The sequence below is a fragment of the Melozone crissalis genome, unplaced genomic scaffold (assembly GCF_028551555.1).
Source record: "Melozone crissalis strain CALT ecotype California unplaced genomic scaffold, PUWL_Pcris_2 ptg000033l_1, whole genome shotgun sequence".
Classification (NCBI taxonomy): Eukaryota; Metazoa; Chordata; class Aves; order Passeriformes; family Passerellidae; genus Melozone; species Melozone crissalis.
Genome location: NW_026535811.1, coordinates 15,207,693 through 15,350,768, shown reverse-complemented (window position 1 = coordinate 15,350,768; position 143,076 = coordinate 15,207,693). Strand labels below are relative to the sequence as shown.

Genomic DNA, 143,076 nt, shown 5'->3' with positions numbered 1-143,076 from the left:
GCATAAAAAAAATCAGTTTTAGTCTCAGTCTGAGCTCTTTTGGTAGCCAGTGAAGAGAGAGGGGTTTCTGGAAGATGATTCATCCTACCCAAAAATAGGTGCCTAGGGCTGACTGGAATGATTTTCCCAGTGGAGTTATCATTCTCCATGCAGCCAGGGGAAATCTGTATGACCAGCTTGGATGGGATATCTGCCTTTCAGCTGGTTACATATTTGTGAGAAAGGTGTACTGAAAGGTATTTGGTTACAGTCCTTTGGGGCTTCTCTATTTCTGTGGAGGCTTTGAACCCATCTGGGTTCAAAGGTGGGTAAGGTCACAACAAAGGGAACAGAAGTCAACAGTAAAGATAATTTCATTCCCAAGGTAAAAAAACAGTCCATGAAAGACCTGGTCTTGCACTGAGTGATGTGTGTGTGGATGAAAGGGAGCAGGAGGGCCCTAATGCAGACACAAATCCCCCTCTCCTCTTGAGTTGCTGAATGTTTTGTGGGAGCTGGGCTATCACACAGCAAGACTCTGGATCTTGTGGGAGCCTCTGAGATGACAAATTATAACTGTAAATTGTTATCTTCCACATCCAATTTATTAGACTGACTTGTTGACATCTGGAGGTTCATTAAAATATCCTAATTTCTCCCTTTTTATCAGTAATAAAAACTCAAGTGGAACAAGCCGCCTTCTAAATGTGCTGCTGAGTAATTACCCCTGTAGGAATCCCTTTGCTGTCATTAGCAGAGGGATGGGCCTTTGCTGGGCCTGCAGAGTGATGAAGCTGATCCATCTATTAGGCTGATGTTTACATCTTTCCAATCCATCCCTGTTCCTGCCCTTTTAAGGTGGCCATAAACCAGGACCACATGGCCCTTTCCCTTGGGTGACCACCCAACCCCTCTGCTGTCACCAGGAGCAAGAATGGGGCAAATGACAGAGAAACTGATGATGGGGAAATCAGTCATGCCCGTGGGAACCCCTCCGAAATGAAGCACTGGCATCCTTCTAGATGAGGGATCTTTTCTGACTTGGTGGAGTTTCACTGCAGCTCTGGGAGCTGCCTGCCTGGGGACACTCAGCTGCTGCAGGGACTCACTAGGGACACTAGTGCTGCAGATATTCCCAGAGTCTCATGGGATCCACTGCCTCTGCTGCATTTGCCAGAGGAGGGGAAGCATCTGTACATTTTTCATTTTAATCATAAGCACATCAGCCTTCCTCCCCCTCAGAATCACAATTCCAGCAGGGTGGTGATTTTACCCCAGGCTAATCACTGCACCTTTAGAGATGCCCTCGTTATTCCAGAGCCAAAGCAGCAGCACAGAGGGTTGTTCTGGGCAGTGTCCCATGCAGGACTGCTCTGTGTCACATGTGGCTGCCCTGGTCACAGACAACCCGAGCAGAAACCAGCCTGGATGAACATCAGGTGTCCTTTTGCTGCCCTCTTTCTTCTGCTTGCAAACTTCTCTCCTGCGTGTGTTAGTTTGGTCACTTCCACTTTCACCTAAGGGACTCAGCACTTAATGAATTGATTTGCTTAAAATCAGATTATTTCAGAAAGATTCACTGTAGTCAAAGCCTCTTGAATTTACAGCCCTACTAAACACCAGAGAACAGCAGTTTGGGGTTTGGGGCTTTTTTTGCAGACAGCTTTGGAAGGTGGTTTCATGAATGTACAGAAATGATCTGTTTGAAATATCAGTCCCAGCAGATTTATTCCTAGAATAGATCTCCTGCTTTAACAGGTAAAATAATTGTGTTTTCCCTCATTGTACACAATGGAATTTATTTTCCATCAAAATCCAGTTATTCTTCCCAGGTACATCCTTAAGATTGCTATTCTAATAAAGAAAAAATAACTGAACAGTTTGGATGGGCACATTGTGCTGAAATACAGAGATCAGAAATATCAGCAGGCTGTCTTTATGTTCCAAAATATTGTCATTTTAAGGTCTAATGCAATTTGGCATTAGGAACATAAGGAGAATAGACAATATTAACATAAGATGAGAATCATCAGAGACAACTTTTCATGCAGCACTCCTTATTCAAAGCACTTTTTATTTAATCTCACTGCACCAATATCTGTGACTTATTTATCAGGTTCCTTGTAAGCACCTTAAGCAGAAGTCAAATTACTCCTCAGTCTTAGAATTAGATAAGACAGAGAAAATAATGTGTGAGAAAATTAGACATTTTCACTTTGGCAAAAGATTAGAAGCAGGTGTCTTAATGATGCACATTGTCAGATGTATTCCTTGCTGCTTTTATGAATGGTCTGGAAAACTGAGTGAGCAGCAAAGTCAGAACTTTTGGAGATTACACAAAGTTGTTGAAGGTCTCTGAGGACTAGGGATGGTTGTCAAAACTTTTAGAAGGCTCTAGGAAAGCAAGATTAGATAGAAACATAAGAGCAAGCAGAATCTTCTGTTTGGAATAAACACAAAATAATCAGAGTTTAGCGGGGATAAAAAAGAAGCAACACTGAAAGTCAGCTATTCATAAAAGCTGAAAATCAGTCAGGAAAAAGAAAAAAGAGTGGGCTATCATTGGTGGCAGTGAAAATCCTTCTTTAAAATGCAGAGACATCTAAGAACCAATTTCTGTGAGTACTGCACAGCCCAGACTGCAAAACAGGCTCTGCAAATACAACACTCCTTGTAAACCAAGCTTATTGGGATATCTGAAATACTGTATTAATTCTTGATTATCTTTTTAATTGAAAGCATTTGGCAGAAATAGAAAAGGTCTAGAAATGGGAGGTTGAAATTGCCAGATAAAAGTGTTCATGGGGAAGCAAAGCTCTGAAGATTGGAGCTGTCATTTCATGATGAATACAAGGAAAAGCACTGGAGAGAAGGTAACTCTTTTAGTTAAGCTTATTCTTGCTTCTCAAGAAGAATAAAAGGAATTTAATTAAACTGAGCATTTAGAACAGATCAAAGAAGCCTCTCCTCCACAGTGTACAGTTAATGATGAGATTTTCTCACTACAAGGTACAATTTTGGCCAGGAGTTACCCTGTGGCTGCTCCATCCACTCCCACTTCTGCCCCTGTTTCCTCTTCTCCAGGAGCTTTTGGTGCTGTCCACTCTCCATGGCTGGCAACTTGCACAGCTCGGCTCCTAAATTCCACAGCAGCTCCCCATGCCACAGCCTGGGAAATCTCTGAATTATCCTGTGGGTTCATTTACAGCCAAAAATATCTGCACCCAGCAGGGAACTGTCACAGGCCAGCTGCAGGGCACCTGCCAACATGTCCTTCTTAAATCACTCTGTCTATCTGATCCTGAACATAATCAGCTAGAGGGCCCAAATTATTGACATAATACTGATTTTCACCTCCCTTGTCTGGATTTGAAACTTCAAGGCTGTGATTAATTAGGCCTCTCTACTACCCCTGTGTCCAAGGTATTATTGGCCTGATGCCTTGTGTAATCTTTTGAAGGTGACAGTGCAAAGAGCTGCCAGGGATAAACCTCTGAGTCTCTCTTGAAAACCACACTGCTCCTTTAGCCCATATCCTTCCACAGCAAAGGTTCTTCCTTAGACTTCCATGATTTCCCAGGTAGGGCACTGCACTTGCTGCAAGCATAAAAAAAACCACCAAACTTCTTGTAATCTCACGTCATTTTTGGCATTCCAGTGATTCTTGGCCAAGACATTTTGACAAATTTGTCAACCCAGCTGTGTCTTACACTTTTTCTTCTGACTAAATGGACAATTCCAGCTGGGTTGAATGAAGTTTTGGAGGGACACCTGGGATCAGAGTGATTTAACATTGTTTTCAACCTTACAAGGCCTTATGGAAGCTGAATTAGAAGGAGAACACAGCATTTTCCTTTTTAAGCAGGAGCATTGCTAAGGTGCAAAAGCCCACAGGAAGCAGTGAAAAGTTGTGTTGGCCTTGACCACTCCAAAGTCTGGATCTTCCCTTTTGAGTGCTTTAGCAGTAATTGCATCACTGAATTGTCTCCTCAGTGGTTCAGGAATTACATTTTTTGCTTCCTTGGTGCTTCTTCATGCAGCCATCTAAAATTCCTGTTATAGAATTACAAAATGGCCTGGGCTGGAGGGGACTTTAAACATCACCTCGTTTCCATCCCCTGCCATGAGCCGGGACCCCTTCCACTATCCCAGGTTGCTCAGAGCTCCATCCAGCCTGGCCTTGGGCACTGCCAGGGATGGGGCAGCCACAGCTGCTCTGGGCAACCTGTGCCAGGGCCTCAGCACCCTCACAATGAAGACTTTTTCTAATATCTCCTGGTTTCAGCCTTTTACGCACTACCAGAAACACAGCTAAAGACTGCAAGGTAATGAAAATATCCATTTGTTGGCACACCTTCTTGGGTACAGTGGCTAAATTTGGGACACACTTTATTTCTTTATTCCCACTGCAGAGAGGAAAATGTAAAGTCTTGAACTTCAGAATGTTACCTGAATGCCATTTTTAACAGTTTAGGTCCTTTCTGTGTAGAAAGAGACCAGTGATGTACAATGCCTTGGTATTCTGCCCAGAGCAGCTGTGGCTGCCCCATCCCTGGCAGTGTCCAAGGCCAGGCTGGATGGGGCTTTGAGCAACCTGGGATAGTGGAAGGTGTCCCTGCCCATGGAAGAGGATTGGACCTGGGTGAACTTTAAGGTCCCTTCCAACCCAAACCATTTTATGATTTAGGTGATCACCTTGAGTAACCATTGATTTTACTAAAAGTGGATGAATGTTTGTCCTCAGTGAAAACCAGGCCCCATTTTGCAGTAATACCATCTTCATTCTCCAAGGTCAGCAACCACATTTGGAAAATCTCAATTTCTCTTTTTGCTCCTTATCTTTTGCTCTGATGAAATTCCAGAAAAGAAGGCAGGGACAATATGGGTCATAGAACAGGAAAAGACTGATGTTTATGTTACCAAGGTCCTAACTTGACTGTTTTTTCCAATAGAATTTATTGGTAATGATAAATTTACAGCTTGAAGAGTTTTAAATACAAAATCCTGTGCAGTCCAGTGCCCAGTAAATGAATGCAAATAGAAATAACACCGTGATCTTCTCTGATACCAGTTAGCCTCCCATAGAAGTCTGAGGACAAGGACCCAGACACAGAGGGGACATCTGCTGGACCCTTGGTGCCAGGGTCAAGGCAACAGGAGTGGCACAAGGGATATTTCTGTTGTTGCTAGACCTGCCAAATACTGAACAAACAATCAGAGGCATTGGTGAGCAGTTAGATTACTAAGAGGAAAAGAAAAGCTAAACTAAATCAGCAGGGATCAAGAAAAAAATTATTGATTCTGTGCACTGCCAGTACTTACAAGAGATCTTGGGGTTTTTTTTCTTCCAGTGTAGTTTTGGTAATTTTTGTAGGGTCTCACCCCATTTGTCACTGCTCTACTGTGTCACTCCATCTTACATCTCCATGTTGCAAATCCTCACTTGTTCTAGCTTCCAGAACCACTTTCCTGAACAGGAAGAGATTATCTGGGCTTGGGGTTTTGACTTTTTTTTTTTCCTTTGCAAAACAATAATTTCTTCAAGAAAGGAAGAAATTTGGCTCTGTTTCAGCACCAAGGCTGTCAAACTTATCAGCACAGACTGTTAAGTGTATTTTAATCATAAAGTTTATTTTAATTGTTCTCATCACTAGCATTGCTCAGTAATTCCACATTTGAATTGATGCAAACTGAGGTGTGTTTAATTTATAACTTTTCTATGCACATATGCCTGTATGCAATGTTTAAAAGAAAAGAAACCATTGCTACGTAGGTCAGTGATTTTCCCTTGAGAGTTCTTCAGAAGCAACATCCATTTTGCATGAGGAAGGAAGGGATATTGAAAAGATTTTGCAGGGTGCTTTCCCTCTCTCAATTTGCTTTCTTCTTTGGTTTTATAAGCCCCTGGCAAGTTACCTGCTGGAGTGGGAGCTGCTGGGATATTCCAAGGGGTCAGCAGAGCTGGTCAGATAGGGTGACCTCGAGGCCAGCAGGAGGTAATGATCAGATTAGCTGAGTCAGAAAGGCCAACCATAGCTCTATTTATACCATGGCTCCCCTTCAAAGGAGCTCACCTAATCAGATCTGTCCTCAGGAATATGTTTATCCTGTCTAGAGCCTGGCTTTCAAAGCAATTTTTTTTAGATCCCAGCTCCCTGTAAACCCAGGAGTGCTGAGATCCCAAAGGCCCTTTTGATTTTCCTCATTATGAGAGTGTTATGAAATTTAAATCTAGACTCTAAATGCCTAGTTTTAATCCAGGTATGGAAAGCTGTGCTTCTGCCTCAACCCTGCTGTCAGCAAGAAAACCTTGCTCCAGTTCTTTCTGCAGAAACTGTTTTTTTCCACAGACTTTAGCAAATTAGTCCCTCAGCTTTGAGCATCTTCCCTGGATGGAGGATTGCTGCCCTGCAGGAGGGCAGGGAGGTGTGTGATTTCTGCCACCAGGGGAGATGCCTGTGCTTCCCCTCAGTGCTGAAGGATGCAGGCAGAATTCCTGCCCTTTCCCAGAGGTGTGGTGTTGACACCTCTGATTTTTGCATTCTACTGAACCACCCAGATGGCAGCAACAAAGCCCAAGCAGCTCAAAGCTTTCAATGACCCAAAAATCTGAGGAGAAAATCCACTGAAGTCACGTATGAAGAGACAAAACAGTTCCCATCTCCTGCCTCTGAGGTGCAGCTTTCTCCCAGGCTGATTACATTTGAATCTTTCCCCACAATTAACCTGTTCTGGTGACCTGATTTGATGCTGTAAGGCATTATGTGCAGAAATATTAATGGATAGGTGTTTCTGGAGCTGTTCCTCCAAAATCTGTGTTTGTGGGTCATACCAGCACATCAGGTGAGTTCTCTCCTCCTTCCCTGCCCATCCCAGTTCTGCAGGTGATGCTTTTTACAGGGAAAATCACAGTGCAGCAGTGTCAGGCTAATGACTTAACTTCTCTTTGCTGTGTCTTTGCCAAAAACAAAGTCAACATTTTTGTTTGCATTTTGAGCAGCGCCTTTAAATCCTGGGTCTATCACATAAGGAAGCCAAAAGACCTGGGAAAGGTGAGGTATTACCCCAAAACTTCTGGAGATATTCAAAGCACAGCTTTGGAAACAACTTTAATTGATAAGCCAAAAATCTGTGCTGCACTTCAGCAGCACAGAGGGAGCTGCACAGTTGCTATAAAGCAGTAAGGAAAAGTGCATCTCTCATCAGTAAAGCTGTTGGCTGTGCTTTGCTTTGCACTGCATTTGTATCCCTGCATTTGTCAGCTTTTCTTGCCTTTTGTTTTGCCAGGCTGTTACTGCGGCAGAGAAGTCAATAAACACAAGTTTCAAGTACTTTTCAGATTGTGGTTATGATATAATACTGCCATTAAATCCTTTTTTTCCCATATGCTGCCTCATCCAGAGGAATCTTTTAGCTTCTGTTACGCTCAATTTTTACAGTGAGCCACTAAAAAGAGCAAGGACCAAGAAGCCCAGTTCCCAGAGGTGGTGATGGTACCTGAAGGGAATGGACAGCAGGTGGAAGATGGTTAAATCCTTGAGACAGCCCTGATGTCATTTTGTCTTCATTCTTTGTCCAAAAGATGATGGGTAAGTAGTAATCTGTGGCTCCAACTCTGGCTGGAAATTATTGTGCAGGCTGGACTGAAAACATGTTTCTGTGTTATCCCTGTGTCAGTCACCCCCTCCTTTTCTGATATGCACAGTATCAACACAAGGAGGGGGAAAGGAATTGTTTAGGGTGGGACGAGGTGTAACCAGGGGCAATGGGAGGAAACAGAGCAAAGCAATGTCTAGGCTGGCTATCAAGAAAAACATCCCAACACTGAAGCCTGAAAGGGCTGCTAAATATCTCCCAAAGGAAGCAGTGGGAACCTTTATCAATGAGTCATTTCAAATTTGAAGGACAAAGCCCAAGTGTGGGGAATGGTTCTGTGCTGGCAGGGCATGAAGGGTCTTTCCCTTTCCCTTTCCCCCTCGCTGACTCCCTGCCCTTGCCCTTCTGAGAGAAACAGAGCCTGAAAACACAGCCAGACTGGTGGTTTCCTAACACAGGCACACAGAGAGAAAAACAACATCCTTTGAGATTGGGAGCCTGGGAAGTGTTTTTTAAATTAGCTTCAATAACATGACAGATGATAACAAGTTTTTGAGTAATTTTCTTTCTTCTTTTTTTTTTCTGCCACGTGTGTCTGGCCTGGCAGGAGCTTTCTTGTGAATTAATGAAACATCAAGGCTGCACTGCCAGCCAGATTGGAGTGGTGTGTTTCCAGGAGAGAGCCTGAGCTGGCAGACCCTCAGCTGCTACAAATCAATTAAGTCCCTCTGATTCCAGCAGAGAGGGCCACTGACTACAGCTGCAGGATCTGGCCCATTCCGTGCTGGAACAGAAAGACTGCATTCATTTTGCCGAGAGCTGGACTAGTTAAAATTTAAATGCTGTTAAATTTTAAAATCCCAATTTAATTTAAAATTCCCTTTGCAGTTTCTTTTAGTGACAGCATTCTTCATTTCTGCTGAGAAGCTGAGACCTAACCTTTGGCTGAGACTGCCACATCAGGGTTTCACTGTCCTGTGGCCAGCAGGTGTGATGTGTCTTGCCCTCAAATTTTTTTATGAGCCCAGTTTCTTGCTTCTCTTGGTCAAATAACTGTAATAAGAATAATCATGGAATCACAGAATCATGGAATCAAAAATGGGTTGGGTTGGAGGCACCTTAAAGATTCTCCAGTTCCAACCCCGTGCTACAGGCAGGGACAGCTTCCCCTAGACCAGGCTGCTCACAGCTCCATCCAGCCTGGCCTAAATAGCATCAAAGATCAGCCAGAACTCCCCAAATTGCCTGAATCCCTGGAAAGCAGCAGCATGCCTTGGTGCTGGCAGGAGAGGAAGCACAATGGAGAAGGAGCCCCTTGTCTATGGCACAGCCCTGGTCCCCAGGCAGGCTGCAAAGACACCAAGTGCTTTGAACATTCATGGCCCAGCCCTACATACACTGTGTGTGCACTGAAGGCTTCAGTTTTGGGAACAGAGGATTCTTCCAGCTCCCTGGACAGACTTTTGGACATGTTGCAGGGCTGTTGCAATGCTTGCATTTGTGGGGAGTGAGTTTGACTGCAGTGTGAAGAGAAGCCCAATGTCTGAGTGTGCAGAACTGGCCATGTTTCCTTATGTCTCAGATTGACAGGTGAGTGTTTTGCCTTATTAAAAGTTATCTTGTAGCATCTGGTCCCCAGTGAGGAAGAAAATCCTCTTTTCCCTCAGCTCACGGCTGTGAGGGAAGGGACTGTCCTGGAGAGCTGCAGAAAAAAGCAATAGAGAAGAGTTGGGAGTAGGGAAGGAAGCCAGGAGTTAAAGCAAGAGGAACATTAAAGGGAGTTTGGAGGGGCTGAGGAGATATTGTTAGACCTGGGAGAGCTGTGCCTGTGCCCACAGGCAGAGCTGCACCCTGGAAGGCAGCACCACATCCCAGGCTGGGAGACAACTCTTCAGTTCACCCCTTGCTTTCTGTAAAGACGTGAGATTTTGAGCTTCCAATCAGCAACTGGGTTTGTAATTTGGCAAAGAAACTTGATAAAAACCAGGCCAACAACCCAAAGCATGTCATCACAAAGTGTTACAGCCCATGCATTTAGCACCTCGCTGCAAAGGCCAGCTGAGAGCCAACTTTCCAGTGTAATTTTCCTGCACATCTGCCAAGCAGTGTGTGGAAAGAGCCATCTGTGTGTCCTACCAGGGCATTTCCCAGTCACAGCTTCTAAAGGGTAACTAAAAAACTGCCTGCTGTACATGCCATTGCTCAGAAGGGCTAGAGTTTTCACAAAAATATGAGTTACAGCTGAGGGAACAACTGATGACTCCTGCTGTTTAATCTGCTCTGTCTGGATGTGGAGCTAATCAGACCACTCAGCAAAATTACCATCTCCTAAGTACTTCATAATCCAATTTATATTTTAAAAATTTTGCTTTAAAGAAATAATAGCAGAAAGAAAGAAAGAAATAACAGTCTATCAGGCACTGTTCATTAAACATTTTTGGATCAGGTGATGTCTTGGGTGACCAAGATCCTGTTGATGCTTACACTGAAATCTCCAAATGAGTGATTGCCCACAGGAACAAGTGATTATGGGAAATGGTGTATTGCCCATCCCTGGGAACTCTGGTCCATCCTGAGCTTCTTTTTAGGATGCAGGCTTTTGCCAGACACATCTTGTGCAGCTCAGAAGAATGTCTGGAGGAAAGTCCATCTGCAAGAGGCCAGACTACATGATCTAATGGTCCCTTTGGCCTCAGAGGCTTGAATCACTGAATTGGAATCTGTGAAAAAAGTGTCCCCAGCTGTGGGAATGAACTGGCTCAATTGCAAATAGGTCAATTAAACTCAAACCAGCAACCCTCTGGGGTCATCATAAAATCCACAAATTGGACTGAAAGGCATGTAAGTATAATTAAACTTCTGTAGTTTCAAGCTAATGCAAAATTTCTCACTTCCTGTCCAGCACTCCTGTGTGATGTTCCTGTGCTTGCCTAAAAATCTGATGCATTATTATCATGTCTCTCCACAAAGGTCTGTATTGGGATGCAGTGTGAGTGAGGCTGGAGCTGGACTGGCCAAGTGGAAGGTCCATCCTGCTCTGGGCAGTCACAGATGTCCCCTCCAGGTGTTAAGCCAGGTAATTCTCATGGTGAGCAAAGGAGGAACCCTGTCACCTTCCTTCCTCCCTTTGCTTTCCTCTCCTCTCCCACTCCTGACACAAATCTAGCCCCTGTTCTCTCACCTGCTCCTTCTCACAGCTTCTCATCCCCTCTCCCCCTCATCCCTCTCCTGTTTCTCCCTGTCTCCTAATTCACTTTAAAACACAAAGCTTCTCCAAAACCTTAGGAATTGGATTTTAGAGGAATCAAACACTGCCTGAGCCAAGTCAGCTCTGATTTACTCTTTTTCTGGGACAAAGACAATCAGCTATGGAGAATGCTGTAAAAAGCTGGGTGCCACAGCAGGGTGGGCTGTGAGCTCAGCCCGCTGGAGCTGAGCAGGGCCAGACCCAGGCAGGAGCAGAGACTGGCTGCAATGTTCACAGTGCCATCTTTTGGATAAGGTGGAAAACTGTCCCAAGTTCTCAGAGCCATCCAAAAACTCTCCAGACAACCCTCCCAGAGAAAAAGATGCTTTTTATTCTGTCTGTTGCCAAAATTGCTGCCTTGATTCCCCTTGGAGTTTTTATTGGGAGGAGTTATTCTTCCCTTCAAATTTAGAGCTGCTCTGTGGTGTGTCTGCACTGCATCCAGCTCTCTCCAGTCAGCTGCATTTCAGCAGTGCAGCACAGGGAAAACCACTTTGGAAAGGATTTCTCTGCAGGAACTTGTGTGTCTGATGGAAGCCTCTGCAGCTCCTGATGCTGGAAAGCCTGACCACAGGCAGGAGCAGCATGGATGCAGAGGGGGCAGCGCTTCCAGGATTTGCCTGGGCTGGTTCAGCTTTAGGGCTGAAATAAGGAAAAAACTCTAAAACCCCAGTATACCCTGGATGTAATATTAAACCTCCCCATGCAACACCCCAGTGATGCTGTGGTGGAATGAACACCGCACCTCCACTGGGCTTTTGAAATTCCATGAAAAAACCCAATTCCTGAAGGGGCCTTAACTGAGAATACACTCATCCTCAGTAGTCATGCTAATGCTAACAGTGTCTGAGCCAAGATTCTGTAAATCCAAGTCAGCTCTGTCTCTTGTGCCTAATAATATGAAGCAAGAAATAGCCTAGCCTTAGAAAAGCTGTGGGGTTTGGCCTCAGCCCATATCGATTATCTAGCTCAGAAATGGAGCCCAAACTTCTGGTTCTTGCCCAAACAGCAATCATTTTGGAACTTCCTGCCTACAAATCAGACTGGCAGATACTGGGTGTGCTGAGTTTGTTCAGACTCACATCTTCCAGTTTTAGCTGAGCTCCCTTTTGTTTACAGATACTTTTCTTGAGCAAAGTCTTTTTCTGGTTGCATGCTCTTCATGGAATCAAAATACTCAAAGACTTGTAGAGATTTTCTTTGGTCCAATCCTATAGCCATGAAATTAATGGCAAGATGCTGCTGATTTTATTGTAATCAACATTTCCCCACTGGGAAACTCTCATCCTTGCAGTAGCTGCTAGAAAGCAGTGCTGTATGACACCAGGACTAACAATGTGATGAAGCAGAGGGTGTTCAGCCAAACCATCCCATGAATGGGAGCTTAGCAGAGACATCTGAGCTACTTCTATCAGCTCAGTGAGGAGAAATTGTAACCCTCCGGTCACCCCTGTGTGCCAGACTCTCATCGACCTGCAGCATCTATTGCTCCAGGCCCTGACTGTTCCCATCAAAATCAGGATAGATAAAGCTGGCAGAACACAGCCTGGAGTGCTGTCACCCTGAGCAGAAGGTTAGGACATCTTCCCCATGTTTGTATTGCTGAAAATTACCATCACGAAATTGCCATCACCAATTTTAATGGATTGGGGTGTTCGTCACATCTTTGGCATTCCATACTGTCCCACAAGTCAAGTGATTGTTGAGAGAACACATCACACTCTGAAATCCACCCAGCTGAGTTTCCCTCTCCTATTTGGCATCTGCTGTCATTTGCTGAATGTTAATGAGAGGATTTTGGCCACACAGGTGTGTGAAATCTGCCAAGACAAGCTGTGGCTGCCCCATCCTGGATGTGTCCAAGGAGCTGGATGGAACTGTGAGCAATCCGGGATGTGGGTGTCCCTGCCTATGGCAGGGGGTGGAACTGGATGATCTTTAAGGTCCCTTCCAACCCAGACTGCTCTGTGGCACTATGATGCTGTGACAGCAGGGCCTCTGTCAGCCCCCCTGTGCCAGCAGAACAACCCTGTCTGGAGGGCTGCTTCACCCTCTCATCCCTATTTCCCTGCCACATTGAAATGGAGATGGGGGCTAGAGGGTGGAAACACCTTCATTTGACATGGTGGCATGGAATGGAAAGCTCTTGAACACAGCTGCTTTCCATGCAGATGGAAAGCCCTTGGATTTGGAGAAGGCTGCTACCCAGGCTGGATTAGTTTTCTCAGGACTGAATGCCAGGGAAAGGACAAAGTGTTCTTCACCCAGTGAGGAATCAGTCAGTGGAGGGTAGAGGGGCCTTTGGGAAAAAATTAGGTTTCTACTGCAGGCCAAGCTTGGCCAGCTGGGCATGGACTTGTCCCAGGGCACTGAGAACTTTTGCTCTATCTGGGCAACTGAGTCCCCAAAATATCCTTGTGAGGAAAGGAGTACACTGAGCTCTTTAGTGGGCTTTGAGGGAAGCCCTCAGACAGGTGGGGACACGCCTGTGCTGTTCTGTGTGCGCAGGAACCCTCTCTCAGCTGTTTCCCTGGTGTGCTGGCTGAAGTGCTCTCTGCTGCCTTGGGAAAATGTGTGCATCTCTCCAGCTTCACAGAGCCCTGCAGATGTGGGTTGGACACTGGGACACCAGAGATGATGTTCTGAAGGCATGTCACATGAGCAGGTGAGAGAAAAAACCCTCCTCAAGGGTTTCTCAAGGATGATTTTGTTGGGAAACATCAGGTCCTGAGTATGGATGCTGTTTGTGTACAGCAAATGTGGCCAGGAAAAGCAACCCTAGAGACCTGCTCAGATGAAGGGAAGCCTTAGAGAAAACCAGTCCAGCAAAAGGAGTTTTATTAGGTCTCTGTGGCAGATGGATTGAATTATTGGAGCTTAAGCTAAAACAAACTTTCCATGTCAGACACTCCGAGTTTCACTTCATGAGGACTGAAGAGTTTTGGGCAGTGTCTCTTTAACGTGCTGCTGAAGTTTGCACATGCAGATACACGTATTTGGGGCTGCTAAAATAATCCTGTGTGTGAGGGAAACTGTGAGCAACTGAGGGAGAAAATGACACTTTTGAAAGCTAAAATATGCTTCCAAATCTGATGCATGCTTTGAAAAACAAAAATGTTTTATCACTGAAGATTCCTGGCTTTTGACCAGGTGCCAATCTGAATCCAGTTTTGCAATTTTCACCCTGCCATCTCAACTCTTGCTCTCAGAGGGATTTTTGCCTGAGTGGGAGCAGGAGAGTTGGGCCCTTGGACAGCAGAGCTGTTCCTCCCCCAGGGACAGCCTGAAGGGCAGGGTACAGCAGTGATTTCTCCTGCGAATGTAACAGTACAAACATCCACATCCATGTAGGAAATCAGCTCACCCTGGCAAAGCACCCCATGCATTTTTGGCCCTGTCTCTTCAACAGTCCTGCTTAACTTTACTCTTACTCCTTGAAACAAATCTTTGCACATGCTTGTGTAGTTTGCAGGACAAGGGGCATCACTTTTTATCACCCAGAACACAAATAACAACGTTTTGCTCTGTAAGTCTCTGTGCTCTTGAGCTAAATGCTATCAATTCAGCTGATGGAGTTAACAGCAAAAATGTAGAAGGAAACAGAGCTGGCGAAATAGCTTGTGATTATTATCTGAGGGCTGGGTGGAGTAGCTATTGGAGAGGCAGCAGCTGGGAGCTGGCTCTCCAGAATAGAGAAGCTGACATTACAGAACTTCTTTCCTTCTTAAATGCTTTGGTTTTCTCTGAACTTTCCAACTTCCCGGGAGGGGTGGCAGCTATGTGACCTGCAAACCCTGGGGAGACTGATCCCAGCTTTTAGATCAAGGAACTCAAAGTGACAGTGGGAACAGAGAGGAAAAACAAATGCTTCTTTTAAGGAATGCTCTTTGAATTATTTATCTGCGTGTTACTGAAGTCTGTTTTATTCCTCACTGTACTAGCTATGAGGCAGTCTAATTACAAGTACTTAAGACACAAATAAATTACCTTGCCAGCCATGATAAATGCTGCTTGTAAAGCCCAGAAGAACTGTTTCTGCAACTGCAGCCAAGAAACCTTAATAGACCACCTGTTAGGTGAGATGTAAAATTATCACTAGCATGTTATGAATAATCTGAATTCCAAGGAAAATAGGTGGTGCTGTTTTAGTGTCCTGGAAGCTTGTAGCCATCCTTATCTGTTTGCTGCATACCTAGTGCCAGCTCCTGAGGGATGCAGCAGGGCTCATCTTTAACTGGATGCTTTGAGAACCAGCAAGGTACCATGAGGACAATCTGGCTTTGGCTGGGTGTCCAAAGCTTTCCTGCTCAAATGTCATGAAAGCTTTGTGCTTGTTTTTTCCTGATCCCCAACCCTTCATTCTTTCTTTCCAGCCTTCAGAAGGCATTTTGTGACATCCCCACTGATACACAGTGGTTGTGCTGGGGAAAAATGGCAATGTAGAACATAAGCACTGACACAAAGCAACTCCACGGGTAGAGGTGATGTTGATAGAGGCAGACTTCTGAAAATACCTGACAGACTTCAAACGTCAGGTTGCTTTTTGAGCCCTAAGTAAACCTGCTTAGACTGCTGCTTTTGTTTTTTCATAGCTGCAGATTTAACTCCTTGCAAAGGTATTCTGTGATCTTTCAGCTCAAAGCTGTGTTTGCATTTTAGACACAGGCTGTCTTCCAAAAGCATCAAAATGGCCTGGAGCAAAGGTCTGTGGTGGCTGAGGAAAAAGCACAGTCACAATGGGATGCCAAAAAATATCTCCCTGAGGATGCAATTGGATGCAGAGCCATCAGCCCAGGCTGCAGCCAGGAGCTCTCTGGCCGTGAGCAGCTGGGAGGAAACACCACTCTGATGCAGCCAGAGCCACAGGTCTTACATCTAAAATTGCCTCTCTCTGGGAGGAGAAACATTTTCAGCCTACACAGACTCCTGCCTGGTCATACATAGCAATGCTCTTGGCTTCAAACTAGGCTTACACAGGACAAGAATGGGGCCTAGACTTGGTGTGAGGTATAGGAAAGGACTGGACCTGTGTAGGGTGCCAAGGGATGGCCACCTGCTCCCTGGAGTGATACCTCAATCCCCTGAGACACAGCCTCGAGCACGGGCTGAAGGAGGGGCCCAGGCCAGCACGGGGTGTGTTAATCATCCTCTGTTTGCGCTGGGACCTCAGGGACGTGGGTTAGGCTGTCCCTCCATCATCCATGAGCAGGAATTTGCACTGTAAAGCATTAAGCTGAACTTTCACAGAAGTTTCTGAGGACTTTTTTCTGGGGCACACTGTGCTGCCTCAGCAGTTTTGGGAGAGATGCCGGTGAGCTGACAGTGCTGAGCAGCCGCAGGCCCTACCTCCAAGCTCTGCTCTGCATTAGCGCTTCATGGGGAGAGGCTGCAGGAGAGGATTACCTGCTGCAGCTCCCTGGGCCCAGCACCAGCTCCATCTCTCTCATCTGCCTGTCTGCAGCTCCATACCTTGCCTTCAGAAGCCACTTCACACACCAGCACAACGAGGGCTTTCTGAGGATGCAGTGATGTCCTGTGGAAGCATCTGTGTAGAGCATTTGCCAAAGCAGAGGTCAGGGGTGTTCTGTTTCCTGCAGAAAACCTGCAAATTGAGTGGCAGCCCCTGAGATCAGCTCAGCACTCAAAAGGATGGCATCTGACTGTTAACTCTTGTGGCACGCGGCACCACTGCTCTGGTTTCCTGAGCAAATAGTCAATTCATGTTGGCAGTATCTGCAGCAGTGAGCAATTGGCCAGGGCCTCTTCTCTGCCCTGACGTCAGGCAAGCATGCCCAGAGCCCAGCTCACGTCCTCAGGGCTGACCTCATTTTCTCCCCAGCACAGGGTGAGCTCACCCATTCTGCGGTCAGGACCAGCCCCAGGGCTGCCAGCTGGGACATCCCAGGGCACCGTGGGCCAAAACGGTGGCAGGGAATGTGTAACACTTAAAAACCACATAGGGCTCTGTGTTGCTGCTGGAGGCCGTGCCTGGACTCTGGTGCAGATATCATCACTGGAAATAAGAGGAGAGATTGAAGTGATGCTCTACTCAGTTATAAATGAGGTAAAAGCCTAAATTATTGTCACTTTCCCCAGGAAATTACACAGGCTGCCCAGGGAGAGCCTTCTGTGCTACAGGGATGGGTGGTCTCTCCTCCCTGCTTGATCACAAATTGATGGGAAATGTGGCAGGGGCATGGGGCATGGCAAGACTCATCTCTCCAAGCCCAGAAAAGATGGCAAATTCACAGTTGTGCCCTGTTCCCAGAGGAGCTGGAGCTGGCAGTGGAGCTGTGTGGTGTGGCTGAAGGCAGCCCCTCCAGTGAGCTGTCTCTCCATAATCCTGGGCAGGCAGAGGTCAGAGCCTGGCAGAGCTGCTTCCCTGGGATGACAGCAGCGTGACTCAGGGACAGCTCGGTGTAACCTACTTATTTATAAACTCTGTGTACAAAGATGATTTTTTTCCCCTCCTTGGCTGCTGCAGACGCTTGCAGCAGGGAGAAGCCTCTTTGCTCTGAGCTCACAAGTTCCCCAGCACTGATGAGGCCTCACTTCTCTTTCCCTTTGCAGGATCCCCTCGGACATTTGCAGCCCTGGCAGTGAGGCACACACCCCCAGCCATGGGCAGGACCCTGTTCCAGGCGGGTGTCACCTCAGGCATCACCTAGAGGGAACCAAAACCCTCAAGCCCCAAGCTGTGACCCCTCCCAAAGGCCACACCCTTCCAGTTTCCACCCAACTCGTCATTCCTTCCCCACCTTGGTTTTTTCTGAGCACTGCACCAGTGTGATCTGTGTAGCCCAGGAGGCCAAGTCTCCCCTGCCTTGCGTCAGGTACCGGAGTGACAGCACAGGGCAGGGTTTCAGACGTGCCAAGGCAACGTTCATTTGCCTACATGGAGTCATGCAGTGCTATTTTAAGCAGGTTTGTTTACCCTGCCCAGCCTCTGACTGGCTGGTTTGTGCATCCCACAGTGCCCCACACACCTGTATGGGCCTGGCATGTCTGACACACAGTCCCTGAGAGTCCCATGCCCTTCTGGACTGGCAGGGAAGGGCTGGGCATGACACACACACATGACTAAAGTAGCACAAGACACCTCTGCTTCAAGCAGCTAAATCCTTGCCACCACCATCTTCAGTGTTTCCCTGGCTGGCCTGCACAGTCCCATTGGCCCTGCTGCTGAAGTCTTGCTATCAGGGGCTAATTTTCCACATCAGTGCAATTTTAATTTTCCAGAGTTGTGCCTAGTTAGGACTGGTTATTTATTGTTCCAGCAAGAGAAGGACTTGATGAAATGTTCAAATTCATTTATAATAAAGTTCAGGATAACCTGGCACTCACAAGAGCATTGAACAGAAGTGCCAAAAGCAATATAGGATTTGATAGGACTTGGCTGGCTACATGGTGTGAATACTTATAGATCACAGATCTGAGTCTTTATGGCACTGCCTCTTGTGTGGTCATTTATTATGCCTTAAAATGGGTGAGCAGTCAGCCTTTGAAGTACTTCATAGCAACTTTGCACTGGAATGGGTGACTGTAAAATGTGTTATCATTTTGTACTTTAAATCTCTTAATGCAACAAGACCTTCCTACCCTAATGCTTGCATTTTCTCATGACCGGGTTCTGGTTCTATTTGCCTTTTGGAGGAAAACTGACATCTCTGGAAGTGCATGAAGGCACAGGCAAAGTGATAAGCCTGCCTTGCTGTGGCACCACGTAAGTAGGTTTTGATTACAACACAAGAAGTGTTTCATTACACAAACCAATTGCTGTTGTGGTAGCAAGAGCAAACAGAGCTGTGGTCTGGGTAGGTTTCAGCTGGTGAGGCAGTGCATCTCCACGGGTACCATGGTGGTGCTGCTCCAAAAGGCTTCAACTTCTGGAGCTCTTTGACATCAGCAGGAAGCAAAGCAGGGACAGGGCAGCTATACAAGAGTAGCTCCCCATTCTCAACCTGCCCTGCTCAGACAGATTGGCTTTTACTGCTGGGGTGGAGGGTCAGTGCTCAAGATGCAAAAATGCGCCTCCTTGTTACACCCAGGGAGCACTGGGACACAGGATTCCAATCCAGCCACAGCACCACCACCCTCAGTCATGTGGGACATCTCTGAGGTCAAGGAGACTCGAGGGTCGGTGCAAGCAGCCAGCTGGCCCGTGGCAGTGAGACTTTGTGGGGCAGCAGGGTGGGAAGGTCCCTGTGCTGGAGCAGATCCCCCCCTCCCTCAGAGCTGTGCCTGTTGGGAACTACCCAATCTTTGGCATAAGGAGCAAAGTTTGGTGGTTTGGAAGCAGAGGTAGAGGGGCAGTGGGGGTGAGTCTGACACAGGTTATGGCACATTGCCAGAGCAGGGGAAGGTCTGGTCTGCAGCCCTTTACCAAGTCTGGTCTGCAGAGGTGTCTGTCTGAGTGCCTTACGAATCGATGTCATTTCATGAGGATGGAGATCAGAAATGGCTCATTCTTGCAAGGAAAAAAAAATAAATTGAAAACCTGGACTCTTTGCCAGCTGAAATGGGAAAATCAGGAGAGAGGGAGAAACACAAACTGCCCATTTTAACTGTTATTTACACAGAACCCAGCTACACAATGGGCTGTGAATGTATTCCCTGCTTTTCTCTGGCACACAAATGCAACAAAGCCATGAAACATGAGTTAACATGACAGCTGAGACCTGCAGCCTATGGGTCTCAGCATTTTCACTCTGTTTTCCCTTCCCTTGCCCTAGCACACAAGCCCTGTGAGAGCCCACCAGGCTCAGACAAGTCCCTGGGGCTGCAGCAGGAGCAGAACCCCCAGGCTCCACCAGCAGCATCAGCAGCTGCCATTCACTCTCATTTATGGCCCAGCTCTTCTTGTGAATGGCAGAGTCTTCACACTGAAGGCCAAATACCAAGGGAGCTCTGGATGTGTTTAAACAAAGCTAAGCTTAATTAGAGCTGCTCAGAAATTAAATGCAGGAGCAGAGTGTATTCATGTTTGCACTCAGGAATATGTAAGGCTCTCGGGCAGATCTAGGTCACCTCAGCTCAAGCAGAATTACTGAGGAGCTCAGCATGTGGGCAAACATTGTTCTGCCTGTTCAGTGGGAAAGGGGTAACTCCTACAGGAGCTGCAATTCCCCCACTCACAGCTCTGGCCTTCGGAGCTGGATGAGGCACAGCCAATGCCAAGAACTCAGGAACCTCGAGCTATTGTTCATATAACAGATTCTGGCTCCTTTTGCCTTTTGGCTTGTCTTCTCTCTCTCTCTCTCTCTCTCTCTCTCTCCTTATGTGTGTCTCCTTTACAGCTACCACAACGCATCTTTCTGCACAGTCATGAGATGCAGAAACTCTTTCTTTTCTCTCATTAAAGCTGGGAGTCTGTTACAATCATATGACTCACAGTGCCATAGGTCTAAGAAAAACACCCCTCACAGGAGCCTTGAAATCAATCCTCATGTATTCCCACCTCCAAGTTGTGCTGCTGAGCTGTTACCAAACAAAAAGGGTATTTTATATCTGAAGGAATACTCAGGCTTTTGATTTTGTCTGCTGCCTTTCAAGCAGCAGTCTGCAGGTCTGGGCTCTGCTGCTTGCCCCTGAGTCACTGTTTGTGTGGATCCCCTTGTTTAGGTGAGCCTGGGATATGCTGTGGTGGAGTCTGGAGGCACAGCAGCAATCTCAAGGCCCCTCAGATCAAAGGTTTGGGAAAGGTCAAGTATTTAGTGTGGATGGGCTTTGGGGTCAGCTGGGCTTGAGGTAAGGCCCTGTGACTGCTGCAGGGCATGGGAAATCTCTGTCCTGTTTGCCCAAGAGATTCCTCCTCCTGCAGGCAAAGCAGAGAAGGTCTGTGTCTTGCTGAAGAATCAGGGCAACTCTGTAAATTCCAGGAGCTGTCAAAATTCTGGATTTTCATGCCAAGAAATATGAACATTTTCTAATATTATTTCAGGGTGAGTCAGCAAAAACTCAACAGCAGTCCTCATTCTTAATTTGGCCTCATTTGGAATAAGATATTCAGCTTGCAGCAATGATAACAGACCTAAAGGAGGTCTCTGAACAGCCCCTTGGGATATAAGAAAGCAAAATCTTGCTCCCACAAAGAATCTTACTTTTTTTTCTTTTACTTGGGAGCTCTTTTTCAAAGGGGAGCTATATGCTCAGAAATTTTTGGGCAATTCCAGTGAGTACAAAACACTCTATTCTAGAAAGTGCAGCTCTGCAAGAAGTAGGCGCTCGGGGCATCCTGCTTTCCCATTTTTTTATATCACAGACTGGTTTTGGCTGGAAGGGACCATAAAGATCATCTCATTCCAACCCCTGCTATGGGCAGGGACACCTCCCACTATCCCAGGTTGTCATAGCCCCATCCAGCCTGGCCTGGCTCTGTGTGCTCCAGTGCCTTGTGCCCAGCTGGGGTTTGCATGGTCATCGCTGACTGTGGTGTGACACACCCTTGACACCCCCAGTTCCAAGGGTCTTATTTGTCCTTCCCACCCCTCCTAATTCCAGAAACACATCACCAGGACGTGCTGCTTGTGGGCCAAATCTGAATCCTCTCCAAGGCAGGGGACAGCACCGTGCTGAGCATCAGAATCAGAGTGGGGAGGTAAGATCTTAGAATTTATCCTCCCTTTTGGTCTGGACACACAAAGATTTTGTCTCCTTTCTCACATCTTTTTTTCAGCACATAAAACCAGGGTCCATTTCCATGACACTCTTTTATGACCTGCAACTGAAATGGAGAACACATTTTCTAGCCAGCAGGGGCTAGAAAGAGGCTTTGCTTGTCAAAAGTAGCAACTCCAATTCCCGTGCTGAGGCTCACATTTTTACAGTAAACCCTTCATACCCTTTTTTATACCCTTAATACCCTTTTTTATACCCTTCATACCCTTTTTCTCCTTGCTAAATGGTACAGTGCGTTAATTATGATTATCATCCAATATATGGAATGTATTTCAACAGCACTTTGGGGTGAAGAAGCAAAACACAATATACCAATTACAATGAGTAATTTTCACACAATTTGCATGGACCTAGATCCTGTGAGGTGGGGGCACGGCTTGAACTTTAGAGCCTTCTCATTCAGTTTTCACTAATAACTTTTCTGAGGCACTGAGGGTGGCCTCGGGAACAAGGGGTGGAGAGCAGTGCAAGGCACAGCAGTATAAGGCACGGCCAGGCCAGGGCTGGTCTGGGATGGGGGGACCGGGGGGTCGCGTGATAGGGAGATAAGGGGATCAAGGGATGGAGGGATCGAGGGATCAAGGGATAGGGGTATAGGGGGATCAAGTGATGGGGGATTGGGGATGAAAGGATGGGGGATGAAGGGATGGGGGGATAGAGGGATGAAGGGATGGGGATAGGGGGATGAAGGGATGGGGAATCAAGGGATGGGGGGATAGGGGGATGAAGGGGTGGGGGATCGGGGGATCAAAGGATGGGGGATCGGGGGACCGGGGATCGCGGTGCGCTCCCCCTCTGACCGCTAGGGGGCGCTGCGGCCCTGCCGGGCAAACCACGCCGCTCGCCCCGCCCCGCGCCCCCAGGCCACGCCCACTTATGCAAATCTGGAGAGAGGCTCAGCCAATGGGAGCGCGCCACCGGCGTTGTATTTATAGCCGCTATTTAAGGAGCCGTGTGAGCCGCTCCCGGCGGGAGCCGCGTCCCGGCCCCGATCCTCATTCCCGGCCCCGATCCCCGGCGCTGGGACCGCTCCGGCCTCCCGGTGCCGGCCTCCAGTTGAGAGAGCGCTGGTGAAGCCTCCCCCAGCCGCTCTGAGGGCGCCGCGGGTTTCGCTTTCACCCCGTTTCACGGCCATTCCCTCCGGAGCGCAGCTCAGCGCTGTGCCGAGGCTTTTTGCCCGCCCCGCCTGATAAAGGTTCAGCAGTGAGGTTGGGAGGGAGACTCGGTGATGCCCCAGGGCTGGCGGAGGTGTCCCGACGTCTGAAGCTGTGTCAGATGGCAGAATCCCGGCGCTGCCAGGGCAGCAGGATTTTGTAGCTCTGGTGATCAAAGCCCGACTCGCCAGCTCACTCTCAGCCCTCCACAGAGCAGGCACGCAGGGGTTTTCTGTCAGGAACAGCCGCTTTGTGTCTCCATAAGCTACATTTGTCATTTGTCATACAGCTTGCAGTGCTACTGAAATCAGCAGCGTTCCCCTTCATTTGGAAACCCAGCCTGCTGTTTCTAGGTGTATTGTGTGTTTTCACACACAGCCTTTCATCTGGTTGGTACCTGTGCTTGTCTCTCCTTCCCACAGCACAGCTGAGTGCTGATTCTGTGAATAAGAGTTGAAATGTCTTTACTCTTGTTTTAAAGAAAGACATCACAGAATGTGCAGAGCTGTAAGGGACACACAGGGATCATCCAGTCCGACCCCTGGCCCTGCTCAGGACACCCCACAAATCTCTCCCTGTGAGTGTTGTCCAAACGCTCCTGGAGCTCTGGCAGCCTTGGGGCCGTGACCATTCCCTGGGGAGCCTGTTCAGTGCCCCAGCACCCTCCAGGGGAAGAACCTTTTCCTTATAACCAACCTAAACCTCCCTAAGCTGTTGGCAAGGCAGCCTGGATACTTTGCAAAGGTATCACAGAATACCTGGGTTGGAAGGGACTTTAAAGGCCGTCTCTTTCCAACCCCACAGTCTGGATTGATCCCGGGAGCTGTCCTGACACAGGTGCAGCACCAGCCAGTTCTGTTAAACCCTGTGAGATTCCATGGCCCAGAGCTCAACCTTGCCTGGGTCTCTCTGGATGCACTCCCATCCTTCAGGTGTGACAGCCCACCACACTGCACATAATTAGGAGAAGGATGTGGATGTGGATGGAGACAGGCACTGCTCCAACTCTTACTGCTTGGTGCAGCAGAGGCTGACTGACAAGTTTTCCCCCGGCTTTCACTAAGATTTCCTTCAAACCAAGAAAAGAAGAAAACTCCACAGCAACCCCAAAGCCTGTGTGTTGAGAGCTGGCTGCCAGCAGGGCTTTGGGTAGCCTCATGTCCCTGCTGCCACTTTCTTGCCAGCACTCTGTCTTGATGGTGCTGCAAGGGCACAGATTGACTTGACCCCTGCTCTATTAGAGCAGGACAGTGGTTTCCAGGATAAAACTATAGTGGATCTGGGAAAGGGTGAGATCTTGGGAGTAAATCATTAAAAAAGGCAACAAATGACTCATTCTTGTTGAGCATTTAAAATTACAACCAATGCCCATTCAATCAATGCAGACTTATTAGAAGAGTAATTTAAAGATCATGTGGGTCAGGCCCTTGAAGGAACTGTGTGCTAAAGTATTGTGATGGGTAAGTGCATTTTACAAGGGCTTTCTGGAATTCTTAAGCTGCCACAGTGGGAGAGAGGGAGAAATGTATTTCATAGCTGGAATGTGCTTCAAGTGACCTGGTTTTGTTTAGTTGGGGTTTTTCTCTGTTTTTCTAACTGTGCTTTTGTAGACATCTGCTTGAGAATTGACTGCAATGTTCACGTGCAATTTTAAAGCTGGAGGTCTTGCTACCTTTAACCTGTGGTTAAATCAACAGAGAATCCCTGAATATAGGCAAGTTTACATAGCAGTGTGTGACCAGTGCATGGAATAGATGCCAGTAATTCTGTACTTTTTTCATGGCAAACACCATCTGCATGCTCACATTGGTCAGGAATATAAAGGATTCCCAAATCCCTGCCCCTCTACTCAGTGTGTACAAAGAAGGGGACTGCTTTCAAATTGAAAAGGAGCAGATATCAGCAGGGAGCAAAGCAAGGCAGGAGGCTCATGCCCATCCCAGCCACAATGGGATGGAGCTGGGCAGCAGGGCGTGCACAGCTGTCCCCCGGCTGCTGAGCAGGAGGCTTTTGTTCTGCAGGGCAGGATCAGGTGGAGAGGCAGAGCCCGGGCTGGCACAGAGAAATCGAGCTCCATCTGTGGCCGAGCAGCCTGTGAGGGTGACTGCCTCTCTGCAAGGCTTGCGCTGAAATTCAGCAGCCCCGGGTGTGTCCTGCAGGGACTCGTGCTTGATGGTGAGCTGCCTGAATCCAGCAGTGATGCTGAGGCCCCCCTGTCCCTCTCCCAGGCACTCACCTGCCTGTTGTCCTACTAAAGTCTCATTCTAGTTATAACCTCTGATACACTTGTGGTTTGTTTGTTTGTTTGTTTTTAATCACTACTCCAATGAAAATTGAATAGCTTAGAGAATGCCTCAGGCTGCTGATAGCTTTGGGAGCAGCACAACCTTGCTTCCCATAATTGTGTCCACACCAGGACTTGTGCCAATAAAGATCTTTTACTAAAGATATTGACTAGTAATCAATGTAGTTATATCAGTATAGAGGTGTATATACAGAGAGGTATGTGTGTAAATAGACATATATAAAGGGAATAATCCTTTGGGTTTTGCTTCTTTAAACACGTTCCACAAAGGTTGGAATTTGGGGCTGTCTGAAGGCAGCAGAAGTTGTCTGGTTTGAGCAGTGTTGGTAGGATTAAGCGCTCTGGGGCTGTGGCAGGGATACTGTTACATTGATGTTTCCAATTAATGTCGATTCCCTTGGATCACAACAAAGTAAATGCAGTTCTCTGGAGTTTGTAACTATCTGCTGGGGACTGTGCAGGTCCGAGGGCTTGCTGGCAGCAGAAGGGAGGTGATCTGCTCCCAGTCATCCATCCCCATAAGGGCTCCAGGATGGGTGCTACCAGTGTGTCCCACACAGTCACTGTCCCTGTTGGCTGCCAGTCCACAGGTAGAGCTGGCTGAAGTCACTCACACAGCACAAGACTTCAAATGCTGAGGCAAATCACTGAAAAAGTCACTCCTTCTGTGCTTGGTTAATGAGCTGCATTAATTCCCACATGGTTTTGGTGAGCAATAAAGGCAGTGCAGGACCATACAGGGCACCCCGGGGAGGGAAAAGGGGACACACTGCCTGGTTTGGGGGATGCAGGCATCTGGCTAAGGTGCAGAATCACAGAATCACAGAATGGCCTGCATTGGAAGGGATCTTAAAGACTATTTAATTCCACACCCAGCCATGGGCACAGACACCTTCCACTATCCCAGGTTGTTCAAAGCCCCATCCAACCTGTCCTTGGACATTTCCAGGGATGGGGAAGAGTCTGGGCAGCACAAGTAAGACATTGCCAGAATTTGGCCCAGAATTGCCACATTTGCTTTCCCAGACTGGTTATTTCAACAAGGCTGTAGGAAGATGTCACTTTTCACATGCAGCTTTCTGGCTGTCTGTAATTGTCTCCTGGCTGAAAGCTGCCACTCCCAGCAAGCTGCCGGTCTGTGGGAGCACATCCTAATTCTTTTCAGGCAAAAATCAGGCAGGCTGGTTTGAATAGCTGCAATAGTCAGTCTGAGCTCATCTGAAGGGAAAGGAGGAGTGCTCACTGGAACTGCTCCACAGGCAGTTGGAAGAGGCCAACATCCAGCAGAGGGGCTTGGGGTGGTAACAGATTTTACCAGCAGAGCCAGATTCAGAAGATTACATAAGCTCACAGCCAAAAGAAAAAAAAAATCACCTCTAGATCCAAAATGCCTCATACCCTTACAAAAAGCAGTATTCAATCCTTTTTTGTTTTTTGAGGTTTTTTTTGGAGTAGCACTCAGGCTACTTTATGTACACTTTGCTGAATTTTTTCCTCCTGTAAATTGCACTAATCTTTGGATCCTTCCAGCAGCTAGAGTTCCTGCATATCAGTACAAGAATATTAAAGCCTGTGAGCCGGAGTCAGAGTACAAAACCTGGACTTTGTGTGTTGGAGTTTGGCTTGCCATCTGCCTGACAGTGCCAAGGAAGCACAGCAGTGAGGCCATGGTGAGTAGGATCCCAGAGGAAACACAAACCTTGGGGAGTTGCTGAGGAAGGTGGTTGCCTTTTTCACATAGGCTAGGAACCCAAACAGGGAGGTGTCACACTCAATGGACAGTTCTCCACAGCAACATTGTGAGAGTGGCTTTGGGCCTCATCTGGAGATGTGGCTCTCAATGAGTTCTTTTTTTTTCATGTCCTTCTGTCTGTCTTGTTAATTATTAATTCAGTGTGTTGAGAGCCACATTCTTCCGAGCGGCTCCTCCCATATTTCCAACCTGGGCAACTTGTCTTGCCTTATTAGTCTGTGGACTAAAATTGCTCCTTCATAAAGGTCTGTACTCTGGAAAGGAACCCAGGTGTCAGAGTGTACAGAAGGTGTGTCATCCCAGCCCTGTGGTGTGTTATGAGAGCCGCCTGCCTTGGCCACTCTGCAGCTTTTTTACATGACCTCAGCAGCGTTCGGGAAAGCGGCCTCAGGTTGTCGGGGGCTCTGCGGTCTTCTCAGCACATGCAATTAATCAAGAGGGGAAAATAAATCTAGCATCAGAATGAGCATTTTACTGGAACAGAGTTGCAATTTCTGTGCATAATTTAACACTTTGGGGAGGGAGCGTTCTCCGCTCGCCTGAAATAATTTAGAGGCGGTTTTGAAATAGAACACGTTTGTGTAAATATGTCTTGGGATTAAAGAGCTCACATTTAGTTCCTGCAGCATTACATCTCTGGCTATAGAATATGCCATACAGTAATCTCTAAACCCTGTTCTGCAAACTGTTTCTTGTATGAAGAGACTCAAAATAGTTCTTCTGGCATAGCTTCATTTTTCCCCTCCTAAATACGGGTCTGTAGCGTAAAACCCAGCGCAAGGTAACTGCAACTCTGTGCCTGTTTTATACATGGGAAAACTGAGGGGAGGGTTGGCTGAAAGTGGCCTCAAGCTAGTGGTTCATATTTTTCAGTACTTACCAAGGAAAGGAGCTGTTTTGACATGTGGGTTTCCCCAAATTGCAGCCCTCAGAGTTACAGCTTGCTTTTTAAAGCTGTCCCAAAGTTACCTGATTAATCTGCTTTAGACCCCAGTGTATAGTTCAGAGGCCACATCTGTAGTTCATCCTGTGCCCTGTATTAGTAACACAGCCCAATTTATGGACTCTTAGCAAGAAATCCCACAGTGGGTAATACTTTTTTTACCAAAAAGTGGATAATACTTTTTTGTATGGAATTTGGAAATATGTTGAGGCCCACCGACATGTCCTATTTACAAACACCTTTGCACCGCCCTTCTTTCTCATTTCCTCTGAGACAGGGGAGCTTGTTTGGGATCAGATGGTGTTGGCCTTACTCTTTGAAAGCTCACCAATTGTGTGTTCAAGGCCTAAAGGATCTCTGGGCATGTGCCAGCACAGCAGGACCAGAGTCTCAGGCATCAGGCCTTAGTGATGGCTTTTAGAGATGCTTTTTGCTGTGACAATGCTGTGACGTTTGCTCAGCTAAGAATAGGCACTTGTAATAAGTTTCCCATATGGTGCTTTCAATACCAGTAAACAAAAACTCTCTCAAGTAGGTGAGGAGCAGTGTTTTGGGTTAAAGCGTTTTTAAAGCCAGGGCTCATTTATTTTACAATTAACCAAAACCTGTTGGGTAGGTTGGGGTGTAGGTTGCCACACTTCAGACTCCAGTCATTTGCACTCCTTAGCCAGTGGCCTCAGCCTTTTACCTTCATGCATGTTATCTGTAGGAGGGCAGAAGATTTGAGTTTCTCCAGGATGAGGAACCTCCCTGCTTAGTACAAAAATGCATTTTCAGATATCTGGGTCAGGTCCTCCTGCAGGGGACTTGTGTTGGGAACTTGGAGCAATGCAAAGGGCAGAAAGGAAGAGCCAGGGAGTGCATTCTCCTGGTGAGACTGAGGGTTCCAGATGGTTTAAGGGCCACAACATCATTTAAGTGAAACTGAAGGGTCACCTAAAAGTCCTTTGCTCAGCTGTCACTGAACTCCAGAGTTGTCCATGCTCATGTCACCCTGTCCTGTTCTGTGCCTCTTCTGGAGTTTCATTTTCTATGAGTTCCATTTCTTTTCGCTCCAAGTTTCCTAATGTTCCTCTTGCAGACAGGTAATCAGCCCAGCTGTTGGGCTTGGCATTCCTAATCCCATTTCAGGAACAAGCCCCTGGAGATGAGGTGTGTGGGGCTTCCACTGAACCGGGCTCGGTGCATTTTCATTTGATGCCTTGAAGCTGAATCCCTGCTGCTCCATGGAAAGCTGCAGCACTGAACCTGACCCTGACAGCTTCCTCGGGGGTTGTGCAGTCAGGTCCCTGCTGCATCAGATAAGGCTCACTTCATTTTCCTATCCGTCAGCTAAGCAAGAACTTTCAGTGTGCTCAGTTCAGGGTTTGGGATATTTGGGATTGCAGCAAGGCATGTTCCTGTCTGGGGCAAGACAAGGAATTCAGTTCTCCCCTGCTTGTCTCCCACTGATGTCCAAACCCACGAGGAGCTGCTTTGTTTTGTTCTTTTCCCCATTTTGTGCCTCTGTTGGAGGAACATCCAGACCTGGCTTGATTTCTGCCCCACCCTTGGTACAGCCCTGAATACATTAGTGGTTCCTGCAGAGCCCCAGAAGGGAACCACAGGATTGATTTTGGCTGCAAGTGATCAAAACAGGGATTTTTAAGCAGGTGTCAGAACTGCTACCAGTAACAGGATTTGCAGGGGGGTGATTGCATCATTGTAGAGCAAGTCAGAATTTTGCCAGGAATGAATTTGGCCAAGGGTTCTTACTAAAACTCACAGCCAACAGCAAAACCCCACCAGAGCAAACCCCAGTTTAGCCTGGTGAGCTGTTGTCAGTAGTCAGGGGAAAGGCAGATCTGCAGAGCAGACAAAAGCTGATTTAACCACCTGCATGCCCTGGCACACCAAGGATGAGGAGCAGGTTTTACATGGTTGGGAAGTGTTTTGTCCAAAACACTGCCTGATTTTTGTGATTGATTGAACCCCTTAAGCGCTCTTCCCTTGGCCTGGCTGGGCTGTGTGCTTGCATTTGGTCCATGGATTCTTGCACAAGCTAATCTGAAATTAATTTTCAGCAGAGGCTTATGTGTATGATGGTGTGCACTGAATGTTTTTTTGCCCAGCCACCTCCAATGCATGCAGAAACCTAGCACAGAAAAGCTGTGAAGAGTGACAAAAAGATTAACTGAACAAGCTGAGTGTGTTATAATAGATGTATTTTGCCCTCAGCTCTCACTATGACAACACCTTGTAGCTGGCATTTGCATGAAGAATACACAGGCATGGGACACAGAAACAAAACTCAGCACTTCCAACTGCTTCAGTAAAGTGTTCACACATCCAAAAAGTGAAGGCTAACAATATGACAGGGACAGCTGCTGTTCTGTAATGTGTTATCCCTCATCAAACTGTGAAATAATGAGAAAATGACAGTTCCTATCATTATCTCCTAACCCGTGGGCTTTATTGCTGGGCTGGTGCAGCTTCACTGTGTTGTTTTGGGCAAGTGATTTGAGCCTGTGGTGCCTTGGTTTCCCCTGCTGCACAACGTGGGGAACACCCACTGCTCAGGGAAATGGCTTCACACTGACAGAGAGGAGATTTAGACTGGGTATGGGGAAGAAATCCTTTACTGTGAGGGCATGGCACAGGGTGCCCAGAGAAGCTATGGCTGCCCCTGGATCCCTGGCAGTGTTGCAGGCCAGCCTGGACAGTGCTTGGAGCAGCCTGGGACAGTGGAAGGTGTCCCTGCCCACAGCAGCTGGAATGAGATAATCTTTAAGGTCCTTTCCAACCCAGGCCATTCCATGGTCTGCCCCTGGGAAGCAGCTTGCCACAGCACCTCACCAGTCTTTGGAAGAGCCCACCTGTGAGGATGCACAATGTTATTCCACAGGTGTTTTCCCAAGAGATTGCAACAAAAACTCAGCCTCATTGAGTCTGGGCACCATCCCAAGGTCCTGGGCAGTGCCATTCTCCCTGTGAAGGGTGCATGAGAGAAGGAGGTGCTGCTGGAAACAGGTCTGATGTCCCACTTTCTGTCCATTAACAGCTCGTTCATCAGCACAGAGGCTCCCACAGCTGCAGGATCAGACTCAGGTACTTCTGCTTGCTTGGCTTTGTATCACAGGAAAAGCCCAGCTGACTTTTCCTTCCTTCCTCTCTTCCTTCCTTCCTCCCTCCCTTCCAGCCTTGCAACGAATTGGTGGGGGCAGGGCCCCATTTCTGAGCTCACTACAAAAAATTTCAACATATGTAAAAATTTAAGTGTTTCAAGTCAATTACAAATGCTGCTTTTTGTTTCATGATGTACCAAAATAAAATAGTTGCTAGACTTAGCTAGACTTAGGACTCTGGAAGCAAAACCTGTTCTCCCTCTTTTTTATTTTCTTTCTTTTCCCTTTTTTTTTCTTTAATCAGACATTTCCTTGATCTCAAATGAAAGTTTAGGGTTTGAGGGTTTTTCCAAATCCATACAGAAGACAAATAAAAAAATCAAAAAGGTGTGCTAATCATTATGAGGCTTTACAAAAAAATGTACTTACACCCGTGGTAAGGGAAAACAGAGCCTGAAAATAAGAGTTAATTCAAACCAGAACCTGAGATCCAAACACTGAATGGTTTTGAGGACTTCTGAAATCCAAACATTGGTACTGCAGACTTTTAAAGAATAAGGCAGAACTATGTGAAATGTCAGAAGTTGAGATTGTTTTTTCACATTTGGCTCTCTGTTCTTCAACCTTTTGTTCTTTTTAGTCTAACTCTTTTTCAGTAGCTACAGTGGCCACTTGGGCAGTCTTTTCTTTCCAAAGAGATACTACAGAAGCACAAAAAAACCCCTAAAATATATATATATGGGGGGGGGACTGTTCTGTCAGTAAGAAATTTCTCCAGGATATCAATCACATGGTGACAGTGCTACCCCAGTCAGCAGTCTTCATCATCTGCTGCATCACAGGGGGTTTGCATACTTATTATTTCAGAGTATTCCATATAATACCAGAAACACCCCACTATTTTAAATTATGGAAAACCTGCTGTATTTCTGAGGTTTTGGAGCATTGCAGGAATGATTTTCTCATTTATTAAATGCTCTTTTGCTTATGATATTATCCTGTGATTTTAAAGATAGCCCAATGTCATGGTTCAACCCCAGCTGGCAACTCCTTTTATTTACGTCAGACCTTATCTACAGCTTTTCACAGGCTTCGGTTTTAAATGGAGACAAAGCAAAAGGAGGTTATGGCTTATCTTTCTTATGCTGCTGGTTTTTTAGAAGCATAATTTAGGCATGATAAGGGAGGGAACTTCACAGAAAAGTTCTCTGATGGGGACTTCAAAGCCTTTCTAGCACCCTGTGGCATCCTCTTGTGTGGCTTATTTGGGGGTGAGGGTTGGGAAAATGCCTTTGGAGATTTTGTTATAGTTTGGATGGCTAACAAGAGAATGGATGTTTGACTGCAGGGTGGAAATGAGAAACAAAGAGAGCAGTTCACCCCTCCCCAGCCCTGTGACCCCTTGGAGGCTGTGCAGCTGTTTAAGGGGACATCACACAGCACAGCTGGCTCTCCTTGGGGCTTGTGCTGGAAGGGAAGGTACAGCAGCCTCTGGAACTTCTGTCTGGCTCCCAACATGGGCACATGCCAAGCCTGGGGAGGGCAGAGGTTTCCCTGGGAGGGTTTCCCCACTCCTTTGGACATAGTCCTCCAGCTGCTTTAGTTTAGGCTGAACACAGGGCTGGTGCTGCAGAGAGCCAAACATGAGAGGCCACCGTGGTGGTCTAGAACGAGGGAGGTGCCTCGATGTAGGGTCTGATACAGGCCTGGAACAAATCATATGAAATCCTTTCAGCTCTTTGAGCTTAATGTGAGGGTATTGAGGGTGAAACTGATGGCATTAAAACCCTTTCTGCTTCCTTAGTTGCAGAGCAGGCTGTTTACAGCAAAGATTATAGACCATGGAAAATCGATTCAGGGGGTGCTGAGCTGAAATCACACTGCAGTGCTCTGCTGAAATCATCCCAGGGCCATTAGAATGAGTGCTAAGTGCTCCTGTTGCCAGTGCTGCACAGGACCTGGGGGGACCCTGCCTGTCCAGAGGGAATTGCTCAGATAGGGCATTACCGAGCTGAATTTCCCTGAATTTGCAGAGCTGGTTTGTAGTCACACCCCTATTTCTGACAGACAGCTTAGTGCTTCCAAGTTACATAACAAACACCAGTGGATGGGTTCTCCTTTGGTGATGTAGCAGAAAGCGGTTTTCTCCCAGGGACAGCAGTGCTGGAAATAAGTGGTTTGTTCCCACATACCCACACAGAAACTCCTGCTCTCCTGTAACTCCATTGGCTTCATTTTTAATTGCAGTCCAGGACAAACACTTGGCACTTTCACAATTGGCACCTGTGGGCAGACATGATGCAAGGAATTCTACTCTTTAAAGTTCTGGTTTATGCCTAATTTACATATACTGGCTGAGAAATTAAAAGAACTCATCCTTCCTAAAACCCATAAGGTAAATTTTCTTTGGAATGAGAGTCTGAACCTCCTCAGTGAGACTTCAGCAGGACATGCCTGAGCCCTCAGAGTTTAGCACCAATGTTTCCCAGAGAGCTTGATGCAGTTGGAGGGGAAGGTTTTAGAGCTCAGGGATGCTCTGTGGCTACTCTCCTGTTTCATAGAGGAGTTCCCAAAGCTGTGGAGGTTCTGGTGTCACACAAATGGTGAATTAGGCAAGCTCTGTGACCTTGCCTTTGAGGCAAACTCATGTCAGTTCTTTGGACATCCACAAGGTTAGATAAGTCTAATTGTATTTTAGTTCTTGCTGCTGTTACTATTGCTTTGCAGAGGTGATCTCAGCTGCTGGTCTAGATTTCAACTTCCCTGGTTTGTTTTTCTTTTTTAGTTGAGAGCCAGGTGCATTGTTCAGCCCATCATTACAATGGTGGAAGAGTAGAGAACAAAATGGGACAGTGTTTAAGCACTGGAGGTGAAATACTTGATTCCTTGCCTGTGGGATGTTCCATGATAGAGAAATCCTGCTGTTTGGCATGAAAGATGTTAGTAATGAAGGTGAGGGTGATAATCCAGATAATCTCCAAGTATTTAGCAGGACTCTGGAAACAGCAGTAGATGCAGGAGGGGACTGGATGAAAACCAGCAAGGAGGGGGTTCTGTGAGACAACTGGATGAATGCACAAAGCTTTGAAAAGCAAGGCAAAGGAAAACAGGGAACAGTCATTCTTGAGGAAGAGCTCATTAGGTGATCCTAGGGAGGTGCCTCCTGCTCTGCCAAGGGCACACACAGTTCAGGAGGGGCTGGAACACAGGTGCTTGCTGTGAATCCTGCCCCTGGAGCCTTCCCATTTCCTTGGGAATCTGTCCCTGGCTGGGAGGTGCAGACTTTGGCTCAGCTTAATAATGGGGAGTGCATGGGCATGAACTGTCCTGAGTGCAGTTTCACTTCATTCACCAGTGCCTTGTAGGTGTAGGAGGTTGCTAGGCTGCTTCTGATTGCAGGATCTGGGCCTTTGCTGGCAGAAATTCTTCTGAATTGTTGCTCCTGGAATCTGTTATTTCTCAATCTTTCAAACATGCCAGAACTTGGCTGGCAATAAGCTGTTCTCACCAGGCAGGAGCATATAAAACTTTGATAGAAACCTCTGATCAAAATGATCACTTGATTAGATGGTCTCCCAGGGAACTGATCCAGAATAATCATCACAGTGAGAGGAAGTGGAACTGCATTGTTCTGCAGATCTGCTCCCTGGCAGAACTCTTGGATCCCTTTTGGGAAGTTACCTGGTGTGTAACCAGCTGGGGAGTAGATATTGCCCTCTCAAGTGCATTTCTGATGAGGTAATGAAGAAGGACTGTGAGTCTGTGGTTTTGCTCTTGTCTTCTGAGTAATCATGATGCTCTTCTGCAACATTTAGAAAATCTAACCTCTGAAATTATTTGTCTGTGAAGTATCTGAAGTAACACACCCAGCAGAGAGAAACAAGAGGTTAGAGCAGTGACCTGGGTTCTAACTGCACCTCTAACAGAGATGTTTATGTCCATTTAAGAAGTTTACACACAACTTCCTGTGCCTGATATTTCTATACAATGGGGATATTGTATTTCCTTTATTTAAAAATAGTGATTGATAATATTTGGACAATATGCTATATCAGAGTACTGTGCATGCACATTAGCTTATAAAGCTCCCTTGGGACTGGACATAAACCCTTCCCTGCATTTTGGATGGGCCAAAAGCAGAAAATCATAGAAAGACTGTTGAAATAACAGAAAAATCTCTTGAAAGGGACCTTAAAGCCCATCCAGTTCCAACCCCTCTTACCATGGGCAAGGACACCTCCCACTATCCCAGGTTGCTCAGAGCCCCATCCAACCTGGCCTTGGACACTGCCGGGGATGGGGCAGCCACAGCTTCCCTGGGCAACCTGTGCCAGGGCCTCAGCACCCTCACAGGGGACAATTTCTTCCTCATCTCCAATCTAAACCCACTCTCTGTTAGTTTGTCCTGTCATTGCTCTTGTCCTGTCACTGCAGGCCCTTGTCAAGAGTCTCTCTCCATCTTTCCTGTGGGCTCCTTTCAGGCACTGCAAGGCCACAATGAGGTCACCCCAAAGCCTTCTCCTCTCCAGGCTGCACCATCCCAATTCCCTCAGCCTTTCCTCCCAGCAGAGCTGCTCCATCCCTCTGATCCCCTTGGTGTCCCTGCTCTGGCCTGGCTCCAGCAGCTCCCTGTCCTTGCTGTGCTGGGCCCAGGCCTGGATGCAGCCCTGCAGGTGGTCATTTAGTACTCCTGCACCAAACTAGAGTCAGAAATTCCCAGTCCTTCACCAAAGTACAGTCAGATACTCCCAGTCCAGGACCCCCTTGGTGTGAAGGGCAGGAAATCAGCCCAGCAGGGGTTAATGCAGCCATGACCTTTTTCCAGCTGGACTCCAGCTGCTGGTCCCAGCTGCCAGCTGCAGAGAAGGGAAAGGGGAGGAGAGAAGTGCTGCTAGTCCAAAGGTAGGGAAGGCCTCCTGTTGCAGAAATTAAAGCCCTCTCATTTTGCCATGTTCATTTGCCTCCTGAGAAGTCCATTCTACTTCATTTCCCTCCTTGCTCATTAGTGAAGGAAGAATCTTTTCCAAATTTGGGAGACCATCCTCAGTAATGAAAGCAAACAGAGCACACCCTGTGCACAAGTGCCTGAACATGAACTAACTTTCACATACTGGAGACTCACCTGTGCCTGACATAGCTTGGAATCAGCTATGACTTCATTCTAAGCTAAAATGGGTGGTCTTTGTGCCTGTTCTCTTCCATTCACTTAAATGCAAATTTTTTTTCCCTGAGGACAACTGAGAGACTTCCTCCATAAATGTGTATTTTTTTAGATGTGTTTCTGTAGTGGCTGCATAGAGAAGCTTAATTGATTTAAGTCTAGGAGTCATAAACTCTAAAAAATGTTTCAGAAATTATATCATTATCCATTTTCACTGTCAAACCCTGTTTCCTTAGAGACCAAGAGGGCTGACAGCCTCTCTTTAATGTGACAATCAGTTTTCACATCTCTCCCCAAAGCTCTGAAAGCAGACTCTACCTTGCCTGCAATTATGAGTCAGCTTTTATACCGACGTGACTCAAACAGCAGCCCTGGCACCTGTTCCCTGCCTGCCTGGGTCTGGGGAGAGCCAACGGTGGCACACGGAGCAAAGGTAAACAGGAGCTTCCCAGAAGCTGTTTGCCTTGGGTGATAAAGAACAAAAGCTGCTTCTTAAAGGTGCTTAGGACACTGAGCTGGAGGAGTGGGGCATTGTAGGGAGGTCTTGTGCCACTTGCCTGGCAGAGGGAGCGGCCTCAGGGATGGATGCCAGGGCCTCTCACACTTCCTTTGGCACCTTGTTTTGCCTGCCCTCTGCATGTTCAGGGGGAAGGAGGAGTGCAAATTAAGTTAGCTAATTGTATTAACACTGCTGAGGCACCTCATGGATGAAAAACACTATTCAAGTATTTATCATTACTATTATTATTATTGTTGTTGTTGTTGTTATTATCATTATTATTACCATTACTATTATTGCCATTATTACTATTATTATTATCAAGGGGGAAAAAAATCCTCAAGAGAGGAAACTGCTCTGCATCTTGCCTAGTCATGCCACTACAGACACATGAACGGGGGGGAAAACAGGGCTCCACTTTAACAAGGAGGTATGAGGGTTAAATTTAGGTGCCTGACACTGGTTTTGATTTGTCCTTGCAAATTTACGACATGCAGCTGCAAACAACATCCCCAAACCAAGAACTGGTTGCTCAGCTTTCCCATGTATGTCATTGTCTGAAGTAATTAATGACTGTCATGTGAGATCTCAGCCAGAAAGACCTTCAGCCAGGTATCTGCCTTCAGTGTGGTTGCCATGTGCATATTCCCATGGAAAATAAGTTCAGGGAAATGCTGCTCACTGAGTATTTGCACTTGGTCCTGTCAGGTAGAAAAGGTGTTTTACACCTCCTGAGAGACAGCTCTGACACATCAGGCCTGGCACAGGGATTGGTATTTCCAGAAAAAAGGTACAGTTTTGGGAGGTGAGGTTTGAAACCAGGAAGGAGGGCCAAGTTGGGAGAAGCTGAGGTGTGAATGTGAGCAATTCCCTCACAAATTCCACACAAAGGTGAACCTACAGAGCTGGTGTGGTTCTACCAGCCGTAAATGTTGCCTGAAGGCAGGAGTGTGCACAGGGATCCAGTCTGACCATGTGGGTTAAGAGTGGATCTACATCTTATCAGCTTAAGGGGGAAGGAGGAGAGGAGGAGGATTTAAGGATTTCATCACATGATAAATGGTTTTATTTTGTACTGTTTGTCACCTCTGCCTTCATAAATCTTTACAAGATGTTATGGATTTTGGATTGCTTATATTTTGAGCTTATTTTGCTCTTATTTGCTTTTACCTCACCCTGGCTTATGCTAAAGGCAAGGTAAGGGTCTCCCACTGAGATACACACTACCTGCAGGAGTGGAAGTGCCAAAATGAGGGTATGGAATGCTGTCACTGCGCCCAGCAGCTCCCAACCTTTCTGCAGGATAGCAGGAAGCTATGCAGTGTAACTCCAGTGATCCACAAAGGGCTGTTTACATCTCATCATTCAGGAGCCCTGGTACAAGTGTTTTCTGGTGCCTGCTGTTAATCATGACAGTCAGAGCAGTGCCAGCAGCCCAGAGCCACGGCAGGGATTTTCTGATTGCGGCAGGACTGCGTAGGATCCGTGCGTGTTTGCCAGGGAGCATGAATCACAGTCTATTCCTGATAAGTCCAGTGACAACCCTAGTGCTTCAGTGACGGGAAGGGAAAATTGTAGTAGTTTCATTTTTCCTGTGTGTTTTGGGTGTACACCTTTGTTGGCAGAAAATAGTCTCAGAAAGAAGCATTCTGCCAGGGCAAGAAAGGCAAGAGCCTCCCCAGGTGCATTAGGAGAGCTTTACCAGCAGGTTCAAAGGGGTGATCTTTTCTCTCTGTTCAGCACTGCTGACACACATCTGGAGTGCTGGATCCAGTCCTGGGGTCCCCCCAGCATTAAGGAGCCATGGAAATACAGAGGGAATCCAGCAAAGGGCCAGTAAGGTAATTAAGGGATTGGTGTACCTGTCCCACAAGGAGAGGCTGAGAGGCTGGTGGATTTTATCCATGTGTACAGAGAAGTGGCAAGAGGATATAAAGATGGAACCAGGCTTTTCCCAGGGACGTAACAAGGGCAAATATGGGAGAATCTACCATTTACTGTAACAGTGCCCAAAGACCTTGGGGATATTCAAAATCTAGCTGGGCATGGTCCTGAGCAGCCTGGTCCTGAGCAGCCTGGTCCTGCCTTGAGCAGAGGGTAGGATTAGCTGATCTCTGGAGGTGCCTGGAGAGATGATTACCTGTAAGACCAGGTAGCCAAACCATGGTGTACCATGCTGGAATATGTGTGGGGTCAATAAACCATACTCTGAAAACTAGAAAGCTTTTCAGAGAGCCACTGATGGTGTGAGGAAAAGCCCAAATGAGCTCAGAGTGCTGCTGGTTGCACGTGACCCTACGGAGGCTGCTGGGTCAGGTTCATCCCTGGTTGGTCAGCCAGGACCTGGGACAGACAAAAGCACCCTCAGCTCACCCGGCTGGTTGTGTGGCAAAAAGGGACTGGTGGCAAAGCAGGCAACATGGGAGGCTTGAGCTATTTTAGGTCAGGTGTGGGAAAAGCAGACATCCACCAGGAAGCCTCAGGTTCAGGTTTTGGGGAGGTGAGTGGAGCTGCAGCAACAGGGACAAGGAGCCAGACAGGCCGAGTGGGACAGGTTGCAACAGAGGCAAATTTACATCCAACATCCCAGGAGCAGCTCAGCTGTTGCATCACCTGTCTGTAGGGCACTGTGTTCCAAGGAACACTCCTGTGGGATAATACTTCCCACTTTTCCAAAGGCTGGGAGATGGCTCCACACCACCCAAGTTAACTCACAGTGAAAAGGAGCAGGTTTGGCTTTTTCAAGTCCCTAAGTTCAGAATGGGCATTACTCATAGGCCTCCTTTTGCCAAAGTTTTGCATTATTCCAGAGACAGTTCACCAGAAAATCTGAAGCTTCAAGAAGTAAAATGATGCCAGGGAGTATATGTTAAATTTCACATCTTTGTTGAGAAATTAGTTAATGACAAGAGAACAATAAGAAATAATGCCTTTCATTTTTGCCTAAACAAGGGAAAGAAAGGAAAGAAATCTAAGGTTATCTACTCTCTTCAAGGACACATCTAGACAGAAAAAGCCTCTTGCTCTTTATCCTTTTCCAGCTGAGAAATTTCCTGATAAATGCCTCCAGACATTCAGTGCTAGAGTAGGCCCTATATCTTCAGATTGTGCTCAGAGAGTAAAAAATCTCAGTCTGGGAAGATATTCCAGCTTTCCTATTTCTCCTCACATTTATTTATGCCCACCATATTTGCCTCCAGTTTATATTTAAGGCAGCCAAGGGGATTGAATTCTTCCAAGGGGATTGAATTCTTCCATTTCCACCCATTCCCTCCCCTCCCAGTATTGATCTGTGAGCGATTTCATCATTTCCCATTGGTACTCCAGGCTCAGTCACCTTCTGGGCTTGATCCCTGCTGGGCTGGTAACCCATGAAGGTTTAGGCTGTGTTTCTCAGCAGTGTGCTGACCTCATTCTGAGGTGTGTCCTCCCTCAGAGTACACATGTGTGAGCTGATGAGTACACATCGTGTACACTCATATCTGGGATCCAGGCAGCGAGCTCCTGATAGGAGCTGCATCCCAGGGCAGTCAGCTCTGTCTGGGTGACAGAGGGCATGGGGTGAAGAATGTTCTGTTAGAGAGAGACTTCTCCAAACAAACAATTGGTGTTTGTGCCACGTGGGTGGGCTGCTCGGCCCTTTCAAAAGGCTTTCCAGAGCACAGAAGTGTTTCCAAAGCAGTGCTGTGGCTTTGCCTGGAAGCAGAAAGGAAGGGACAGAAAGTCCTTCATGTTGGGGAGACCCCGTTAACTAATTAACAGGAACGATGAGCTCCAGATCTCTGCCTTGACCACACCTTTGTCCTCTGGGCAAAACCTAGGGAACACAAGGGGACACAAGGCAGCTCATTGAGCTGCACTGTGTGGACATGGAAAACTGCCTCTGAAGTCATCTTTCCTTATGCTAAAATATTTTCAACTTACTGAGAGAAATTTAATTCTTCCCATGTACACATCAACAAATAACTTGATCCCACCCACGAATATGCAAACAAATGCATAAGTTACGCCAAGTATTTCTCCCTCTCGCTGCCAAGTAAGAAAGGGAGATTGTTACTGCGACTTCTGTTTCCAAATACTTGGGAGGTGCTCCAATTCTGCAGTGAGGGGGACTATATAATACCTAGGCTGGAGCTGAAAGAGCTCCAGCAGCAGCTCAAAGCCTGGCTGAAATAGCTGAGTGGTGAGATTCTCCCCCTAAATGATGTTAGCAGAGCCCTACCTTTAAGTGAAAGCACACATCCACCTCCTCCAGCACAGCCACCTTGCTAATTGCAAACAGGCTGCAAACATCCCAGCTGCTGCCCCATGGCTTTGTGGGGTGTGAAAGGGAGCCCAGCACAGCCCCAGCCTTGCCCAGCCACCCCCTCCTGGCTCTATTCTATTTTGGGCTGTGGCGAGGTGCTGGGGCCCGGGCGGTGGAAGAAAAGGCCGGTTGTTCGGCAGGGGAGGTGCGCCGGTGACACAGGGCTGCAGGAAGGATGTGTGCTTGGAAGATGTGCAGAAACCATCAGGAGGGTGTGTGCAGCCCAGAGGGGGGGACCCAGCCCCTGGAGGAAGGAGGCAGGGAAGGGAGAGCAAGGGAGGATGAGGGTGGAAGGAGCAGGGCTGGAGGGACAGACACTGAGGTAGTAATTGGGACTACAGGAGTCACTGCTGGATGGAAAACATCTGGAGATAAACTCAAAGACCTCCTTTGGGCTGAGAATTGTTTTTAAATGTTGATTTGGTCACCTTAGAAGAACTAGATCTTCAGGCCCAAATGGGCTGAACTGAATACAGAACCTCCAGTGAGAGTAAAATCTCTCAAAGTGATCTTTCTGATCCTTCTAAACTTCTCAGGTCTGGGATCAATTTGGCTCCAGAGTATTTAAAGACGTAACTTCTCTAAAATGGTCTCACAGGGGTTGTTCCACTGCAGGAGGTGCCTTAGGTTTGGCCCAGACAGTGTCCTAAAGAGTTTCCTGGTCTGAGCTGGGAGCAGGTGGATGAATCATCTTTATACCAAATCTGGATTTCTCTCAGTGTCAACAACACAGCAGCTGCTCTTTCAGGACACCCCTTTGCCATACAGGGCCAGCACAAAGAGGTGAACCCTGGCAGCCAGAGCTGCATTTGGCCCACAATGTTAAAAGAAGCCTAAATCACAGAAGGGAGACTGTGCAGCAAAAAACTCCCCAGAGGGTGTGAGTGGAAGGCCAGAAATGAACCTTCCTGTTTGCTCTGTGTGCTCCACACCTTCTCTGCCCCCCAGCTCAGCCGTGCCAGTGGCTCAGCCTGGAACCACTAACTCAAATCCTGGCAGGATTGACTCAGCCCCTCTGTAATTTTGAGGCTGAAGGAAACTGTGAAACTAAAGATTCTGTGGCGAGGTGTTTGCCCCAGAACACGTGGCCAAAATTGTCCTGATGCTTTTTGTACGTGGCAAGCTGAGCTGACTGGTCTGCTCTCATTGGGCCTTCCTTCCTTCCAGTGCATTAATTACCTTAATTACTGCCTCAGTATTGCTGAATTAGTCACGTGTTTTGAGGGAGGGAGTGCAGTGCATATTTACCATCCTCATCTTCTGCGGGTGCTGGGTGATGTAGTGCTGTTGCCATTCCTGGAGTTACAATGATCTGCACAAGCTGAGGATCTGCTCATTAAACCCAGCCATTAAAATTCACAGTAGTCCCTTGATTTCAGCATTTTTTATGAGTTATTAGTTGAGATGAACTGTTTACTCTTGGATATGAAAAAAGCCTGTGGGCAGCTTTTAAAAGAATCAATCTGAAATGCCTTTTATTATCTGTCAGGCTGGAAGCATGTTGGATGGGGTTTTTGTTTCTTTTCTTTACGGGAAAATAAAACAAACATGGGTGTCAAAATGTGACCCAACCCATGCTTTTTAAAACTCTCCTTTTAACTTTCTAGACTAAAAACCAACTTTTTATGGTTTTCTTTTTTAAAAATAAAATATTGCTAAAAATATTCTCCTGAGCTGAAAGTTCTGACTGCCAATATACAAGGATTCAAATATGCTTTTATAGCCAAGTTAGAAATCTATGAAAAATAGATTTATCATCTAAGTAGAAATTAACTTGAACTAAGCCAAGATCCACATGATTCCTTTATGTTTCAGGATGAAATGTCTGTTGTTCTTCCTTTTCCCTCCCAACTCTTGTAAAGACCTGATATATGGACAAATGCTTTTTAAAATATGTCATAACATAGGTTCTTAAAAGATAAAGCTCTCAACATAAAAACAACTCGAAGGACCTTATCACTCAGTTCTTTCTCTAAAGGTTTTCCATGCTCTAAATGAAATTATGAGAAGTAATTTAAGATGTTGCCAAATAGAGTGATGAGTAAGTGGACTCCTGAGCAGTCACAGCAGCAGCAGCATTTAACTTGTTGCTCAGGAGTCCCTACAGTTTCTGAAAATACAATTCCAGTCCTGTTGGACAGAGATTTCACTCTTTTGGTCTGTGGATGGGAACATCAGCATCTTTTGACATCCTTCTTGGAGGGGGTGTCTTGGGGGTCTCACAGCCTGAATCCCCTTGGATTGCAGTGGTTTCCCAGCACAAAAAGCTCTCCTCAGAGTGTCCCAGCCTAATTCATGTTAAGTTCTGAATTCAAAAGTCGTTCACAAGCAGGTTTGTGGCTCACACAGCTCTGGGGGAGGCCCTGAACCCCTCAAGGCTCCCCAGGGCCTGCAGTGGCCAGGGTTGTCAGCTCTGCTGCCAAAACCCTCTGAGTGCAAAGAGGCTCCACCAGCAGGAAGCACAGAGCTTTGAGCTCCTGCCTTCCTCACAGCAAGCCTGAGGATGAGGAAGGTGAAGGTAATTGATAGGGTCCCCCCTGTTGGACCCCCAGTGTAACTGGGAATGCCTGGGAAGGAGTGCATCCATGGTGAATCCAACTCTCTGAGAGCCCCAGACATCCCAGCTCCCCCCAGCTCATCTCAGAGCCCTCCTGCCCCTCCCAGCCACCAGTACTTCTGTTCTGGTTGCCTGACACAAGGTTTGTCCCTGCTGTGCCCCTCCAGAGCCTTTCAGCCCTCCAGCTCCCCACTTCCCTTCTGCTCCCTTCTGCAGGGATTGTCTTTCCCCCAAAGCCTTTTTCCCTGCAGCACACTCCACTCCTTCCTGAGCCCAGAGCCCTTCCTCTGGTGGTGCCCCAGCAGCTCCACGTTCTCAGGGACCATGCACTGCCCCTGTCCTGCCTCCTCCAGCTCTGCCTGATGAAATGCTGCTGTCTCACACCTTGGGTCTCCTTGCCTGCTACCTGCTCCTGCCACCCCACAGCTTCCAGGCTTAGCCGGAAGTGCCAAAAAACCTGTAAGATTTTGTCTTTTCTTTTTCTCCATCATAATGGATGAAGTTTAAAGCAGTTCATATTTTAAGTATTTCTATAGCAACATCTCATCAACATGACCTTTTCTTAAAAAGAGCTGTGTTTTATCTGTGGTATTCCAGTAAAATCTATAAAATATCACTCACTGAAGGCATTTCAGAATGCTTGTGTAAAAAAAGGGAAATCAGGGAAGTTCTCATTTTACATAACTGGGTAGAGTTGCTTGCAGTTGGTAGCATAAAAGAGGTAATAGAAACAATTTTTTATGTAAAACTACTCAAGGTTTCAGTATGCAATTCCAGAGGGTAATTAGGGTGGGAATAACCATCCCTACATAGGAAGAATACAAGCTCTTACAAGCTATTGCAAGCTACTTTTCCATGTAGATATGTCCATGTGGCTTTAGCATAGGCTCCTTTGGAACTGGATCAATTCAAACCACCGGAAAAAAAAAAAAAGGCAGAATAAAAGTGTCCAGATGGGCAGTTCAAGCACAATAACTCCACTGACACCCTGGCAAGTGTCACAACAGCTTCCCCAAAGAGCAATGCAGAATTCCTGCGAGCTGCAGCCAGGCAGGGGCACTTGGAGGGCTCCCCTGATGGAGAGATGACTGCTGTCACTTGGAGCTGAAAGAGCTCCAGACAACGGAAGAGGAAATGACTCAGGCTAAGAGAGGAAAATCATCCCATGGCCCTGTTTGTTAAAGGAGGTGGAGGAAAACTCTCTGCAACATCATCAGCCCCGTGCAAAATATTTTCAAGGTATCAAGTTGCTGGTATGAATGACATATCAGTAGATCAGAGGATTCTGTGCTTAGAATATAGATAGACAACAGCTGATTTTTTTTTTTCCCCCAGCCTCCCCTCCCTTTTCCTCTTTCCCCACGCACCCTTTTTCTTCTCTGTAAACTTTGGCAGTTCAGATAAACTGAAACATGGATCTTCCCTCACTTCCCATTAGATGCAAAAGGAAATATCTGCAAGCAAGATGTTATAAAGCCAAGGCTTAGCCATGTGCATCCTTCCTTTACAGTATTCCTGTACAGTTCAACCTTCAGGTTATACATTCTTGGTGCCAGTAGTATGTGAAATTTGAAAATGAAAGTATAAACAGTTTAATTGTTATTTATTCATAGCCCAATTTGTAAATGCACGATGGTGGCATAACTGCTTACATTGGCCTGAGACAATAAGCCACCAGAAGAAATGCCTTTAAATGAACAAAAATAGGTTTATACATAATTTATAGAAATTCCTTCACACAAAGACATTTCAGAGCCATCAGTGTGTGCCATGCACTGAGCAATTTTCCCCCCTCACTTTTGTGGCTGTGTCAGAAGTAGGGCACATTTTGGCAAAGGCTTGGTACATTTACATTGTAAAAACTTTATAAAACACAGCAATATGGAACCTGCAGCATGATTTTTTCCTACTGAAACTAAGTAGGAGAGCTAGGTAGGCAGAGTGCATTTATTTGATGAAGTTTGAGTAGGGTTTTGAGGCTGAGATTACTCCTGCTAGGCTAGGGAAAGCTAGGAACAGGCTGGGAAGCAGGATTTGGGTAAAAGGTGCAGCAATCTTTCTGTAGGAGCCAGCCTCCTCCATAAGGGACCAAAGGGCAATTAGGGAGTAAGCATTCACAAATAAAAGCTAAATCCAAGCTAAAAACCCTGTGTCTGGAAGTTCTCATGGACAGGAGCACTTCACACTGGGTTCAGTCAATCTTTTTGAGGGAGAGCACCCACCTTCCTCAAACATCATTTTAAACTTGTCCCCTGTTCATGAGACTTTGTGACTCTGGCTTCTTTCCTCAAGTTCCTGAGCTATTTGCTTGCCACACAACTGGAATGTTTCATGTATTGAAAATTCTCTGTGCCTTTCACACTGGTTTTTATCATGAGTTTAGCAGTGAAGGAGTAGGCTTTGAAAAAGAGTGTTTGAAAAAGACAATAGCATCTCTTAAGGGCTGAGGAGGGAGTTTTGATGTGGCTTCACTAAATGCCGCACAAAATATTTCAAAAATTTGTGAGAACTTGAAATACTGCAAGAGAAAAGATGCATTCTTACCCTGCCCCCACACTGCTAAAACTGTGCTTTGCTAGGTTTAACCTTTGTAGCTCATGCCTTTAGTGTAGGATTTGAGTACCTCAGCTTACACTAAACCCCAGAAAATTCAAATAGGGAAAGTCCTTCTCCTCCTCAGACAACAGCTTGTTTGGATGAAAATACACATTGTTCTTCTCCATAAAAATACCTTTTTTCTAAAATGCAATCCTCTTTTTCTGCTCAAGATAGATCCTCTCTTACTCCCTGTTACTGTCACAGTACAACTGTTAGGACACCAACCCATTCCAGGAGAGTGGCAGCAATTAAACACAGCAGGCACTGATTTCATTGCCAGGAGAAATGTGGGTTCCTTTTTCAGTACAGTCAGGGATGAAGTGCACCCTCAGCAAATTGCAGATGACACCAAGCTGAGTGGTTTGTTACCACACCTGAAGGATGGGATGGCATCCACTGAGACCTGGACATGCTCGAGCAGTGGCCCATGGACATTTCATGAGGTTCAGCAAGACCAAGTGATGCTCAGGATCAGTTCAGGCTGGGGATGAGCAGAGGGAGCAGCCCTGGCAGAAGGACTTGGGGCTGCTGTGGGTGAGAGCTGGCCCTGCCTCAACCCAGAACCCCCCTGTGCTGGGCTGCACCCAGAGCCCCAGGGCAGCAGGGCAGGGGGGATTCTGCCCCTCTGCCCCTCTCTGCTGAGCCCCCCTGCAGGGCTGCATCCAGCCCTGGGCCCAGCACAGCAAGGACAGCGAGCTGCTGGAGCCAGGCCAGAGCAGGGACACCAAGGGGATCAGAGGGATGGAGCAGCTCTGCTGGGAGGAAAGGCTGAGGGAATTGGGATTGTGCAGCCTGGAGAGGAGAAGGCTTTGGGGTGACCTCACTGTGGCCTTGCAGTGCCTGAAGGGAGCCCACAGGAAAGATGGAGAGAGACTCTGGACAAGGGCCTGCAGTGACAGGACAAGCAACAATGGCTTCACACTGACAGAGAGAAGGTTTAGATTTGGATATCAGGAATAAATTGTTCCCTGTGAGGGTGGTGAGGCCCTGGCACAGGTTGCCCAGAGAAGTTGTGACTGTCCCTGGATCACTGGAGGTGTCCAAGGCCAGGATGGACAAAGTTTGGGGCACCCTGGATTAGTGGAAACTGTCCCTGCCCACGGCAGGAGGTTGGGACAGGATGATCTCTAATGTCCCTCCCCACAAACCATTCTCTGAGGGCATGACCTTGTGCACTGTTGCACCTATGAAGTGCCACTGCAAGACTTGCATCCCAGTTAAATGTGTGCATCTAGAAACACAGGCAGGACAGACATGTACACACATGTGCATATGGCATCTGCAATCAAGGGAAGTCCATGGAAAGACCAGCACTGACTTTATTATGCTTCATGTTAATCTTCTGTTAAATTGATTCATTCTCCCTTTTGTCTTGATGGAGCAGCCATGCAGGAGCTCTGTCTTTGCAGTGTCTTGCACAATAGGCCTTTTGAAAAAGATTTACTATCTGATTGCTGTATATTAATGTCTGTGATATGGGTTTATTACTCACCTAGCCAGCCTTTATCTTGTTTTGCCTTGAAACAAAGGAACTGCAGAGCAGGCTTAGAGAGAGTCAGTTGAGTTGATTTCTGTAATGCTCTCTAATTGTACTGTTTGGCCACACACAACCCCCACTTCTGCCTGTGATGTCAGACAAGACTAATTTAATTTCTCTGCCTTCACTAAGTATTTTATTGATGAACACTTAAAGTAATGGTTGAGCACAAGCTGCAAAGTTCAGGCGCTAATATGAGTTTATGATTTCAAAAAGAAGTGTTAATTTTAGCCCCAACGAATTTTCCTTTTAAATTAAAAAAAAAAAAAATCTCAGAGCATTGACTTGAACATCATGAAAAAAAAAGAAATTTCAGGGTGATTCCTCTCACAAAGCTCAAGGGAACTTTGATTTGAACTTTTTCTACAGAGAATCTTTTTGTTAAAAGGAAAGCTTTGATAAAAATGGAAGAGTGAGGTAAGATGAAACTGGCCTGTAAGGTGCACAGGCTGTAGAAATATCTGTGAGACACGTGCAGACTAAAGAAGAAAATCAAAAGGCAAGCAAGCCAGAAATTGCTCTTTCATTTAGGACTGTATGTGCCAAGGAGGAATTTTCATCTCAAAGTGAACTACTGAGGAAAATAGCAAGGTAAGCTCATTCCCTGCTGCCTTCTGTCAGTCTGACAACGGGCTCTCAAAACCAGTTTGAAATGGTAAGATCTTCCAGCTTTATGATACAGCAAGAATTAAATGGAAGGATGGTAGGCAGAAGGGAATGTAGGGAAAAAGTCTTGCACAGCATGTGCTGTCAAAAAAGAGTGAGTTAAGTGAGCTAACTGGATAAGGTGAGGTTTGATTTGATTTTGTGATAGAAAATCTGAGAGAAAAAAGCATAGAAAGCAGAGAAATTACTTCAGTGCCTTGATTATTGCCCATCCCCACCCCCCAGCCCCCAAATGGCTTTGTTCTATTTTTCACAACCACAAGCCCTAAATAAACACCAGCATCCTCACTAATTACGTATGACAAGGTGCTCTAAGAACTGCTCAGAGGTCAAATATATTCCATGGTGTCCTAAAAGCTGTGTTCCATGGTCACTCCCTCCCCATAATTGTAGGGTGAGGACAGGGGTAAGTCTTCAGGGTCTTATTTTTGGTGAACTACACCATTTGTACAATGACATCTTGCAGTCCTCTGTCATCTTCCCAAAGAGATTTCTGAGTTTTACCAGCAGTGCTGCTTGATGGGAATTTCAGAGACATTCCTCAAAATGTAGGTGACATTCCTTGTCACAGAATCACAGAATAGTTGGGGCGGGAAGGGACCTCTGGAGATCACCCAGTCCAACCTCCTGCCCAGGCACCTGCAGCAGGTGACACAGGGGTGTGTCCAGGTGGGTTTGGAATGTCTCCAGAGAGGGAGGCTCCAGGCCCCCCCGGGCAGCTGCTCCAGGGCTCTGCCACCCTCAGTGTACAGAAGTTTATCCTCATTTTGAGGTGGAACTTCTTGTGTTTGGTTTATGTCCATTGCTCTCATCCTGTCCCTGGGCAGCACTGAGAAGAGCCTGGCACCGTCCCCTTGGCACCGTTTGAGATATTTATATGCACTGATGAGATCCCCTCTCAGTGCTTCTCTCTTTGAAGCACATCAGTTTAGCAAACTGTGGTACAGAACTTTCCTCTGCAGGCACTGAGGAAGAAGGAAGACCATCTCCTCTGTTCTTCTGATCAGCTGCAACTCTATCCTCACTTTGCTTAACACACTCTCTGGTGGCTTGTCTTGTCTGGTTTTGAATTATTCATATAGTCAGATTTCAGCATCAGATAAAAGAGCAGCAATTTCCTGGGACAAAATTTTGGAAATATTTCCATATTAAACAGCAATTAGTTAGAATAAATGAGGAATCTATAAACTGATCAATTACTCGATCATATCCTTGCTTTACTTAGGAAGCAGTTCCTTGAGGCTTGGTTCTTTTCTCACTGCCAATTGTGTAATTATTGAGCAATTCCAACTGCAGTCACCCCAGAGTAAAGCTGACTTCCGTGAGAGCTGAAGGAAGCAAACTCTCCAAGAAAAGCAAGCAGCAGTCAGGCCTTAGCTCGAATATTTCTGCCCCTCAGCCAAGAGACAGCAAATTTTGGTGCCTTGTAGGTCAGGTTTCCTCTCTCACAGCAGGATACAGAGGTGCTGACTTGGGTGTTTCCTTAGGGTAATGTGTCTATTTAAAGAACACACAGACACTTGCTGATCACCACAAGGGTGGTTAGAAACTGCACACAGCCAATTCCCCTTTGCAGAAACACCACGGCCTTGTCCCGGGGAACAGATGCTTTGGTGTCCTTTTTCTTTGGGCCACTCACAAAACCAAGAGGCAGCTGTTTGGACACATCCAGCACCCCTTTCCCTCACCCACCCCTGCCTGTGAATGGGGGAACCTTTGCCCAAGGCTCTGACCCCATGGTGTGGAAAAGCATCTGGATCATTAACTTGGCTTTTATAAATCTGGGCTCAGTTTCACAACGGCTGCTCAGAAAGCTCATACAGAGGCAAGAGTTTCAAGCCACAGAGTATCCTTAATGATTTTGTGTGTGTGGTTGCTGCTTGGGATTTTTAACTTTTCGATGAAGAATTTTATCATGGGTGTGATGCATCATGTGCAAACCATTAACTCCTCTCACCATAGCTGTGCATTTTCAAATACAAAGGAGCTCTTTATTAAAGCACTTAAAAATAGCGTTCTGGTGCCAAAGGTTATCCAGTTTTCTGCTGCAGAGCATGTCAGCAACTCTTTGACAGTTTGCAGTGCGTGGCAGTGATTTATTTGTGGAATTCCTAGAGAGCAGGGGCAAGCTGTGTAGAAGCCCTGATGCATCAAATTCAATGATGCCTGATAAAAGATGTAATAGCTGATAACGCAAACGTATTGAGGAGGTCACAAAGAACATGCTCTCAGTCTGCAGAGCTGGTGAGAGCTGGGACCTAAAGACAAGAGAATAAGAATCATTGCTGCAAAGCTCATGTGGTGGTTTAATGTGGTCAGGGAGGGCCTTGACAGATTGGTGGGAGGAGGAAGACGCTGGCATGTAACACAGGACATGTTTATTGGCACAGAACAAGGGACAGGGATCCCTGCCTGTCTGCACAGCTCCACTCTGGGTCAGAGCTGAAGCTGATCCTAGCACAGAACCCTGGGCAGACCCTGGTGCAGGATTCTGGTAGTGCCACCTCCTCAGGGCGTCAAGTCACCACTGCCCTATTGCTTTCTATTGGTATGGGCTGTGACCTGCTTCCAACAATTTTAACCTAGCCTCAGCTTTACACCAGCTGAAAACCTGGCTCCATGCAGGCTGTGAGGGGATTTCCTTGACTTTTCTCCCCTTTCCCTTTAGAAACAAATTACTGCTGCATGTTTTCCATTTTCCTATAGGTTTTCTATCCAATGATCCAAACACTCCAAAATAAACACATACATTTCCTTCCCTGGTACTCTGTGTCAGGGTCTATTTAGCTGCCTCTGCAGGAGCAAGCAATCCTGGTATTAAACAGAAGTTTCTTTTATTTTTAGAATCATCTAAAGGTGTTACAGCTCAACAATACTTCCTGCTGTGTTCACATGCCCCATCCCTGGCAGTGTTGCAGGCCAGGCTGGATGAGGCCCTGAGCAACCTGGTTTGGTGGAAGGTGTCTCTGCCCATGGCAGGGGGTGGAACTGGATGAGCCTTAAAGTCCCTTCCAACCCAAATAATTCTGTGATTTTAAGATTCTAGGATGATTCTTGCAGTGCTTCCAGATTTCTTGCCTAGGGCTGCACACTGTTGTGGACTTATTAACCCCCATTAGACACATTTTGCTGTCATTTATTCTAATTCAAGTCTGGAGCAAAGGCAGCCACACCCAGAAAATTCTGCATGTGTAAGCTGCTGAATGGACAGCGGAGTCTCCTGAAATGAAGCTGAGTGAAAATTGAATTACTGCACAGCAAAGCAGGACCTGCAACCTCGAGTATGGTGAGCTTTTCTTGACATGAAATTCTAGAGAGAGAGAGAGTGTGTGTGTGTGTGTGTGTGTATGTGTGTGTGCGAGGAAGCAGGTAACCAAACTGCTGCTGCTGCAGACATTGTTTCTTCCTGTGTTTGTTTAGTTATTATGGTAGTAACAATCAAAGGCATAAACTAAGGACAAAAAAAAATTTTAGTTTGATATAAAATACATATTAACACATATAATTTATTTAGGCTGGCCCCAGGTGTAGAGTGAGGATAGCAGACCAGGATGGGAAGAGGCAGGAGTAGTGTGGGCCCTTTTTTTTTTCCCCCACAGCTCTGGCAGCATGTAGAAGCTGCTCTGCCAAGAAGAGCTTGGTTATTTGGGATACAGATGATTAATCTGGTTGGCACTGGCCATACCCAGAAGCAATCGCTGTCCAATGCCTCCTTGTGCCTGGACAGCAACAGGAATGAACAGTTCAGCTCACCAGAGGTTCTGTCCTCATTACACATCTCTGCTCCCACTGCAGGGATGGAAGGGTCCTCTCTGCCTCTGGCCACACATTTGAGTTCCAAAACTGAGTTCCAAATGTAACATTGTAAAGCCCAAAGCTGGCTGCAAGAGGGTTCTTTCCTATCATTCTACTCATACTTCACTCCTTTATACTGGGGGAGGGTCTGGCTATGGGGTTTCTCCCTGACAATTTACCACCTACCAGAATGTGTTACGTGACCAAGAGGAATGAGTACAAAATTTGTATATTCAAGCTTAGTTTCAGTTCACAGAATGATCTGCTCAGAGACCACGTGCTTGCCCCTCTCCCTGTGTAAAATCCCACCACTTCCATTTAGTGGCCTAGCATAAGTGCCCCTGCCCACACAGATTCTGCCACTGGTGTGCATGAAGACAGAACTCACAGGGCACAGGGAATCCAGTCTTGCATGATTGTGACAGGCTGAAAATGCCGCTCCATGTTTTAGCTTTTGGGACAGCAGTGAATGAGAATCATTGACAGGTCATGAAGGTACCACAGCAAGAGATGTGTCCATTTTCATGGAAGAGGCAGCACCCCATTTTCCATGGGAAAGGCCATGTAGGATGAGCCCAGCGTGCTCCTTGGCCTCTGCATTCAGGGCTCCCAGCAGAAATAAACACATCCCTGTGCTAACCAGCCTTCTGATGGCAAATAAGAGGATCCAGATGATGGCCCTGATGGAGAAACATGCATTTGCCACCTGGAATTTTCTGTGTGGAACTGGTGATTTCAATTTAAACTACTTGCTTGCTCCAAAGCCACCAGGCAGTTCCCTGAACTGCAAGCCTGCATGCCTTGGCTTTTCAGGCTCCAAGCTTTGAGAGGTCTGTGTATCACTGAGGTCAGAAACTTCCACCCTTCCCTAAGTCCTCAAATTGCCCAGCATCTCCAGAGAATGATTTTCCCAGTCTGGCTCATACTCCCCAAGCAGCTGACACCCAAGCACAGCAGTCAGTGAGAAGGGCTACCCTGGGATTCTGCTTCGAGTTTCCCAGGGGAGCTGGGGAAATACATCCTGTCCAAGGAAAACGTGAGCTGCTACTGCTGCTGGAACATTTTTTATTTCTTTGAAAAATATTAGCTCTCCATGCCTTGTCCTGAGCTGTAGCAACATACTCAGCTTAACAGGTCTAGGCAAAATAGGCAAAGGGCTGTTGAGGTGGAAAAAGGAACGTCGTTTCTAAAGTGCTGACAAGCATCTTCTTTCTTTCCCCCAAAGTAAAAATTCAGCAGTAAAAGTCTTGGAAAGAAAATATTTCTTTTTTTCCCTCTTTATGAACCGTTTTAATATTTTTCCATGTGTTTCTGATCATCTTAGGGCGATGTACAGTTTTTCCAAACTCCAGAGAGGTGAAGCTCTTGGTGAGGTAGAAATCAGCTCGATCCCAAAGATTTTAATACCACCAAGGGATGCCTGCAGAGGCCAGTGATGCTGAAGGGCAGACAGTGCCAATGTGGAAGGCACAAACAAGTGGCAGCAATGCCATTCACTGGGAGCAGGCCTGAGCTCTAGGCCATGCCAAAAGGCAAAACTAAACCAGTTTTACTTCGAGCTTGCCCTCAGGCTGGATCAGCCCCACACACGGACTCCTCTCACCCACAGACAGGGTGCTCTGAGGCAGGACAAACTCAGCTGGAGCCCAAGGGTTTGTTCAAGGCTCTGAGCCCTCCCTGCCTGAGAGCACACACTCTGCCAAGGCACCAGTTCTCCTCCACAGCCCTCCCCACTGGAAGAAAGAGCCACAAAACTCACGAGGAGAGCATCAGGGGGCAGCTGATCCTGGTGTAACACAGCAGCCTGGGATGCAGGCAGGTTATGCTGCAGCCCTCTGCTCTTCCACGCTGCCTCAGGCACCACAGATTTACTTAAGTCCTTCTTCCTTGTGTCCCTTTTAGGGAGCAGAGGGATGGGGGACTTCCACTGTGCCTAATGTCCTCTTTTCCTCCCACAGATGGTCCTCACTCCCCTGAGGGACCCACCAGCCCTGCACGCTCAGTTTTGGGTGCTGATGCCAACAGCAGAAAAGAGGCATCAAATCACTTGGTGTAGAGAGGCAATTGGGACACCCCACTGATATTTTCCAAACATTTCTGGGCCCCACTGGGATGAAACCCATTAATTTCAGCGGGCTTTGGATGATTTCCTACGTACACAAAAGTTGAAAAATCGTGCTTTAAAAGAAATGCTGAAGTCAAATTGGGAAATTTTAATGATTCTCTTTGTATTTTAATTTGGTGGCTGTATGCTGACAATATAATTAGAGAGATGCTATGTTAATTAATGCCAGATGACATTAGTGGGATGGCAGAAGCATCCAGTTTTGTAAAGAATAGTTCACAGTTGAACTCTTCATTTCTCCCCACCCCATTTTTAGTAGAGAGCTATATTCAAAAAGTCAGAGACAGCTGAATTAAACCAAAAGTCAAACCATTCACAAATACCATGTATCTTAGCATGTTATTTTCAAGTCAAATCTAATGTTATTGGAGAAAAATACATTATCCACATTTCCTTTAGTGCCTACATGTTTTCAAAAAGAAGGAAGGTTTGCAGGACCTTGTGCTATTCTTGAAGTGGGTACTGGCCAACCAAGTTGCCACTGAAGCCAATGGAGCAGGACCTAGACTTGTGCTTTACATAGCTGAGGGTCTGAAATGTAATTTTTGGTTTAGTGTTCATGGATTTCTTGGAGCCCATCCAATAATTTGAAAGATTTGCAATGATGGAGCAATACACGTTCACCTTCAGTGTGAGCCCATACCTGCTGTATTCATATTGTGGGTGAGTTCAGCTTCTTTAGACTTCCATCTATACATGTAAAATTACTGGAGCTCCCCAGACCACTCCAGGAAATCTGACAGGGCACTAAAGTCACCACCTTGTAAGAACTATAGCCTTTATTTTAATATAAACTCATATATTCCAAACATTGCACATGTAGAGACATTTATCTATAGATGCAAATATTTATATATTTAAGTTCACTGTATAAATGTCTTGTAGATCCTGTCTTGAGTAGAGTTAGTGAGTTAAAAGTCTTGGGGAATATAATTGTATCCTGCTGTGTCAGCAGACAAAAAACTGCAAGCACATTTGTACTGTTCTAAATAGAACTTAAAATGAAAAATCTTCTGTAGGTGATCTCAACAAGACAGCAGCAGAAGGAAGTTGGCAGGAATTCCTTAAAAGTCTTAATTTTCCTGGGGGGAGAGGAGGCAAAAGTAAAACCTGAAGGCTAGTAGATCCCAAATGGAGGTATCACTACCACCCTTGGCCTATCTAAAAATAAATTCCCTTTACTAATATTCCTAATTCACAGCAGGCAAACCTGAATTTGCACAAAACCCATTACCTTTCTGTGCTAACACTTCACTGGCTTTGCATCTGTTTTGCATAGAGTTCAATGCCAGGAAATGCCACAGGAAAATTAACTCTTGTCCCAGCTTGTCTGATGCTCTGTGCTAACAGGGAAAGCTGACTATTCATCCCCAGGCTGGAGCTGAATTTTACATGTCCTGCCCCCCCAGCCCACAGCTGCTGACAGGTGAGGAATGCTCCTGTATTCTCAGAGTGAAAATGTCACTGAATTCATTGTATCATGTTCAGGAACAGGCAAATCTGAGCACTGTGAATGTGGGATTGTACTTGGCCTAGTGCTGCATATCATAAGGGAGGCATCTTGCTGGAGTAAGGAGCTGTGACTGGTGTTGCCCTCAATGTTCCATATCCATGGAGGATCCAGAAGACAGGGACTGGAATATTTTATTGCCATTGTGAAGAAATCATTGAATTGAAAATTTGCTTTAACTTAGCAGAAGTATGTAGCTGCAGCACACGGAAGGGTTCTGGGATCTGAGGGTGTGCATCCTCTTTGCACGTGTTCAGAATTCTTGGTGCAAATTACACCAAAGAAACAATCACTGAAATGAACATGGTAAGTGAGAGAAAAACACTGGCACAGAATCTAAGAGGTTTTCGATCATTTGTGCTTTCATATTAATGCAGTGAATGGGCTGGCACTTAATGTTCTTGATCAGCTCATTTATTTGATCTTGTTTTCAAACCACTCCACACATGAGCATGAGAAGATATTTCTAAATTAAATGCAAATACAGCAAAAAGCAATTTCATAATAGACATCTATAAACAAAATCTGTGCACAAGAAAAGCAGCTTTGCATTCTGCTTTTTCCAGAATTCTAACAATTCATTTTCCCTCCACATGACACGCAAAAGGATTGTTTGCACATTTTACTGAGATCCTATGGAGATAGGACAGCACAAGCTGTCATCAGGACCTGAAGTTTTCATGGAGAGGGTTCTGCCAACAGCAGCTGCTCTCCGGATACTCTTCTGATCCCAGCTGTGGCTGTGTGGGTTCAGTGTTTCCCACATCCCAAGCTTGTGGTTTTACCACCAGGCTACTTGTTCTTTGAAAGCAAGTCTGACTTTTGGGTTTTACATCTGCTCATGTGAGGCAGCCTAATTAATAACCCTGATTTGCGAGATGATCTCATGTTACTCTGTCACATGGATTTTTGTGAGGGTTTTTTTTTTGATTGTGGCTGTTGGGAAACTACCTAATAACCTTTAACGCAAAAATTGCCAGGTTACTGACACCCAATTTGTGGGAGAGGTGGAATGGGGATCATAAAAAGTTTCCTACCCCTTGAAGTGTCCAAGGCCAGGTTGGATGGGGCTTGGAGCAACCTGGGATAGTGAAAGGTGTCCCTGCCCATGGCAGGGGGTGGGACTGGATGATCTTTAAGGTCCCTTCCAACTCAGGCCATTCCATGATTCTGTATTTCAGTTACAGGAAGTTATGGTTTTAGCCTTTTAATAAGAAATTATGCTTTACTATGCATCTGCTAACTTATTTAAAAACCACAAACACTGTGTTTATTAACTTTTGTTCAGAGCTAAAAATCAAACCTTGCATTTTATTTTGAAAGCTGACCAACTTTATTTGGCTGGTAAGTGTAGCAGCAGTTCCACAAAGCCTCAGCTGACATTTCCATGATGGATAAAATCGCTCTTTATCTGTGACCAGGCACTGCCTGTCCGGGCAGTCCCCATGTCCCCTCAGCATGAGCCTGTCCTGAGCCTTATGGTGGCTCTTGTGCCTCTTCCCCTCCAGCTCCGCATGAGCAGTGTGGGAAGGGGGAAACGGTGAGGAAATGCTGGAATTGTGCAAATTTCCCTTCACCGCCCTCCAGCGCGCCCTTCCCGGACAGACTCTTCCCAAATGTCTCCTTCCCAAAGCCTCTCCCCGGCCCCCAAGCCTCATCCTGTGGCCCCATGGAATCCCACCATGGACGGGACCTGGTGCCACCTCCCTGCTCCAGCAGGGCCATCCCAGAGCACAGGGCACAGGATTGCGCCCAGATGGCTCTGGAATAGAAAATCCTTCCAGTGAAGGAAATTCCCAGCCTCTCTGGGCAATCTGTGGAAGTGGTTTTTCCACCTGCCCAGGTGGAACCTCCTGGGCTCAGTCCCTGCCCGTTCCTCTGGTGCCATTGCTGGGCCCTGGAGCAGAGCCTGGGCCCTGCTCGGAGCCCTCCCTGCACACAGGGACACCCAGGGCTGAGGGCCCCTCTCGAGGCTGGACAGCCCCAGCTCCCTCAGCCTTTCCAGTCCCTAAATCACTTCCGCAGCCTCCGCTCCAGGAGCTCCGTGTCTCCCTCACGCTGAGGATCCCAGGACTGGACACGGGAGTGGCCGGATGCGGTCTCGAACCCGCGGCTGCCGCTCTGCAGCGGGAGGGCGGTGCTGGCGCTGCCGCAAGGGGCGCCGGAGCGCCGAGCGCATCGATCGCGGCCGTCCATCCGTGTATCGGTGCTCGGCTCTCTGGGCAGCGCCCGCCCAGCCCTGCCCGTCCCCCGCCATTTCGCACCGGGACGGGAAGGGAAGGGAAGGCACCCGGAGCGGGAAGGGAAAGGAGAGCAGAGGAAGGGACGCGACGCGGGCACGGCGGGTGCCGGGAGCTCCCGCTGCACGGCCAGCCAGGTACCGCCTATCCCCACCCCGCCGAGCCAGGGCGACCCTCTCCCTTCCTTCCTTCCCCGCTTTCCCTTCGAGGTGGGAAGCGCAGCCGGCGCCCCCTTCCTCCGCCGTCGCCGTCGCCCCTCCCGTCCCCTTTTCCCCCTCCTATCCCGCTCCCCCGCCGCTCCCGCCGGCATCCCCCGGAGCCGCATTCCCGGTCCTTCCCGGCGGGAGGGGACAGGTGGCCAACGCCCTGCGGGACCCGGCGCTCGCCCGAGACAATCCCCCCCCCCCCCCCCCCCCCGAGCCCTCTTGGATTGGTTTTTTTTCCCTCACCCCCTCTCGTAAATCCTTAAACCCGGAAAGTTGGGGCGGCGCGGGCGCGGCGCTGGCGGGGGCAGAGGGAGCCGGGGCGGGGCGGGCGATGCCCCGGAGCCGCGGGGGTCCCGCAGGCACGGCTCGCCCGGCAATTAAAAATTAATAAAACCCACCCTAAACTGTGCCGGGGAAGCCGCCGGAGATGCCGTGCTCGCCGTGTCCCCTGTCGGGGCACGGGAGGCTGTGAGCTTCATCCCGAGGGGAGCTGGGACGCTCCGGGAAACCCGGGCGGGCTCCGCCAGGCGCCGGGAGGAAGCAGCGGGGAACTAAATCCCTGCACGGATTAATTCCCTGCACGAAATACTCATTTCTCTTCTCCCGGAATTCAGTGCCTTTTAAATTAATTTAGTGTGGGATTACTAGTTTTTATTTTTTATACTTATTTCGTGTTCTCTTAATCTCGGTGTGACCGCTGCCTGTCGGCCGAGTGCCCGCTCGGCATTCCCTGTGTGTGTAATGTTTGAGGAACAGCATTCCCTCATCCCTTTTTGTCTTGTCTTGCAGGGAGGGAGCTGCTTCCCGATAATAGTACAGGATCCTGACGCTGAATGAGAAGGCACCGGCAGCATCCTCGTTAGTGGGAGCCCAGCTCTGCTTAATGTTGGTTTCTTTGTCATCAGGTCTGCTAAAAAATGACAGAGTATAAACTTGTGGTGGTTGGAGCTGGTGGTGTAGGCAAGAGCGCCTTGACAATACAGCTAATCCAGAATCACTTTGTGGATGAATATGACCCCACAATAGAGGTAAACACTTCCATCTCATACTTTTTGTGAGGGGAGATTATCAGTGAATAATGGTGCTTGTTTCCTTTTGATACTTACCACAAGGACAGGGCTTTATAGTAAAAAGAGCTCAGAGATATTGTTCTGCACTGGAGACAGAATTGCTGTGCTTCTTCATCTGGCTGTGGAACAACAGCTGCAGTAACAAATTACCAGTTTTGATCAATTAAAAGCATGGTGTTAATTGCCATGTACCCTTGGGCAGTGTGGATGCGTGTTTAGGATCTCCATGACGAAGTATTTGCGAACAAACTTGAAAAAGCTTGGTGAAACCCTTCATAGCTTTGTGCAACCTCTTAAATGGGACGTTTTTCCTTAGATAAGAAGGAAAATTAGTGGTTGTGAAATGTGTGTGCCAGTCTTTCTCAGCTCCTGTCGCTGGGATCTGTTTCACCCAGGGAGAAATGTGTCCTAGGATGTTCAGTGAATGAAGCAAAAATTGGAGCCTGTTCTGTTTTGTTTTTTCTCTCTTTAAACACACCAGTACGTGTTTCCCCACCTAGAGAAGATGTTATAAGATAGCTTCTGGAATGGGTTCTTTGAAATACATGGCTCAGTACCTCAAAGTTTGAAATTGTATATAAGCTTAAAGTTGTGCTGTTTTAAAGGTTCATAATGAGCAGGCAAGCTCTGCCTTTTAAATACAAGAAAAATACTGGTGTTGTCTGAAATCTCCTGTGGATCGTTGCATTTAACAGCCTCAGACTCTATAAAAGGAGAAATGACACCATAACTTAGCCCAGGTTTTTATGTTCCCAGCACTGAAGCCCTGCATCTCGTGACTTCATTTATATGTTTATCCAGCACTTCCAGGCTCACTTGAAGGAATCACAAGGGTTTAAATCTGGGCTTAAAATGGAGACTTGGGAAGTGTGTAGGTAGTGATTTTCAGGCAGACACAAGCAGGAGGAGCCAGTGCCCCGAGGTGGCACAAATTCAGTGGTGGCACAAACAGAGATGTGTTGACTTGAGGTTCTTTCCATGTGTCTTCTTGTCTGTCTCTTGCATGGCCAAATAACATCTTGCTTGCAGAAGGTTTTGTGACTAGACCTGTGCAGAAAACTCTGACTTACACCAGCAGAGCAGCTCTTTCAATTACTAAGATATGAAGTCTTAAAACAACAACCCCAAACACTCTCTAAAATCACACCAAACTTGCTGAGAGGAACAAGCCAAATGGGATTTTACTTTTTTCTGCAAAAGTACCTTTGGAGGCTGTTGGCCTTTGATGCTTTTTCATTATTACTTGGGTTTCTCTTAGATTAGAGGTGTGTTTAAGCACTGCAGAAGGTCTGTGTAGGTTCCATCTTCTAAGTTGTCACTGTGTAAACAATTTAGGAACACAAATGCCAGTATTCCTGGAGCACTTGAGAAATTTTGCTATTCCACCAGCTGAGTGATTTGAAGGACATTAATGTAAAATAATAAAATGGAAATACAGTTCCTTATAGAATGAACCTGAAAATCCCAGAACTGTGTCCTTTATTCATGGAGTCAAAGGCTGGTTTGGGTTGGAGGGTACCTTAAAGACCATCTTGTTCCCAAGGGTAGGGACACTTTCCACAAGACCAGGGTGCTCCAAGCCCTGTCCAACCTGGCCTTGGCCATTTCCAGGGATGGGGCAGCCACAAATTCAGTGCTGTGTCCAGAATCCATGTGTCTTTAAGAATGACACCAAATTAACTGGTAATTAAGCAGCCCAATAGGTTTTGCCAGTGTTCACATCTTGTCACATGCAGCAGCATTCATTTCTGCTCCTTTTACAAGTTCTTGTCTACTAGATCCTGTTCTTATCTTGTAAATTCTGAGGCCTCAGGGATGGAAACTGTATTTTCCTCCTCCTGGTAACTGGTTGTGTGTGTGCTCACGTGTGGGTAAGCAATATTTCAGTGCCAACAAGTGCAGGCTGTGATTTGGAGTGGCAAACAAATGAAAATTTGGTTTAAATGCTGAGGTTCATGCTGGGGCAGAATCCACTTGGTTGAGCAGGGTTGGTGATGGTCCTTTCTGTGTGGGTGCAGTTGTGATGCTGATCAAAGAACAATGTAGAGTGGGTTTTAGGCAGTATGAGGAGATAAGGCTAAAATTGCCTTGACTGGTGAATAATTAGGATAGTTTAGTGGTGTCACTATTGTTGTTTGCCACTTAGTACTGTTTCTTTCATTGCAATACAGCAGAATATTTCTTTTCCCTGCAGATAATCATGCTGAATAATTTGGGGTAAGATAGAGAAGATAGTTTAGTGTTTGTTGTCCATGGTATATTTCATAACTACACAGTTACTGAATAATTCTAGGTATTTCCTGTGATTAACAGAATGAAACTCCACACTTGTAAAATTCTCCTGTTTTGAAGACATAATATGGGGCAGCAGAGGAAAAAACACACTAATTACTTAATCACAGGTGCCTTTACAGTGTTAATTTTGCTGCTGCTTTTTGGGGGAATAAACCTAATGATTCAACAAATAACCTGATTGGAAAACGTCAAATTTCAGGGCCTGCTTGAGTGCTTTATGACTTAAATCTGAGCAGAGCAGATGGCAGGGCAGGGGGAGGACTGAAAATGAGTGTTTGGGTGGCTGCAGTTGTTCAGACATCGATGCTTTATGTGTGTTTCACAGTCCAATGCTTTATTTGAAGGAGATGTCCGAGCAAGGATTTATAGCCAAGTAATTTTAAGTGTTTTATTTTAAATTAAATGGGCAGCAACCGTTGTAAATCTGGCCCGAGCAGCTGGGGCAGTGCCCTCTACCGGCCGAGGCTGAGTAAATCTTACTTGTGCTCCCTTCCATTTCTTTCATTTTTGGCTTTTTTACTTTTTCAGGAGGTTTCAGCCCTAAATATGTGTCGTCTTTTAAACGTCCCAGAGTAAGAGCAGCTTTCCTAGCTGCTTGTCAGAGGTTTGGAAATTGGATTAGCCAAATCCCTCGCTGATTTAGGAATACTGATATTTAAATCCGTGTTCTTAAATGACCTGTGTCCTTGTGAAACAAGCACCAATATTTAGTAATGGTTGAGTCTCAGGAGCTGTGATATTTTAGCATTAAATCTCTGGTATAATGGAGTTTTGTGGAGTAATAATTACTTGCCTAGATGGGATTTATTAAGCACTGGTGATTTTTTTAGCTAAATTCCGTATATAGTGTAAAGCTGAGATTTCATATAATATTTTCTTATCAGTGCTTGTGAGCAAATGGAATTATTACTCCTCTAGCATAATTCTTGCTGTTTTTTATGGCTTGTGAAAGACCAATAAAAGCAGGTTATGTGAGCAATGAAATTTTTAAAAGTTACACACTGTATACTGGGGAAAAACTGGAATTTCACATTTGAAGCTGGGTAGGAATCAGGAATTAATCTTCTAGTTTGCATTTTGTTTTTACTTAATAGTGTCAAATGTGAATTTCATGTTTGATGTTTTGCAAGGAGGAGGGAAAAAAGGCCAAAAAAAATTATTATTTTTGTCTGTAAATCATAAGCTTCAGTTTTCTCTCCCACATCTTTCTTTTCCTTCTGCTTCAAATCCCATCACTAGGTAGTCACCAAGATTTTCTCCCCACAGATGACAAAGCAACTAAGCACCCCAAAATAGTAATTTTTGTATCTGTGCTCTGCTTTATGCTGGTGCATCTTTGCTGCTACTGCTAACATGATAGGCAGTTTTTAAAAGTGAATTTCTTTTCTCTTAAAACGAAAATTACGTAAAGCTTTTGTTTAGCGCTCAGTTGAGGGGAATTTCTTTCCCTTTGAAGTCCTTAAGATGGAAAGGAATAGTACAGGCTTTTCAAGAACTGCTTTTCATATTTTTGAACTAGCAGTCAAATTCCAAGAAGAGAAAGTGCAAGCTTTGTAAATATGTCTGGTATAATGAAAGAAGTTCTTCTAGAACTGTGGTAAAGGTGTCCTAGGACATGGGGGATCTGCTCGTGAATGGAAGTGTTGCAATGAAAATGCATCCTTAGGTTTGGGGGATTTTGTAATTTTTTTCCCTTTAAGCAGCAAAATAGAATATTAATTCTATTTTAAAACACATTGGAGCTTGTGTGTTTCTCAGCTGTATCAATATTTAAACATGGCTTAAAAGTTTCTGAAGTAACTTCCCCACTTATTACCTGATCACTGAATTTGCACTTCTGTGAAATAAATAGTCTAAAAATCATGCTGGAGGCAAACTTCTATCTTTAAGGTAAACAGTAGGAATTCTTTTATCTGACATTGTGAGCCTGGATGACATTTAACAGTAAATGTGAGGTTACAGAGTTGGTTTGGTTTAAAATACTGGTTTTTTACAGTTATCTCCTGCTTGTTTCTTAGCATGAGCAGCAGGGGAGAAAAGAGTCTTTTATGAAATTACAAATGGCTAGAAATTGCCTTAGAGTAGGTGTACTGTGCCCCAAAATGGGTACAAAGGAAGGAAGGCTGTTCTGAATTCACCTTGCAGCTGGCTAGAACTGCAATTTAAATTCTTTAATTCCCTTCCCTTAGCTTAGGCTCACTCCTGTACAGTGTCAGAGCAGCAGCAATGTTGTGTTAATCTCGAGCTGAAAGGTGACAGCAGGAGCTGGTGTTCATACCTGTTATTTGTTACAAGAGCTGCTTACTGGGAATAATTCATGCTGCTGGTTGATGACACCTTTTCCAAGCTCATTGCTTTATTTCAAACACAGGGGTGTTTATAGAAATTACTGGGCATGTAATGCTCACCTTCTTACTGCTGAAGCTGTGTACTCACAGAGGCCTAGCACCTAAACAGGGCTGTAATAAAATCTGGCTGGTGGGACTTTGTACAGATTTTAGCCACTTGAGTCAGTGACCTGAAAGCTTTGATTTGATAGCATTGAAATAATTTGTTCTGACATCTCTGTGAACCAGCCCATCAGGGTTTTCATATGGCTCTGTTGGTCTGTCCTGGCTGAAAAGCTTCAATTTCAAATATATCAGCTCAGCTTTGATAACAGCAGATAGCATTATGCACACCTGCTCAGGCATACAAAACACATTTCCTGTCCCAAACACTGAAGGCTTTTTATTCTTCACTTCCTTTTCAGTGGCAAAGATTTTTGGAGCTGTCTTACTTGTGTATTATTTCTGGTTTATTATTTTGTGCAATCTTGTAGCATAGAATGAGGGACAAATTGTGGTTGAAATAACAAAATTAGTAGATTTTATTGTATTTAAATTAAAATAAAATTTTATTTAAATTAGCAAGTTTAAGCACAGTCAAACCTTTTCAGTCATTCTTATTGCTGCTAAATAATTTGATTATCTCCAGATTTATTGATGTTCAAAACCTTACCTGTTTGTGATTAACCATGGTGTATTTTTTCCCTAGGATTCCTACAGGAAGCAAGTAGTAATTGATGGAGAAACCTGTCTCTTGGACATTCTTGACACAGCAGGTCAAGAAGAGTACAGTGCAATGAGGGACCAATATATGAGAACAGGGGAAGGCTTCCTCTGTGTGTTTGCCATAAACAATACAAAGTCTTTTGAAGATATTCACCATTATAGGTGTGTATATGAAGAGATAATCCACCAGCTCTTGTTATTAGGTGGGAAGGGGGCTTGTACTTCCTCTGGATAATACAGCAATCTCTCATGAAATAAGGAAAATCTGAAAATTAACAATAATGCAGCTTATTTGTGCATCTGTTATCTGGAATTTTGGGTAATCTGAAAATCTGCCTCGCTCATAAATGAGGTATAAATTATTGTGACTTAGTAATCTGAGTCAAGACTTACCCAAAGATAAATTCTATCCATTCCAGTGATGAAATTGTTTGCTAAGGTGGAAAAACTGAAGCTGTTGTAATTGTACAGACAGTAATGTCAATTGCTGGTTTTGTTTGGGGCTGGAGGGGGAAATACCTGGGGGTGTTGTGAGAAGAATAACTTGTGTGTGTCTGAGAAAGACACACAAAACCAGAGCTCCAAAAATCCAGTAAAAACCAACTTTTACTAATTTCTTAATATTATCTTCTTTGAAAGAATTAGTTAAGAATTCCAACTCATGCTTTCTCTGTCAGCTACACTAATTTAGAAATAGAAGCAGTCTCTGGTGATTACTATAGCAGATCATTTATAACTTAGTGCCTTACTGTTATCCTGAATTCTCCCTGGGTATTCTGTTAGAAGCCAATGCAATTTCCACCAAAGATCACTGAGTTTATCAGCATCAGCCTGAGGTTAGTCCCAAACACATGTTAATCTATCCACAGTTAGGTAGTAATAATAATAATAGTAATATCACAGATGGGTTTCCTGTGGGTTTAGAGGCGGAAGGGAAAAAGGCAAGAAAGATGTTGGTGTAAGGGGAAGAAGGAGCATACAGGTTTTCATGAGGAATTGTTATTTTTAAAGAGAGTTGCAGATTTGCACAAGAAGACCCTCACAGTTTATTTCAAAGAGTGTTGGGAGTTGAGTGCTGGAATTTCTTCTGTGCATTGACGGACCTGTGGGTGACCTTCCAGGCTTGAAGCTGAACAATCATAAAGAGCTAGAAATAGTGTCTATTTTAATTAAGGAACACACTGCTAGATTATTTGGAAGGCAGAAGTAATGAAATTAATGATTTTTATTCAAGATTCCTCACAAGTACATCTAAGATCTTTCAAGATCCTTTCTAACTAGTGCTTGAAAAAACTCTTACCAAATACCTCTCTGTAGAGAGCCAGACCAGTGGTCTTCGAGGTTTTAAAACCCCTAAGTGCAGAATTTTTAATGCTGTCTTTACTTCAAGAACAAAACAAAATCAAAACCTCCCCCCAAATCCAAACCAAAATCAAGACAGCAGACACAGCTTTTGGCAGTGTTTTGGCAAATTAATTGAGTGCTGAATGTGAGAGGTAAGATTAATACCAGAGTTTGTTAAGCTTATTCTGATATTAGCTGCTAAAAAGCTAAAAAAAAAAAATTTTAAAAACAGTGTAATGACATTAACCTCTCTAGGAGTTTGTAAAATGTCAGGCTTTTGGTTGGTTGGTTGGTTGGTTTGTTTTTGTTTAGTAAGATGCTAACTTGATGGTGACAGGATTGCTCCATTCATTTTTTAGTGGCTTCCAACAGTGCATGTGCAGTAGATTAACATAAAGAATAGTGTTCAACTCTGTTAATTTAATGTTTTAACTGTTTTAAAATCCACTATATAATACTTGTTAAATGCAGTCTTCTTTTTTTCTTTGTTTTTAGGGAACAAATAAAGAGAGTTAAAGACTCAGAAGATGTCCCAATGGTGCTAGTAGGAAACAAATGTGATTTGCCTTCCAGAACAGTAGACACAAAACAAGCTCAGGATTTAGCAAGAAGTTATGGAATTCCTTTCATTGAAACATCAGCAAAGACAAGACAGGTAAAGCTCAAAACTTCCAGATGCAGAGCTCTCACCTGAATTACCATCATGTTAATTATTCCAGGCATTGACATTTGCTTAGTCATATCAATGGATGCATCTCTGCAGATTGGAAATCCTTGGGGTGTTTCTTCTTTCTGTCAACTTGCTTATAATTGGTAATTGTTTATTGATGAGTGATTGATTGGCTTCAAGTGGGCAGACTCAGAGTGAGACCTGGCCTGTTGTTGCTCTCTTCTGTCAGGTGATTGCAGCATTCTTGACCTTGTGAGAGGTTTCAGTAGAATAAAAGCACTTCTGCTTAGAGGTGAAATGCTTTTTTTCCCTTAGCAAGAGGATTAAACAGACAAGCAGCTAATTATTTTATTCTGATTTAAGTGTTTTCGTTAATAACAAAGGAATTTTTCCTTTAGGCATTTATTCTCTGATTAGGGGGACATGCTTGATACACCTAAGCAATCGACCTTAAGGCTATTTCTGAAGTTCCTGAATTGGTTGTTTGTATGAAATGATACTTTTCCTAAACTTTAGAGCTCACTCTTGATTTATTGTAGCTCACTGGTCCTTTCAGTGCCTCTCTTGAGCTGTGTGAGGACACAGGTGACAGAGTGGCACATCTGAGCTTTCAGGAGAAGAGAAACTTTATGGATAGAGGTGGAACTGGCTCAGTCCTTCTGTAAGAAAGCAATCTTGAAAAATGCTGGTTGGTGGTTTCTCTTTAAAGAGCAAAAATTTTACTGTCAGTACAAATTAGAACAGGCCTGAGTGGCTCCTACTCGGCATAATCAGGAGTGTTATGTGCAGGTTGTGAATCAGAAATTCAGGAGGTAAATAAGGGCAGAATACTGCAGTTGGAGTAACTGCTCAGAATTTCTGTAGAGATCCAGCTACATCACTTGGCAGAATTTCCTCATAGCTTATAATGCAATTTTTGAGCTGAGAAATGAATATTTTACTAGTGCAAATTTGCTCCACCTAACCAAGGTTTTGACAAGTTGAAACCTGGGCTGATTAGTAAAACTTCACTAGGCAATGCTAACTTCTGGCAACAAAGAAAGTCTGTTAGGTAGGATTAAAAAAACCAAAGCAGAATTACCAAACTTGAATGACTGAGAATAAATTAGGCCACACAATTGTCCTGAAGAAGAGGGGCATACAAGTGGACTGAATAATGACACTGGCTTTGTTTGGAAGGTGGCTGTCATGGAGATAAGAGGGTGAAAAAAATAACTCTGAGATTACATTTTAGGTTTGAAACAACAGAAGTGCTACACCAACATCTAGGTTTTACTTTGTTCAGTCTGTCTTATACAGCATCAGGCTTTGTTGGAGAAATATTCCTTTTGCATAGCCACTTCTGTTAAAAAGGATATTTGAAAACAGATGCCCAGTAGACTGTTCAGAACCTGTTGGATTCAAAAAGTTGGCACCACTAGGGATGGCTGCTTATTCTTTCCCAGTGCTGTTCAGAGCTTGTTGTGCTATGAAATTCCTTCATAGGATGCCATGTAAATAAAATATTTTTGAGAAGAGAAAGAACTGGAATTTAGTTATAGCAAGAGGATCTAAATATTAATGTATGTGGTTGTATATGCATGTGTGTGTGTATGTCCATAGAATGATTTTTCAGTCACACTGTCATATATATAAATATGTGTATGTGTATATATGTCTCCATACACACACACCTTCTTCAAAAGTAATTTTAAATTAGGGGAGCCAAACCATTTTGGCAGCTGCAAATGGCCCATGGGCTGTAGTTTTATTCACTCTTTGTCTAAAGTCAATATATAAATAAAACTCTGGTCCTCTCTGTCCTCATGGAGACCTTCCAAGTATGAGCAGATACAGCTGGTGGTCTTCTGGGGTCTGTGGAAACTCTGCCCTGAATCTTTCAAAGTGGGAACCTTCTTTTCGATTCCTGTCCTCACCTTCCACCACATGGAAACATCATCACTAATGCCCTGCTGAAAGGCACGATTTTCCTGCCTCTGCTCTTTCCTGTGCCCAGTTCTGCTGGAGCTCAGAGGGGATCAGAAATGTTTCTGCAGAAGGAAACTGGGAAGGTGGAAATAGGAGGGAGTTGTCAGAATAGACTTTTTTTGATTGCCAAGACACTTTTTTAAAAGGATGGCATTGCATGCTCACACAGAATGATGTCTCAGCTAAGTTTTTAAGATTTTCACAAATTCACAGGCAAGGACAGAAAAGAATATTGAAATGAAGTACAGAAATAAGCTGTTTTAGAAATTAGTGTGTTTGGGTTCTGACTGAGAATAAAGATGTGAACTTCAACTCACAGCAAGGAGATTGTGTTTTAAGACAAATCCCTCTGTGAATTTTCAGACAAATCATTGAATTCATCAGTGAAACCTTGCCTTAGTGGGCCCTACAACTTGGGTATAAGGCTACAGATTATTAATATTTTCTATTGGACCACTGACTGAAATCAGTATAATGTAATTTATGAAAACTTGTGATAGTCCTGCTTCTGAATGTAAGCAAGTGGCAGTACTGGTGGTTTTGTAAGGCCATGAGCATTTACTCATCCTTTCACAATCCTTATGGAGAAGGGGATGAATGGCTTAGGTTTATTTTGATTGCTGATTTTGCTTTTCTCTGTTTGACATAAGCTTTATATTCAGGTTCTTCCCTGTCTACATGAGCATGTAGCTCCCAGTATTATCAATGATATCAGTGAGAGATGAGGGACAAACTTGATTTATCCCCACCAAAGCTGCACCTGCCATTCTTTATTGGGCTTCTCCTTGCCTGGGAGTTGCACAGGGCAAAGCTGTAAGGCCAGACCACCTCAGTTTGGTTTGACTGTAGGGCTTTGTTTCCCTTGGAACATTTCAGCTTTCCTGCTGCTATTGGATTCACAGGGAAAGCAGATGAATGAGCATTATTGCAAGCATAGTAAAGGGTTTCCCAAAGTTTGAGGTCTCATTATTTAGAATACATGCTTAAACTCACTTTTGAAGTGTGTAATGAAGAAGTTGACCTAAATCACCAGAATACTGTTAAAAAAGCATTTTGGTTATTTTAGCTGTCTGATGTACAGTGGGTTAAACCCCAGCCTTGTGATCAAACTAAGTTGAGGACCTGTGCCTGGTCTGGTGAAGTAACTGGGGCAGTATTTACAGAAATCCATTCCTACACATCAGTTAAAATTCAGATAATTCAGTTTACTTGTACCATTTTTAGGGGTTTGCCATATCTGTTTAATGATACTGTATCACTCCAAGCCATTTTTAATCCAGTTCTTGTGTACAGGTTTCATCTTAAAGCTTTGTTTTCAATGAGCTTTAGCTTGGTCAGACTTTTTACACTGGGGGTTGAGTTTTTTCTTGTCACTTGCCTGTTATAAGGCAGAACTTTTCTGGAAGGGCTTAGTCCTCCCCCAAGGACAAAGCTCCAAGGGTAGAAAGTTTTGGTTGCTTTTAGGAGATCAGCTGTGATCAAATGTTTAAGGATGGGCACAGAACAGTTTTGAGTTGTCAGGGCCAACTTTCATTAGGTTCCTTCTAGTGCTACAGAAGTGGAACTTGGGAAAATTGCTGTTTGGGATACTTTGGTCTGGGTTTGAAACAGTCTGTCTTTGCACATGGTCATGTTTTAAATTGAGTGTTTGGCTGTCATTCAGGAGGCAAAAGCACCTCAAAAACATTGCCTCAAGGTCCTGGGTTCCTTGGGCTGTTCAGATTTTGAAGTTTCAATAACTGGCAAGGGGTAGCTTTGCTTCCTGCTCTGACAGCTAAAAGAACTGGTTACGCCCATTTTATTTATATAGTCATTGCTTATTGAAGAAAAAAAATACTAGAAAGTCTTAAATTGGTATTAAAATTACTTAAGTTTGTAGGATTGGCATCTGGCTCTTTAAAATGTCTGTGCTAGTGCTATAGGCAAATATGTGTCTGTACAGATTTTCTTTCAGAATAATCTCTTTCAGCAGGGTTCATAAGTCTATTCTTGGTGGTGGCAATAATAGCAATTTCTTTTTTCACTCTGTGTCTCTCCATCTCTCTACATTGCTAAACCAAATTACAGCTCCTGCTGGTGATGGGAAAGTTGGCAATAAATGTTGACTCAACAATTGTTACCTGATTTTTCACGTGAAAGCTCCATAATCAAATTACATCTTTCTACTCCAAAACAGATTTGCAAAAATGTTGATTTTTGTACAGCCTGTGCTTTGGCACATAGCAGCTAATCAATGTTTGCTGTTTCCACTTCAGAAGGAAACTTCCATTCCTTCCAGCAAAACATGGAAGTATGAGCTTTACTTGGATTTTGCCTGTTTTAGTGGTTTTCTTTACATTTTGCAACCTGACAGACCTGGAATGTAAGACTTGTCCATACTTGACTACATCCTGACAGGGCACATTATGCAAATACAGGGCAATACAATCCAGGAAGTAAATCTAATTAATTTAATCTTCAAATTGAAGAGGCTGTAGTTCAGAAGAACACTCAAAGGACCCTTAAAGTGTAAGGATTAAGCAGCAGTGTGTTAAAAATAAGTGTTCAGTGTGATAACCTGTGGCAGAGGTCATGCAGAATGACCCAGTAATTGTGGCAGTAAATGCTGCCTGGCTGTTGTTGTTCAGTGCAGAATATGAAGATGAAATGGAGAGAAAATTTATGGAAAATCTGCCAAATAAAAGCCCAGACTGCCCATTGGTAGTAATAAAGCTTTGGGGCTTAAGTGGTTGTGCTGCTTGCCTTGATCATCAGTGTATTGTGGTTTTATTTTCAAATGATGAGTTTGTATTAAATTAATAACCCTGTTAATCTGACTGGGGACACAAGCACTGAGATTGATAGTGAGGCAGAGGAGAGATTTGCTCTCCCCTTAAAAAGCTATAGTGGAACATTTTTCATCTTGTTCTAATAACATCCTCAGAGATTGATCTAAATTCTTACATTTATGCACAGATACACTAATTTTGAAATATTTTAACTTAGAGCTGGTGCTGTATCTCTTTATATTGTATTTGGTTAAAGATGTCTTTAACAGTCTCTGTACATTTATTTTTTTTAAGGCTTGTAGTGTCATGTCCAAGTGGTCTAAATGCAGAGCTGCAGAAAAGGAAGGTGTGAGACCAGAGAAGTAAAAAATGTATCTATGTGTCATCCCTGGAACACCTGAGGAGCATGAGCATTTCTGCAGCAGATTAAAACCTGAGCAGCAGAATTTCAGATTGTTTGCGTTTAGTTGTTGTTAAAGCACCCTCGTGGTTGCTGGGTCTGGCCCAGAGGAACAGGTCAGGTGTGTCTTGCTGATGTAACAAAGCTCCTAAAGATTACAATAATGAACATTTGCTGCCATGGCTCAGATACCACTTCTCCTAAATTTATTGGCACAGTGCTTGCTTTATGAAGTTACTAGCTTTAAAAACAGCACTGCCCCAAATTTAGTATTCTTAGAAAATTTTATTTCTTTATAACCACACCGAAATCACCTGGAGGGACTGTTTTATTACTTTGTTAGCTTGAGCCATGGATTTTTGCAAAGTTCTCTCTCTGACCTAAAGAACAGAACATGAAGGAGCTTGCTTTTCTTTGCCCAAACAGTAACATGTTCTCACTTTGGCTCAAAACTACAAGTGGGTGGTTTAACTACGTGTGTTCATAAGTACTCCCTAGCTCACAATCTAATAACGTTTTGTGCCTCCTGCATACATCCATGCCCACAGAAATGTGGGAATATTCAGCAACACAAGCAGTATCATTTCCAGTAGTGGAAGAAAAGAAGTCTTGCTCTTTTTTAGGCCCAGAAGAAAAGCAGAGCTTGAAGCACAGATATTCACAATAATTGGTAATCAAGAAATTAATTTTTTATCAAGCAGCAGATGAGCAAGCCCAGCATTTTAAATGCATAAATGGAGCTCCATATACTTCTCTCAAGTAAAGCTCATAATTTCAGTGGTTTTGTTGTGTTTTTTCCCCTTCCATGGGTGTCCCAGTTTGTCTCAGTCATTAACAAAGCCATTTTTAAGGAGTTGTGTTTTACAATGCAGAGAGTGGAGGATGCTTTTTATACATTGGTGCGAGAGATCCGACAGTACAGAGTGAAAAAAATCAGCAAAGAAGAAAAGACTCCAGGGTGTGTGAAAATTAAAAAATGCCTTGTAATGTAACAGGGTAAGTTTGTAATGTACCTGGATAAGTGTTGCAAATCACTTGCCAAATAAAACTGATTGAGGGTGTCTTGCCAATCAGACTTTTTGTGCCTAATCAATGACATAATTTCAGATATAAAGCCAATCATGTTTCAGTGTCCTCAATATGGATTTGCTTTGTTTCGTGGGGTTTTGATAAATGGATTAACAAGAGGTCTTTACTGCATATTGAATTTTCCAGCTGGGAAATGGAGGCACAGTTCTGAGTGGGAAGAAGTTAGGAGGAAGGAGTTTTATTAGGAATATATTGTAGATGCTGTTGAGGTGAATGTTGGTTGAAGCTTCAGGCTGATAAACTGAGGGGAGAAGATTATAACACAAGTCCTCCTCAGATACAGAAATAGGAGATTCCTAATCCAGCAAAACAGTATTTGACTGGTCTACAGGATTTTTTAATTCTCAGGCCCTTCTTTATGCCCTGCTATTTTTATCGTGTTCTTCCCCAGCTTAAAAAATTTACCTTTACCACTTCTGGGTTTTTTTTGTGAACTATAATGCCATGAGTGATCCAGATTTAGACAAAATAAGGTTTCACCTTTTTTTGAGAGCTTTTACAAGAGGTGGGGGTGAAGGAACACTGGAGGAGGAGAGGGGCCTAAACCAAAATCAACAAGAAAACACCAAAAAAACCCAATACCCAAATTCTCACAAAATCTTTTTTATAATCTATGTATTCTGCTGTAAGAAAAAAGGGAGGAGGTGAGAACAGAAGAAACTGGTATGGAAGATGTGCTTGTCTAAATTACTTCCAGTGCTTTTAGAGTAAACCATCAGAGCAGCTCCTTGCAGATATTCCTATCCCATTAATTCTTTACCTCCTTCTGCAGAGAGTGAGTTGTTACTCCTTATATACTTGTCCAGGTGGGGGATGACCTGGAATTTCCCATTCTGTGAAAGAGAAGCTGTTCACTTTTCACGGTTTGTGTTTGTACTTCAGAATGTGTGGCAGAGAAGTAGTAGCATTTGGGTTGTATCCTCCAGAGACTGTCACAGTGTGGGAATATTCTCCTCAGTGAGGGAGTTTTGTTTCTCTTTCTGGGGAAGAAGTTCTGTTTCATATCAGTTTTTTTTACTAGATCTGCTCAGGCATGTTAGTCTCAGCTTTTAAGTGATGAATGACTGCTCAGAGGTAATTATTTAGATTTTTTTTTTTTAATGGAGTCCATTTTCCTGGGGATGTTCAGGAAATGACTGGATGTGGCACTTAATGCCATGACATAGTTGACAAGGTGCTGAGCAGTCAGAGGTTGGACTTGATGAGCTTGTAGGTCCTTTCCAACCTTAATGATACAATTCAGTCACTTTGTGACACTCTTTGCATCACAGGTTTCCATTGCAGGAAATTGGAAACCTCAGTCATGAAGCTCCCTAGTATTGCATCCAAATATTACTAAAATTGATGCCATCAGTACACCTTGTTTTATCCTTCCCATGGTATCCTTCCCATGCTATCAAAAAAACAACAAAGAGCAGCTGGGCAAGATGACTTTTGATGAGAAAATAGAAATTAAGTTACTCAAGCCCTGTAGCCTTCTGGAAGCCAACTTTGCAGTTACTTGGTGTGTTACTGATGGAACCATACCACAAAGTAGAGTTTATTTTTTTTATTCTGGGACTTGGAAGATGCTGAGTCCTGTCTGCTTTCCCTTCCTGTTGGGAGAATGGGAATAAGATGGTGGGAATTGTGGTTTTCAGTGGAAAAATTTTTGCAGAATGTAGGGTTCTTATTTATGTCTCGGAACATACATGGCTTTCCTTCTGCCAGCTTCCTGCTTTCTAGTGATGTCCAAGAGAAGTATTTTTGGGGGGGTTTCACACCTTTTTTTTTTTTGTCCCTATGAGGGAAATCTTCTGTCAACAGTGGATTTTGTTGAGTTTTCGATATTTGTTGTTGTGTGTTCTTTTTTCCCTGCACCCTGTTTAGAAAATAGTCTTGGATCTAAGGCTCTAGAACTTCAGGAGTCTGCTTAGGGAAGGAATTGTTTGCCTTTATTCCCAAGTGTATTCTGCATGGTATTGATGGGCATTTGCAGCAACTTTGTATTTAGGGAGTTTAGCTGGAGGAAGCATATTCCAAAATTATTGTGGCACAGCTGCAGTTCAGTAGTGATTTGAGTGGAATGAGAAGTCTGATATTTAAACCAGCCTGGCTTGTATTACTTTCCAGTCAGTAAAAAAAATGAATTATTTCAGTCTGATGTGTAGTAGGTGGCTAAGGAGAGCAGCACCTGGTGGTGTGAACCTTACAGCTGGAATTTTAGACTTCAGAAATATTCATTGTAACACAGATTGCAATGACAGTATTCTGTGAATAATCAAGCTGGATGGTTCAGAGTGTTTTTCTCCCTCTTGGAATATTGTTTATCTTGCTGCCTGTGGGATGCCTTCCTAAGTTCTGTTAGTCTTGCACAAGGAAACTGAAAACTTTGACTGCCCAGGCTGCCATGAACTGCTGATGCTTTCCAAGAGTTTCATTCCTTTGGCTGTTACACAGTAAACCAGAAAGGACAAAACATCTTTTGCTCTATTTGTAATTTCCAGCTAACAGGGAGAAATTTCCAAAACTCCATGTGAAATCCTCAAAAGAACTAATTCTGTGAAAGTGTCAGATTCTTTAAATAAAAAGCATGCTACAAGCAGACATCTAAATAACGTAATTCAGGTTGAGCTGGGTTAGTAGTGAAAAGTTTGAATTACAAAAGTTCTAGCTTTGAATTTAAAAATGCCTAAATTCTTGATTCAAACTGCAATTTAATGGTTTCTCTCCATAGTACTACAGAAGGGTACAAATAACTTCTATTCCTTGTGACTGATGCATATGTGTATGTATATATGCCTTATATGTTATGTATATATGCATTATATATTAAAAAAAAAAAAAAAAAACAAGAAAGAACTCCTACAATTTAGAACTTGTTTAAGGGTCATTTTTGGCACTGGGATTTTAAGGAATTCCAAATTCCTTATGATTTTTTGTTATTGCCAGCCAGGTTCGTTACCCAGTCTCATGCATGCTTGTGGTGGTGCTGCCACATCTGCAGCCTTCTCTGCAGCCATGGCACCATGTGGGGCTCCAAAAGCAAACTTGTAGCCAAGAGCAGGCTGTTCCTGTGGGATCAGTCCTGCTGTTTCTGTTCCCCCTGCCCTTTGGAAGAACAAGGGCCTGGAGCAAGGCCTGTCAGTGCACCTTTAGGGAGGCTCTGGGGTTCAGTTCTGAGCCTGCACAGGGAATTGTGAGTTTCTAATCTGAGCCTGGATTTTGTGCTCTCATTCAGTACAACTTAGCTTCCCCAAAGGCTTGCACACAATAAGTGCATTGTCAGGGGGAGGAAGGTCAGCTGCCTGCAGTCCCTCCCCACTGAAAGAGCTGAGTGGAAAGGTTGTCAGCTTTTGATCTCACAGCATTGATGCCTTAGGGACCTTCTGGAGACACAGTATCCACTACTTACATTTAAAATTTAATGGGCAGGCTGAGAAGTGAAAGACCTCCCTTTACCTTGTGTTCTTCACTTCTAGCTCAGAAGTGATCTAGGCATAGTTTTGTTTTTCATGTTCTATTAATGACCTGAATTGAAGATGAATTGTGGCAGGACCAAACATAATCAATAATTAGTGAGGCTTGGTCTGCAGAGGTGTAAATGCAAGGATGAAAGCCAAGTCACTTCTGCAACCTGCACTATTGAAAAGTGCCCCTGCCCACAGCAGGGGATTGGAATGAGAGGATCTTTAAGACCCCTTCCAACACAAACCATTCTATGATTCTATGTTGCAACATGTGCTGTATTTAACAGATCATCATCTTACTAGGTAGGAAAAAATGTCAGCCTTGATTGGGAAGTTGTGTGCTTAAAGGTTCATGATAGCATCTGGGTATTACCTTGGACAAGTCATTTTCTCTGCATTTATTTTAAAAATGTTTAATTAGGGAAGATTGCTTGTTTGAATACTTAAATTGCAATTTTAAGTGTGTCTCATTTGAAGGCACCAACTGAAAGCCAATTCTGAAAGGTGGTTCTATAAGAGTTCATGTGAACTGTCATGAGCAGAGGTTGTTTTTACATGGTTCTTGTGTTTTAACAATGAAACTTTGTTTTATCTGTTGTGATTGATTCTTAGTGCTGTGCTCCTCCTTAATGCTGAGACCTGCAGTGGAATCATGAACTGTTGCTACTTCTATAGCATTTTTCATACTTGAACATTGCTAAATATTCTCTTTGTGCATTAATGCTGAAGCTGTAAGCAAAATACACTGCTTCTCTCTAAAGTAATACCAAGTATCTTTAATTTTCCAAAAACTAATGAGTGACATGACCTTTTGCAGAGAGAAAGCTGTTCTCCCACTAGGCATGCTGCATCAGTTTTATGTTGGTCAATAATGCCTCAAAATGTAGAACAAGTTGTTTGCAAGGTCTTGTAATATGCAAAAGTGTGCTATTAATACTGGGAGATACACTGCCAAGGACTTTGAACATCAGTTGTGCATAAATGTTTTATGAGCATGAAGATTTTAAATAAATTTAGATTGTGCTGAGTGCTGCTTTTTAAGTGAAGCTATTTCACACCTCCCTGTTGTTTGGACTTTTGATGGTAGGTTTCATCACCACTTGGAGTTTGGCTGAAACAGTAATGAATTAAGTGATTTTTGGCTTTTTGTTTTTTTCAGAGTTCACTTTCAGTTCTTTACTGAAGTAGGCATAGAGGAGGAAACACATAGTGTTGAGTTTTGGGGTTTTTTTGGCAGCTTGAAGGCAAACTTGTGAGGCTGAATTTCTAGACCCAGTTCTATAGTGATGCATTTGGCTGCTGTGATAGAGTAACATTCCTCAAAGATATAAGGAATAAGGCAGCAAAGAATCAAGAAAATGTTTCTCTTAAGGATTATGAAATGTAGGACAAGACTGACAACATGAGTACTTTAGTGGGACTCAAAGCAACCTCAGAGCAAGGCCATAAATTGTTTCCCATAATTAAGTTGTTACAAAGTACATTGTACAACATTGTAATTGATAGTGATCCATATCAGCCTTTTGGATATGCTGGTCTCTCTAGATCAGAGTTAATTTTAGTCAGCTGTAATTACCTCTGAAAGTAATGAGAAGCTCCTCAGTGTGAAGAAACTTCAGCTTTTGTGTCTGTAGCTCAAGTCGTGGAGCCATGGAGAGTTTAAGTAACTGTCCAGCACCAGAGAGAATGTGTTTCAAGGGTCCTTAACTTTCAAAGTGAATTGAATGATTTATCAAATAACTGATCATTGGGACATGGGATTGATTTGATCGATTTGCATGTGTAAAGATTTATAAAACTGTGGTGTGATTACTATGCCAATGTGCCTGAGAAATGATCAGAATGTGTGGATTAACCATAACTATGTCCTTGGTATTGAATTATTGGTACAAATATTAGAATTCGTATTCCAGAGCTGTATATAGATTATTGAAGCATAAATAAAGATGCTTCACAACTTCTCTGTGAGGGTGGTGAGGCCCTGGCACAGGTTGCCCAGAGAAGCTGTGGCTGCTCCATCCCTGGAAGTGTCCTAGGCCAGGTTGGATGGGGTTTGGAGCAACCTGGGACAGTGGGAGGTGGAACTGGAGGATCTTTGAGGGCCCTTCCAACCCAGGCCATTCTATGAATCTGTGATAATACATACTTATAACCTAATTGTGAGGTGCTACTCTATATAAATACACACTCTGTATATGATACTTTTCTAGCCTGAGGTGGGGCGAGGTGTGCTCTTGGAGATGGAGGTGAGGGCAGCACACACTTCATTGCCTTCCTTCCACACCAGCAATGGAATTTCACCTGTGGGCACCTGTGAGTGACCTGCAGGATGCCCTGAGCCCAGTTTGGGAGCAGCTGAGCAATAGGGCAGCAGGTGTCAGCTCCTGCTGGCACCAGAGCAGGTCCCTCAGGTGGTTGTGTCAGTGCTCAGAATCCCTGAGAGGAACAGGATCAGTCCTGCAGCCAGGATTCATGGTTCATGGCAGGTGGGCAGCAAAATGTGCTGATGGAACCCCCCTCTCATGGCCAGGGAGGAACACAGGCTGCACCTCAGCAGTGAGTCTGAACCTCATCCTGATTTGTATCTTCTGTGTCTTTTCAGGGTGTTGATGATGCCTTCTACACATTAGTTCGAGAAATCAGAAAACACAAAGAGAAGATGAGCAAAGATGGTAAAAAGAAGAAAAAGAAGACAAAGACAAAGTGTATAATTATGTAAATACAATTTATCCTTATTCTTAAGAAGTACTGAAGTAATTTTGTACATTACACTAAATTATTAGCATTTGTTTTAGCATTACTTTACTTTCTGCTTCATGATCCTGGTAGCTTTACCTGAATGCTTGTTTTAAATGACAGTGGAAACTTCATTCCTCTTAAAGTGCCAGTATTCTTTGACTGTTGGTTCTTGAACTAGCAATGCCTGTGAAAATAAAAAAAAAAAAAAACAACAAAAACCCAAAACAAACAAAAAATACCCACAAAAAACCTGAGAACTGTCTTAGGACTCTTTGGTGCATGCACAGTTGCTAACTTCCTATTTTTCTTACTGATTGTGAACTTCTGTTCTGTGTGCAAAGCAAACAAATTATGCTCTACACATTTTAACATCCCCTCTGAATTTTTGGGTTTATAAATTTGGTTGGGAAAAAGGACTAGTTAGCAAAAGAAACTTTCATTTCAGCCTTTCCTTTATTTTAGACTGATTGCAATAGAGAGAGACCAGAAGCCTTTATAGTCTTCCTGTAGATTTTGCTTCTAGGCATCTAGTCTTGTAGCATTTCAGATCAACTTTAATGAATGTAAAGAGAAAACTTTCAAAAAAAATTTCACTGCAATTTGTCACGGTCACTCCTTAAATACTCTATTTTTTCTATAAAAAATTTAAAAAAAAGAAAAAAATCTAAAAATACAACAATGCACACCTGGCAATGGAAAAAGTAAAAGTTCTAATTAGGTTGATTTGCTATTGTTAATGCATTGCTTTAAGAGCTTCACTGACTTTTTGTGTCTGAAGAACAAGGTGAAATCTCCCTGTGTCAAAGCTTTGAGTAGCTTTGTTCAGTAGGGTCAGGATTTCACCCTGAGTGTCCCTAGGAAATACTAGAATGCCTTAACAGAGAAGTTGATTCAAATTCTTAGGTTAATTCATACATGGGCCCAGAATTTGCATAATTAAATCAAAATCAGTCCTAAATTATGTAATGGAGTAAAACCATTCTTCCCCCTGCTTCCCAAAGAGTGGCATTAAATATTTCTAGATGCCCATTTTGTGCAAAATAGGGGAGAAATTCTAAATTCCAGCAACATCAGATGAGTGAATGAAAGAGATGAATTTAGCTGCTTCATGCAAATAATTTGGAAATCCACTATGCCATGGAAATGGTGTGGAATTTGCACAATCTGTCAGCATAGAACATGATTTCCAGAGTCAGTGTTGTTTGTGTGATGTCTGTGAAGTACTGATTCAAAGGTTGGTGAGTGGCATTCCAGTGTCTAGACTGTCATGAAGCTACACCAAGAGTTTAATGTTGTCTTTCTCTGTGATTAAGTTTCTCTGTGATTTTTGTTCTTCTCTCCCCCCACTTTTTTTTTTTAATTGGAATTAATGCAGGATTTTTGCAGGAGCTTTCACTTTTTTGTAGTGCAGTAGCCTAGTTATCCACTGAAGTTCAAGCCAGTAGTTGCAGTGTTTGCAGTTCCTGGTGTCTCCCTGTAAATGTGGAGTTGTTTCAGGAGAGCTTTGGTCCCTGAAGGTGCACTTCTCCACAGGAGCTGACTCAGCTGCAGAGTGACACTGGAAGGTGTGACTTTGGTGTGCCCAAAAAATAAACCACAAGACATTGAGGTAGGATAGTTCAGGACACTGGAAAATTTGGAACAGGGAATAGCAGCATTGCCATAAGCTGAGGTATTCCATGGAAATTTTACACATGTATGTAAAAATTGGACTGTGTAACTTGGACCATTTCTGTGAAAAGAATTATTTTGCTTCTACAGAAAAATCCCAGAGTGACTGTTGTAGGTGGGGACCTGCAAAGCTGGCAGGGAACAGAGAGTGTCTGGATTGCTCCATATTCTTTAATTCCATTGTGTCTGGGAGAAATCAGGCCTTTTCCTGCTTGTGCCCCCTGTTCCCACCCTTCACCTAAATCCAGACCCCTCTGCTCCTCTCAATTCCCATGTGAAATCTAAGTTATGAAATATTCTGAAAAACAGTAACAGGAGAACTTAACTTTATACTGTAAGGACCAATAAGGAGCAAGAACAGATTCTTAATGTCACAAAATATTTCAGAGCTTCCAAGGTTAAAATGTGTTGGAGACAGTTACTTGCACATTTTATACACTCTTGATAATAGATGAAGAACGTAGCAAAAGTGGTTTGTAAACCTTGAGCAAATGGAAGTAATCTTCAGGTTATTTTAATTTTGGTAACTGAGTCACACTGCATGTCAAATTAGGGCTGGTCTAAAATTCTGATGTTAATTTAACTTAAAGCTGTTAGGAGAATTTGTGGCTGTAATGTCTTATTCATGAAAAGTGGGTTTCTATAGCTCTACTCTAAAGCTCTATATGAACCAATGCTGGGGTTTTTCAGCAAAAGAGAGCTATAGCTGCCAGTCTAATTAAATTAGTACAAAATCCAGTTAGATTAGCCCTTATTTACTTGAAAAAAAACCCAACCCCATCCTTGCCACTGTTGTGCAGTTTTGTCTTCCTATTTGTTGAGATTTGGTGAAGTACGTTGGATTGCAGCTTGCACAGGCTGCTCCATCATCACTGCCCTGTCCTGCCCTGTTCGATGCTTCCACAGAACATCCCTGGGTGCTGTGTCCTGAGCAGCTCCTGAGCAAGCCTGGGAGTCACTGCCCAGGTCACCATGTCAAACTGCCTTGTGTCAGGGAGTAACACCTTCTTACAGTAGCTTTATGTAACTCTGCTAAATACCTGGGTCCTTGGTTTGCTCCAAAAGGAATTATTCTGACCGGTTTCAGTGCCCTGAAATATTTTGCTGCTCTTTTGCTGTGTGGGCTTTGTTGCAGTAACAGGATAATGGGTAAATACTGACACACACAATCTTCTGCTCTTGTCTAGACTATAAAGCAATACAATTATTACCTTCAAAGACCATCAAACTGTAAAACAAATCATTGTGTCTCAAGTTTACATAAAGCTACATAGATGGTAAATCTTTCCTAACATTTCTTTATTCCACTGTCTTGTGTTTTCATGTTGAAAATACTTCTGCTTTTTCCTCTTGAGTGCCAACTTCTTACTAGAATGACTTCTTAATGTAATATGTTTACCTGGAATGTATTTTAACTATTTTTGTATAGTGTAAACTGAAACATGCACATTTTGTACATTGTGCTTTATTTGATGTGGAACATATGCAGTGTGATCCAGTTTTTCCATAATTTGGTTGTGTGACCTAGGAATGTTGGTCATGCCAGACATTAAGTTAAAAAAAGGAAAAAAAAAAAAAGACCACTGTTTGTTTTAAAATTTTTAATGTTTTTAGGAGTATGTGCTGTGAGGTGATCTGGAATTTGTCATTTTTTTGTCAAACTGTACTGCTCCTATTTATTGTAATGTAATAAAAAATAGTTATTGTGAGTGTCTGTCCCAGTTTCCTTTTCCTCTGCAAGAATTTCAGGTAACAGAGCACCCCACGAGTTCCATGTGTTTGGCAGTTGTTCTCTGGTCCTCCTTGCACTTCTGCTGTCCCAGAGCTGCTGTCCTTGTCCCCCTTGGTGTCCCTGTCTCAGAGAGGAGTGGCTCAGAGCAGGTGGAAGTGCAGAGGAGCTCAGTTGATGTGGAAGGAGTTGTTCACATCAGTGTGGTGGCAGAAACTGGAGCATGTTCGTTTCATCACAAGGTACTGTACTCTGCCATCACTTTGTAAATTCTGTCCTAGAATTCTGTGAGGATGGTGCTGCATATCCCCCCTCCCTCCTCCTCCTCAGGCCAGCTGTAATGTCAGAAATGCTCATTCAGCATTCCTGGCCTGAGCTCCTCTGGAGCTCTTCAGGAACAGTTCCCAGGAATTGGTGCTGTCTGAAGAGCTCCTGCTTTGTAACCAACAGCCCTGGAAACTTACTTTGCCTGGCTGAAAAACACCCCCAGTGGAACAACATTTTTGCTTTGGAAATTTCAAAGGAAGTCACTGACCTGGACTGTGCTGTGACTAAACCCACCTCACTTGTGACCCCATAAAGAGTGGGCCTGAGTGAGGCCCTTGGAGCTCTGCTGGACTGCAGTGGGCAGGGACCAGAAGTCTCCCTCAGAGCCAGTGAACTCCTGTTTGCTGTATTTGGAGAACCAGCACTGACAGCAGAGCATGGAATGATGCCCCTCTTCCTTGAGGCTCAACCCTTCAGTCACTGACAAGAGGCAAAGGTATCCAAGGTAAGTGCTTCAGTGAATTCCAGGGGAATTTTATACCTTCTACATACTCCTTCAGGACTGTTTGAGTGTGGATATGCTGTAGAAAATGTACCATGAATAGTGCTCTCAGAGATTTTAAGTAACTCAGGCCTATGAGTGAATTGCTGTTGTGCTTATAGGAAATTCTGTATGAATCTTTAGTTAAATTGTTCTAAATTAAACTATGGACTAAGTGCTGTTAAGTTTAAGTACTGCTAAACCTTCAGGCATAAACCCCTGGTCAGATCTGGGGCTCAGTTCAGCAAGGGGGCGTCCACTCTGAACTTAGTGACTCAATGGGAGCATCTTCCCTAATTAACTTTATCCTTACCCTTTTCCATCCTTACCCTTTTTGTATCCCCAGCATCCTCAGAGAAAAGATTTGGCTGATTTTGGTTTTAACTGATTGATTGTAGATTTTAGTTTGCTTTTTCTCTGTGTGCTTTAACCACCTAGTAAATACTGGAGTGAACTTTGTTGAATGGACTTTGTCACACTTTCATTTTTATGTTAAACCTGGTTTTGCTGATGCCTTTGCTGGCAATTCTTTGAGAGACCTTAAAACATTCCTTAGTGCCAGTGTGAAAACTTGCCAGCAGCTCTACTGCAGTGATTCCTTACCTGTTTTTGAAGATTATTTCTCCCTCCAGTGTCATTTAGTTGGTGGAAACACCAACCAACCCAACAGAGTATCAGCTCTGACAAAGTGGGAGTTGAGCCAAGGCCTACAGAGACAGCTTGGAGCAAACAGCCATGGCCAAACTCCTCTTCCAGGGCAAAGATCAAGTTTTCTATTCCTGCTGCAGCAGTTACACAACAGCAGAAATCAGCTGCTCTATGTGGAGAACCAGCACTGACAACAGAGTGTGGGAGGAGTTGCAGGAGTTGTCTTCAGGGCCCAAGTGCTTAAAGCACTGCTGTTCAAACTCACCCCTTTCCAGACCCCACAGCTGTCTCTCTGACACAGCAAGGTGGTGCCTCTGCAGGCTGAGCAGGTGAGGTTACAAACTGTAAGAATTTACTTTCACAGAATAGTCAGGGTTGGAAGGGACCTCTGCAGACCATTTAATCCGACCCCCCCTGCCCAGGCAGGGTCACCTGGAGCAGGTGACACAGGAACAACTCCAGGTGAGTTTGGGATGTCCACAGAGAAGGAGACTCCACGATCTCCCTGGACAACTGTTGAGGGCTCTGCCACCCTCAGTGTACAGAAATTCTTCCTCATGAGGTGGAACTCCTTGCTTTATGTTTATGGCCATTGCTCCTTGTCCTGCTGCTGGACACCACTGAAAAGAGCCTGGCACTGTCCTCTTGGCACCCACCCTTGAGATATTTATATGCATTGATGAGATCCCCTCTGAATCTTCTCTTCCCTGGACTAAACAGGCCCAGGTCCTGCAGTCCCTTCTCATAAGAGATGCTCCAGACCCCTCATGTTTATGGCCTCTGCTTGATCCTCTCCAGGGCTGGGAGCCTCACTTCTGAGAGGGTGCTCATTTCCAGCAGAATCAGATTGTTCAATGTGGAGGATTTTAAATCAGCTTCATCTTTCAGGTAACAAGCACAGCACCTTGAACTGACACCCAAACACACAGCTATGGGGTAAGAAGAGTTTCTGTTCAATACAAGCATTGAAGTGAAACAAAACAGGGCAGTGCAACCACTCCTTCCTGCAAAATCCTTTCATACCTGAAGTTTTAGTTTGAGAAGGTCAAAAGCATCCCAGGAAAACCTATTACCCATAACCTGCACACCCCAAACCCTTCAAATAACCTCTGGCAGGGAAGCAGCTCCCTCATTTGTGCTGTGGAGGGGTTGGAAGGATTTACATGTCACTTCTTTGCAGTTAGAGCTCTTTTATTGTTACCTTTGCTGGGTGTGAGTGGTTACAGGCACGGTCAGGGCTTGTCGTCGCTGTAGTAGCGCTGCTTCATGGCTCGGTATTTCCTCAGGAAGTACAAAGCCTCCAGCTCCTTTATAACAAACTCTCCCCGGGCAATCAGCTGCTTAATTTTTTCTGGGTCTGTCTCATCTTTGTTTTTTAGAAAAGCTGCTTTCAAACGGCTTCTGAAGTAGTCTGCTCCTTTGGGATACTCCCTTCCAAGGTACAGCAGCTTGGAGAGAAAAGAATAATAATGTGGTTTTAATTAACTGAGTGCACAGTGAAAGGGGGTTTGTTTTCTGGTTAAGGAAAGTGCTGGTGGCATTTGAGACACTTACATTTTTGTACAGTTTTATCACTTCACTTCTTAAAGAATTGGCCATTCTCACATTTCAGTGAACTGTGTCCTTGTGTGATTTTTTTTGGTTTGTTTGGGTTTTGTTACCTGAAGGACAATCAATTTGAAATTAGCCTTCTCTGGAAGTCAGTGAACCACCTCAGCCTTCCTAAAACTGCTGTATCCCACCGAGCCCCGTTTGCTCTGATTCTGGTTCTACTCCATCTCTTCTTTCTTTTTCTTTCCTACTTTTTATTCTATTTAGCTTCTCATTGTCTTCTCCCCTCTCCCCTCAAACAGAAAACAAGAAACTTCTAATAACTTTCAACAACTGGGACACTTTGTGCTGTTCATTGGCTGCTTTCTCACACCCTTACAATTCTGCACGTGCTGGCCGGGCTGCTTCTGTGGTCTGCTAAAAAAACTGTATCTACATATATATATATATAGTGGTAAAGATATCTAAATAGAATACATATTTATGTATTTTATATATTCATATAGCAGTTTATAATAACATATTTTGATGTGTTTATTTTTATCTCCACATATATTTATGTATTACATATTCCTATATTGTATATATAGATATATCAATTTTATACATATACGTTAATATTCCTGCAACTGTCACGTTCATAAATTTTGCTTTTTTAAGGACTCTTCAAGTGCATTACAAATTGAGTCCAGTGTGCACCGGCAAAACTTAAGGATAAGTGACAAAGTAACTGATTCTTATTTCTGTATTCTGTGATTTTCAAAATCACAGGACAGAACCTTAAAGATCCTCTCGTCCCCACCCGCGGCCGTGGGCAGGGACACCTTCCACTGTCCCGGCTTGCTCAGAGCCCCGCCCAGCCCGGCCTCGGACGCTGCCAGGGACGGGGCAGCCAAATCCAAATCACAAGAGACTGGAATCCAGTCCAGCTCCTGCTGCGGGGCCTTCTGGGGCCGCCGCCTCGCCCTGGCTCTGCCCGCCGCCCCGTTCCCCCCAGAGCCACGCCCGATTCCCCGCGGATTCCGGCGAGGCCGGACCGGGACCTCACCCGCTGCTCCCGGAACCGCCGCCGTGCCGCTTTACGGCAGCGCCGGGAGCGCCCGGCCCCAGCTGCGCCTGCGCCGCCGCCGCCGGGGCTGCGGGCGGGGCCTGGGGGGGCGGGAGCCTGAGGGAGGCGGGCACGGCCACGGGCACCGGGAGCCTGAGGGAAGGGCACCGGGAGCCTGAGGGAGGCGGGCACGGCCACGGGCACCGGGAGCCTGAGGGACACGGGCACCGCCATCCGCGGCGGCATTGCATCTTGAGGGACACGGGCACTGGCGTCCTGAGGGACACGGCCACGGGCACCGCCACCTGCGGCGGGATCGCATCCTGAGGGACACGGGTACCGCCACGGGCACCGTCACAGGCACCGGCGTCCTGAGGAACGCGGGCACCGCCACCCGCGGCAGGCCATGGTGGGGCAGGGAAGGGGCCTGGGTACGGGTTACATGGTGGGATGGGGAAGGATGAGGTGTGGAGTAAAGCGGGGTGTTCTTGTGAGCTGCCCAAGTCCCGGGAGGTGGGAGAAAGGCTTTGAGGATGAAAGAAGCACCCGAGGGCCGCGTTGTCTGTTGTGTGAGCCCCGGTGTGAGCCCTTGGCCGTGGGTTGCTGCTGTGGCTGCTCCGTGTGGAACCAGCCGGGAGGCGGCTCACACTTTGTTGCTAGAATGGCTCCGTGGTAAAAAACTTCATTCCAAGAGTCATATATTAGTGGCTAATTTTCTGCAGAATTGGAATTCTTGTCATTATAGTTTTTCAATAGATGATCCCATCCAATTTTAACAAAATAATACTATCTTTTTAATTATTCCTTCCATACATTGTTTTCTGATGTTCTCTTTCCTTTTTTTCCCCCTTCTGATCTTTTAGGCTCCAAAAAAAAAGGTAGGTGGGCAGAAACACGCTGTAGTTCACTGTTGTGTTTATTTTTTTATCCGATTTTTTTGGTTTTTTCCTGAGGCAGCTGGCCAGGGTTAATGAATCTGAAGGGGGAAGAGGCGTCTCCAGGGCACCGAGCTTTTGTGCCTAGAGCAGGGAAGCCAAATGTTCCTGCAGCGCTGCTGGAGGGAGCATGGCCAGCGCAGCCACTGCTTGTTTGGCTTGGCAACGGGTATCCAGGCAGAGAGACGCTGTCCTGGCTCTGTCCCCGCCATGAGGTGGCAGCAGGAGCAGGGAAGTGACTGTCCCCCTGTCCCCTGGGCTCTGGTGGGGCCGCACTTCCAGTGCTGTGTCCGGTTCTGGGCCCCTCAGTGCAAGATGGACATAGAGGGGCTGGAGCATGTCTAGAGAAGGGAAGGGAGCTGGGCAGGGGGCTGGAGCACCAGGTACAGCTGTGAGGGTGACCCTGGAGAAAAGGAGGCTCTGGACGGACCTTCTGGCTCTCTACACCTCCCTGACAGGAGGGGGCAGCCGGGGGAAATCAGGCTCTGCTCCCAGGGAACAAGGGACAGGAGGTGAGGAATGGCCTCAAGCTGTGCCAGGGCGGGTCAGGTTGGACATCAACAGGAATTTCATCACGAAAGGTTTGCCAAGCATTGGAAGGGGCTGCCCAGGGAAGTTTGGAGTTGCCATGCCTGGAGGTGTCCAAGGAAGGCCTGGACATGGCACTCAGTGCTCTGGGCTGGGGGACAATGTGGGGATTGGGCACAGCTTGGACTTGATGATCTTGGCGGCCTTTTCCAACCTTCTGGGATTCTGTTATTTGAGCCACAGGCTAGACACAGAATAAGGGGGCTGAAGGGAGAACAGGCAGAAGTCCATGGGAAACTGAGTTGCATAAATTGGTCCTGTAGGTTGTCCTTAATTCAGTGATAATGAATTTATCTACCCCTCCCCAGCTGTGCATCTCACTCTTCTCAGTGCTCTGTTAAGTCATAGGAATGTGAAAAGAAATTGACTAAAACTTGATTTAAAGTAATTGAAACAAGCAGGTTTTCCATTTTCAGTTTGTTTGTTTGTTTATTTATTTATTTATTTTTCAAAATGAAAATAACAAATTCTTCCCTGAAATCCTAATGGATAGCAGTGTGAGTTTTACTGACTCTATTTTGGGATAATTTTGCAAATGAATGCTTAGGTACTAAATGCAATAAGATGCACTCAGACTCTGGTGACACTTAATTGTCACCATTGTATATTTGTCCCAGCTTCATGGCAATCTCTGTACTCAAAGCTGCATTTATATATATATATTTATGCCAGTGCATTTATTGCCATGCCAAGTAGTGTGAAGTGAACAAGTAGTTATTTATATCTGAATGTGTGATAGTCAAAATCAGTGTGAAATAAGTGTGTGTGAAGAAGGAACAGTGGTCAGATACTTTCTGAGAACCTCAAATTTAAAATATAGTTACTCTAGGATATGCTGGAGGTGAACAGTGAACTGTCTGGAGCGAGATTTTATAACAGAAAAGCGATTTCTTTGCTATTTTTTCTTGTAAATTAGATGCTTCTCAATGCCAGGCTTGTCCCAAAATACATTTTCCAGTATTTCCTAGAATGTTTGAAGTTGTAGCATCTACTTTCTTAGCAGATCTTCCTGCTCTTCAATTTCTACATTAAACCAAAAAATTTTAATACTCTTGTGTTGTGGCTGTGTTAGGGAATGTCTAGCATAGAAAAATGCATTAATTTTAAGACCTTATCATAAAAAAGAGAAGGAAAAAAATTTTCAGAATGTGCATTAGCATTCTGGGGCCTTGGCTGTCTAGAGAGGGTAAAATCTTAATTGAAGGATCACATTGGAAGGGCAAAGTTATAGAGTTATAAAACTGCCAAAGTGTATTAAATAATACTAACATTTGCTTTCTTCTCCCTTACTGCAAACATGAAATTCAATGGCAAAAAGGGAAAGAAAGGAAAGGCAGCGAGGCTGAAAGGTACTGTGCACTTCATTTCGAGGGAATGTGATGGACAAACTGTTAATTTTAAATAAATGGACGGGAGGCCCTGAACTAGATGTGAATTGCTGTCTCTGTTTCACAAATGGCAATGTTCTTCCCTCTTTCCTGGTGTGACCAAACTCCCTGTTCCTTGATGCTGCCCCTCCCTTCCCTATCAGAGCAATTCTCTTCTCTAGTGATTCCTACTACAATTAGCAAACTGGGAAGAATTAACTTGCCATTAACCCATCCTGGTGGGGGCTTGGGCATGCTGTGACTGCCAGGAAGTGACTGCCAATCACTGGTGAGCTTTTGTGGTGAGAGTGGAAGGCTCAGGTGGGCACGGACAGATTTGGGAGCTGCTGCTGCTCTTGCCTCAGTGCAGCACACACTTGACATGATTTACTTGGAGGTGATGACATCGAGTCACTGTTTGGGGACATCTGGATGGCACACAGGCTGTGCCATCTTAGGCTGAAGGCTTAGAGGTGGAATCAGTTCTAGTTTTCACATCCTCTCTAATTTTCTAGTCCCTATGGCAGCAAAGAGAAGCCAGGGCTGTGGAGTAGCAGATCCTGAAGTGGATTTCAATGAACAAACAGCTGTAAAATTGAAATTGTAGGAAAGAAGAAGAGGAATTTGGGATTAAAGCACTGAGTTTCACTCAAGACTTTGGATTGAGAACCTGTGTCCATTGAAGCTGCTGATGGAGAGAGCACTTGCACACTGATGGGGCAGTGCCAGAGACAGTGTGTTTTTGTAGTACTCAAATAAATTTGGATCAATCTTCATATGGGAGATTTCTGTGCAGTGAAAGATAAACATTTATGTTGCTCATTTTATAGTGGTTTTCTCATGAGAGCTGGTAACCAAATAATCTCTTAGATTGTATTTAGGAAAGCATAGTTATGCCCTTGATCTCTTCCCAATCCTCAGCTGAAGCCCTGTTACGAGCTCAACAAGAAGAAGAAGCAAGACTTGAAAGGGAGAGACTGTATCGAGAGCTCGTGGAAAGGCTCGAGGCAAAGGTTGGTCTTTTACTCAATGAAAAAACCTATTCCTATTTCTGAACTTGAGACAAGACCAGTGATTTATAGGAATCCATTTCCTTATGCACTTATTGTTGGGAACAATATTGAGGAGATTTTCCAGTTCTGATAAATTTAAATACATTACCTTTTGTCATATGTGTTTCTTAAGTTTGGTTAAGTGCATTTTTTTTTATTTCCCCTTTCCACTGTGCTTTTAATTGAATATATTTTTCATATTCCCCATGAGGATATTTGGTACAAATTCCTAATTGGTTCCCTGGTCAGGCAGATACAGTGATTTGTATTTGTATTTATATATATGTGTGTGTGTACTAGACTATGTATATTTATTTTTCTGACCAGTCTGGCATTCAGAACAAAAACTGATTGGTAATAGATAAATACTTTTGTGTTTAAAAAGAAAAAAACCTGAGATTTACAGCAAACTAAATTTTTTTGAAAGAGTCACTCTTGTCTACTCCTCTTGTACTTCACAGAATATTTTTTTCCTCCTAGGGAGAAGATGGCCTTAAAATAATAAAAACTAAAAGGGAAAAAATAAAACAATCTTGCATGTTTTTTCCAAATTATCCTTACATATTGTAGCAGCTCCCATTAGAGCTGGCTCCAGGAGGCTGATATGGAAACTGTTGAAGTGAGAGGTTGCAATCATATGTGACATTATGTTTATCATGTGGCTCAGCAGCTACTGTGATGACAATAACATATTTCAAACTACTGCAGTCTTCTCAAATGGATGTTTCATAAAAAAACCCAAGTTTTCAGTGTTTGGATTTGTTTAAATAACAACTCATTCAAATATCCCCAATTTGTTTCTTCCATGTGAAATAATTGTAAGAAATAAGCCAAATATTTCACTGCTCTGTTTGGTATGTGTATTTTTTTAACAGTATGAAGGAGAGAGGGAGTCTGAACTAGCCCAACATAATTCACTTGCACAGAAGTTTCTTTCTGCAAAGCAGTGGAAAATGGATTACAGAGAACAAGCCAAGGTAAGTTTTCTTGCCAAAATCTGCCCAGAGGTTTGGCAAGGAAGAGACTTCAGGAGCTTCCAGTTCTTGAATGTGTGTGAGTGCTATGACAGCATTTTGAATTCCATCTCAAAGCAGTGACAGGCCATGCTCACTGTCTTATCTTCTGTGCTTTGGAGCACACAGAAAGGAAATGTGGGCAAAGAGGAGCCTGTTTGGTGATCAAAGTATCATTGCCCCACACCTCACCCCAACAGTCACAAGCACCTGTAATTTCAGATGTTCTGGTACCTGTTCTTCCTCTTTTATTTCTTTAATTCATTCTGCTTTTAACCATTTCACCAAAAAAGTTCTGTCAGAGCTTAAAAAGAAATTCTGTAGAGCATTTGTTTCAGTGGCTCCTGGATATCACAGGTCATCATTCAGAGAGAGGTTTGCCAGATTTTTGAAGAATGTGGCACAAACCCAGGTCAGGGCTGGAAATGTCTGAAAATGCAGCTAAAAGTTGATGTCTGCAGTTTAGGGTGACATCCATGGTGGCTGTATCGGCATCCAATGGCATTTTGTACCTGTCAAGTTCAATTTGAAGTGGTAAGGTGTGGAAATACAGCAGATTTCACTCTTGAGAATCTTGCAGACACATCACTCAGTAGCAGTCTGATCATGACATTTGGTCAGGTAAGGGACCAAAGGTCTAATATCCTACAGGCCTGTGGACACAAGGATTTTGTCTTTGTCTTGTTGTTGCTTAATCCTGTTAAAGTCTCTGCAGAACAACTCCACAATCATGTTGGATAAATCATGTTAGAGAGGACTTCTGAAATTCCTGCAGTTCAACCTCCTGCACCAGAGCAAAGTCTGAAGTTAAATCAAGGTGCTCAGTTGGGTTTTGAAATATTTAAAAGTTGGAGGTACCACAGCATCTTTGCCAGCTTTACCACTCTCACTGTAACCATTTTTCTCTGAATGCAGTTGGCATTTCCCAGTTGCAGCTTGTGATCATTGCCAGCTGTTGTTTGTGGATGTTTTTGACAAACTAGAACAATTGATTTTAAAATGAGTCTGATAAAACATTGGTAGATTATGGGAAATACCAGAGTTTCTTTTAGTCTGTTGTTAAGATTATTTAGCATAAAATAAATATATGATACCAAATACTGAGTTTCCACATCTATTTCTGATGAATTTCAATTTAGATGAAGACATGCATTTACAACTTACCATGAAATTTACCCTTTTTCTCAAAAAAATGCTGTTACTTCTAAGAATGTGATGATAAAAGTGAAGTTCTCTTTTAAGTGCAAAGATGTACAAAAAAGAAATCAGATGTTTTACTACTGAAAATTGATCACTCTTCTATACAGGAGTTTCCAGTGCACTCAGCACTCCCCTATTGTTGCTTTGTTTGAAGTCAGTGGGAATGCTGCTGGAAGTTGTTGGGAATGCAATCCTGTAAGTGCTTTGCTTTAGAAGATACATTTTCCTTTGCAATGCAATTTTCAGCAGCATGAGGTTATTAATCTTCACAGCATACAGGGGGGAAATGTTTTCTTAATATCCTATTCTATGGATGAAAAAAATTCCATTATGGGTGATAAATTGATGCCATGAGCCAATGTTAGGCTTATGTTTGGCATTAAGTGGGTTTAGTCTGCCACTGATTTTTTCCTTCCACCTCTTATAGGAATGACCAAGAATTGATTTGAAAATAAAATTATTTTTAAAAAGCCCTGATCTAGGATTTCACATTCCTACCAGAGGTTTCTGCAACAGGATAATTGATGCGGGTAAGGGAGAGGAAATCTCCTTCAGAGGCAGAGAAAGGAGGAGTAAATGTGTTGCAGTGGAGGCTCTTAATCAACTTTATTGCCAGTGTAGGGATTTTCAGTTTTCTTGGCAGAATCTGATCCGAGACCCACCTGCCTCTTCCACCTGCATCTTCCTCGTTTCTGTTCTCAGTCATTTTATTCTTCCAGCCCCTCCCTTGTGGCAGGCACTGAATTCATTGCTTTTGTGGAGCAGAGCAGAACCCACTGATAAATAGGTATGAACTAGTGTGAGGTGGGCAGAAGCATCTTAACACATTAATATCAAAATAAACCTTTTTTTCCTGGCATAGGAATAACAAACCAGGTGGTGTTAGAATCCTGTTTAGATGCAGGTGTGGATTTGTCACTCTAATACATTTGTCTTTCAGAATCCTCCTTTTTCTTGTAATAGCAGTGTGCAGCACACCTGTATCCACTTTTCTCTGCACTCTCCTGCAGTGGGAGCACTACCTGAGCTGTGATGGGACTCCTGACCCCACTGTGCCTCAGGAAATCAACACTTTCATGAGCTTGTGGTGTGATGAGCAGGATCAGGATGTTCAGCTTGTGATGGAGAAGGGGGAAGTGGTGCTGCATGTAAGTGTTTAAATGTGTATTTCAGTTTAACATATCCTTAACAGCCCTCTCTAACTCTATTTTCCCATTTTTCAATTTTTCTATTTTTCCTAAATTAGAGCTGTGTTGTTAACCCTGAAGAAGATGTGTATTGACTTTCAATATGCATTTAAGGGATTTTTGCTGTATTTCTTACACTGAGGTCTAGCATTCCAACACCCATACTCCCTTCCATTTTAAACCAGAGCATAAAGCTCATGTCAGATATAAATGCTTTGGTGGGCAACAGCCTCATTTTGTAACACTTGAACCAGTAAAATGTTATGTAAGAGCGAAAGTTCCCAGAATTGATTTTTACCAACAGAAGTCACCAGCCATTGATAGCATGTGAAGCAATTTTTAGCAATCTGTGCCTGCTCTGTAAATTCAGGATTTTATTTTCATTTATTCTGACTTTATGTTGTTTTTCAGAAAGTTAAATGGGGTCTTCTGCAAACTGGGGGGGAAAGTTGCATATGTAATACAGGTTTCCTTGCGTTGGTTTGATTCTTAGTTAGATTTCTTATCTGTCTATTAAAAAAAGAAAAAGGGTTATTTTTCTGACCAAAATCTGTTTAGATGCAAAGGAAGTAGGTTTGCCTCATTTTTCATGACAGAACACACAATATGTTACAGATGGTGTCAAAACAAATACTTTTCCCGTGTAAATGTTTTCTAGTTGATTGAGAAGCTGGAGTTTCTGCTGTTGGAGACAGCACCAGAAGACATCACAGATGAAAAACAAGAGCAGTACCTGCAAGTTATTCTGCAATTGCAGGATCTGCTTCACCAGAAATACAGTGATGCTACCCAGAGCCTGCTCAAAGTGAGTGAGGTTTTCTGCTTCAAAGCTGTGATTTGTGCACATAAGTTAACACCAAATGTCCTTCAATGATGCTTGGCTCTGTTTGGTCCTAAACTGGCACAGAGATGAGTCTGTGAGTTTCCAAATCATGTTTATAGCACTCACCAGACTTTGTAATCACTCAAAACTCCTGAAAATCTGAACTTTACAGTGGAAAATCTCATCATTAAGTCAGACAAGAATAAACTACTGGGAAATTTGATGAGACTTGGGCATAATGAAAACAAGAAGTCCTGTATAAAATTTGTTGACTGTACCAAAAAATTGTAGATGTGAAAATCACCTCATAAGGTTGCCTTGTACACATTTTTTTAATTCAAGATCACGTAATTAAAATATTTTTGAAACTAAGATCTTGGGAAAGGTGAAGAGTACTCAAACAAGAAAATGAAATTGTGCTGGAGAGTCAGTTTTCTGAGCTGCATGTGTAGGTAGTGACCTTTCTATTTCAAGAATAATAATCATATATATAAAGTATGTTTAGCAAAGGAATATGAGTGAAATAGTGAACCAGTTGTATGGGCACAGACAAACCCCCCTGCAAATTAAGAAGTGTTAAATTCTTGTTTACTGAATTTAGGATTAAGCTCCCAAGAGGATTAGTATTTCACAAGTTTGATGCTGCCTAAATGATAAAATAATCTGTACAGTGCATCTGGGGTAGGAGTCCATTATTGCTCAGTAAATCCTCTTTTTGTTTGTTTTTTATAATTTATCCTGAGAATTAGGGAAGTAATGGAAGAACCCATATTTGGCAGTACTTGGCTCACAGAATTTATGAAGTCAGAGAAATAAAAGCAGTGTAGTTCAAATTTTAAGCAACAAATTTGAGTTTATAACTGTTGTGCTTTAATATATAAAGACAACACAACTGGCCTTGGTCTGGTGTCTTTTCATTCTTACATGTATTTATTTATTTATTCAAGTAAATGTAGGTAAATCACAGTGAAATAAATAACAAATGATTTCATTGGCTTTTTTCTTTGTAGATAGCTAGTATGTATGAAGATTCTGAGAGTGGGAATATGCACACAGTCCTAAAGGATAAAAATGTTACTTTCTGTCTTTGGGCCAATCTGAAGATGAAAGTAAGGTACAGCACACTGAAATTATTAATTTGGAATGTGGTCTGGCTTTGTTGAGTAAACACTAAGAATCAATTTCTCATAATCTTTTTTTTGTTGTTGAATAGCATCCATTCTGCAGGCTCTCAGTGCTGGCTGCTGCTAAGGAGGGGTTTAGAGATATATAAATTTCTTTCTTAAAATGCAGCAGCAGAACCCTGTCACTGACAGAAGAAATTTGGAAGAAAAACAGTAAAGCTCATGCAGAGAATTGAAATTCCTCTGGAAGCAGTGTTTCTTGCTGATACATTTAATATTTTCTGAGTTGTTGCAGTTGCTTGCAAAGCAGTGAATGATACTTTGTGCTCAGTTAGAGAAAATATTTTAGAGCCTGGGATACACTATCATTTCTGAATCTAAGTTTTGTGTTTTTATTGGATTGCCATATAAATGGTACATTTTCAAAATGAGATTTTTGAGCAGACTTCCTACTCCCACTCATAAACATAAGGAATAAGTTATTAAAAGCTTGACTAAGGACCTGTTGTTGTGAGTTTTGTTAAGATGAGTAGAAAGGTGAGTGCTGAGCATTGTCAGACTGACCTGCAGGAAGAACCTGTATGGGTTCAGTGTTAAAGCCTTGTGGGCAGCAGAGAGATTCATTTAAAATATTCAACCAACAATTAAAAGCTAGGTGTTGCTTTACTGGAAGATTTTAGAACTTGTGACAAGCTTATCTTATTCAAAAGTAAGTATTGTTTGAATTATTTTGAAAGAGAGAGTGATGTAACACAGACAGCTGTGCAGGGATTTTCCCAATAAATTAGTCAGTTTTCCCAGGAATGTAGTTTCTAGAAGAGCTGCCATCTGATCCTGCCTCATTGTCATCTTGTCAAGACTTAGTTTGAAACTTCTGATCCCCTTGATGCAGCTGTGGCTTTGCTGCAGGGTCTCACAGAGAAATGCTGTGGGATGGCACTGCAGCAAATCCCAGCAGAGAGGTGACATTGTGAGGAATCCCAGCAGAGATGTGACATTTGTGAGGAATCCCAGCAGAGAGGTGACATTGTGAGGAATCCCAGCAGAGAGGTGACATTGTGAGGAATCCCAGCAGAGCTGTGACATTGTGAGGAATCCCAGCAGAGAGGTGACAATGTGAGGAGTCCCAGCAGAGATGTGACATTGTGAGGAATCCCAGCAGAGATGTGACATTGTGAGGAATCCCAGCAGAGATGTGACATTGTGAGGAAGCACCGATGCGGTGCTGCCGTGTGCCCAGGCCCTGTGCTGTGTCCCTGCCCCTGCAGGTACAAGGACCACGTGTTCCAGGAGGCGGGGCACGCCTTTGAGCTGCCCATGTCGCTGGCTCTGAGCAGCGTGGCCGTTCGCGTGCTGTACACCCGCTACGACCACGTGTCCCCGCTGTGGGTGCAGTGCCAGGGGCTGCCGAGGCAGGAGGGCCCCGCCACCCTGGAGCCAGCTGAGCAGCCACAGGACACTGGGCGAGGATCAGGAGAGGAGGAGGAGGAAGGCACGGAAGAACCCAGCGTGCCTGCTGCAGAAAAAACGGGTTCTAAGGGCAGAAAGGTGGGTAAAAACCTCCTCAAAGGATACCCTGCGCTGCTCTTAACTTCAGGCTCAGTCACAGTGTTCTGTGCAGGACAGCCAAATCCTTAAGTGTTTCACAGGAAAAGGCAGCTTGTGTCAACAGTGTCATAGATCTTCTCAAGGGAATGCAAAGATGGGAAGTTTGGACGGGGTGTGCAGTTGGCATTTGGTTGGTGGTTTAAGAGAAGGATCGAGCATGAAGTGCCATTGCAAGATATTTCTGTAAATCTCTGGCAAAAATACAGATTAATGGATTCTGCTTCTGCAAAACTGACAGCCCCACAAAAATCTCAGCAGGAATCCAATTTTAGGGAAATTTGCAGCATGCAGACTAAGATTCAGAGTTCAACAGGTGTTGACTGTGAAGTGCCTGGCTGTTCCATGTCTGTGTGTTCACCCTTTGCTGTTAGAGCCTTTTCAAATATGATTTCTGCCTGTCCTCTTCCTCAGCTCTCTTCCATGGAGTATGTTGGCTCTAGGTGTGATGGAGGTTGCTGTGTTTTGTGCTGTCTGTACTGCATTTGGGGTTTTCACTCTGTGTATTTATCTGTGACTTTCAGATAAATGCCCTGTGTTCTCTACCTAAAATGATGCAGAAATAGCTGACAAAACATCAAGTTTTAGGCCTTCTTACTATGTTTGGAGCAATTTCATGGGATAATATGAATGGAAGGGGACCCACGAGGGTCCTTGAGTCCAACTCTTAAGTGAATAAATTCTGGGATCCACACAGGGATCAAACAGGGATTGAACCTCTATCCATGATCATGGCTTTTCTCCTTTTCAGTCCCCAACACCTTTGTAATGAATCAGTGCTTGAAGCCCTGTTTCTCTTGGTTCCTTTTTTCTTTTTTTATATGACAAATCTTATCTTTTGGCACTTTTCACCCACATTTCTCCCACTTTCTTTAAGCTGCTTCATTTTATTCCCTCTCTTTTTCTTTCCCAGGTCTTGGGAGCTCTTTCTCTCAATCCATTTTGTGGATTTTCCTCTTCCCTCTGAAGGCTCCACTTCTCTCAGCTTCTGTCCTCTCACCTCCTGCCCTGTTTGAGGAGATGTGTGTTCTCCCCAATGCTGGCAGGCACAGAAGGTGCTGTGCCTCCAGAGGAGCTTGCTGTGGCATGGATGAGTTCCTGTCTGCATTGGATATTTGTCTGGAAACCCAGGGGATGTACCTTGAGCTTCCCCATATTGCTTGTGTAGATACAGTGAAATACAGTGTGAAAGGGAATAAATCTCCTGGGCCAGGCACAGGCCAAAGCTGCAGATGGGGCTCTGGCACAGTTTCACTGTTGGTTTGGATTCAGCCTCGACATGCATTTTACTGTGTGCCACTCTGCTGACTGTAGAATCAGCAAAAAGCACAAGTTTTGAGTGCATGCTCTGCTGAAAAAGTGTTGGGTGCTTGTTTGGTACTCAGGGAGCTCAAGATGGAATTTGCTGTGGAAATGAAGTAATTATTTTGTCTCTATCTCTAAATCCAGTTCCAAATCAGAGAGCACCTTTAATCAAAATATTTCTGATAGCTAGATAGAAATTATTTCTCTTAAAACCTTGACCCTGTAGCAAGATTGGTACAAATGTTTGTGTATCCCTTCTCCTTGGGCCCCCTTGGAGGAGGTGATACCTTCTTCTTCATTGTGTTTGTCTCTGACTAATGGAAAAATGTCTCTTGCTTTTTGTCTAGAAGAGTTCTGCCTCACTGAAGGAGACCAGCAATAACAAAGATGATATAAAGGAGACACAGGAGGATACTGAGAAGAATTCAGAAAATTTGGAGGAGCCATCACAAGGTATTTGGTTATTTTTTATGTGCAGCACTACAAAAGTACTTAGGCTCAGTATTTTATGTGTTAAAAATTCCCTGTGAGTGTGGGGAGGCCCTGGCACAGGGTGCCCAGAGAAGCTGGGGCTGCCCCATCCCTGGAAGTGTCCAAGACAGGATGGATGGGGTTTGGAACAACCTGGGGTAGGTGAAGGTGCCCAGGGGGCTGGAACTGGACTGAAAAGGTCCCTTCCAACCCAGGCCATTCCACGATCCATGGAAACACTGCAATATCTCCATGTGAATGGAGCAAAGTTTATAAATACAGGGATGTTTTGATAACACTTGGGGTTTGTTGACATTTCTATTAATGATTGTTAAATCATGTCTGGACATAACAGGACAGATAGGAAAATGGAGTTTGTCCCCATACATATTTTTATTTCTTTATGCTTATGGACATGTTTATCATGTTTAGATAGATATGTGTATTATTATACATGTGTTTATGGGTGAGACACACAATCTTTATGAATCTGCCAGGCTCTGGGGAGATTTACTTCCTCAGAAAATGATGATTCCAGTGCATATCATGGTAGGCATTGGTGTAGTGTGGGGTGGTACTGAGTATTACCTGAATGGTGCTTAAAGTGAGAGGGCCTAATTCTAGGAACTAAAACTCTTTGTCTCACAAAAGTTACAGATTTCTCCAGTGTTGTGATGTTGTCCTTAATAAGAATGTGTTTTCTTGTGGTACTGACTTAAATAAAACAACTGCAAACTGCTATTAGCATAATTTAGCTCCACTTTACAGCCTTTTTCTTCTGGTAAAAAAACAAACCATACCCCACAACACTGAGCACAGTCCAGAGAACCATTTGTCAGACTAGACCCTAACAGCAAGGTTTTCAAAAGAATATAAAGGACTTGGGCCTCATGTGGAGGAATTTGTATTTTATTTCTGTTAGGCTTTGAAAACCCCTACCACAGTATTAGATGAAGTGGATGTGCACAGATGTGCACAATTATACCTGAATGTTTTCCAGCTTTTTCATATGTTTTAATAAGGATAGAAGGAAAAAACTGCTTTTTCTGGCATGCTCATGGTTTGCAAACTCTTTCAATCATGTTTGAGAAGAGCAGTGAGAGGGTGCTCAGTTACCTTAAGTTGGAAACAAGGAGCCAGGTAAATGAGGGTTAAAAACCAGAAATGCAACAACAGAGAAGAGTGACAGTTTCTCTGGATTTACCCTTATTGTGCCTCTGTTAAGGAGATAAATTACCTTGGGACAATAAATAGTTTCTTTAGAAGATACTTATATATCTTTGTAATATTATTTTAAAAAAACAAGCTAAAGTGTAAGCTACCACTGTAAAATGCACCAAAATGTTTTTTCTACTTACTAAGTTTGTTGTTCAGAATAACTGTAAAAGCACATTATGGTGGTGTGTGATACAGTAGAGTAAAACCTCTGCAGAATGTAACTAAATCTGACATTAACACCATCTTCACTTTTTTTTTTAAGCTTGAAGACAATTTATAGAGAGCATTCTCATTTTTTGATATGGTCCTATTCTCTCAGAGCAAATTTCATACAAATTGGAGTAGCTGTTTTTACAGTATTGAACACCTTTTTCTTGATTCCTGTCAACAATAACTCCTCTCCTCCATGTGATGTTTTATGTGAGCTGGTTTTCTTTTTTAAAAAAAATATTCATGGCCATTTTTTCCAGTGTTTCTGCCTTTTACTAACATTTTCCAACTAATTAAACCTTAAGTTCATATGTTTGTTCTATATATGTAATTATGCATAGGAAAAAAAAAGGAATTATCTTTGTTATCTGCAAATTGTGTTTCATGTTAAATCCTCTTGCTCTTCCTAATTACCATGTCTTTCACCTTCAGCACATGACTTATATTTTTATATATCTCTTTATTAGCTTCATTTCTTTTCATATCAATACAATCTTACTAAACCTGCCTAGAATCTACGGTATTATTGTGCTTGTGAAATTCTTCTGTGGGTAACGATGGACTCATTCTGTCAGTAAAACCTTATTCCCACAGAAAGCACTTGGAACTGCAAATCCAAAAGCTCAGCCCCGGTCCCGAGTGCTTTTCCTTGCCCCGCCCCTGCTGTCCCGGTTCCAGGGACGCTGAGGAGCGCCAGCAGATGGGGCTGGAACGCTGCACAGGGAAGCGCTCCCGGCGCGGAGGGAACATGGGCACAGGGCGATGCCGGCGGGTCTGAGCTCCGCTGAGCTCCCGCTGTCTGCTGCACTTCCAGAGGAGGAGGCCCCGCTGCAGGAGGAGCCGGGAGGCGGAGAAGAGGCGCCGCGAGTTGTGGATTTGGAGCAGCTGGTGCCCGTGGGGGGCGTGTTCCACATCTCTGTCCTGCGGCTGCCGCCCCAGGCCCAGGACGTCGGGGACTGGATCATGGTGGAGGTGAGGGAGGACAGGGAGCAGCCCCTGGGGTTTGTCACTGCTGTCACATGCACTGCACACGAGTTCCTGACAGCAAACCGACCGGGCAAGGTTTGCAAATAACCAGTTTTTCACACGTGAAAGGTGGGAGCACAGTGGTACCAAACCCCACTGCTGGCTCAGCTCCAGGCCCTGCAGGCTGGCTGAGGACTGCGGGCGCTGGGTTCTGGTTTCCTCTAGCACCGACCTACCCCACAAAGGGCACTGTGGAGCTGGAAACCTTTAATAAGCACAATTCCCAAAAAGCCAAAGGCAGAGGGCAGGGGAAGAGGCCCAGGATGTTCATTCCCAGCCCCTGTGGCCTCCCGTTCCCTCTGGCCCTGTGGGACAGTGCAATCACAGCCGCCTTTGCCTGCCCTGCTCCCGCTGCCTGGGGCTCTGTGAGGAACGGCCGAGCCCCAGGCCCTGCCCTGAGGGCGCTGCAGCAGCTCAGGAGGGGCCCGGGGCCTCCCAGGGCTGCTCTTCCACTGCCTCCAAAGCCGGGCTTGGACACCTGCAGGGTTAGCCAACCATTTTAAATGGGTGTTAAAAAGCTTCGCAGTGTTAGATGAACTCAAAGAAAAAATCCTGCGTTTTCTGATAAACCCCTTATCTGTCCTTTTCCTCTCTTGCCAAAGCTGCTGGATGTTGGATTGGAGGAGTATCCATATTCCCCAGGAAAGGCTGAAGATGGCACACAGGAAGCAGTACAGATCACCCTGAGGCTCCCTGATAATGTGATTTATTTTAAAGTGCCTGTGCTAGCCCGATGGGATCCTGCAGGTCTGAACTGAAGACATAAATTTATTTCAAATTTGAATAGTGGAATTTATACGTGAGTCAGACTGCTGTTACAGTCCAGCTGTAAAGATAAGGGCCAGTTTGGAGCCCAGAAATAGTTTGGGGACTTGAATGTTAATTGATTTGGGGATTTTACATTTTCTTTTTATTACTACTTCTTTGGTTTGTTTTACTTCAGCATTGCTGCCAGAAGCCTTCCATGTACATCTTTCCATCCTCTTTGTCCAGGCCAATGGTGGAGAACTGATGGCATCAGCAAGATAACCTATGAAGCAGAAAAAAAGAGCATCACCTTCAGCATGGGTGGCTTTTCTACAGTAGCCCTTCTCCAGGATGCTCACCTGAACCTGCCCTATCAGGCCTGGGAATTGCACCCTACTGGTGTGGATGAAGGCCTGTTCACAATTACTGCAGTCTTTGCAACCATTCAGATACAAATTAAGGTACTGTCTATCATTTTTTAATCAAACATTTGCAGATAAACCCCCCCATAATTATTACAGTGTCCCTGATTAAGAATTTGGGATGCTTCTGTGAGAGCAATTTGAAACTCTCTTCCTTTCCAAGCATGCACTGGTTATTTAATTTCAGTTATTTACTATGAGAAATAGCACATTTCACATAGCAGAAATGTGCATTTGCTCTGGAAAGTTTCAGTCAGTGCTTTGCTGCTGGTTTTGCCTTGCTGCATTCAAGTCTGTTCCCCCTGCTAGAGAGCTGAAAAGTTCCTCTCTCCTCCAGCTCTACCAAGAGAAATACAGGGAGTTCTAGCAGCCCAGTACCCATGCTCCTTGTTTCTTCCCAAAGTTCAAGCTACTCATGATTATCCATCTGTTCATTGGTGTATAAATCAGTACACCAGGGTCATTTCTGATTCCTACACAAGGCTGGCTTTCTTCAGGATCTGTAAATGAAAGGTCACAGCCCAGAGTAGCAGATGATGTGGGTAATACCCAGCATAGCAAAAATATCAATATTTGAAGCCTAACCCAGAAAGGAGCTTCCATGACCAGTAAGTTGCTTTCACTGGTTTGTACAACAGGATAATCAGTGTATGTTGTCTTCAGTAGTGGTGGAAGAGAAGGAGGTGCTTTCCCACATCACAGGGAAGTGGATGAGTCCTGTTGCCCTCAGAGCAGCTTTGAAAAGAGCTGGAGTGAACATTTTCCCAGCAGAGCACTCTCCCAAGTATGTCCCTGTGCCCAGGAAGGTGAGTGCCAGAGGTTCCTGGTGGCTTTTCCCTGTTTTCACTCAGGTCAGCCTTTGCTGCCCTGGGAGCTGCTGTGCTGCCAGCTGAGGCAGGGCTGAGTAAAGCAGGCTCTGGCCCTGCTGGAGCACAGGGAGAGGAGAGAGATGTGTTTGTCTGGTTTGTGTTGTCTCTGCAGGGTCCCCTGGCAGAAGTGAGGGCCTATGAACAGATGGCTCTGCTGGCAGCTGCTTTTGCTTTTGCTCACAGCAAGTGGAACGGAGAAGCAGGGCCAGAGCAAGTCGTGTTCAAGGTTTGTGGAGTCCCAAAGTTCCAGGGCAGGCCAGCACTGAGCCCATCCCCAGTTAGAAACAATCAACTCACCCTGGTGGCTTCAGCCCCTGCCCCAGTTCAGTGTCACAGCCTGCCCCTGAGAGCTCTCAGGGACACAAACCTCAGCAGCAAAGACACTTGCTAAGGAAAATGGAACTGAAAAGTCACCAAGGGAGGCTTTAGCCTGAGCTGGGGTGACAGAGCGTCATGCTCTCCAGAGGCCCTTGAGAATCAGCTATCTGCTCTGCCAGCTTTGTAAAGAACTGCTGGGACTTTGTTCCTGCCTCTAGGGTTTCTTTTGCTCCCTGCTGCAGGGGGGGCAGTGAGCAACCTCTCTGCTGGTTTGTCTGCACCTGTGAACTAAAACACATGGTTAAAACTTCTGCCAGCCAGACAAACACCCCCAGGTGTGGCTGGAGAAAGGCAGCACACGCCCCTGTGAGAGCTGCAGTGGCTCTCTCACTCAGGTTAAATGCATGGGACACACAAATATTGCAATTTGTGCTCTGACAGTGGCACAGGCTTCACCTCAGTGCATTTCTTCCTGCAACAGGTGAGTGAACATCTGACAGCAGGTTCTGCCAAAGGCAGCCACTGGTCTCTCTTGATGTTCGATGGTGAGAAAGTGCAACACCTCAAGCTCACTGAAACCAGTGAAGCTTTTTCAGAAGAGGTGCAAGAAGAGTCTGAATTTCACTCCACACTCTACCATATGGTCAAGGAGTCTGCCAGCAATGAAGCCATGGAAAAAGTGGAAAGAGCTGGCTGCATGTTCATTGATTCTGTGTATCAGCTGCTCCTTGCTACCAGAGTCTTAGCATTCTCTTAAATGCTGCATGCTTTCCTTCAAAAGTTTTCAATAAAGTTACATTTCAAGTCTTAAATCCTTTTCTAGTCAAAACCTTCAAACAGGTTCTAAAATGCAAACATTTTATCTTTGTTCAAGCAAAATAAATTCTTTATTCACTTGTGGCTAAACCACCTAGACATGTTTTATAGAAAAAAATTGAATGGTTGAAAGAGGGAATTAAGGGAAGAACTGCAACAAAACACAACTGGTGACCAATACCAAGTCTCCCTTAGAAGCTTGTCACAAAAGCATTTATACATACATACATATATATATACATATATATATATATTCACATATATATATACACACACACATATATATACATACATATACACATACACACACACACACACATATATATATATATATATATATATTTATGTAGTATTTTTCCATCTAGGACTGGTTTGCAACAATGCATCAAACCAGGACACACTTACTGCAGTGTAGCTGATGTCACAAATTGTTACAAATGAGGAACCACGGAGGGGACAGAACTACACTTCTTAACCCTTCCCTGCCCTAATTGAAGTATCTGCATCCATCCTCAGATGTCTGAATATGCAGCCCAGACACTGGAGGAGCATCTCTTCTGCAGGTTTGGATGCTGTTTGTGTATCACAATCCCAAAAAGCTGATCTTAATCACTGATTCTTTGTAATAAATTTATGCGTACAGTCAAATGAAGAATGCTTTGAAAGCCAAAAACTGCTACCTCTAATTAGGAAACATGCAGGAGCATGCCCCGAGCACTACACTTTATTTTTTACATTAAAAAAATCATCTCTGTAGGGTGGGAAAGGACATAGAGAAGCAAACATTTTATTGCAAAGCTGTACCAGTAGGGAGAACAAATGCTCATCTTTGAACTCTCCTAGAAAATAAAGGCAATTTTTTTATTAATAAATTTAATCAATAAATCTAAACTCAACAACCACAAGAATAGGTTATCAGAAGTGGGAATTAGATAAGAGGTAGGTAGAAATTAAGTCCTAAATACAGCTACACTGTTAACTGTATGTAACACAGTATCCAATTCAGAAGTTTATTTTCCACCCCAACTGAAGTGTTTAGATTTCTAAATCACTACAGCAATTTAATAAGAAAGCAAGTTTGACTACCTGAAACCAAAGGCTGATTTTACCAGACCACTGTATGGACAAAACAGATGAGAATGTTTAGAAAGCTGGATACTGATGGCCACATATAGAAACTGAATGCAAAACTGAGTTTATATCAATTGTTTTTATTAGATATCAGCAGTTTACAAATTTGAATTAAGAAAATTACAGAACAGAATTAACTTGAATTCATTCTTGGTTGAAAAGTTTCTTCTTTAAGGTCATAATCATTTTTATGCAGGATGTCATCAGCAATAAATTCTAGACTGTCTAAAACACAGCCCCCTATTTCCTTATTCAATAATTGATAATTTATCAAAAATCTAAGGTTGTGCTAAACATTTTAAACAAGTATTTAATTAACTACTCTATTAGGCCCTTAGTATATTTCAAGTTTTTTTTTTCAATTTTTACACAATACAGAATTTTTAAAAGCACTTAAGGATTCTATATTGCAACTTTTTTGTAACTTTCAAAACTAGGAATAAATAGACTGTTCCCACAACAAGGTGAAATCCACTATTCAGCATTACACATTTTGACTTCTCCACATTTCACATCTAAGCACAGAACCTTCTAGCTGGAATACTGTATTAAACCACTAATTCCCCACCATTTTAATGCACATCAATTTATGACTTCAAGAGCTTTTACTTCCTGGCAACACAGGTTTAAATTAAATGAATATTTTGCTACAGTCTACTGAACACCACCACCTCCTTTCTCCTTCCTACCTCACAGACAGAGCCAGTAATAAAATAAAGCTCCCAGCTTATCTAACAATAAGGCTGTTAAGAAATAAAGACTGGAAAGGAAGAAAAAAAAAATGTATATGCAATGTAACAAGTTGCTGCAAGATTTCTGCTCTGCTAAGGTGAAAGAGCACTAAGAGGCTGAGTCAGAAATCTGCACTAAGAAACAGGAAAAAACACCATCAGTCTTAAGGCAACCTTCATTTGAATCAGCAGAGTGATTATTTGTGTGCCTGAAGAGGAATCCTTTAGCTTCAGTTAGGAACCATATCGGTCCTAGAAAAGCAAAAACAAACCAAAACCAGGTATGAGTGGGGTTTCCATGCAAAAAAATCAGTTTTACTTCCATTTGTGCAATAAATAGCAGCTGAATTCTTCAAGACTTTCAGAAAATTGACCAGTGCTTCCAAGAACTGGAGTTTAGGGTTGAATTCCAGGATAATCAGCCTGATTTTCAAACATTTCCCAATGACCCCCCCATACAGAAATTACCAAGTGACTGGAGCACACAAAAGATGCTGGACACTGAGGCCAGGATGGCTCATTTCATCCAAAAACATGGATCAGAGGTCAGCTAAAGAGCCAACACAAGATGGGCTGGATGGTCTCTGCAGATCCCTTCCACCCAAACTATTCCATTCTGAGTTAGGAACTGTGATGAGTTTAAAATAGAGTGACAACAAATAACTTTCATGATGGGATTTTTTAATTGTAAAGAAAAAGATATCCTAATGAAGGTGAGCTAGCAGATAGAGATTTCTTTTCTAAATGATAAAGATTTATTGTCTACTTTGAGAGCTCTACAGAGCTCAAAACCAAATGCATTCTGCTCTCCCTAAAGGTAATTCAGTGGCAGGATCCATGGTACTAAATCCCTATAGAAAGGCTTCAACTGATGGTTAACAGACTGTGATATTTTTACTCACCTGTATAGATGTCATGACTCCATTAGCAAGGACAGAAAGTTTTCCAGCCACGGATTTCACTCCTTGTTTAAACTGAGTTATATCAGGAGCTGAAGACAAGACATTGCTAATATTGTAGCTTCCTAAAAGGAGACACACACAGAGAAAACAGAATTTTAAAATATTAAAATCAACCTTTTTTTTTTCTCCCTGAAGTACAATGTATGACCAGGAGCACTAGGCAGAGATCTCAATGTCTAAATGCACTTCCTTTGGATTGTTTTCAGGTTTTCGTAATTCCACCCAAGAGTGCCATCCTCTACACTCTGCATTCCGAGGGAAGCAATTCATGTTTGGATAGCAGATGACTTATTGTGTACTTCCAGTCTGTGACAATGTTGTTTTGTATCCTCAACAGCTGTTATCCCCTTGCAATTTAAAGATGAGTGCACTTCAGAGGTGGCTGAAGTGATGAACCCTATTTGTGTGCATGCAGAGGGGTGATTTCCATGCTGTATAAACACAAACATTTTGTGGCTTGGAAAAATCCATAGAAATTACAGTAAATGTAAATAAATTAGGTTTTATAACTCCAGAACAATGCTGGCAACCCAGCCTTCCTTAAAATTTGGACAGAATTAGCTCAGCTGTTATTATGGAAAGTGCAGGTCTAAAGGTAACAGAAATCAAAGATAATTAATTAACTACTCTAACTGCATGCTAAGTATTAACATGCTAACAGTTCCTGTCACCCACTCACTGGTGAAAATAATTACTGGCACGGTTTAATGTCAAATATGGGATACTGTCAAAGGCACAAATCCAAGTAAACCAGAACCACAGAACTGTGATCACAGAGTCAGCCCCAGAATGGCCTGGGCTGGGAAGAACCTCAAAGATCATCTCATTCCAACCCCCTACCACGGGCAGGGACACCTGCCACTCTCCCAGCTTGTTCCAAGCCCCATCCAACCTGGCCTTGGATACTGCCAGGGATCCAGAGACAGCCACAGCTTCTCAGTGCCAGGGCATCCCTACCCTCACAGGGAACAATTTTTTTCCCAATATCCAATCTAAGCCTCCCCTCTGTTAGTTTAAATCCATTCCCCCTTGTCCTGTCACTCCAGGCCCTTGTCAAGAGTCTCTCTCCATCTTTCCTGTGGGATCCCTTCAGGTACTTGAAGGGCACAGTGAAGTCACCCCAAAAATCTTGGGAAAAAATGGGGCTCCAGGGAGTAACCATCCCAAACCAGACCATTCCCCAAATGGAGACTCCTTTGAATCTTTCAAACAGGGGTGGAGGAGGAAGAGAGAGAAGGAAGAGGGAACCTGTAGCTCCTCCATCCTGGGAAGTTAAAGGCACCTGCCTCCTCAGCAGGCTGAGACAGACAATCCTGGAGATAAGCTGTTTTACCTAAGATAAGAGGATGGTTTGTAGCACAGATGTCTTGTCACATTAAGAGAACTTTGCACTCCAATCCTTCCACCCAGCACGGCTTTATAGGTATTATAGATGCTCTTTAGAGATTATCTTCAAGAGTCCCCTCAGACAGCTCTATTTCTGAGCTGTAATCTGAACTTCCTTATGATCTCTTCCACTCATCAAATGGTTAAGGCATTTTTGTTGCCTTAAATCAGTCATAGAAATAAAATCTGCAGATATAAATAACCTGAGAAGTTCTAAACATTTCCCAGCCACAAGAATTCCCTCATCATTTGCTGGCTCAGTAAAGTTCATGTAAACAAGGCAGGAAAGCATCTCCTTTTCTTGTGGTTTCCTTCCAAATCAGCACTTCCAAGTCAGCCACTTGGCTGATATCAGCATCAGCTTTGAAATAATGCAAAAAGGCTTTTTCTTGCAGCCCCCTCCTTGGTTAAAAACTTCCCTACAGCATTCTGCACAAAAGCAAGGAGCTGCCACTGACACCTCATCAGTGCTCATAAAAACAACCTTAGAGCAAAGGATGTTTTATCCTGGCAAGGTCTCCAGAACTACAGTGGTGTTTTTATTGACAGTGGCCTGATTACTTTATAGTTCCATAAAATAAACAGGACACTGTTTATTGCCAGACTATAATGATAGTCTGGGCATTCATTCCACACCAGACAAACTGTCAGTGCAGCAGCATTTCTCCAAGAAGGGCCACCCCTCAGTTTTTGGGGTGAGGGGATGTAGCAGAGACATGCAGGAAAGGAAGTTTCAGTACTTGATACGGTGTGAATTTATGACACCATGTTGCAAATGCTCTTTCAGGCGGCTAAAGCAACTTACTGTGAGTTCTGCTTGATATCTTCTTCCCTCATTAACTTTTTTTTTTCACATTACAAATTCCTAAAACCCAGTTTGACTTAAGCAACCAGTATCAGGAGTTATAAATAACCATACAGTTATGTAATACCTAAAATAAATATATTATATTATATAGCATATTTAAATAATATATTATAGAAATATATTAATATATATAGTTAATATAATGTATATAGTTAATATAAAATTCTGTTTCCTCCATGTGTGTGTGTTCTCTGCTAGTCAGTGTGTTCAAATTTGCTTTCAGGGGATCAAAACTAAACAGTCACATGTTTTTGGGTTTTTCCCTCTTACTTTTCCAAAGTAAAATCAGTTGCTGCACACTGTTGGTTTTTCCAGGCTGTTTGAATAATTACTCACAGATTTTAAGTTCTTCAGTAACTCTTCTTTTTCCAATTTCTTCAAAAGTTAAGGAATGAAACTCAACTGATTAAGTCTATAAAATGTTCCAGCATTTTGTGCCACCTTTTCCATTGCACATTATTGCACAATCCAAGAAGTGTTGGAAAGAAAACATGAGACATTTTCAATATCCTAAGGGGCTTCTTTTCACTCAATCTAATATTTCTCCTTTCTGATTTGATGAACTACACTCTCCTATGTGAGGTGCTCCAACAAAATCTTTGAAACAGACAAGTGAAGATCTTCCTTAATAATTTTGCAAGGCCAGAGGTAGAAGCAAATATCCCCCTGAATGGATATGCCATGCAACAGATTACATGGGAATTTCGAGTCCACCAACACTTATTTAATGATTTTTCCTAGATCCAGTATTATGACAGCTAATGAGCTACTTATGGTAATTGATCAAAAAAATGACCTGAGATTCCATTTAGGTGTTAGCTCATTGGAAAATACCACAGTTTTCCTTTGATAGATGTTATCTACAAAACAGTCTGTTATTTGCAACGCAGTCCCCAGTATAAAATATTGAACTTACAGAATCAAAAATAGAGAACTTGGAGTTTAAGGGGTTAATTTTTAAACACTGACTCCACCTGCCATGCGTGTTTGAGCTATCAGCATTCTGCTTGCAGAACACAGAGATGACTGTGATCAGGAGCAGAGTCAGGGCCTGCATTCCCCACATTCTCACTCTGTTTGATTTGTACCTGCTGATTGTTTCCTCTGGTCTTCAAACAAGTCAGCTGAACTTATGGATGTGCTTCCAGAAAGCCTTTCCAGCCGAGCCCTTGCTTCATACTGGAAAAGAATTGAGAGCAAAAAGGATTTTACCACCTTGATGTCACCTTTTGAGGTCATGTCAGGCAATCTGAGAGACTCCATACATTTAGAACTGAAGTTGTGCCCATTTCAGTTTTCACATCACTTACACTGAGTTTGCCACCATCTCATTTCTGAGTTACCCAAGAGTGACATTTATCATTGCAACCCCAAAGGTCCCACCAGCTGTTGGTTACCCTACAACTGCTGGAAAACTGTGCAGCCATTAAAAACAACTAAAAAATGTGAAACCAAGGGGAAAGCACAGCAGTTAACATCCTGCTGACCCTTCCAACCACATTACACTTTTAACTCAACTTTTTCCAAGTTCCCTGCAAACAGTAATTATATTTTTAATTAGTACTTACACTGTTAGTTTTCCATTCAAAATCTGTATCTCACCTCCAAAATGCAGCACAATACTAATCTCTTTTTCCTAGGCTGATTCTACTCCATGCAATTCACTGAACAATTTCTTTACCTGGTTACTTTTACAACATTAATGATGTTTTCATGCAACAAATCCACAGCAGGAAAGTGTTTCAGCAGTGGTTTGCTGGCATCAGTTTGGGTATCCAGAACAAATTAAGCCTGATTCTATCAAAAATCAGGAGTGCTAAATCATAGTCTACCACTTCTATCATGAAAGAAGAATGATGGAGGTACAGTCCTGCATGCAACTGCAATTCCTTAAAATTAAATTATAAACAATCTGAAATTTGTACATTTCTAAAATAAATAATCAAGGGGACATAATCCTGTAAGCTCACGAATTCTACAAATTTTAACTATTTATTGCCTTCTCTCTTACTCACAAGAATTCCATTTTTATAGTCAAAGAATATTTTTACATTTAAAAACACATCACTGTTTCCTACTTACATCAGCCTGATCTTGCCTTCCAAAGTACATGTCTGATGAAATGGCTTTGACATTGCCAAATTTTTTCTGTGCCTCATCTGTGCTTGCAGAAGGTTCATGTTCAGGCTTACGCCGGGATGCAGGCCTGGAAGGAAACAAACTGCATCAGGGACAGGAACCTCATCCACATGAGAATGAAAGGAATCAAACAAGAAGCACTCAAGTGCTCAAATTGTACAAGGAAATGAAAAATATGATTTAAACTAAAAAGAAGAGAGGCAGAAAACACCAAACAAGCACATGCTCCCCCCATTCTTACATCTTCTACTTGGTTACAAAGACAGAAATTCAGCTGTCATAGAGAAAATATATTTTTTATCATCACAACCAGATCTGCTGTTTGTGTCTCTAGTACCTTCATCCTCAGAACTGAGCACTCCAAATTTTCATTCATTTGTTAACAAGGCTTCCTTTGATTCATCACACAATAAACAAAGCAGGTATGTGCTCAGAACAGTGCAAATATTTGAATTTCTCCCCACATCTTTTGTCTGTTACCTCTTTTGCTGGAAGTGTTTGGGAATTACCTCCACTACATGCACTGGACAACTCTGAGCACAACAGACAGTGCTTAAAATGTAAGGAAGAAATTCAGCTTACAAAAGAAATTCAGTCAGGAGATCCCTTGACTACTGATGGAAGTTCTGGCGAAATTCTCCTTCTATAGACTGAAGAAAACCCCACTACTATGACCAGGACTCAAATCACATTAAAATTTGGGCTTTCTGGACAAAAATCAGTTTGGTTTTCTTGGTGTACCTGTCTGAAAATCCTGTGCTTTTTGAAGTTAACAATATATCAATGTCTTTACTATTATTTTCTTTCTTCCAAAAAGCATCTGAATTGTCATCCCATTTAGAGAAAGTGCTGCTCCTCAGATCTGAAGAATCAGAGTACCTAGAATAAAAGAAAGAAAAACATATTGAAAACTCAGAACTTTGTTATTTATTGAGAAGTGGGAATATATTTATTTGTTGTTAGATAATGACTGCTGTAAGTGTTCACTAGCAAGTAAGTTTTCACCAAAATTACAGTTGTCAGTGAGCAATTTGGATTTCACAATACTGTTTTAGAAGCTTTGGACAGATGAATCTAATGGCTCAGAACAGGCAGGAAAGTCTTTATTTCTGGTTCTGTTTTTTTTTTAGTCCAAATATTAAGAACTTGTGAGTTTAGTCACACATTTTATTAAAATTAAATGCTAAGAACATATTTCTTGAAAGTGAGTCTGAATTTAATAAGGCAATCTTCTCTTGCACATGAAACCCATGGGGAAAACACAAAATAAAGAAAAGGGAAAAAAAATGAAGCCTGTTTGTAAATTCTGGTACATTATTTGATCTCCTTTTCATTACCAACCCATACCTCAGCATATGTGGAAAATATTAAAAAAAAAAAAAAGAAACCACCAAAACCTATTAAAAGGCCAAAGATTAAGATTTTGTGCTTGAAGAAATTTACCTGAAGTTTGGCTATGACCAGGATGGGGAGAAAGATGATCATAACCACAGGGGGACAGGAGAATGGAACCATTCAGTAGAACAAGATAAGATATTAAAGTCTGCACCTGCATCTTGTGAAAAATACTCTTAAAAAAAATTCTCCATGTTTGCACTATGAATGGTCAGGCCACTTGTTTTTGCAGTTCATGAGAAATGTGACACCTGCAGCAGCAAAGTCTCAGCACTGAGCATGGAAAATATGAGGGACAGACTTGGAGTGAACTTCTACAAAAAGCAGGAGCCTCTCTCCTGACAGACAAAAAGAAACCACAGCAATTTTATAAATTCCATAATAACAAACAATCAAAGTGTTTTTATGGATTTGAAGCTTTCCAGTCTCACAATGGCCACAAAACCATGGCATTGGGCAGGGGCTATATGAGCCTGATTTGGGTAAAAATGTTTATTTTCTCTAACCTTTCCTCTCAGGTTTTTGCAGCTTTGCAAAATACTTCTTCAGTATTTGGGGTGGAGGAGAGAAAGAAAGACTGCATTTAACACAAAATTTAAAAAATTACATTGTGACATTAGTAAAGATTTTATTAACAGTAGCAAAAGAAAATATCAAAATTCAGGATTTTCAGAGGCTTCAATTTTATCTCTAAACCTTGAGACCTTTAGCTTGCTTAATTCACTTATCAACACCTTAATATCCAGTATGATTATTTTGCTTTTGGGCATATACTAATATGATGCTAAAGCTACTTTGCCTCTATTTCAAAGTCACAGCTTGAAATAAAGGATAATAATACCCTTAAGAAGTCCAAATCTGACTGTTCTTTCTTTAAAGAGAATGAACTTGTGTACCAACTCCAATTAGATCCTCCCAGCTCAAACCAGAACAAGAGCAGGGAACAGCCAGGTTACAATCTATGCTCTAATCACTGAACCACAACACATTAAAAGCTCCTCCATAATTCATCCTTTGCCTGCTGGTAGCTGATGAATAATTTCAGAGCAGTAACAGTTCTTTTCAGGCAAGCACTGAAATGCTATGCTTTATTTTACAAGACTGCTGCCACTTTCCTTGGACCCACATTTGTATTTCTGTTGCAGTTATTGCACTACAAAACAGTGACACAAAAGCCTTTGTGCTTTTGTTGCCTGTCTACAAGCAATTAGGTACAATTTCTCATGTTGCTGTGGCATGGATCCAATAAAGGCAGTTTATGAAAGCAACACCTGTTTACATCTCTCAGCCCAGAAACAGTTGGTTCATTGCAATTAGTGCCTGTAAGATTGAATTATTTTCCTTCTCCCAAGAGCAATATTTTATAGTGTGCATTGCATTCATCCTCTGATAACAAATGTTTCAATTGTTTTTTGCTCACATTTTATGTTCAGATACATAAAAGTCTCTGAAATAGGACTGCAGACATCCACACAACACACCCAGCACAATACCTCAAGAAGACTGAGGTCTGTGCATTTGGCATGCAGAGAATGATGCAACACCTAATACCAGACTTCAATGCTTATTTAATTTCAAGACAACAGCATAAGAAAGAAAAAAGGAATGAACACAAGTCATTCTGACAAAAAATTCACTGGATTTGGAATACAGCAAATGAAAGTTTATATGGCAACTGTCCATGCAAGCAGAGACTAGACTCTGGACAAGATAAATCTACAAACAAATAGTTCAGACCACTTTTCCAACAAAGCTACCTCCCCTCCTTCACAAATCCATCTGTCACTGAGGCAAAATCAACTTTCCCATCACTCTTGTGATTCAATGTCCCCTGAAAGCGTGCTGGGTGTGTCCACAGCTTCAAACTGCCTCCATCTCAACTTCCAAAAAGACTGTGCATATCTTTATGGAGCTTGCAAAAATTCTGGGCCCATCCAGAATCAAAAGCTTACAGAATACCTCGAGCTAGAAGAGAAGTAAGTGTCTTCCACATCATCCATGTACTTCTTCTTTGGCTTTGCAATTGTAGGTGTTTCCTGCTCGATTGTTTGCATCTCTGAGGCCACTGAGTGAGAAATGCCACTGGGGACAGGAAGAAAACAAGCATGTCAAGAGATGACAAAACTCATACCCTTAAAGAAAAAAAGGAAATCAAAGCCCAAATCTAGTTTCTGAAGCTTGCTGAGAAAGCCCAAGCTATACAGACGTTTAAAGAAAGAGGAATTAAAATAAAGGAAAGCCTTGGAAAATTGTAGTTCTCTAAAGCAGGGACAGAACTTCTCTGAACACAAAGCCCATTCTGGCAGCTGGAAAACACAATCTAGGTTGACCTCTGTCTGGCAGGTTAGAACTTAAATCTATCAGAACTTTCCCTTGACAAAGAGAAGATTTTTTTGCTGATATTGCTCAAGTTTCCATAACACGCTCTAGTCCATTTCTTAATTTCCTGAGTAAAATGAGGGATAAGTGCATAAAACCACAGAGTATTTCAAATACAGTTTCCAAAACTTCACATACCTCCTACTGCTGCCCAATCCCATGCCAAGCCTCTCCAGTTCTGTTTTCTTCTTACCAGAGAGGTTTAAGGTTTCTTCTTTGGCTTTAATATCAAGATCTCTGTAGGCCAACCTTAAAGATGATACACTGGAAAAAAACACAGTTATCAGAGAAATGTTCAATGCTACACTGAATCAGCCCAGGAATATTAGTAGACATTAACAATATTTATTTCAGCACTGTATTTTCTGATGTCTTCCCTTAAGGCACATCTGGGCTCAGCTAAGTCTCCATCCCTACCTCTAAACCATCTTAATATTTTCCAGTCACAGCAGTGCAGCAGAGATTAAGGTTTTTCATCTTGATTACAGAATTGCAGAAATACTGCTTAAATTTAATTTGTCAGGTCAAAAGGGACACAATTTTTATTGATTTTAATGAGCATATTTTAATTCATAAGTCTCAACTGGCATGAAGTTCAAATGAACTTTGAGAAGAAAGGCAAATGAGATCTTGGATGCTGCTGGTAGAAATGCTGCAAAGCAGAAAGTAATAACTGATAACATCTACCCAGCACTTCATGCAGGAAGATTAGCAGCCCTTCTCAAGAAATCTATTTTATGAACATCAAAATCTTATTGGCTGTTGATTAAAACAAATGGGAATACTGATCAAGTTTTTAGATGTAATCTCAGCAATCTATTCTTGTCCGTGCACAGCAGAAGATAAGGAAATTCTGCAAGAATTTAAAATCACATTTAAGTCTCAGAACTCTTCCTCCTTCCAAATACTAAACTACAAAAGAATCACTTCCACTTCTTGCCACATAAAGTCATATTGAATTAATTTAGTAAAGCTTACTACTCAAGCTTTTAAAATTAAAAACGTCACACAAATTAGTTGGAAGCAAATGCAATTTTAGCAGAGTTCACCTTCCTTTCATTTTGGTATCTGCTGCCACCTAATTGATACTCTCAAGGAAATACAGTTCTCTTGCCTGCACTGGGACTGGATCCATAAACTCAGTGTATGTGCATCCCTCATGTTTCAAGCATTTTTAGAGGGTTTCAGCTGCAGCAGAAAGGCTGCAGAACTTTTAATAAAAGTTGGCTTGGATCTTTGGATTTATACATTTCTGACATAAAACCCAAGACAGTGCTTGGGACTTTCTTTCAAACCAAATTATACAGTCAAAGACAATATTGACAAAGAATAATAATACATGAACAATCCTTTTTTTTATTATTCAGTTGTTACTTCAGAGTCTCTCCCCTGGTAGTTTTTGGCAAACACCAAGAACCATGATGTTGTGGTTAAAACACTTCAAATGATCCCCTTGAGATTGGCATTTTTAACACAACCAAAACATTCATTTCTGCAAGGACAACAGAAAAATGAGCAAAAGGAATGGGGAGGAGATTACAGACCAAAGACCTTGGCATCATGAGCAAAAAGTGATCCTGTAATTATGTAACAATTCAGAAAACTTTGTATAAGGTTATAGGATGGATTCTCTAGCACCTGACAGGATGTTAAACTCTGTAACAGTAAAAGTGTACACTGACCAACTATTTAGTAGTATCATTTTGATGACAACCAATGAAATATTAAAAACCAAAAGCACTTAGCAGAGGAATCAGGAACAGCACTCTGTGAGCTTTAGGGCTAAGTATTTATTAATTAAAGCGCACCAACAGATTCAAGACCTCAGACAGAATTATTCAAAGGGTTTTGGTGAAAGTGAAGGCAGTTCCAGTAGAAATCAGTTGACAACTTCATCAGGCAATTTGAGACATACTTAAACTTCCTCTGCTCTTACCCAGCAAGTACAAGCTGAATATTCCCTATGCTCTTAGAAAGTCTGCTTTCAATAGCATTGAGCTCACTACACCAAACCAAAATAAACCAGGCAACCAGCATGAGATGAAAAAAATTCAAGAGCCAAGAGTCTTCTTAATAATTGATTTTCTACAGTAATCAAGTGTATAAACATATATTTAATAGCAAAAAAAAGGCACTGGGGGAATTACTGCTTGGCTCATCTTAACCATGTCTGTTTGGGAATTTTTTTGAAGAACTGAAGTTTTATTTGCATATGCTAATTTATGGTAGCATTTAAAATGCTGTCAATTAGCTCATTAAATTAGGCTTCATGATTTACCATTTTATAATTAATTCACACTTACAGTGGCTCTTCCTTCTCAGTCTTCTTACTACTGTGAAGATCTTGCTCCTTCATTTTATCTACAGCTTGTGCTTGTTTTTCAATCTCATTGAAGCTTTGGCTGCTCACTTTCTGGGCTCCCAAACCACCTTTTTTGGCACCAAGCTGGAATTACAGAAAAAGAAAAAACCAAAAGCCCCAAAATTACAACTGAGACAACCACCTAAGCTGACTCAACAGCCAGATGTGAAAGCAGCAGCAAACACTACATCCTGTCTGGGAGCAGTCCTTGAAGACAGCAAGGATAATCTGGAGCATAGAAAATACTTCTTTCCATATTCTGGACTTCAAAATTCTGCTTCTGCTAATTGTTCTTACAAATTTAGTTAGCTTTGCAATGAAGTCTCACAGAAAAATTGAAGTATTCAGGTTTTAATTGTTCAGATATTGGCAGGCTCAAACAAATATAACACATAGAACAACTTTGGTTTCTTTTGTTGTAGAGGAATAATATAATAAATTTTATTGCAATGGAACCATTATTTATAAAACACTTAATACTGCAGATATGGATACAATGGTGCTGACTGAAATGGTGGCACAGCCCCCAAACTGCTGCTCTCAGTCTCCTCTGTGTTTAATTCCTCACCTGCAACACTGCAGCAACAGTAAAATTCACAAAGCATTTCTCTTCAGCTTTTATTGCTTTAAAGCCCTCATGTACAAGCTCCAGGCCATGCACACACAGATCACAAGCTGTACCTGCACTGTTCAACCCAGTTCTGTTGTTCTCACCGGAAGGGAACAGATCTGCACAAACCACTCAGAATAAAAAATTCCTCTTGGCTATTAGGGTCCTCTGGTGGGAGTACAAAACCATGGGATTTAATCTAAATTATCTGCTCCAATAAACCTTCAAAATCTTCTGTGCTACAGAGACCCAGACTTAAAAGGAGTGAGTCCCTGTAAGAAGCTGTCACCCTGACAGCCCATGTTCAGGGTGGCATTGGGGTGACTTTCAGGGCTGTTTCTTCAGTTGCAACAGCCACACATTCAAAACTTGAGCTGCCTTCCTCAGTTTTCCTGTGCCTTGAACCACTAACACTAAACTCTCTTCCTGCCTTTCTACAGAGACCAGATGCTGAAAAAGTGCTAAAGACTCCATGCAAAGCAAGTCTGTAAACTATCTTTAAACTACCTAGAAATAAATGACCTATAACACAGTTAAAAATAATCATTGTTTACACACACTTACCCCCTTCTTAGCTTGATTTGGCTTCTTTTTTATGAAGGTGGTGTTCTCTGCAAGGATTAAATGCACATTAGTTAACATACAACTCTTATTAATTCCAGAACTGCAGAAGAAAATTTCTGTAACATCAACCTCAAAATAGTTTTTGCCATTTGTTTTCATGCCTTTCTACACTGAGGGGCTGAGATACTAAACTGAGCTATGTAACAGAGCTGTGGATATCTCCAAGAAAACGTGGGGAGCTACCTTTGATTGGAATCTCTTGGAAATATGCAATAGGAATGAATTTACAGCTCAGTTGTCTGTTGCAAGCTCCTGCTAGTTAATAGAACAGGAAAGTAGGACTTGCTCTTCTGAATCAGACCTGAGGTCCACCTGACCTCACATCACTTCCAAGATGAGTTTTTTCCTGTCTTGAAAGGCATTGGCTGTGTTCAAACCCACCAGTGACACACAGAGAACATACCTGCATCACTAAAACATCACAAGCATGATAAACAGCTCCTATATTATCAACTGCTCCTACAGCATCCTACTGGATGCCTGTGCACGCAGAAAATATACTCTGAGCTGAAATTTGCATGGAAAGGGGCATACACAGAACAGAGATTGCTCCCTTTAGACAGAACCTGTGATGTCCAAACCAACCAAGAAAAGCACTTGTTTTAGGAGAACATGTCAAAGATACAAATGAGAAAAGCAGGAAGTGCATCCAGTAAAGTTTTTTGTAGTCTCCAGCTCTAAAATAACCAAACCCAAATAAAAACAGTGATGAAGATCATACCTGCCTAAAGAACCGAAACAGGCCCAGACAGCCCTTACACTTTGTTCTCAGAAGCTTGGTCCTGCAGGACAAGCTTCACAGTGACAAATGACAGTGTTATTTTATTCTATTCCATGTCCATCAGCTTTTTTTCCTTACTCACAGCATGACAAACTGCTCAGAGTTAAGTATAAAAGCCTGGTCACGGAAGGTATTGCATTATCAACACAGGATTTTTCCAGCCCAAGTTCTTATGTTCAGATTTCTGAAAAAGGGAGCAAAATCTATTTCCACAGCTCTTCCTAGGCAAACATTCTCTTTCCAAAGGGATATTTGGGCTCCCTACACTTGCTGCTCTCCTCTGCTGCTTGCACTCATTACCTAATGCAGGCTGTGGGGATGTGCTAAGGCCATCAACACTTGGTCCATGTTCTGATCCTAAAATATAAGGAATAACAAGGATAAGAATATCAGAAGGCTTTTTAAAATGCATGAAGTACCAAAACACATCTCACTGTACTCAGGGTAGAGACACCATAATGTGGTATTTCCATCACAGCTTCCCCAGTCACTAAAAGGGCAGCAGGCATCCGAATTCTTGTGTTATTAAGCATGGTTAAGTTATTTAACTTTTAAAGCAAGGCAAAAAGAGACTAAACTAAGAGAATATCAGAAAAATGCAAGTTATTGTTAACAAAGAATCAGTCGTACCTTCACAGGATTCTGGAATGTTTTCTGAAGTTTTCTGCTGGAGAGAAACTGGTTCTGGTAACATCCACTCTGTATCCTTTGCCTTGGAAAAAAACAGACAGAATCTGTTTTGTTCAGTGCACAGAAAACAGAATACACTAAATAAATGAGCACTTAGCTAAAGACTGCCTAAGCATCACTGGTTTATAATTACTGAATTCTTATGATTACAGCTTTTAGGATTAAAACCTGTACTCATAAGGGCAGCTATTAAAATTACAAGAAATGCCTACCTTTTACTAAAAAGAAGATGGCTTCAACCTACTCCTGAGAACTTTTATTTTTCCTCTCGGGAATTCTGTTTACTATATATTCACCAATAAAACCAGTAAAATGCATTTTAACTGTGCTTTAGATTTATTTATTGTATGCTGGATGATTTATTTACATATAATCACCACACCTTCTCCCCACTAGAAGCTCTTGCACTTCCTGTTTTTTACACATTTTTGATGGTGAGCAACATTCCTGTTGCATCCTCCCACTCCCTTCACACACATCCCCCTCAAAAGGCAGGTTTGTGACCAGCTCCCAAGAAATGCTGTAAGAACTGTTACACTTTGCTGATTTAAAACTCAAGGTACCACACAGTACATTTATATCACAGCACTTCCAAGCAAGAAATCCTGGCTCCAAGTGGAATTGTTGTGTCTACAAAAAAATAGACTTTCATTCCATATTTAGCTATTATTTGGGTCATTTAAAATGATCCTCTTAGGAAGTGGTTCACATCCAGGAAGAATTCTGAGACTCACAGAAGGAAGAACAGGTAAATATTAACTCCCTGACCTATCTTTTCTCTCTGAAGTTTTCTTTCAGGGTTTAATCTTCACCATAGAGCTCACAGACAATCAAACTGTTTAGAAAGCAAACAAGAATTTGAGAGGTAATTTGTACCTTGGTAGAAACATGGGATGCAAAAAAATCTTCCTCCTCTTTGTTCTGAGGTGATGCTGGTGGCGCTCCACATCCATCTGTCCACAGCTGAAATTAAGGGCCAGAATTTTACAGGTTAATTGCACTAATGTATTTTTTATTTTTCAATGCATTAATCTTAAAACAACTCTGGTTTGTTTTCAGGTTAAAAAATTATTGATTTTTTTTCTTGTCCATATTTTTTCCTTACAAATTTATCCAGTGTTCAATAGATGACATTCCTTTTTTAATTGAATTCATACATATTTCATGTGCTCCTGGTGGAGAAGCCAAAGCCAGATCTCAGGGCTGGGGTCCCCAGAGTGCCACAGGACTGCAGGACAGGACTCCAACCTGTGACCTGCACTTCAAGATCACCCACAGGCAAATCTTTTCTCACAGCTCTTCCTACTCCATGCAGGAATAATGAGCTCTGTCAGAAAGGACAGTGAAGGTACAACAAGCTCACCTCACCATTCAGCAATCAGCTCTATCACTAAGTCAGAAAAAGAATTTTTAACATGTGACAGGGGAGGCAATGGTGGGTACTAAATGCAATTATCTGAATCATTTACTTCAGTAATTTAAATAGCACATAATCACTTTAGTTTGCAGTGCACAGCTAAAATATTTACTAAATATTTAGTGATTTTTTCAAATATTTAATATCAAACTATTGGATGGAACCTGTAATTGAAGCAAGATAATCACAGTTCCTCAAAGAGTCATTTGGAGAACTTGCCATAAAATTAGATACACACAGTATATTGCACTTATTTGAACATATTTTATATCTTAAGCTGTTCACTAAGTCAAAAGAAATATTCTCTGAACTTTGTGATGTGAATTCTATTGTCCATAGTATGAATAATTAAGATTATAATTATCTATAAAATTTCATGCTGTTTGATGCACAGATAAGAGAAAAACAATCAAGCCTTCTTGCTTTTAATTTCCACTCATCTGATCAACTTTAAATGAACCAGTCACAAGCTTCAACAACCTGAATTAAACAATCAAAACATGTTTTTTGTGTATGAAGAAGAGAACTGTTGCCAAACTTATCTAACACTTCAGAAATCAATTCTGGACACTTTGCTTAACTCCTGTCAGCAACCTAACAATGTTTTGACAGCTTGCATGAACTGCCTCAGTGTTTCTGATGGAGAACAGCAAGTTCTACACAACTTGCTAATTTCCCAAATATTATTTTTGTAGGGAAAAAACCAAAAAATACATTATTTACCTGATCAAAACAAACCCCACTTAAATCACACACAGTCTGTAGTTAATTCCACTACAATTTTTCATGCTGTACTCCTCTAAACATTCAATTTCAGATAAGCAAAAATAAAACCACTACATGGTTCATGGAGAAATGGCCACATTATCTGAAGATTGATAATCTTTTGTATTACTGATTAGAAATCTAAAGTGACTTTAGAGGGAAAGAAGGTGAAGTTTTTCAGGAATCTCCAGGCCTCAGGACACACACTACTCACATCAGTGCCATGCTTTCTGGTGGCCTGTGTTGCAAGGGATTTGATCTTCTCCTTGTAGAGCTGAGCAGCACGACTGTTGTACTTGGCATTGGTGTCATTGGTTGTGCACCCATGTTGGTGGAAAAAAGCAGACTGGGAAGCAGAGCACAGAAAATGCTGTGAGGAACAGGCTTAAAAGCTAATGACATTTCACACAAAAATATATTGCAATGCAGCAAACTACTCTGCTCCTCTGCCTAAATCTAATCTTTTAAATTATGGAGTCTAAGTAATCTGCAAAGTACAAAGGAAACTCCACTCTGGTGACTTCTTTACATATGAATAAAACAAAAAACCCCAATACATCCCTGTGATTCTTTAACAGCATATACAAATGCAAGCTTCCATTACATACAAAAAATCCTTGTTCTGGAATTAAGTGATTAAGAGGAAGGAAGAGGTAAAATTAATTGCCAGTAGCTGTGCTCCAGAGGACATTCCTAATGCTCTAAAAGGCACTGCTTGGATTCATCTCTGTCAGGGGAGATCAGTGCATGCTCAATAGTATCAAAATGAGCATACAAAAATGGTCTTCATTCAAATGAAAGAGATCTAGGCACATATCTATGTGCCCAGATATGTTTATAGGCTTGTGTATTTATTTGAAATTAATAAATCAAAACTGTGCATTTCTGCATGCAAATATATACCCCTATTAACTTGGTACTCAGAGGGGCTTCTTAGAAACCCTAATTCCAATTACCATAGAGATTTGATCTGAAAGCACAAGGAACTAAGGACAATTTGGATTTTCTAGCTATCTGAAACAGCAGGAAGCTCAGGACTGCTGTTATCCAGGATTCGGCATCATCAGGCAATTACAGAACACAAATGATTGATATTAATCTAGCAAGGCTTCTAGCCAATAGTTTGTAAAACTTGAATTTGGTATTTAACTGGAATCAAAAGGGAATGGTTTTTAGTGTCATTAAGAGAAAAGTGTTAATTTTACTTCAAATGCCCAGACAATTTACCAATCTCCTTTTTCACGTTTGAGTAATAATCTGCTGAAGTAATCCAAAGCAGACCATTGAGAATTGAAGGTATTTGGGGAGTTGCTGAGGGGATTCTGCACCTCCTGGTACAATGTATGATAGGAAACAGTGGCATCCAAGAAGAAAGACAAAACCCCACAAAATTAAACAATTATGGTTTATTGTTATTCTTCTCCTAACAGGCTAAGACTAACAGAAGACTTTTTCAGACATTGCCATCTCTTCTTTCCAACTGCCTCAAACCCTTTACACAGCAGAACTGATATCATTTAATCAAGGCTTTTAAGAATTTGGCTAAAAAAGAAACTATTCTTAACATGATTAAGAATATGATGATTATTCTTAACATGAAATCCCCCTCTTCTCATTAGTCAAAGCTGTTATTTTTTTGTACTAATGACATAACAGAAACTGGATGAGGACATTTATATAACAGCAGTACTAACATGGAAAGGAATAACTTAGCAAGGACAGGCAGAAGAAAAAGAGGGAGAAGACACCATGTAACTGCTCAGATCTGTAAGCCTGAGATAGTGACTTGCTGCATGCCAAATTCAAAGAAAAATATCTGACTGGAAAATACAGAAATGGAAGATAAGTAACAATGACCCTGAACTCAGCATTTTTGTATGTAAACAGGAAAAAAAATTAGAAAACCCCTAAAGACTTAAAATGGTTAAATCTGTCAAGGAAAACACTATGAAAAGCAAGCTTGGGCGAAGCTTCTTAAAGAAACAACATTAAGGACCAAGCACAAATGAAAAAATACAAGGGATAAGCATTCAGCAGAAATTGCTTTTGGAAGTTGCATGTTCCCACACTGGGTGGGCCAACTTAAGGAAGAACTCTCAGTTAATTGTGGAAAAGGTGGGAAAAGATTGCCAAAGAGCTTAAAAAAAAGAAAAAGGGAGACTGAGAACAAGACAGCTATCAACAGAACTTCAATTTACAAACATGCTGTGTAAGTACATAAAAAATCAAGTTGAAAGTAACAGCCAATGTGAACTGGCCCAAACCATGACACTGCTAGTCCCCCTCCAACAATGCAGCATGTCTTATCTGCAGTGCTAACTCAGGTAAGTCAGATCTTTACTCCAGCGTGACTTTTGGCAGTTCTGTGGGTTTTGGCATGGTTTTTCATGAGCCATGGAAGGAATGATGGTCACAGGAAGGGGCCATAAGCTTGCTTTACAAGCCATCTTTGAGCAGCTGTCTAAATAAGATGTGTACTGACAAGGAACCTGATCTGGCCTTTCCAGTGATTTTCATCACTGACTTATAAGAAAAAAAAAAAAAAAACACTTTCAGACTATACCAAAATGGTGAAGGTGCAAGAACGGAGGATGAAATCAGCATCAAGAGGAATTCTTTAAAGATGGGGAGGTGGGACAGGGGGAATGCTGTATTAAAGAAAAAGAACTGGAAAAATAAAAATAATCCCAGGAAGAGAGACAGTAAGGACAGACAACATTTTCCAAGCCTACCAAGCTTCGATGTGCAAAGCAAACACTTGGGAGTACGTACAGCATTTGCATTTCCTCCAACCTGCATGCATCTCAGCTGGAACCAGGACCAATTGGAATCCAGTTCTGTTGACCTAAACACAAAGAAATGGTTTTAGTGTCATCACCAAAGCCATTTAAAATCACTTTGTTTCTGTTTTTTTGTCAAGTGTTTCTCCCCCCACCTTTTTTTTGTAATCTGTAGTTATTTATCAGCCCCCAAAAGGCCCTGAGTCAGCAGCTGGGACACTCACCTGGAACAGAACCAGCTCAGGGTGCAGATTTACTGCACCAGCTGCCTGCCTGAGCACTACCCAAGTACTAGAATAGTTGTGTACGTAGGTACAAAACCACAGATTAGTTTGGCTTGGAAGGGTAGAACTCAGGTGCCACCACAACAAGCTGCTTCAGGAAGCAAAGCTGGCAAAGTGAACACTATTACCAAAAAGCTATCAGATACAGCAAAGCCAACACAATCAGAAGCTGAAGGAAGAATGGGTTTTCCTCTCTGAGCAGGTGTGTGAACAAACAAGACCATTAAAAGATGAATTTTGCTGTCCAAACTCAGCAGTACTTACCGAATGAAGCTCAAGTGAACGCCAAGGGACCGGTGGGTGCCTGAGCAATCGATGCAGAGGAACACTCCATAGGTGATGCTTGCCCAGCTGGGGTTCTTTGCTCCACAGTCAAAACACACCTGAAAGAAAGCAAGGAAACAAACATCAGTAACAGGACTTGAGCATAACCAGGCCTTAGATTGTATTACAGGTCAATGTAACACCCCTGCAGCGATCCAACTTTGTTAACTCATTCTTACAGCGTTTGTTGACATGACAACTCCATGGATCCTAATTTTAGACATCTAAAGAGGAGTTACACAATCTGCCCACACAACTACAGCCTCCCCATTTCCAAAAATAACCACTGTACACAGGTTGAGAAACCAGGTCAGAGAACCCACATCAGCCTAGCTCAAACACACGTTTAACACAGCACTTCCAGCACTGCTGGGACAGGAAAGTGGTTAAGAAATATTTCCCCGAAGGCAGCCTCTCCTCATGTGGCACTTTTGAGTCCCCAGGAGGTTATCAGCAGGACTAATGCCCTCATTATCTACTTTCCTATACTGAAACCTTGACCTTCAGGGCGAGCCATGGCAATGCAGCTGTGTGAAGACAGCCTCTGAGCACGGCTTATCCAGACAGCCTCTGCAGATATTCGCATGATTCATCACACACCAATTGCCACATCAGCCCTTCCACTGTCTGCGCCACGCTGGTTAAAAAGCAACCAGGGCCACAATTACTGCATGGGCAAACCCAGGAATTTCCACCATGATGGACCTCTAACACTCAGCCAAAACAGCAAGAGCTGTGTCTGTGTGTGTCTCATACACTCTGCAGGTCAGCAGACCATGACTTTCAAGTCCTTTTTCAGCTATTCTGAGTTTTGTGCTTCTTTGACCAAGGAAAGCAAGAACCAGAAAAAAATATCTGATACAAATCAATTATCAAATGCAAGGAATACAATAACTTTACACAGAAACAGCTATTCTGACTTAATTCCATGTGCACACATCTATTCCTGTATGACAGGACTTATCTGATCAATGCTTTTTCAGAGGTATCTGCAAAGACTGCAGAGAAGTATTTTTACAATAAAAGCATCCACCCAGGGGCACCTAATAAGAAACAACTCCACAGAGACAAGCTTTTACACGCAAATTGACAGCATTCCAATTTGCAACTTTATCCTTTAATGCCCTCCTATAAACTGAATGCATCCTCAGAGAGCAATGGAAGTTCTAGCTATATGCAGATATAAAAAATAAAGTTTATTCCAAGACAGGTGGGACCATATGGAACATCATAAACAGGCCACAGAGCTTCCAGCGCCTCCTTGCCAAGCTGAACAACAAAACAAAAATAAAATTAAGAAGTCTTCTTGCCAGAAACTCCCTCTGTAAACCTGGACAGAGATTTTTGTCTCTATTTTTTTGTACATACATAGTCAAACAAGCCCTGAGTCTGGGCTCAAGTCATGTCACCCATCATCCATCCAAATTAATTTCAACTACATGCCCAAAGCAGTTTGAGGCTGAACTCCTCAGTTTAATGTGGGTCTATTTAGCTTGGACAGTCCAAATTTATCAGGCACAAGCACAGCTCACCAGCAGATCCAGCATTAACCCTTCCAACACCTGCACACTCTAAGGGTGAGCTGCAGTCAGGTAATGACTGGTAACACACACAGATCATGGAGATCACAGCTCCTGCAGGTGCCAGTCCTGCCTCTCCCTCTCAACAGGGACCTAACACTTATTGGTGTTACTTACATATCCCACTCCTGCATGTGGAAATGGGGCATTCACTGCCATACAGCAGAAACGAGAGCAACACAGAATGGGGGACAACAGGAGGGGTTAGAGGGAGCTCCTGAAACAAGCTCAGGTGGAAGAATGGCACAGAAGGGGTGGGGGAAAAAGAATGAATAAGACTTCATGTATGCCATATTCTAAGAAAATACACAGCCTAAGTAGCCAGAACTTGTTATTTTTTTCTCAAATTCTGTGAAGCAGCTCCTTAAAACACAGGAGATTCATTTTCATTTTAAATTGACTATTTTCAGGCTTTTTCTTGTAAGGCCAAAGGAGGATGGGTCAACAAAAAAGGAGAAGATTCTGATTGACACCAAAGCCAAGAGAGCAATTCCCTGGAGTACAAATGGGAAAGGAGAATCTGGAGTGGGTGGTTACAAAAACACTCATGTTTTTAAAAGTTCAGTTATAAACATACCTGAAGATCCTTCTCCTTTCCCCTTCCTTCCTTCCAATTATGAGCACTTTGTAATTTCAACATCTCAAAGTCAATTGCATCACCTTGGAGTTGGCTGCCACAGCTCAGTGTCTTCACTCTCACAGGAGTCCCTACCAGACACCCGTGGAGATTATTCCCAGGCATAAAAATGCACCTTTCAGGACTGAGATGCAAGCAGGAATATCCCATTTTCTTCTGAAAGCAAAGGAGGAACTGCTATTTCCATCAATGCTATGCAACAGAAATAGATGCATGTACCACTAACATTTAGACTAATTTTCTTAGTTTTCTCAATTTTTAAAGTGCTTCTCACCAGATAAATTTCAAGAAGAATCAGGGGGAAGAAATTAAAATCAATTTCAGAGCCACTGTAAGAAACTGTTTCCATTTTAAAGACAAATTGTATTTTCTGTACAGATTTAGGTGCAATTAAAATATTAAAATATTGATTGAAAATAAATTTGAAGGATACACTTAAATAATCTAGTGCTTTCAAAATACACTTGCATGCTTTTTGTTTACTTTGTGTTGAAACACTTCACAGTGTAGATTCAGTAAGAGTCACTTAGGAGAAAAACCAGCCAAAGATGTAACTGAGATGTTTGCACAGGAGCAAACACAGAGATTTGGGTAGAATCCACAGCAAGCAGTCAATAAATCACAAATCATCCACCTTGCGCAAAGCACCTACATTACCAAAAAAATAAATAAAATATTGACCTTGGCTGTGGAAATACAGTAATAAATAGCTGACAGAAATGCTATTTTTGGCACAAGCAGAAGAGGTGAGTAGGTTCAGGAAGAGCACTTATCCCTGAGGTCAGGGGTACACGGAGACTTTCAGCCTCTACATTTTGAGCCTCCCCCAGAATGGGGCTCCAGCCCCAGGGCAGATCCACACCTTGCCATTCCCGGGCTGTGGATCCAGCTGCCTGAGCACCAACCCAGCTGGAACTCAGCAGGCAGTGCCACACTCAGCCAAGGGGATCTACACCCAGGCAGCTCCTCTTAGTCACCAGCCACTGTCCTTCTCCTGCATCAGCACTACTAATCCAGCTACTGATCCCGCTGGGAAGCGGCTCTGCACGGGCACCTGGACCCAGAGCAAAGGTAGCGCCAACTCACAGCACCGCCACCTGGCCGGGAATGCCACCCTAAGGGAGGGAGCTGCAGGGCTGGCCACGGGAAGGCACGGGGACTGCCTGTTTTAGAAGCGCCATCACCTCAAAATGACTTAAGGGACACAAGATAGTAGAGTCCATGCTGGGGCAAAACCCAACACAAACCACACCCAAATAACGCTGTAATAACAAAACTCAGCTACCGATAAACCACCAGCAATGCACACACACTGGGAGTCCAAGCAGAGACAGGATGAAATGAAAGCAGAGGCAGAAAGAAATGAAAAAACATTGTCAGAAGAACAGATCTAAAAGGTCTGACAGAATCAAAGAGACTTTCAGGACAGCCTGAGCATGCAAGTCTTCAAAGGGGTTGAGCTGTACAACTCAAACACTCAAGTTAACAATATCAAGTAGCTTAAGGACTATGAACATATTTATGGGTACAAAATACATCCTAGTTAGTAACTGTAACATGTTTGTTAAGTCATCAGGCAGCTGATCAACAGCCTGCTGTCATCAGGCAGCTCTACATTATGCAACACCCAAAGAGACCAAGAACTCAAAAGCTCATCATAAAGGGAACTAATATCAAATTACAGATGTTAATTTCAAGACAATTATGAAAACACCACTTTCAACACACTCTAACCCACATATTAAACTGCATATTTATTTAAATGAGAATTATTTTCCTAAGCTCACATGCACTAAGAACTACTGCAGAGCACCCAGAACAGTGTAAATGCACATGCCTGCCTAGACCAGGCAGTTCTTCCCAAACTCTATCCATAAACTGCTCAGCTAAGGCAAATTACTAAGCTTTTAATCCAGAACCCTTTTCAATATTTCCACTTTCCCATGTCTTTCCTCCCTCCCAAAAATGATTTGCAAATAAAAGGGGCAGATAGACTGCTTAAGAAGAGGACAACTAAAGGAAACAGAAAGGAAACAAATATGAGATGAGAAATTGATGGAAGAAACAACTTTTACTTCAGAAAAACAGTCAGGCAGGAGTGGTGGAGTTGTAAGATCTAAGCTGCTGTTTTTCACTCTCCCTCTCTGCGTTCTTAGGTCACCCAGACCAGGCACCACTGCATTGTTGTCGAGTTCTCCATGCCTGGGCCACTTCTGTGTCACTGGCCCACGGTGAGTGGCAGCACACATTGTGCCACTATGGCTATGTCAACACTGAATGTCTGTGTGACATCTGACATGGGGAGGCAGATACACCTGAGCAACCACATCCACCTGATTACACAGAAACAAGGAGTCTAGCACAGGGGAACTGCTCCAGCCACTCCACGCTTGCCAGCCAGGGGCAGTACTCTAGTTCTCCTGTGATTCCAATACAAAAAAAAGCACCACAATGCCCAAAACTACTCAATTTTCAGGCAGAGTGCCAGTGAATTTCAGGAGCTTGTAAGAGATCTCTGACCGTCGTTGTTGGGACTAGGACCTTTCCTTGATAAACTTTTTACCCCATTGCAAAGGCAAGTTTTAAGAATACTTTTGTTAGAAACTGAGTGCTCACCTGTGAGCTCTGCTTTGAGAAACCAGACCTGCACAGTCTCAATGAATTGTGTTCAAAGAGTGGAAGTCAGTTTCGGACCAGAGACTGACATCCGGATTCCTATTCCCAGAAAACAAACCCAACGTGCTCCTTCATCACGCTAATCCCAAGCTTCCTGGTGGGTGTATATTTCACATATGTTCTCAGCCTACACCGCAAAGCCAACACAAACAAGCGGCACAGAGCAGCCGAAGGCACTTGTGCCGCGTCACCTTTCCCAGCCCAAGGGGCACTGCAAGAACACCTTCACACCACGGAAACCCACCCGGGCACGGGACAAGCCCAACGGGATCCAAAAACAACAAACTTTTATCACTGCACAGGTGGCTGTGCCACTTTGCTGGATAATAAAAACAGGGAACTAAAATAAAATAAACACATACTCAACGCTACGTTGCAGCTGGTTGGGAGCTTGTTTTTATGCTCAGCGGAGCTGACCCTCGCAGCGGACCTGAGGCACCCGGTGGGCGCGCCGCGCCTCCCTCCCCAAGGGCTCATCCCCTCGGGATGCGGGATGCCGGCCGGAGGGACGAGGGGCAGGCAGGGCAGAGCTCCCCCGCTCCCGGGACAGCCATCCCGAGGACCCACTGGGCCTTTCCCTGCTGTCCCGGGCCGGACGTGCCCGGCTGCGGGCCCCGCGCCTCCCCCGCCCCGCCGGCTGTGCGACGTGTCACCGCGGCGGAGCGCTGCCCGCCGGCCCGGCCCGGCCCTTACCTTGTTGGTAGGCACGGAGCGGAGCCGCTTGAAGATGGCGGCGATGTCCTGCTTGCTGGGCTCGCACATGGCGCCGGGAGAGCCGGCAGGGCCGCCGGGGGAGCCGTGAGGGAGAAGGGCCGGGGCTGCCGGGGCTGCCCGCGCCGCCGCTCCCGGGACGCTCCGCCCGCCGCGGCCCGGCCAGCCCCACGCCTGGCGCCGAGGGCGGTGCGGCCCCGCCCGGCCCGCCCGGTTGCCGCGGAGACGGGAGCGGAGCGAGGCGGCCCCAGGGTGCGCGGTGCGAGGGGGTGCTGGTCGCGGTGGGAAACCCGCACGCAGCGGCTGCGCCCTGCGCAGGGACACAGCAGCTTTCGGCCTGGAAGGGATTCGGAGATGAGCGAGCCCAGCCTGTGAACGCTGGCCGCCGCGTCAGCCGCACCGCGGCACTGAGCGCCACGTGCAGCTTTCCTACAGCTCCGTGAACGGGGATTCCGCCGCCTCCCTGGGCAGCTCGTTCCGATATCTAATCACCCTTTCCATGAACTAAATCCACCTTATACCCAAACTAAACCTTCCCTGGCACAGCCTAAGACTGTGTCCCCTCATCCTGTCCCTTGTTCCCTGGGAGCAGAGCCTGGCCCCCAGATGGCTGCACTCTCCTGTCAGGGAGGTGTGAAGAGCAATAGAGCTCTCCTGAGCCTCCTTTTCCTCCTGGTTAAACGCCCCCAGCTCTCTCAGCCGCTCCTCATCAGACTTGTGCTCCAGCCCCTTGCCCAGCTCTGTTCCCCCCTCTGGACACGCTCCGGCCCCTCAGTGTCCATCCTGCAGTGCCAGGTCCAGAACTGGACACAGCCCTTGGGGTGAGGCCTCCCCAGTGCCCACATGTGGCAGGGGCACAGTCACTGCCCTGCTCCTGCTGGCCACACCATTGCTGGCCCGGCCCAGCAGCCATTGGCCTTCTCGCCCACCTGGGCACGCACTGTGGGCCGGCAGGCCCAGCCCCTTTCCTGCTGGGCTCTTCCCCAGCCACTCTGCCCCAGCCTGGAGCTGCTGGGGGTTGCTGTGACCCAGGGGCAGGACCCAGCACTTGGCCTTGTTGAACCTCATCCCTTTGGTCTCAGCCCATTTACCCAGCATGTCCAGATCCCACATCACGGGATGTGGCAATGGAAATCAGCCCCTCTCAGACCTCCAAGAAATTCTTTTGACTAAACTAGGAGGCCTGACATGAAACTTTTATTATTTTTAGGATGATGAAAAGGCCAGAAACAATAAAAACCGTTTTTCCTGTCTCTTCTTATTCTTCACAAAGGCTACAAAGCCAAATCCTAGAAGTTATCATAAAATCAATTAAATGATCCTCCTTCGCTCTACAGGTCATCACAACTGAAATCTGAGGGGTGTGTGACCCAGAGTACTTGTGAAGTTGTTCGCTGATAACATTTGCAAGCAGAAAAGTAAAAGAAATGGACCTCCCTGGAAATACCAGTCATGTAACCTTCCTCTGAGACAGAGTTGTATTCAACTATTAAAAAATAAAAGATTATTAAAAGTAATATTGGTATATTTGGTTTTGACACCTCACTGATTGCCTTGTGTTACCCTCACCTTGCACTATCTTCTACCACTCATCTAGTATTTCTAATATTCTGATATTACCAAATGTCCAGTCTACTGATTTTGCCTGTGTCTTGGGTCTAATTTCTGGCTTTTTGGGTTTTATGTGCTACATTTTTATCTTGAAGAGAAGAGGGGAGGGCAAGGATAAGTCTGAAAAAAAAATAAAAAAGAAGGTAAGTAGTGAGATCTATAAAACAGCTGTGCTATAAGTGGGCTACCCCACAAAAACTGACACTCATACAAATACCAAATGTTGTTTTTCCTCCAGTCTGACTAACAGAAGACTGGAGGAAACCAAACCAAACAAACAAACAAACACCAGCAAAAGTTCTTTACTGAATCCCTTTATTGACTTCTGTGCATTTATGTATTATAAAGATAAGATAGGGTACATTACCAACAGCAGCAACAGCTAAAGTACAGGTAAGATTAGATACAAGAAATATTCTAGAAATATTTGCTATATAGACTCCTCCTAGTCAGAGTCTGCAAATCCTCTGCAGCCTGCCACAAAGAAGTTAAAATGGATAAGATCCAGAAATAATATAAAAACAGACAATAAGGTCATAATTACAAACTAATATCTAATCCCCCTTTATTTGAACTTCTGTGCCTCAGTTCCAGTGGAGGACTCAGTTTTAACTGAAGCTATGGCATGTGGGAAAAAACCAAACCCAAACAAATACAAAAATCAATTACTGCCCCAAGACAGAAACAATATAATGTGAGATGCTCTTCTGGGCAAGTGGAACAGAACAATTTAATTCAAGCCAATGAGAAGGTGAAACTGAGACTTCTCTACTAACAACATTTAGTTTCTTGAACATTCAATATCCTTTTCATACAAATCCAACTAAAGGCTGTCAGAAGAAGAAAAATCAAGTCCAAGCCCAGGCTTTATAAAAAAAGCTCATTGCAACCTTTCACATTCCCTGTTTTGTCTGTGAGTTTTTGCACTTGCATGCAATCCAAAAGCTTTTCTGTGTTGCACATCAGTGCAGAATCAAGTCAGATGTGAATTAAAAGTATGTCTCCATCTGGTCATTTTTGTTGTCTAAATAAGGCCCAAATCCACCTTTTGATGCGGGAGCTTGAGCCCATGTCTTGATACATGCACTGGTATAGCTGGATGGTTGCTGGTATTACAGGATTAAGAAAATTCCAAATAAAATTAATATATGTCTTGTCCACATATGGAGAGGTTAGAAGCTTTACAGAGATCTGGGATGACATAACTGGAGAGTGATCAGACTGATGGCATGTCTTCATTTTGTCTCTTCAGCCAAAATAATGTAAATAAAACAGCCACTGTGTCCTGTTCCATTGAAGAATCAGAACCTTCCTGTGCTGACTTATCTGGAAATGAAAGAGACAAAAGCTGCTAGAATTAGAGAACATCACTGCAGCTCAGCCTGCTGTGAGTGTTACCGTGGCTGCCTAAAAACACCAGCCTGTGGTTTGGGAGCTTCCATGCGCCTCCTGTGCTCAATGCCGAGGAAATCCAGCAGGGCTGGGAAGGGCTTACCCGCTGTGGCAGCAGGGTCAGCGGCTGTAGCATTTCACCGCCAGCAGGATGACCGTGATGAGCAGAACCGCCGAGCAGAAGAACAAGGCAAAGACAAGGTAGAACCAGAGGGAGTTCTCCGAGCAGGGCACTGCCAAAGGGACAAGGGACAGGGGTGTCACCGCGGGCAGAAGCAAGGAAACTTCTGTTCTGAGCTATGGAGCATGAAAAATCATTGTCCCTCCTGCTATAGATCCAGAACTTGAGTGTGTGTGTGTGTATATATATAAAAAATCCATATAATACATAATATATAATATATAATACATAATACATAATATATAATATATAATATATAATATATAATATATAATATATAATATACAAGATATAATATATATACAATATCTTATATCTTATATAATATCTTGTATCATCTTATATATTATATATGATATATTATATATTATATATAATTTATTATATATATGTTATATATACACACTATATATGCTATATAAATATATGTATGTATATATATTATATATATACACTATGTATATATATACTTATAGACATACTATATGTATATATATACTATATATATGCTATATATATGTTTATGTGTATACAAACCTGTGTGTAACTATTAAAATCACACTCTTAGGATCACAAGAAACCTTTTCTTGACCAGTCCTAGATTTTATCATCACAGCTGCTGAGAAGAAACCTAAAAATACAACCTCTTGCCTTTAGTGGCAGAGCAGAGCTTTGCCAGCACTGCTGTGCCAGAGTTTTGCCACGTGCACACACAGCACTGCCAGTGCTTCCCAGTCTGGAACATGCCCTGCCTTTTCCTTGGAAAATGGCTTGTAGTGGTTGTGCTGTCCTGTGGTAATTGTCTGAGGTTGCACAAGTGAAGACCCACAAGGAAAGCTTGAAGGTCCCATTAAAAAAAAAAAGTTATAGATAATTTGAAATTCTAGAGATTCTTCCCAGATTACCATAATTTTTAAACACAACAAAGACACACTTGTTTAATTGGTCTCTAAATCCCTGCCTCCATCATTTTCTCCTCCAACTTTAATCCTGGCTAGGATCACAGTGTTCATTTGATCCCCATTTAATACTTTCCATTTAAACTGCTCCCCAATCCAAACAAGAATCAGAACATTCAGCTTCTGTGGTTTTAAAGAGGTTCCAGGTAAGAATGTGAAGGGACAGAGCTCTCCTAGTTGCATTTATCCATATGTAGAGCATATATGGATTTTGATACTCCTTGAAGAAAATTCTAAAAACCTGGACAGTGTAGCCAGAATCAGAGAAAGGAAGGGAGGGATTGAGGACTGGGACATAAAAAGGAGCCAAAAAGCAGACAAGTCAATGGCCCTATATCAAAATTGCATTTCTGACAACAATTGCCATGCTGCACTCCAAGCCTGGATCCACTGGGATAGAATCATAGGGCATTTCAGTGAAGCCAGTAAATTAGTCTTTGTAACAGGGTCTCCACCTGGCCCACTCCCTTGCCTGCCTGACTGCCACTTTTATTCAGAAAACACATCTGAAGCTTTCAGTTTCCTTTTCCTTATTGTGAGACCAAATTAAACCCCAGTGGAAATGTTTGTTTGCACCAGCATTTCCCACAGCTAACATTATTTTCATGCATGCATTAATTGCTCTTATGCATCATATGAATGCAATATTCTCTTCTTCATTTTCACCTCATACACAAGAGTCAAAACTCATATCCCATATATTATTTCACTTTGCAGAACAAAATTTTCTTTCGGGGCTGCTTACACAGTTTGAAATAGTTTAATTACCTTAAAAATTTAACTTAAGAAAAGACAGACAGATTTTTTTTCTGGAATTGTCATAAAGCTGTTCAGAATTTTTGCTTTTTTAGCTATTACTTTTCAAAAGTAGCTCAGTTTTGCTTTAAATAATATTGTTGGCCTGTTCATTCACCCAGAATTCATTCAGAAGAGAAAAGCAGTACATGGAAATTGTTGCTAAAATGAACAGAAGAGATTTCAAGTGCCTCTACTGCAAAATGAATTTTAAGTATGTTCTGAGCATCCTTCAGGAGCAAGGAGCAGGGAAAAATGGATTGAAATCACCTGCAGCAAAGAGAAAGAGCGACTCCCTCCCATACTCTGGAAAAATATGGTATTTGGCTGCTGAAATATAATGAAAAAACATGAAGTGTCCTGAGGTGTTGCCATACCTGAACGTGTAATTTTGGGTGTGCTCTCAGGGCTGTCAGATGTCCATTTCATATTCACCTCAGCATATGTGACTGCATCACCTGGAGGGACAAAAAGGGCCAAAGGTACAAGAGTTCCTGCAACAATGGTTCTTCAATGCAGTATTCCAAGTAAATAAATAAACACATAAATAATATTAATTTTATTAAATTTTAGACAATTTTACAAATCTTTCTAGGTGACTCTCAGTTACCATGCTCTGAGCTACTCTATTATGAATTCTACTTTTTCCTTGTCGTTCCATATCTTACACACACATTTATATATTCTGTCAGTCTTTAAGCAGAAGTTAATCACTGGCAACTTTCCTTGGCTAAATTTATTTTTTTTTTCTATTTACTTCTTAATAAACCACAAGCTGGGCTATGACACTCATGGTCACAAGCATTATAAAAAGTACTTCATCCTGTGCTACAAGACTTTTGCAACAACAGAGAGCATAAGAAGTGTTGTCAGGGTGGGCTTCCCCAAAGGTGTGGGAGGTGTCACTGACCCCAGCAGTTTTTGGTAGGTGTGGCAGCAGAAGGAAGGGAGGAAGGAAGGAAGGAGCTGTATTTTTATACCAGCTGCAGTGCACCACAACCTCCAGGGTTGCCTGTTTTGCATGTTTTGCCTCATTCCCCAAGAGCTACTTTGCTAATTTGCTCACTGATAGTGTATGAAATAAGATTGTTTTTCCTTGCCTGAAGAAAAGCAACCTCCTAAAGGTGCCAGAGCTGCTGAGATCAACCTTAGATTTACAAAAAATATTGAACCCAACCCATTTGCAGAACTAAGCATCTTTCACAGGCAGCAGCAGAGTGGTCAGAACAATTTACCAGCATCTGGCAGAAGATGAGGGCTCGGTTTCCTGCACTTGTGCTCTCAAGTTTGAAAACAATGGAACACACAGAGAAATTGAAGATGAAGATTGTAAGAATGTATAGATATGATTTTATATCTATAGAACATGAAAAATATTAATTATATAGATATGTGATTTTTGTATGCTATATCTCACTAGGACACACTGGTGCTGTTAATAGGTGCCAAATACAAGACTGATTTAAAGTATTTTTTCATGCAAGATATTACAATCAACCTGTGGAAGTCCTTGCTTTAGGATGCTATTTAAATAAAGCATTTACTGGGACACCAACATGGATGCAAGCTGCCCAGAAGTGACAAGAATATAGATATTGCAATTAAAAATATTTTTAAAAAATGTTATGACAGACTAAACACCATGCTGGCATTCTCTAAAACATAAGAAAAGCATTTTATGTGAAATTTTGGTTACTTAATTAGCCTCTTAATTGGCCATTAGAATTTTTTAGGTTCTGAATTTCCAAGCACCTTATTCTGGCAAATTTCAGAAGTATGATCTTGGCTTAGGGGGCTCTCAGAATTTATACAGCAATTTTTAAGCATGATTCACTAAAGTAAATTAAAAGCTGTGTGAAAGCACTTAAAACTATAACATATATCTGGAAATTTAGGGGACAGGTGAGGAAAAAAATAAAAAGAGATGGAACAGACTTTTATGCTTTCTGAGTTTGAGACACTTTCACAGTGAGTTGTGCTGGGCATGAGGGTGCATCTCCAATAAATCCTTAGGGACAGTTTTATACTGGAGTCCCAAGGTTTGTCCTGGCTGTGGAGCTCTTCTGCAGAGAACTGGTCATGTAATTTAAGGGGCAAGCTGAGTTAACAATGAAAGACAAGGATTTCATACCTGTACAGGTGCTTTTTGTACTCTGTTCCAATGAGTGAATATACATATTTAATTTTTAAGAATAAATATTGCTTTATTGGTATACTCAGGACATATTATTCTTTCCTATTGGAACCTCTGAATATTATAATTTAAAATAAATTTTCCATGCTTAATTTTCTTACAACAAGAAAAGAGCTATTTTTTTATCAGAATTGAAAAAGTAAGACTTGATACTTTTGTTTTAAAACTATGAATTATTTCCTACCTAAACCAATTAATGGCAATATTTTGCACATTATTTTTTGAAAATAATTTTTTAAGCAATGCAGTTTTATAGTTGAAGGCATCAGTAGGTTATGCACAAATTGAAGTACTAACAGTTTTCAAAATTCTAGAAAGTTCTATTAAATCTTGACTTGTATTTTTCTCAACACAGAACTTTTAGAAGAGAAAGAAAGGGGGACAGAGACAGAGAAAGAGAGAAAGAAAGAAAAAAGAAAGAGAAGGAAACAAGAAAATAGAAGCAGACCTATCACTTTAGAATTTAAAAATATTTCTGGTGACTAAGAAACTGAATAAAATTAAAATACAAAATGTAAGTGGACTGCAGGAAAGAAAAGTCCATCCAGTGAACTTCAATTGTTAATGAATTTCCAATTACCTGTCTAAAGATCTTCAATGTCTGAACATTAATGTGTTTAATATCCTGTTTCAGCCATCTTACTGAAAGCCAGAATGGGATTTTAAAGGTCAATCTTCACTTTTGCTAGAATTCAGCATCCATTCTATTAATAGACATGAATTTGCCATGCCAATAGGTATATATTATAAACAGAGTTGGGTATTAATAGTTTTAAAAGGCTTTCCACATGACTTCAGCTGCTTGTGAACGATTTAAGAAAGACTGAAAGTTTTAAGAATGCATCAGTGAGCAAAGAAAAATAAGTAACGTTAAGATGAATATTTTTTACCTGTATCTGAAGCTTCTGAAACAAAATTCACTTTTTCCTTGGGTGACACCACGGCATAGAGCACCTCACTTGCCATTTTGAAAAGTTGCTTTCAGCTCTGAGGTCTGCCATCAAAATGGACTCGCTGAGGAAAACACAGCCCCATTTCTGATCTCCTCCCATCACACCAAACTGGGTCAAAATAACTGCTTAGAGGTCTGCAAACGGAAGGAAATCACAATCTGTTTTTTCCAAATATAAATTCTCACCTTGTAGCTTTCGATAAACAATTCTTAATTCTTACTCCTTTCTCTTGTATGTTCTATTAAAAAGAGATTTTCACCAATTTTTTCATAAACTGTGACTTTCAGCCCACACATAATTTTCATTTAGAACCTGAGCTGGCAACATGCTGAGTGTGTTCATATTCTCCTCAAACCAACTGGACATTAAAATTTGTTTCAACAGAAAACTCAGTTCATGATCATTAGATTGTTAATTTTGTGATTATTAGATTGCTTTGCTTTGTGATTATCAGATCACTTCCTCCTAAACTTCCATAGTTCAGGGTTGAAATGAGAAAGCAATGATATGGGGACAAACAGAAAGAATATCTGATATTGCTGAAAAAACCCTAAATATTTTTAAAATTATGTTTTTCTGATTTTTAAAAAAATATATTTCATGCAGAATAAAATTATTTCTAAAAGTTGGGTTTAAAAATATTTCTATAAGGCCCACTTTCTTTTTTAGTTGGATTTTCCTCCCCATAGAAATTTCTAAATTTTGGGGTTTTTTTCTAAATTTTTGGGGGTTTTGGTAACTTAGAATGATACCCAAACTTTGAATTCTTCTCACAGAGGAACTTCTGCTCTTCAACCAGCTCTATACCACCTGCTAATCCTCATATCGATGGGGCATTACTGAGCTCAGAATTAAACCACGGCTGAGTCTGACCTGTGCTTCCTTTGCATGTTGATTTTCAAATTTTCTCACTAAAGGCAGAAAATGGGGTTCTTTGCAGTTATTATGGTGGTAAGTCAAGGAGTGCAATATTTTTCCCTCTTGGGACTAGCCATAGAAGAAGGATGAACACTTGGGCATTTTCACCTTATATCACTGAGATGTTTTGAGAATGGGCCTTCACAATCTGGGAAGTAAAAGGTTTTTTATTAATCATGGAATGGTTTGGATTAGAATAGACTTTAAAAATGATGTAGTCCCAACCCGTCTGCCATGGGCAGGGATATCTTCCACCAGACCAAGCTGCTCCAAATCCCATCCAGCCTGGCCTTGAGGGATGGGGCAGCCACAGCTGCTCTGGGCACCCTGTGCCAGGGCCTCACCACCCTCACAGGGAGCAATTTCTTCCTCATATCCAATCTAACCCATTCTTGTCACTTTGGAGCCATTGTTCCTTGTCCTGTCACTCCAGGCCCTTGTCAAGAGCCTCTCTCCATCTTTCCTGTGGGCTCCCTTCAGGCACTGCAAGGCCACAATGAGGTCACCCCAAAGCCTTCTCCTCTCCAGGCTGCACAATCCCAATTCCCTCAGCCTTTCCTCCCAGCAGAGCTGCTCCATCCCTCTGATCCCCTTGGTGTCCCTGCTCTGGCCTGGCTCCAGCAGCTCCCTGTCCTTGCTGTGCTGGGCCCAGGGCTGGATGCAGCCCTGCAGGGGGGCTCAGCAGAATGGAGAAGAACCACAATGTCCCCTTCTGTCATGGAAAGGAGGACAGCAGAGAGAGAAAGTGATACTCTGCCATACTCTGGGAAAATGGGCTCTTTGGCTGCTGAAATAAAGTGAGAAAATATGTCCCAGAGTGCTGCAGCACCTGACTGACCTTTCAGGAGGAAGTGGGAGGACTGTGGAGGTACCAGCTGGAAAGCAGAAGTTTGTTAACAGCTGAGATTTAGGCCTCTAGGTGGGTGAGCAGGAGGTTACAGGGTTGAGGCTTTTCTGTCCAAGGCAGCATGGAATCAATCCCAGGATGATTTGAGTTGGAAGAACACTTAAAGGCCACCCAATTCCAGCCCACTTCCAGTTCTAACATCCTTCCTCTTCTAATTCCAACATCCTTCCCCTTCTAATTCCAGCATCTTCACCTTCCCTTGGCAGGCAGGTGATGGTTCAGTAGAAAAAGACATTTTTTGCTTGAGATTGTGGCCAAGCAAATTGTTGTTCTGAAGAAGATTCTTTAACAAAGTAACATGAGTTAGTAACTGTGTTAGTACTCAGGCCCTAAACTGTCCTCAGTGCCAGTAATGCAAAGCCAGACTAAATTTATTTTATGTATAAAGATGTACCCACTGTTAGAAGGCCACTCAAGAATTTGGAAGTTTTTTTCCCTCCTACATTAATCCTTTGCATTTGAATCACCCAAAATAGTCACTAGATGTCTCTACTTCACCATAAAATGTATCAGAATTTCTATTCCATTTAAACTGATGGAAATTTGAAGTGCTTATGTAGCCTTTTTTCCGAAGTGTGAGTTACACAACACTGACCTGTTTGATTCCTGGAGTTCTGCAGATAAACCTGCTCTGTCCCAGCACCTAAAGCTCTGCTGTAGTTAAAGGAAATCCTCTGGCTTAGGCTGAAAAACCCAGCATTTTCCCTCCTGAAATAGATAATAGCAGGTTGTTGTTCCTGCACTGGGCAGAGTAGGAAAGGGAAAACCTTTCTGTACTTCATGGTTTTGAACTCTTCACTATGGAGGATAAATTCATATCATTCATATCCAAAAGAAGCACATTTATGGATAGAAATCTGCATGGATATAGGTCACTGTTTAAGTTTACAACTTTTGAGTATAAACTGAGGAGCTGACTAAAGCTGAACAAGCACAATAAAAGCCACTGAGAATAGTATTGAAAAAGTATTTTCTTTCCCCATCCCTTTTTAAATTTTTTCCCCTTTTAAACAATCTTCATGAGTTGCAGATGCAAACTTAATTTCCTTGGATAATAAATCCTGTATTTTCAGGAGGGGGAGGTGTTCCCATGTGATAATTAATCACCTTTTCCCTTATATGTTTTCCTAGAAGGGGTATAGAAAAAAATACTTCAAATTCAAGAGTACTGGATGCTGTACCTTCAAAATTTCCTCTGATAACCTTATTTCAAATATTTGAAGATCTTCCTGAGTTTCAGCAGATCAATCTGCAATGTATATCATAAAGAGCTCTGAAAACAAGGATGTGATGCTGGGTGGAAATTAATAATCATCTGCCTTCTGCCAAAAAGTAATGCAGTATTTTATGCACAATGTTCAAAAACCCTTGATCTTAAAG

General features: G+C 43.3%; 4 protein-coding genes across 5 annotated transcripts; 2 read left to right on the top strand and 2 right to left on the bottom strand.

Moving 5' to 3' along the window:
* Positions 1-57,738: 57,738 nt before the first annotated feature.
* Positions 57,739-79,785, top strand: KRAS (KRAS proto-oncogene, GTPase). The gene is made up of 5 exons (XM_054281982.1): positions 57,739-57,889; positions 58,748-58,986; positions 64,360-64,538; positions 66,216-66,375; positions 78,667-79,785. The coding sequence occupies exons 2-5, from the start codon at positions 58,876-58,878 to the stop codon at positions 78,781-78,783; spliced, it is 567 nt and encodes a 188-aa protein (XP_054137957.1). The 5' UTR covers positions 57,739-57,889; positions 58,748-58,875; the 3' UTR covers positions 78,784-79,785.
* Positions 79,786-84,742: 4,957 nt separating this feature from the next.
* Positions 84,743-86,331, bottom strand: ETFRF1 (electron transfer flavoprotein regulatory factor 1). The gene is made up of 3 exons (XM_054282150.1): positions 86,259-86,331; positions 85,214-85,320; positions 84,743-85,107 (listed from the first exon to the last, which is right to left on the bottom strand). Exons 2-3 carry the CDS (start codon positions 85,256-85,258, stop codon positions 84,892-84,894), a joined length of 261 nt encoding a protein of 86 aa, XP_054138125.1. The 5' UTR covers positions 85,259-85,320; positions 86,259-86,331; the 3' UTR covers positions 84,743-84,891.
* Positions 86,332-86,659: 328 nt separating this feature from the next.
* Positions 86,660-104,680, top strand: DNAI7 (dynein axonemal intermediate chain 7). 2 transcript variants are annotated; one of them, XM_054282030.1, is made up of 16 exons: positions 86,660-86,667; positions 87,122-87,136; positions 89,100-89,130; positions 90,070-90,161; positions 91,076-91,177; positions 93,424-93,561; positions 94,259-94,405; positions 95,434-95,537; positions 96,816-97,095; positions 98,805-98,910; positions 101,171-101,328; positions 101,985-102,129; positions 102,376-102,590; positions 103,190-103,357; positions 103,533-103,646; positions 104,220-104,680. In XM_054282030.1, exons 1-16 carry the CDS (start codon positions 86,665-86,667, stop codon positions 104,493-104,495), a joined length of 2,094 nt encoding a protein of 697 aa, XP_054138005.1. In that variant the 5' UTR covers positions 86,660-86,664; the 3' UTR covers positions 104,496-104,680. The 2 variants fall into 2 exon arrangements, with proteins under 2 accessions (XP_054138005.1, XP_054138004.1); XM_054282029.1 differs by lacking the exons at positions 86,660-86,667; positions 87,122-87,136 and having other exon boundaries at positions 89,007-89,130.
* A 1,065-nt stretch (positions 104,681-105,745) lies between these two features.
* Positions 105,746-131,907, bottom strand: ARFGAP3 (ADP ribosylation factor GTPase activating protein 3). Its single transcript, XM_054282058.1, has 16 exons — positions 131,769-131,907; positions 126,123-126,241; positions 125,567-125,639; positions 123,009-123,140; positions 121,489-121,575; positions 120,553-120,634; positions 120,223-120,279; positions 119,082-119,128; positions 117,849-117,991; positions 115,684-115,809; positions 115,126-115,248; positions 112,513-112,650; positions 111,715-111,838; positions 110,721-110,811; positions 107,319-107,440; positions 105,746-106,668 (listed from the first exon to the last, which is right to left on the bottom strand). Exons 1-16 carry the CDS (start codon positions 131,835-131,837, stop codon positions 106,651-106,653), a joined length of 1,551 nt encoding a protein of 516 aa, XP_054138033.1. The 5' UTR covers positions 131,838-131,907; the 3' UTR covers positions 105,746-106,650.
* Positions 131,908-143,076: the final 11,169 nt, after the last annotated feature.

Coding starts and splice junctions, on each gene's coding strand:
- KRAS (XM_054281982.1), top strand. CDS start 58,876: ATGACAGAGTATAAACTTGTGGTGGTTGGAGCTGGTGGTGTAGGCAAG. Junction 58,987..64,359: donor AATATGACCCCACAATAGAG/GTAAACACTTCC, acceptor TTTTTTCCCTAG/GATTCCTACAGGAAGCAAGT. Junction 64,539..66,215: donor GAAGATATTCACCATTATAG/GTGTGTATATGA, acceptor CTTTGTTTTTAG/GGAACAAATAAAGAGAGTTA.
- ETFRF1 (XM_054282150.1), bottom strand. CDS start 85,258: ATGGCCAATTCTTTAAGAAGTGAAGTGATAAAACTGTACAAAAAT. Junction 85,108..85,213: donor TGATAAAACTGTACAAAAAT/GTAAGTGTCTCA, acceptor TTTCTCTCCAAG/CTGCTGTACCTTGGAAGGGA.
- DNAI7 (XM_054282029.1), top strand. CDS start 89,079: ATGAAATTCAATGGCAAAAAGGGAAAGAAAGGAAAGGCAGCGAGGCTG. Junction 91,178..93,423: donor ATTACAGAGAACAAGCCAAG/GTAAGTTTTCTT, acceptor ACTCTCCTGCAG/TGGGAGCACTACCTGAGCTG. Junction 102,130..102,375: donor AGCCCGATGGGATCCTGCAG/GTCTGAACTGAA, acceptor CTCTTTGTCCAG/GCCAATGGTGGAGAACTGAT.
- ARFGAP3 (XM_054282058.1), bottom strand. CDS start 131,837: ATGTGCGAGCCCAGCAAGCAGGACATCGCCGCCATCTTCAAGCGGCTC. Junction 126,242..131,768: donor GCTCCGTGCCTACCAACAAG/GTAAGGGCCGGG, acceptor GCTTTCTTTCAG/GTGTGTTTTGACTGTGGAGC. Junction 110,812..111,714: donor GAAGGCAAGATCAGGCTGAT/GTAAGTAGGAAA, acceptor ATTCTTTTCCAG/TATGAAGCAAGGGCTCGGCT.